The 140,763-nt window shown below is 34.2% G+C and overlaps 15 protein-coding genes and 1 long non-coding RNA gene across 32 annotated transcripts in view; 7 read left to right on the top strand and 9 right to left on the bottom strand.

Moving 5' to 3' along the window:
• Window positions 1-2,970, top strand: part of LOC103485425 (protein disulfide-isomerase 5-2) — a 5,274-nt gene extending 2,304 nt beyond the window's left edge. For 2 of the 3 annotated variants that reach the window (XM_008443008.3, XM_008443010.3), the window contains exons 2-5: window positions 184-287; window positions 520-893; window positions 1,368-1,672; window positions 2,377-2,970. In XM_008443008.3, coding sequence (XP_008441230.1) covers window positions 184-287; window positions 520-893; window positions 1,368-1,672; window positions 2,377-2,703 — 1,110 coding nt within the window. In that variant the 3' untranslated portion in view covers window positions 2,704-2,970. Of the gene's footprint in view, window positions 1-183; window positions 288-519; window positions 894-1,367; window positions 1,673-1,829; window positions 1,903-2,376 lie in introns of all 3 variants that reach the window. The other variant, XM_051081986.1, reaches the window with a different exon arrangement.
• A 4,986-nt stretch (window positions 2,971-7,956) lies between these two features.
• Window positions 7,957-12,880, bottom strand: LOC103485424 (receptor homology region, transmembrane domain- and RING domain-containing protein 2-like). Its single transcript, XM_008443007.3, has 4 exons — window positions 12,156-12,880; window positions 11,467-11,694; window positions 10,141-10,545; window positions 7,957-8,814 (listed from the first exon to the last, which is right to left on the bottom strand). The coding sequence occupies exons 1-4, from the start codon at window positions 12,301-12,303 to the stop codon at window positions 8,240-8,242; spliced, it is 1,356 nt and encodes a 451-aa protein (XP_008441229.1). The 5' UTR covers window positions 12,304-12,880; the 3' UTR covers window positions 7,957-8,239.
• A 9,380-nt stretch (window positions 12,881-22,260) lies between these two features.
• On the bottom strand, window positions 22,261-23,176 carry LOC103485423 (uncharacterized). The gene has a single exon (XM_008443005.3). It carries the CDS (start codon window positions 23,039-23,041, stop codon window positions 22,454-22,456), a length of 588 nt encoding a protein of 195 aa, XP_008441227.1. The 5' UTR covers window positions 23,042-23,176; the 3' UTR covers window positions 22,261-22,453.
• A 1,351-nt stretch (window positions 23,177-24,527) lies between these two features.
• On the top strand, window positions 24,528-27,750 carry LOC103485422 (uncharacterized membrane protein At4g09580). Its single transcript, XM_008443004.3, has 4 exons — window positions 24,528-25,061; window positions 26,344-26,614; window positions 26,696-26,866; window positions 27,477-27,750. The coding sequence occupies exons 1-4, from the start codon at window positions 24,826-24,828 to the stop codon at window positions 27,606-27,608; spliced, it is 810 nt and encodes a 269-aa protein (XP_008441226.2). The 5' UTR covers window positions 24,528-24,825; the 3' UTR covers window positions 27,609-27,750.
• Window positions 27,751-31,556: 3,806 nt separating this feature from the next.
• Window positions 31,557-40,951, bottom strand: LOC103485420 (subtilisin-like protease SBT3.6). 9 transcript variants are annotated; one of them, XM_051081984.1, is made up of 3 exons: window positions 40,647-40,943; window positions 35,009-35,106; window positions 31,557-31,858 (listed from the first exon to the last, which is right to left on the bottom strand). In XM_051081984.1, exons 1-3 carry the CDS (start codon window positions 40,796-40,798, stop codon window positions 31,854-31,856), a joined length of 255 nt encoding a protein of 84 aa, XP_050937941.1. In that variant the 5' UTR covers window positions 40,799-40,943; the 3' UTR covers window positions 31,557-31,853. The 9 variants fall into 9 exon arrangements, with proteins under 9 accessions (XP_050937941.1, XP_050937939.1, XP_050937940.1 ...); XM_051081982.1 differs by having other exon boundaries at window positions 31,557-31,804; window positions 40,647-40,869; XM_051081983.1 differs by having other exon boundaries at window positions 31,557-31,801; window positions 40,647-40,855.
• A 1,016-nt stretch (window positions 40,952-41,967) lies between these two features.
• LOC103485704 (uncharacterized) lies at window positions 41,968-48,512 on the bottom strand. 2 transcript variants are annotated; one of them, XM_051081979.1, is made up of 9 exons: window positions 48,115-48,512; window positions 47,849-47,970; window positions 46,872-47,079; window positions 46,188-46,713; window positions 45,869-46,120; window positions 45,574-45,765; window positions 45,417-45,491; window positions 42,788-45,310; window positions 41,968-42,518 (listed from the first exon to the last, which is right to left on the bottom strand). In XM_051081979.1, exons 1-9 carry the CDS (start codon window positions 48,285-48,287, stop codon window positions 42,204-42,206), a joined length of 4,386 nt encoding a protein of 1,461 aa, XP_050937936.1. In that variant the 5' UTR covers window positions 48,288-48,512; the 3' UTR covers window positions 41,968-42,203. The 2 variants fall into 2 exon arrangements, with proteins under 2 accessions (XP_050937936.1, XP_050937937.1); XM_051081980.1 differs by lacking the exon at window positions 48,115-48,512 and having other exon boundaries at window positions 46,872-47,098; window positions 47,849-47,967.
• A 4,478-nt stretch (window positions 48,513-52,990) lies between these two features.
• On the bottom strand, window positions 52,991-59,410 carry LOC103485418 (uncharacterized). 3 transcript variants are annotated; one of them, XM_008442998.3, is made up of 5 exons: window positions 59,187-59,410; window positions 58,279-58,349; window positions 57,307-57,891; window positions 55,787-55,832; window positions 52,991-55,710 (listed from the first exon to the last, which is right to left on the bottom strand). In XM_008442998.3, the coding sequence occupies exons 1-3, from the start codon at window positions 59,218-59,220 to the stop codon at window positions 57,307-57,309; spliced, it is 690 nt and encodes a 229-aa protein (XP_008441220.2). In that variant the 5' UTR covers window positions 59,221-59,410; the 3' UTR covers window positions 52,991-55,710; window positions 55,787-55,832. The 3 variants fall into 3 exon arrangements, with proteins under 3 accessions (XP_008441220.2, XP_008441219.2, XP_050937935.1); XM_008442997.3 differs by having other exon boundaries at window positions 52,991-53,125; XM_051081978.1 differs by having other exon boundaries at window positions 52,991-55,832.
• Window positions 53,108-55,586, top strand: LOC103485417 (cypmaclein). Its single transcript, XM_008442994.3, has 4 exons — window positions 53,108-53,227; window positions 53,330-53,353; window positions 54,110-54,170; window positions 54,894-55,586. Exons 1-4 carry the CDS (start codon window positions 53,174-53,176, stop codon window positions 55,073-55,075), a joined length of 321 nt encoding a protein of 106 aa, XP_008441216.1. The 5' UTR covers window positions 53,108-53,173; the 3' UTR covers window positions 55,076-55,586.
• A 1,161-nt stretch (window positions 59,411-60,571) lies between the features above and the next one.
• LOC103485416 (uncharacterized) lies at window positions 60,572-65,619 on the top strand. The gene is made up of 7 exons (XM_051081977.1): window positions 60,572-61,303; window positions 61,806-62,654; window positions 62,880-63,235; window positions 63,744-63,955; window positions 64,428-64,684; window positions 64,806-64,984; window positions 65,131-65,619. Exons 1-7 carry the CDS (start codon window positions 61,048-61,050, stop codon window positions 65,212-65,214), a joined length of 2,193 nt encoding a protein of 730 aa, XP_050937934.1. The 5' UTR covers window positions 60,572-61,047; the 3' UTR covers window positions 65,215-65,619.
• A 459-nt stretch (window positions 65,620-66,078) lies between these two features.
• Window positions 66,079-66,567, bottom strand: LOC103485703 (uncharacterized). The gene has a single exon (XM_008443401.2). It carries the CDS (start codon window positions 66,565-66,567, stop codon window positions 66,079-66,081), a length of 489 nt encoding a protein of 162 aa, XP_008441623.2.
• Window positions 66,568-69,899: 3,332 nt separating this feature from the next.
• Window positions 69,900-81,404, bottom strand: LOC103485415 (probable magnesium transporter NIPA4). Of its 2 annotated transcripts, XM_008442992.3 has the most exons (9): window positions 80,761-81,404; window positions 80,564-80,620; window positions 79,650-79,740; window positions 79,407-79,567; window positions 79,149-79,276; window positions 78,926-79,063; window positions 78,230-78,322; window positions 70,502-70,607; window positions 69,900-70,422 (listed from the first exon to the last, which is right to left on the bottom strand). In XM_008442992.3, the coding sequence occupies exons 1-9, from the start codon at window positions 80,939-80,941 to the stop codon at window positions 70,325-70,327; spliced, it is 1,053 nt and encodes a 350-aa protein (XP_008441214.1). In that variant the 5' UTR covers window positions 80,942-81,404; the 3' UTR covers window positions 69,900-70,324. The 2 variants fall into 2 exon arrangements, with proteins under 2 accessions (XP_008441214.1, XP_050937933.1); XM_051081976.1 differs by having other exon boundaries at window positions 69,900-70,607; window positions 80,761-81,393.
• Window positions 81,405-82,596: 1,192 nt separating this feature from the next.
• LOC103485414 (uncharacterized) lies at window positions 82,597-86,213 on the top strand. Of its 2 annotated transcripts, XM_008442991.3 has the most exons (6): window positions 82,637-83,052; window positions 84,340-84,507; window positions 84,708-84,942; window positions 85,124-85,346; window positions 85,445-85,600; window positions 85,759-86,213. In XM_008442991.3, exons 1-5 carry the CDS (start codon window positions 82,690-82,692, stop codon window positions 85,572-85,574), a joined length of 1,119 nt encoding a protein of 372 aa, XP_008441213.2. In that variant the 5' UTR covers window positions 82,637-82,689; the 3' UTR covers window positions 85,575-85,600; window positions 85,759-86,213. The 2 variants fall into 2 exon arrangements, with proteins under 2 accessions (XP_008441212.2, XP_008441213.2); XM_008442990.3 differs by having other exon boundaries at window positions 82,597-83,052; window positions 85,445-86,213.
• A 1,586-nt stretch (window positions 86,214-87,799) lies between these two features.
• Window positions 87,800-89,324, top strand: LOC103485412 (uncharacterized). The gene is made up of 2 exons (XM_008442987.3): window positions 87,800-88,324; window positions 88,434-89,324. Exons 1-2 carry the CDS (start codon window positions 88,002-88,004, stop codon window positions 88,918-88,920), a joined length of 810 nt encoding a protein of 269 aa, XP_008441209.2. The 5' UTR covers window positions 87,800-88,001; the 3' UTR covers window positions 88,921-89,324.
• A 421-nt stretch (window positions 89,325-89,745) lies between these two features.
• LOC103485413 (pentatricopeptide repeat-containing protein At1g79490, mitochondrial) lies at window positions 89,746-92,723 on the bottom strand. The gene has a single exon (XM_008442989.3). It carries the CDS (start codon window positions 92,310-92,312, stop codon window positions 89,841-89,843), a length of 2,472 nt encoding a protein of 823 aa, XP_008441211.2. The 5' UTR covers window positions 92,313-92,723; the 3' UTR covers window positions 89,746-89,840.
• Window positions 92,724-105,820: 13,097 nt separating this feature from the next.
• On the bottom strand, window positions 105,821-106,797 carry LOC127148412 (uncharacterized). Its single transcript, XR_007819404.1, has 2 exons — window positions 106,679-106,797; window positions 105,821-106,174 (listed from the first exon to the last, which is right to left on the bottom strand). It is a non-coding gene; the product is annotated as an uncharacterized LOC127148412 (long non-coding RNA).
• Window positions 105,980-111,347, top strand: LOC103485411 (RNA pseudouridine synthase 3, mitochondrial). Of its 2 annotated transcripts, XM_008442986.3 has the most exons (10): window positions 105,980-106,155; window positions 106,732-107,046; window positions 107,446-107,511; window positions 107,852-108,010; window positions 108,262-108,309; window positions 108,419-108,499; window positions 109,452-109,568; window positions 109,701-109,802; window positions 110,022-110,180; window positions 110,832-111,347. In XM_008442986.3, exons 2-10 carry the CDS (start codon window positions 106,735-106,737, stop codon window positions 111,207-111,209), a joined length of 1,422 nt encoding a protein of 473 aa, XP_008441208.2. In that variant the 5' UTR covers window positions 105,980-106,155; window positions 106,732-106,734; the 3' UTR covers window positions 111,210-111,347. The 2 variants fall into 2 exon arrangements, with proteins under 2 accessions (XP_008441208.2, XP_050937932.1); XM_051081975.1 differs by lacking the exon at window positions 105,980-106,155 and having other exon boundaries at window positions 106,853-107,041.
• Window positions 111,348-140,763: the final 29,416 nt, after the last annotated feature.

Genomic DNA, 140,763 nt, shown 5'->3' with positions numbered 1-140,763 from the left:
TGATTGGTTTGTTTTTGGACTGCAGTTTTTATTCTCTAGTCGTTCTATTGTATTTGATTTGCCATGTTTTTTAATGTGCTGTATGCCATTTGAGTCGAAGATATTTCACCCAAAAGCGTAGTCTATTATGCACATAGTATGCATTCTTTTCTTCTCTTAATTTTTTTTTCTTCATTTGTGTAGTTGGACGCTGCTGCACCTCAGCTTGCCAGATTGAAGGAGCCTATAGTTCTAGCAAAAGTGAATGCTGACAAGTATACTAGTCTTGCTAAAAAATATGACGTTGAGTATGTCACTGACCCTGATTCATATCTCCAATGTAATAAACTATAGGTTTATTTGCAATAAGTTTGGAGTTTAGTTGTGCCTTTTGGCTTAAACGTATAATTTAAGGACGAATCTCCACTAGACCATTTCCTGCTCAATAAGCTTGCTAGTGAATATCAGTTCTTGAATTATATGAAGGGTAAACCATGATTCTCTTCTACCTATGTTAACCTTTTCTTTTATTTTTGGTAGTGCCTATCCTACAATCAAGATCTTCATGCATGGTGTCCCAGTAGACTATTATGGACCAAGGAAAGCAGAGTTACTTGCCCGTTATCTGAAGAAATTTGTTGCTCCAGATGTCTCAGTTCTTGAGTCAGACTCATCAATTAATGAATTTGTTGAAGCTGCTGGGCCTTACTTCCCTATCTATTTGGGTTTTGGTTTAGATGAATCTGTTATTTCCAAATTTGGTATTAAGTATAAGAAAAAGGCCTGGTTTTCAGTGGCAAAGGGTTTCTCAGAGGATATCATGGTGTCTTATGATTTTGATAAAGTTCCTGCTTTGATTTCTATCCATCCAAATTACAACAATGAGCGGAGCATCTTTTATGGTCCTTTTGAAGGTTGGTTTGTCTATCAACTACTATAATCATTCAAGCTACCTAATCAAACCCTTGTCGTGCAATATACTATACCTAGACTGTTCAATGTAGTATTTTCTTAAGTTCTTGAATCGGGCGTTAGAAGTTTACTTTCTTTTGAATGTTTCATGCACTGTTGATGGAATGTTAGACTGCATAAGATTCATTTTTCACTGGCTAGTCACTTGTTGAAAGAATTCGAAATCGGAGGTTTTTTATATTTGTTATGAACTCTTAAAGAGGCTATATTTCCATTTGCTTGTATTCGAACTTGTTGCTTATGTACACCATATGTGTCGGCTTGAGTTTTCATCCATTTTCGTGAACATCTCAACAACATTTCTTATCGTGTATATATTACTTCAGGTATATTACTTCAGGTTCATGAACATCCTTCCGTATTGCTCTATGTATTCTATTTTAAATAGTTTGAGCCTTTCCATTTGAATTGTACAGAACCGTTCTTGGAGGAATTCATAAAACAAAGTCTGTTCCCTCTTGTTCTGCCCATAAACTACGACACTCTCAAGCTACTAAAAGACGATGACAGGAAAATAGCACTCACAATTGTGGAGGATGAGGATGAGGACCAGACAAAGAAGTTGATCAATTTATTAAAGGCTGCTGCATCTGCTAATCGTGACTTGGTGTTTGCTTATGTTGGGGCTAAACAGTGGGGGGAATTTGCTGATTCGTTTAGGGACAAGAAGACCACACTGCCAAAAATGGTCATTTGGGATGGGGAGGACGATTACTTAATGGTAAGTTTGCATTAAAGGAAAATTAAGCATATCATGCTCGTAAAATCTTTTAGTTTTGGACATTTATGCAATAATAACTCATGCATGTATCTATTCAAAGGATACAAGTTCTCTTTAATAGGTTTAATGATTTTAAAAGTTCCACTTAATGATGCAGCAAGATGATTTTATCTCAAATATGGTCCTTTGGCCAAAAAGGCAGTGTGATCTTTTGCAACTCCTTTGCCTAAGTATGATCTTTTTCCCTCTAAAAAAGTGATTAACATTTGTAGTTCATGGAAACAACTAAACTTCACATTTATTAAGAAACTATATCAAGAAACTCCATCTTCTCCTCTATACCTTGACATTTATCAAGTAATTTCAACCCTCTTAATCTACTTTTCACAATTATCGAGAAACTCTATCTTACAACTCTACACTTCAAACACAAACTTAGTAACTCCAACATATTAACTTCAGACTGAAGAACTCCACTCTGTGGGCCAAACACCCTCTAAATGATTGTTTATTGTTTGATTGTTGATTAAAATATCCAAATGTCTACTATCTCATGCTTGCCATGAATTTGTCTCTAGAATTAGAAGACTAATTTTTTCTTAGCATATGCATTTCATTTCATTCAAATGAAACCCCAAAGAAACATGAAAACAAAAGGACATGTGCAATGCATACATTGAACTTCTACTATTGTGTTTTTATAGGTTACTGGGTCAGAAAGCATTATCGGGAACGACCATGCATCCGAAATCTCAAAATTTATTGAAGGATATAGAGAAGGAAGAACTGAAAAAAGAAGAGTTGCGGGTCCTGCAATTCTTGGCTTCATAAATTCACTAATAGGCATCAGGACTATATACATCATTGTAATTATTGTTGCAGTAATAATGCTTTACCAAAACCTCACCAAAGAAGATAGCGAATATAACAGAGTCGATACCTCTGCTCGGGATCAGGTTGAGCAAACGAGCAGCAGCTCTGCCGCAGAGGTTCAAAGGTCCGAATACAAGGCTGGTGACAAGGAAGATTGAATGTGGATTTTGGTGAATTATTCGTTATTAGGACCTTTGAACGGCTTAAGAAAAAGACAGATATTGGGAAGGAAGCAGAAATGAAATTATGTTGGGAGCCATTGTGAAATAACTGATGAAATGTGTAATTTGGTGATCAATTCCCATTACCAAACCCCATCATTTTACTCCTTGCCTTAGTAAACCTATAAACATATATTTGATGTATTTTCTTTCTTACTCGGATATCATTAGGTTTTTGGCTCAATTTAAATTTACTTTTTCTTATGCTGGCTATTGAAGTTCTTTCTTCTTCTTCTTCTTCTTCCTTTTTTTTTTCTTCTTTTTTTTTACAGACTATGGTAGTTAATAATGGTAGGTCCCCAAGTTCTTTTTTTTCCTCTTGATATGGAGGTTATGTTTGGGGTATAGACTTGAAGAGAGTACAGTAGGTTACTTTAATCGACTCCCACGTTTGGGGCAAGGGTTAAGCAAAAGGGGGATTAAAGTTATTTTACTTCCCTTGTTTTACGCACAAATTCCTACCACACATTGTTCCACTCCTTCACTTTCTCCTACACAATGTTTCACTCTCTCAGTCGAGTGCATCTCGGGACCATTGAAAATTTTGTTTTTCTTAGGATAATCTCAACCAAGACTGACCCCAAGATTCTTCTCAAATTTTTAAAAAGTTGAAGGAAATTTATCAGTCTCTCTCGATCGGATGCGTCACCAAGATAATGTGTTTTTGGTTAAAAAATTGAAATTAAGGTTAATTGCTCTCGTACAATCGTGGCCTTGAGATGCACTGAGCTGAAAAACATGAGCAATTATGTTGATCTCGGGCGAAAGTTACCCTAAGATAGTCTCGAGCTAAAAAACAAAGTCAAATTATGTCAATGATCATAGGCTAAAGTTGTCTCGAGAGAGCCCGAGCTAAAGAACATAAGCATTATATAGTATGATCTCAAACTAAAGTTGTTATGAGATAACTCTGAGAGAGACCGAGAAATTTCCTTCAAAGAGTTTTAAAAATTTATGAAGAATTTTGGGGTCGATCTCGATCGAGATTGACCCTGAGAAAAACAAAATTTTCAATGGTTTCCAGATGCACTCGACCGAGAATCAAACAGTGTGGCAACGATTTCAACGTAAAATAAGGGAGGTAAAATAACCCTAATCCTCTTTTGCTTAATCCATGCTTAAACATGGAAGCTAAAATAGGCCTCCACTTTAAACACGTACTATTCTAACATCACCCACTATTATAATAGGGAATCCGTGGAAATAGCAAATATGTTGATAGAAAAAAGAAAAATAGCAAACTGTTAATTTTTTTTTTATTTATGGCAAAACTAACTATCATAAATATTTTTCCACTTTTTTTTTTTGCCCGAAATTACCCCTCTACGGATGACAGTTGTCCATATACAAATACAGTGTATTTGTTGAGATCAAAAAATCAAACAAAATATCATCTGTATTAAACACACCCACTTATGATAATTATTAACTAAATCAAAGAATTATTATATTGTTTCAACAATCGCTCAATTAGTTTCAACATCCCCTAATTATCACGATAAAAATCAACAAATTAACGAAAAATAACTTCAAATATTCAATTTTTTATTTTTTGAATTATAAATTCAAAATTGAATCCCTTCCCTAAAATCATGTAAAAGATAATGCAATAATTAATTATTAGGATAAAAATTAAGAAATTAACGAAAAAGAATTCCAAATATTCAATTTTTTTCTTTTTAGAATTATAGATTCAAAATTCAATCCTCCATAAAATCATGCCAAAGATAATGCAATAATTAATTATTATGATAAACATTAAGAAATTAACGAAAAAGAATTAAAAAGATTCAATTTTTTACGCACATATATACCAATCCTTTCTTGCAAATATAATGCAAATAATTGTAATAAATTAGTTAAGTTTAAATTCAAAATTCAACCCCTCCATAAAATCATGTCAAATAAATGCAATAATTACTTATTAGGATAAAAATGCCGAAATTAAGGAAAACTAAATTAAAAGATTCAATTGGAAGTAACGCGTGGAAAACAATCTTAACAATCAATCAAAATGAATGAAAGAACGAAGATAACCGCAGAAACGAAAATTTGAAGGATATTGATTTGAGGAAAGAATGGAGGAAAGAACCAACATCATTTTTTTTTCTAAATTATTTACCAAAAAACACACATAATATATTAAGTTTACATTATCTTAATTTTAACATTTTTATTTTCTAAATTATCTATGAAAAATCATTAATTTTGCCTTCCTAAGATTATGTCATATACATCTTCTTCCTTCGCCCTAGTTTACTATATCTTCTTAATACCCGACTACTACATCAACTAAAACGTGAGGGCTACAAAAAACGCATAGTAGAGTAAAAAGAAAAACAAATACTCATTATTGAACTGTCCGTATAATATACGAATCAATAAGTTAATTTAATATATATCCCTCATATATAGAGCCTAGTAGTTTTTGCACTACTCGATAAACGTATTCCCTTTGAATTTTTTTCGATGGCTTTACAACGTGTGAAAACTGTATTCGATGGTAGATGGATTGAATCATCCCAATATATTGACTATCGCGTCTTTGATGTATATGTTCCAGTTTCATCGTTGTTTCAAGAAATTGTAAACTGCACCCAACGTAGTCTTTTTCCAACTTTCGAACTTTCTGTCTCTAGGTTGACCGTTTACTGGACTGGTTGCAACAATGCAAACCTCATTTGGATTGTTGATGATAAAGATGTGTCTTCGATTATGTTAGTCATATTGAAATTCTCCAACAATGATTTACTTGTTGTCATTGATATCTTAATAACTTATGATAATAATATTGAAAATTTTTACCTCAAAATTTTGACATTAGGATCTCAAGTTAAAAATCTAAACTTTCATGTATTATGTGTGTTTTTTCGTAAATAATTTAAAAAATAAAAAATGGTGAAATTAATAGATTACTCATTATCTTTGGCATGATTTTAGGAATTAAATTTTGAATTTAAAATTAATTAATTTATGTATATTTTTTTCATAAATAATTTGAAAAATAAAAAAGGACGAAATTAATGGATTGTCTATTATCTTTGACATAATTTTAGAAATTCAATTTAAGAATCTAAAATTAATATACTGTATTTTGTATTCTAATAATTAGGGGATGTTGAAACTAATGACATATTTTTAGGATTGTTGGAACAATATAATATTTTTTTGATTTAGTTAAGAATTATTGTTTACAAATACATTGTATTCGTGATATGTGATATTTTGTTTGATTTTTTTATCTCAACAAATATACTATATTTGTATATGGACAATTGTCATCCGTGGCATATGAGAGATGTATATTAAATTATTTTTTCATATAAGATACAAACTTAAATATAGGGACTCAAACATTATATTTGCCATAATTTTAGAGATTCAAACTAAGTTAATACCAATTTGTAATTTTATGGTGTGATATATAACAAATACTATTGTTGGCATAATTTTAAGGATTCAAAGCAATAATCTTAATTAAATTAAGGTGTATTGTATTTTACAAATTTAAATATTATATTTCTATTTTACTCCATACAATTTGTATGGAGTAAAATTATGATGGGAACCATATCTTCCATGACTCATGGTTGTTGTATTTTCATAGATTCAATAATGGTTATTTGTTTTTCTTTTTACTCTGCTATGCGTTTTCTGTAGTTCTCGGGTTTTAGTTTGATGTAGCGGGTATTAAGAAGATATCCATTATTTTAGGAATAGTTTAAAAAATAGAAAATGGTGAAATTAATGGATATTGCATTATCTTTGGCATGATTGTCGGGAGGGATTCAAAATTGAATCTAAAATTAATTAATTTATGTATATTTTTTTCGTAAATAATTTAAAAAATAAAAAATGATGAAATTAATGGATATTGCATGATTTTAGGAAGGGATTCAATTTTGAATCTAAAATTTTGAATCTAGAAGAACACGAGTCAAGAAGAACATCAAAAACAGATGTCGGTGGAAAGCAATTTGAAAATTTGAAGAATGTTAGAACCAGGGACAAATCTTAAGAAGAAAATTTGAGGACAGAGTATTTTTTATCTACCTGTAGAAAATGTGAGAATAGGGGACAAATCCAAAGAATAACTCACCAATAGTTGGCAATCTACCTGCAGAAAACAAACAGAAGGATGAAGAACAGAAGGTTGAAGAACGAACAGAAGGTTGAAAACGAAACAAACGGTTGAATACAAACGTTTGCATACCTGAACGAAGGTCGGTGGAAAGCGATCTTAAAAGGAAACGATGGAAAGCAATCTTAAAAGTCATCGCAACGAAGGAAATAACGAAGATGGCCGCGTGTATTTTAAGTGATGGTGGAAAGCGTTTCAAAAAGGAATGGAGAAGGCGGTCTTAAGATATGAAGGAAAAGAGATGACACAAAAAATTCTAGGGTTTTCAAAAGCGTAGAAGTAAAGGCAGAAGATGTGAAATGGATGCATGGTTTTGCAGAAGATGGATTATTCTTTCTAGAGGGAAAAATCAGAATATTCAAGAATGAGTGTATAGTTTGTATCGATAATAGGGTATTTGTGGTATCTGTTATAATTGTATTTAGAAATCGAATTTGTCAATTAAGTATAAGCATTTAAGACATAGTTCTCTCATTTATTATCTAAAAACTAACTATTTTGTTATTTTGCCAATTTAAAAATAAAATTATTATTCATCTAGAATAAACATAAACTTGTAATTTTGTTATTCTTCTTATCAGCTCTATTATAGTCTCCAAGACTCATCCCTCCAAACCTCTCCTAAGTATTCCTAATTTCCCATTGAGTGTTAGTTAGTTATCCTATTATATATTTTTTAGAAAAAAATATTTATAAAATAGCAAAATTTCACCCAACACTTCATTTTGTTATATTCAATGTAGAGAAGTACCTATCATCAATAGACATTGATACAAGTCCATAAATCTAAAAATTTTGTTATGTTTTATAAATAATTTTAGCAAATTTGTCCTTTGCAACAATTTTCTAAACAATAATATGGTTAGAGAATAAAAGAAAAAAAAAAGAAAAGATAACCCTTATCAGCTAATTATGTTAATATTGATTCATAGGGTCTCAAAGAAGTGGTATTTTTTACAAATGTTTCTTTCATGGTTAGCTTTTAAACAAAGTATCCACTTCCACTCCATCTATATCCCATAATTTATTGAAGAATTTCAAAACCCACCTCCCACAAGAACTACTCTGCTTCACTTTCATATTTTAAAAAACCAACCTCTACAACATGTATGATGTACCACAAATGGAACACTTCAAACCCAAAATAAATGGAGCAATAGTAAGGAATAATATACAATGAAGCCAACCAACCAGGCTATTTAGACTCGATCACGACTAACAAATCAATTTACAGACCAGATGATGCCATAACCATACCTCACCCCACCCCTCGACCCTCTATAGGCTGTCAATATCTGTGAACGAAAGATTCTCAACACTCTTGCTCTCGTATCAACATTCAGGTAGAGACCGAGCCGAAGCAAATGGAGATAAGCTTGCAGCTGACCCACTACAATGCAAAGGGTTATGTTGATGACTAGAAGAACCAATGATGCTTGGTGAGGCATTGCTAGGACTAGGAATATGCGGAATCAGGTATCTTGAGTGTAAAGGTGAAACAGATGGGTAACACGAGGAATATGGTGAAATTAAATGAGAAGTGTAAGATCTTTGGGAAGATGCATTTCTGAGTTCAACTGAACTTCTGCTCACACTCAAGGATGGAGATTGGTGATAGGAGGATCTCAGAGACTGGTGAAGGTAAGGGGTGCCTGAGAGAGAGTGGTTTCGAGATACCGAAGGTGATCTTAATGATGGGGATATTTGAATGGCTGAGCTTGGTGGTAATGATGATCTAGAAGAAGATAATATAGAGGATGAAGCAACCGAACTGGGAGCGCTTGAAAGCAATGGTGTTGATTCTGAAGGTGGTGGATCACCGGTGCTAGTTCTTGCATCTCGCTTGCAAACCGGGCAGAAGGTTCTCCAAGCAGTAAGCCAAGAGTCCACACAAAGGGCATGAAATTCTGAAAATTAGTTCCAATTAAACTATATTCAGTAATCAAATCAAAGTTGTTAGCTAGATCATATATATGAAACAAATGCAGGTAAATGTATGCATGTAAGCAAAGTATTGCAATACAAAAAGGAAAGAGATACTAGCTACTTGTCTCGGGCTCAGTGCTAGCCTTCTTTTCATAGACTTTTTGAAGTGTCACAGTACAAGGAATCTGTGTCCAGGAAATGTGGACGGTAGTAACGAGGAAAGGACGATCACCTTGAGAACAATAGAAGGTGGCATTGAGTGAAGTTTCTGTAACTCCAAATGGACTTTATTTAAATGATAGATACGGCTAACATCTAAATCTTCCCACTAAAGAAAGAATCTATCCGGCGTGATTTCGAAAGAAAAGGAACGATGGCAGAGCAGAATCACAATGGCAGAAGGAAAGGGGGAAAAGACCATGGATTTACAGTTTTTTTAGTTTTTACAAAAAACCTGAAGTATAACAACAAAGAGTTACAACCTAAGGGCCAGGGGAATAGAACTCCGAAGTTAAGCTGGCATTTAGTTTTTCACTGTGTTGGACGTCCTTGCAGCTGTAATTTAATAGAGCCTGGGCCTTTGGCAGAGATTCAAGAGATGATCGCTTTAGCCTTAAGTAGGAACAGATTCAGAAGAGCAAGAGTTCTGTGGATATATGTGTTGTGGCCTTATGGATGGAAGAATATTGTCACATTTTAATGGAGCAGACAGCCAATAGGATGTGGTTCTTGTTTTTGCTAGGTTCCTCTTTTCCTATGGGAGTTCTTTCTCTAACTTTCATTTTCGTTATACTCCTCCTGTAATGAACACAAAGCGAGAAGCTTTTTTGCAAGATTCTAGGAAACTTCTTTTTGTCTGTCCAGCTTTCTGCAAATTCAGTGAAATTTTTTTATTTTCCTTCCCCAAGAATAGGTGCATATATACATGGGACGTTGGTTAACAAGACATTGATTAACCATTACCTTGATGACTTCAAAAATTCTTACAAATATGCTACTTGTTTTATAAAGATTAAGAGCCCATTTATGTTTACCTAATCCACGAACGTTGGGCCTCTAAGCTATAGATGGAAAACAAAAAGACACAAGGACCAACCACACCAACAGAGGGTCTCTATAGTACAAAGTGCAACAAATAATTACAAATGCAAGATATATGCATAACAAGAAAATATCAACTTCCGAACAAAGGTGTGAAGGGTCCTCTCAACCCTTTGCCCTTAGGTTGTCTTTTTGGATTTTTTATAAATATGCCTTTAAAAAAACAGAAAACAAAAAGAGGAAGAATAATAAAGGAGTGAACTTACTGTGACGGCACGGTAGAATTCTGAGCTTCTCACCGGGAGAATAGTCTTCAAGGCATATGGCACATGTTATTGATGTGCAATTATCCTCTAAAGCCGTCGTAAATATCAGGCTTGGCATTGCTTTTACTACACGCCTGCTCATTCCCCGAAACTCTTGAGAATAAAAAGATCGAGGACGTCCTCGTCTTATTCGATGTCTTCGAACAAAGAAACAAGTAGCAAGCACTGCAGACATTGCAAGAAGAGAAATAAAGGAGATAGCCATGATGGACCATGCAGAGTTTTCAAAGCTTGGAATGATCCATATCTCAACGTTAGCCAAGCCTGCATACTTCTTCAATGTCTCGCCAGATGTTTTAGTAACAAATACAGCATGTATTCTAATACCAGCCGAGCTCCCTGCCACTGCAAACTCTTCAAAGTTATGACCAGAGAATATTCAGGCTAACAAGAAAATTTGTCTTTTTTTCAAAACGTTTACTCTTATGCATGCATCCAATAAATGCTAACCAAATAACACCATACCCATTAACAGAGTACGAAAACCAGGGAAAAGTAAAGTGTGAAACTTATAATTATCTAGTATGGGCGTAAAGCTTACATTGATAAAGCAATAGCATCAAGATATCAAACAATTGCAACAATCATAGACAACAGACACAAGATAGCCTACATCCAGGATTCCTGTGACCCCATAGCATACATGCAAACATTGTTGAATTTGTGGTAAAAAAAAAAAAAGGACTGCAATTCAAGAATTAGATAAGTATTCTAATTGATGAAGTCATTTGAATTTTTCTAGTTTATCATTTATTTCATAAATATAAAACTAAGATATACCAAGACCAAGCACATTCCATACAATAACAGTAAGATACATTGATTGAAAATCAACACTGAAAAGACATCTGATCCTATAGTTGCAATCTTTCTAGACAAGATCCTTCAGAAAAAGAGGCACGGGTTTTGAGTGAAGATCTTGGATGGACAACAACAGCTATGTAATTTTTTATTATTTTTAATTTTTTAAGAAATGCTATTTCAGTTTCTCCATTAAAAAATTAAAATTTAATTCTGCAAGTCCTTGAAGGTATAGTTATTTTAGAAATATTTGTAACTACTAAATTTAATTCAATGTTTGAAAGTAGATAAACCAATCATTGAAGCATCAGTATCTACTGTACAAGCAAATCGAATGGATGCAGGAAGCATGGCAACATAGACATAGTTAAAACTAATAAATCGTATAGAGAGTAATCCACTTCCATAAATAGAGAATGGCATGTACATTTAGACTACGTAGTTAATAGTGCAAAAAGTCATTACTCGCAATTAAGCCACCATCTTCATTGTCATAAATGATTGCAGCTTTAAATCCAGCTACTTGGGCTCTCCTCACTTTATCCTCAAAGCTACATCCTCCTCTAACTATAAGCGCAAATGGTGAACTGGAGTTTACAGGCACCACAACTTTATTTTCCAATGTCGAGCAAGCATCAAGAGGTTTTGCCAGATATAACACCCCAGGTTCTCCTGAACTTTCTATTGAAGGAGCTGAAACAAGAGATTCCATTCATAAATAACAGAGTCCATTATGGCGATTTAAGGGGGGAAAACAATAAAAGAAAGAAAGGCATAGATAGCAAAACTGAACCCATAATCAATCTGTATTACATTACATGTATTTTCACTGGCCACCTTTTTTCCTTCTTGCGTATCCATATCCCAATATCCAATTTATCTTCTCAGAACATAAAAAATCATCCTAAATCACCTTTTACTATTTGACAGAATCTTAAACAAATTGATTAATTAATTAATCCACATTAACAGCAGAATCTATAAAGTAAACCACGACTAGGGATGACGAGAGCACAAACATTTAATCCAGTGCCAGACTCAGAAACTACTCAGCAATACAAAAGAAGACAATTGAGTTAGGGGAAATTTTGAAAAGAAACGAGCAGACAAATGGAGAAAATTAGAGTATGAAAAAAAAAAGAAAAAAAACTAACCGAAATTAGCTTCAATGGAGTCGAAAGAAAGAGTAATGTTGGCCCCAATCAATACGACGTTAGCTGCAGAGCCGGAAGAAAGAACCAAAAGCAGTGAAAACAATAAAGCGAGACGTGGATTCATAGGAGTCAACAACAAGAAAGCCATGGACCGAAAAACCCTAATGAGTAAAAGAGAAAAGGAAGATGAGAAACAAAGATTGAAAGGAAGAAGAGAGAAGAGGATTAGGGTTTATAAAATATGAATTAAAACATCAGCTTCCATTTCTCAGAAGGAAAAATCTCCTTGGTTTCGTTGATTCGCTGGGAGATAAACTCTCTCCTCCTCGTTCAATTTGCTTACTCCATCCAACAACAACAACAACAACAAAAAAAAAAAAAAAAAAAAAACAATAAATGATAATGATAATGATTATGATAGCTTCATAATAAATTGATTTTGAGCCAAATATTATTTATTTATTTATTTATTTATCTATTTATAATAATATGTTCATCCTTTTTTCAAAAAAAAGAAAAAAGAAATCACTGCCCATAAATTTAATAAAACAACTATACTGGTAACTTTGTATGCATTTATAGTAGAATAATGGATTAATTATTATTTTATATTTGAGTGGTTAATGATTTATAGAAAAATAAAAGTTTAATTAATATTTTATTTAGAAAAATAAAAGACAATGATTTATTTGTAGAAACAGGATTGCATATCTGTCATAAATTGTAATGATTTAAAAGAGTTTTCTTCCTTTTTCTAGTTTCTTTTTTAATTAAGGTTTGAGATTAGCATCTTCCAGATCTGAGCATATTCTCGTCCCTATCCATTACTTCTAAACCGACCAATGGAGATCAAATGGGTTGGGCTCTCTTCTATCATCCTTTTGGGCCAGGCCCATCTTTCAATTTATTTTTTTTCTCTACAGATTTTTACCTAACAAACCATCTTTATACTATTTACCATCAATCTCTTTATATAAATGTCTTTACATTTGACTTTTTTTAAAAAAATAAAAAAAAAAAAGTTTTTAGTGTTATTTTTAGACAAAAAAAAAAAAAAAAAATAGTCTTCTCATGGATAGATAAAATGCATTTATTTGTTGAGATTTAATATGAGATATAGTTCAACACCCTAAGTTTAGAAAGAAGACGTGAATATCAATGAAAGATCCTAACTACATGAAAGTATATAAAAGTAAGATTAAGAAAGATTTATACCAACAAGGTGTACCTTCCTTTTCGGTAGCTCAATCATAGGACTTCAAAGTCTTATGTATTTTCTTATAACGCGTGTGAATGAAGGCAAAACATGTAGAACAGACCTATGTTGGTTCGTGGAGACAACTTTTACTCTTCGAGGTATTCAAGACAAGCAAGATAACAATCGAGTCGTGGACCTTATATTATATGCTACAAATTAGATCAACTTATTTAAAGAAAGCAAATAGAATTTGTGGAATTCTATTAAGTTATATACTATGCATACTTTTTCATATATACCTATGTATGTTTAGTTATTTTGCATTATATGCTACAAATTAGATCAACTTATTTAAAAAAAGCAAACAAACTTTTGAAATTAAATTTCTTAGGTTAGGACCCGAAATGGGTTAGTAATCTTTTCTTTCTTCCTTCAATATATACACATACATTCTAGTGTATGATTGACATATAGCGTAGAGAAAACAATGTGAATTTACACTATGAAGTAGAATATCACATACTAAACAAAATTAAATAATAATATATATTAAAACAACAATAGTAGATTATATTATTTGTAATTGAAAATTGTATGTATGGTAATACACCCATACTCGTCATCTATCCATTTTCAACGTTAGATTAGATAACTATATATGTGGATTATTTGAAATAAACTCAAACACACACGCACTTAATATGCCTATTTACCCAATTGTGTGTTCGTGTCGCTGCGCTATTACACACACTTTGAAAGAAACCTAATATGTCTATTTAACCGTGTGTTCGTGTCGCCGCACCATTGTCCAGATTTTCATCCGTCGAATCTAATCAAACCACATTGATGATATATGAAGAAGAAACCACAACGACGAGAACTATAAGAGAAACCCACGACGACGATATACGAGGAAGAAACCCACGTACTAGTTGGATCTTGGCAAACACATAGTCGACAGTGGCGTTGTGGATGAATGAAGAAAGGCGATAACAAGGTTCGTTGTTGGAGAGGGTCGTTGACGACGACACAGAGGGAGACGACAATTGGGTCGCTGAGGAGGTTTGTGTTGAGAGAGAGGATTTTGTGAAAAATGGTTTTGGAAAGAAGGTTTTGGGGAAATGATTTTGGAAAATGGTAGGTTTATAGGAACTTTAAACCGTTAATTGACATGCATTGAGACAAAATGTGGAGGGGTATAGTTGTAAAATAACCATAATAATTGCGTAAATAATCAACCCATTATGACGTTTTTGAAATAAATATATAATAAAAGAAAATTTTCTAATAATATAGACCAATAATAAACACCCTACATGTACAAACCCCTAATTTTTATTGTACCATTTTAAAATATTTTGCAAAAATTGAAAATATTCTAATCGTACCCAAAATATTAGCGAATGTTGCATAATGTAAGAAAACTTGCAAATATAGTAAAATTTCGATTTAGTTACCTAAGTTTATCAATAGATATAACTCGTAGGAGTCTATCACTGTGTTTTCTATCATTACTAGAAGTTAGAAAATAGAGTGAAACAACTTATTAAAATTTATCATCAATCAACTTTAACTTGAAGTTAAATCCTCCCCACTCTATTTGTGGTAAAAAAAAATATCGATACTTCACCATTATTGCAAAAGGATATAAAGTAATATTCCTTACCATTTGAACAAAAATAAGATTTTATACTTCTATGTGAAATGGGAACAGCATAGATTATTCTCTTCTTTTCTATCAACTTTCACTATCTCAAACACCCTCAATATTTTATCAATTAAAGTTTCTGTAAGCTCTATTTACATAATTTTAATTAAATCACAAAACGAAATTGATAATAGTAAGTTTATTCATGTATCAGAATGAATCAATGATAATTTAAAAAGTATATTCCATGTGATTATGATTAGTGTAGTTTATATTATACATAGGGCTTACGTGATCCAAATTTGTAAATAGAAGTTGCAATTCAATTGATGAGTGAAGGGTACTATCAATTTAATTGTGTTCGAAAATTACGTCTTACGGTTACTGTTATCATTAATATAATTTGGATTATAGTTATTGTTATTGTTACCCTTTTAGAGAAAAATTTATGAATTTTGACACGTCTAGTTTCTACTGTTACTATGTTACGTTTGACCATGAAAGGTAAAGTTAACCGAATTTGATAAAATTCATATTTTTAGCTAAATATATCAAAAACAATCCAATTACGTTTGTGATTGTAGTCTATTACAATTGATATTAATGTATGATTACATCAATCTCTATTACGAATTGGTAAACATAACCTAAATAAAAATGATAAATTGACCGTTAAATTAACTAATTTCTTAATGCAGTTGTATAGGAATCTTTTAAAAGATCAATTATATAAGGAAAATTATATCGTAGTAGATCACATTGTGTTAGGAAGAAAACCTTTAACATAGAGATGTTTTTTTTTTTTTTTGTGGAATGATTAAAGATGGTAAAATAAACAAACTATTTACATTTTAGAACAAAATCAATTCTAACCAGTTTTTGTCATTTAGTGACTTTTTCGAGTGTAAATAGTTTGTATTTTGTTATTATTTTTTAGAAAATCTTATGTTTTTTTTTTTAATACTAGAAAGAGTTGAAGGGATCTCACGTGATACTAATTATTTATAAGATAAATGGCAAAAACTATCTCGAATTATAGTTACAATTATATCTCAAATATCTAATCGTAAACAACGAGTCATGGAACCTAACTTATTATAAATCTCAAATTGTATTTTCGAACTTATATGTAATTGAAAAACTTGAGAGTGTATAATTTAAGAGGGAATTTGAGAATTTATCCATTATTTAAATTAGTTTGAATAATTATTATAATTGGGTAAAGTATTTAATTCCCATACTTTCCCTTCCTTTCCCTCATTGTAAAGGCGATTATTATGAGGAGAAGATGAAGGAAGAAATGGATATCCTTCCACGAAGGTCCTTTCAGTCTCACGCATGTAGCTGTCTTGCACGTGCTTCCCCTTCAACCATTCTCTATCTCATTTCTCAATATATCTATTAAATTTCATCATTTATTACAAACTTCTTTTTTTTTTTTTTCTTTTCCTAAAATATTTTATGAAAATAAAGAGTAAGTACACCTTAAATAATTACTTCATTCATCTGTCTTTTTCACTTCTTTTTTATTTATTCTTATTTTCTATAGACGAGAGTTGAACTATGCTCACGTTCACACATCATTATGTATTTAATTTTTTAAATATTTTTATAAAAGTTAAAGTTTCATTAAAGATATTTTCCTTCTTTAATGTGAGTTTTATGATTCTAGTTCCAACAACGAGATCCTGATGGTTGTGAAAAAGTTCCAACCTTTTATCGCAGCTTGTTGACAACACTGTCCTCCACAAAAACGTTTCTAAAGCTTTAGAGTTGGTATTTATCCTATAAGGGCTCAAATTGATTCTTTGATTATAATGAGCCTTTTAACGAACTCATCCCAATATTCTAATGAAAGTAAGTATATTGTGGATTTTCAATGCGTTTTATATCACAAGGTTTCTATTTCATAAACAACATACTTGCAATTATGTGTCTCACGAGCTTGAATCTCATGACTGAATATCTTAGATGTCACCGATTTAGCTAGAAACCATCTTCCATGGGTGAATTCTTTTTTAATCATGGAATATTGTTTGTCTTAGTTACATTTGCTTCCTATTTATTAAAAAACATCAAACATGCGGCTTTTTGGTCAATGATATAATCTTCAACTAGTTAAGTTATCCTCGTGTTGACTTTATATATTTATATTCAATACAAAATATTTGGAAATGATACCATATAAATATTTACTATGTAGTTTTTAAATTACAATATTATCTCCATCATGGACTCAGTCAAACTAATTAAAATATGCACGTTGTCCGATGTTCGAATTATCTCATCTCACACATTGTTGAACTTTAATTGCATATCACTAACAATTTTAAGAAATATTTGATATGTCGTTTTATAAATAATGCACAAACGATTTTGTATACTTTCAATGTAAACGGGACTATTATATTTAATTTAGATAAAAAAAATAAGTGTGATAACAAATGTAATACTTATACTAACAACCTCAAAGCTAGAGGTTGAATTTGATGGCTTAGTTCACCCCTTTTTTCTTATCTTGACGATATGGGTGAAATGGGGATCGGATGTCACGATAATTCATTTTCTACCAACGATCTAGGTATAAAATTATAGATGCCGATAATTATTTTCCATACGACATTAGTAATATAAACTATATTGTTAAAAGACTAAATTCAAGATTTTTTATTTATTATTCGAACGTGTAGAAACCAAAATGACATTTTATTTTAGTTTGTTAACATATGTGAGAATTATTATTATTTTGTATATGTATTGTATATATTTGGAGAGAGAAAAAGTATAATGGGTGTGGATCAACAACCAGATTTTGTCGCCCACTATGTGTCAAGTAATACATGTATTGTATTAACATCACTTTTTCCCTTAAACAAAAACTCAAACTTTAACTATATATACATATAATCTTCTCTAAATAAAATTTACAAATATTATTATAAATTGCACGAATAATAACAGAATTTTCAAATGAAATTTTAAAAATCAGATAAATTTTGTTATATTTTATAAATAATTTTAAATATTTTACTATTTTTAAAAATACCTTTATGTTTATATAACAAATTTATTTTCCTTTTGAACAAAAAAGAAAATGAAAAAAAAAAAAGGCAAAAGTTTGTTCATTATTTTATTATCTTCTTTATTTTCAGAATCTCTACCTAAAATTAAATATTTAAAAAGAAAGCTCAAGTTTTTCTTTTTCTTTTTATATCTAAAAGATGTTTTTTTTTTTTTTTTTGTAAATTAGGACAACCACAAAAGTGAGAGAGTATGTGGATGGAAAAACTATAGAATCTCAATGGCTTAATCTCCTAATAGCGAATTAGTTTTAAAAAGAGATCTCCCCAAATAATCTAAACAAGAATTTGGTCCAATAAAACTATAAGTGCGTTTAGAATACATTTTCAAGTGTTTTTTTTATCTGCCACATTGGGATTCACAACAAAATGTGTGTTTATTTCAACCATCGCGAAAGTTCCATATAGAATGTAGATTGGTTCGCTTGAAGAGAATCTTTTCCATGATCAGACTTGACCATGTCGTGCATGACCAGACTCCGTAAGATCTAGTAGAACAGGTGATACATATGGCATAGCATAGTACATATTATGTTTTATCTATTTCACTTACTTAATAGTATGAAAATGCATTAATTTTTCCTCTACATTGATTCGATTTATAATACTCTCGGAGTGAAACAATGGATCTAAAGAAGAACATAGGCTAGACTCTATTAGTAACAAGTAAATCCTCTGGATGTAAAAAGTATCAATATTTTTGGGGGTTAAAACCCCTTCGCAAGGTTTAAGATGACCCATAAAACACACTTAAAAACAAGCAATTTAAAAATAAATCGGAGTGTTTGCACCCGAAATAACAAATTTATTGGAAAACTTTTTTTTACGTCAATTCAAACGAAGTTGGAGAACCCAAAAGAAACATCATCTTAAAGTGACATGTTGAAAATCATACGTTGGAAATATCAAAGGACCTCAGACAGAACGCATAAAGCCCAAATGATTATTTGGTCCAATAAAATAAAATTAAGGTATTGAGATTTAATCAATAATGGTAAACGAAAAAGAGACACCAACTCGGGGATAAGTTACTCCCTCCACTATTTTACTCACAACTTACCTGTGGAATGGTTAAAGTTTGAGTAGATAATAACGTTAAACTCTCCTATTATATTTTGGTTTTCGATCACATATTATGTAATTGTCCTTTCATTGACTTTGGATTTGAGGTTCTCATAGCAAAAATGGTTTAGAATTTCAAATTATTTGAGGCTTTATTAAACACATTTATTTGGCATCCATTCTTTTTCGGAATCATAAAACTACAAAAGCAGTAGTGGTTGAAAAATGTCAAGACATACACAAACATATATATATAGTGCACCAAAATAAATGTCAAGATCACAAATTAATTTGGTGGTTGAAATTTGAATATTGATGACATTATTTAATTTTTAAATTTCAAATCAATAATTTAATATTTGTTGATCTTTTGGTTTTTCCTTAAAAAAAAAATAAATAAATAAGTTAGCACAATACTCACACATTATTTGTTCCACTTCCCACTGGTGAAATGCAATTTTATTTTACTCTACGTGCTCGAGTATGCTCTTTCGAGATGGATCTTTTTTGGATCCATATCATTTTTTGATTTGAATATCCCATGTTCATTTTCTTGCACTAAGTATCCATAAATTTTATAGATTTTAGTACCATATTAGATAACACGAGATTTTATCTCAAAACTAATTAACAATTAGAGAACGAACTTATGAATCTTATAAAAGGTGTAATGAAGGTCGACGTGGATCAAACACATGTACATATATATATATATATAATTGAAAAGAAGAAAATAAGGAGAAAAAAGGGACGGTATGTGATGATGAGCATTTGTTGTTCATGATGATTCCTTTCGCTTTCTGTCCTCATTACATTACACTTTGCCTACTTTCAGTTTCCATTATTTACTCCTTTTTTTTTATTTTAAATTAAAATAATTTAATTGCTATTTTTCTAAGTAATTTTAATCATTTCAAATATATACAAAATACCACAAAATTTTAAATTATATCATGATAGACTTTTATCTAGGTCTATCGAGACAATTTTATCACTATTTGTTACAAAATAAACTGGTTTTAACTTTATTCTTCAAGTTACTTGAATTGACCCCGTAAAAAATAGGTCAATTCTACACCCTCTTTCTGAATTTCTAACAAGATTAGATTATTATCGAAGTGAGTCAAGGAAAGGATGTATACAATTCTCTCTATATATATATGTATTTTTTATTTTGGTCAATGGAAGTCAAATACTTAAATATACTCTCCCAAGTTATAAACACACAATGCACTTTTAAATTTAAATCTCCCCTCCTAATGAACTAAATACTTTAAAAAAAAAAACTAGATTACAACTGACTAACCATAGATGTATGATTTAAATATCAAATAATTGATTAATTGACTTAATTAATTTTTTATTATTATCCAATACCCAACTTATTGTCTTTTCTTTAAAATGTGTGTGTATGTGTGTATATATATATATACATACAAATAACATTAGCTCATTTAATTAAAATATTATATTTTATAGTGCACAACTTCTATTTTCTATGTTCTTAGCTAACTAAAATTTTGTTAGCATTGTTGCCTTTTAAAATTTTTACACCCAATAACTTGTTTTCTTAAGAATATTATAGTAAAATAGTGCCAATTAAAACATTTTAGCTTTTATCATTTTGAGTTTTGAGAATGAAAGATGAGGGTTGTCTTTTTCAAGACCCCAAGTTTTCTATAATAGGAATATATAAATACATTATACAAATGCATGTTTCCATAATTAATAGATCAAAACATACAAAAGTCAATTCAAGCACAAACACATCTATATGTAGATAAAAAATAATCTAAAAGAAAGTATAGATAAAATATATTTATTGTGTACCTAAAAATTGATGGTTCAGTAACACCTAAATTGAATAAAAAAGCTAACAACAAGCCAAACGTTTATACAAAAACCCATATATATATATATATATATATATATATATATATATTATCCCAAAAAATATAATAAAAATAAAAATTAGAGGACGTTTAGTATAAATATCACAAACTACAAATCGTCTCGATAATTTACATATATACATACATATATGTATACATGTATTTATTATTTCTATAGTTTTAAAATTTAGAATTTTGTTATAATGACTTGATTTTAACTTTATTTAAACTACGAGTCCAAATTTACAATTTAACTTAAAAAAGAAAACAAAAAAAGCATCGGTTAAAAGGTCTAATACGTACATTGGTTCGTGACGTGTCTATATTTGTCTCCCTAACCTTAGCTAGCAAGTTTCTAGAATTTCAATTTCATAATCAAATTTTCTTTTAAAGACAAAGAAACTTTCATCCCTAAATAATAAAGAGATCACATAAATAATAAGTACTCCAACAAAAATAACATACTTAATTTAATCATTGTTAAATTATTTACAACCAATATATAAAATAAAAAGAAAGAAAAAAATATATAAATAGAATAAATGTAGTAAATTATTTAATTAGAAGAGAAGTGGTAGCTCAACAACCCCGAACCTCAAGTCACCTCAACAAAACCGACCTTAATAAATCCGTACAATGAAAGAAGAGAAACAATACAAACAAACACCAACTCATTACATCTTTCTAATCACACACACACACACTAACACACTCTAAATATAAAAATATTCATTCTTTAAAAGTTAATCCAAATGGGGCCTTCACATTATATCAACTAAACATTGTGTATGCGTTTATTTAAAAAAAAAAAAAAAAAAGTAATGTCCAATTTAATTAGTTTAGGAAAATTTTTGAGTTTAGTCGACCCAAATCTTAAATTTCACAGAAAACTACAAAAAATTTGATATAATTGTTGGTTTACCATATAAACTAATATTTAGCAGAAAAAAGAAAAGAGAGGATAATGTAAATTGGTCCAAAAGGATTAATAAATTAAAGAGATGGAAAGAAAAAAATTAATTGTGGGTTTGATTTATAGAATGGTCCAAAGGGAAATATGCAAATTGATGATATCGTAAATAACAAACACAATGTCGGGAAGTGTCACATGTAAATAATACAAATACAGACCAACTCAATAATTTAACTCACAAATAAATAATTCAATTCACATATAATAATATAATTTTAAAAAAGAAAACATAAATTAAGATCACTTAGGAGATTGATTTTGCAATTTTCGATTCAAATTTTGAGGTAAATTTCACAAACGTAACAAATCCAGGGGAGTAATCACAGATTAACAAAGCCAAATTAGGATTAACCCATTCCATATTCATAATCCACAAACAAAGAGATTAATTAAACTAAACAAACATTTAATCGAATCACCAACTTATCTCTTGTTTTTTTCTTCTTCAACCGCCGCTGCGCTGGTTAAGCAGATCGAACGAACTCGTCGGCGTTCTAGGAAGGTAAACGATGGATTCCGAAACGCCGCATGTACGTTTACAAGAAGAATACAGATTCAAGAATCCGAATCGATCGCTCAAACTTCTTGTAATCGCCTTACCATTGCTAGCGCCACTCCAGAGCTCGGCGTCAACGGCAGCGTTGGTAGGTTCTTTAGAGCATTCGAGGAAGGCGTCGAAGAAAGGATCTCGCTGTGGATTTTGGCGGTTCGATTTCCTCCAGTCTTGAAATCCGAAGCGTTTGGAAGAGGATAGGGTGGTGGAATTGGGAGGTAAAGGGAGGAGAGAAGAGAGAGGAGAGGCGGAACCTCGTCGGAGCCTGGCCGGAGACTGTTTTTTGGGGATTCCTGGTAAATGCTCCCAAGAGAAGGGAATGTTGCCGGAGAATGATCGGATTGGAGTGGCGGAGGCGGAGAAAGGAGATTCACCGGGGAAATAGTAAGAGCCGCGAGAGGAAGAGGAAGAGGAAGAAGAAGAGAGGGAATTAGAAGAAGAAGAAGAGAATGAATGAGTCCGGCGAGAAGATTGAAACATTGTATGTATTCAGTTTCTTTTTTCTTTTCTGTTTTGATTCTTCACATTCTCTTTTTTAGAGAAATTTGGGAATTGGGATTTGGCTTTTAGCTCACACAAAAACCCACTTCAAGTTTCTAACATTTTTCTTATATACATATATATATATACACACACACACACATATGAATTATAATTTTATTCCTAGTATATGAATTATAATTATTATCTAAGAAAATTGCAAAAGTCATCTTTTACGTAGGTATCGTGTGTTACTTCTAATTATATCCTCAAATTATTAATCTTTTTAAAAAATTATCTCTATAAATATTAAAATTTGTACAACAATTATGGGATGAAAGATCGAATTTTTCATCTTTTAAGATGTAAAATTATATAAATTAACGTTAAACTAAAACCACCTTAAAAAACTAGGTCAAATAACCCTTCAGTTTAGAAATTCATTTTTGTCATTTGGAGGTTTAATTCCTACAAATATAGTTAGTTTGAAGGTTTAATTTTTAATATTTATCAGGCTTAAAAGTTAAAGATTAGTAAAATTATAATGGTAACTCTATCACCCTATTTTAGGAATAATTATTATTTGAGATTGTGATATTATTATTGGAAAGAAAAGGGGGAAAGCAAAGAGAAAGTGGAGAGATAAAGGTTTGATTTTAATAAGAAAAGGATCTTTTTTGTGGTGTACAACGTGATTAAGTTTTGGGGTCTTTTTTTCTTCTAAAATAAGTTTCCTTCTGTTTTTTTTTTTTTTTTTGTTCTTTTCATCTCTCTATCTTGTTTTGTCAACGCTGGTTTATGTTTTAAGTTACATAAACTTTGACCATAGTTTAGTTTATCTGGCATGGATTCTTTTTTTTTTCTTGATATAGATTCAAAATTACTCCATCCAATTAAAAACCAAATAACATATAATTTATATATAAATAAATAAACGTTCCAAAACCAAGACGACTAGAAAACTAATTTTTATATAAGAGATGATTTGAAGGAACAAACATGATTTAACAATAGATTATAGATTAAAACTTCCGAATTAGAATAAAATTGTAATACAAGTTAAAAAAAGGAGGGGGGGGGGGGGGGGAGGAATTGGGGTTTGGGATATGCTCGTGTATTGGATGTGATTAAAAGAGGTAATTAAACATTAAATTCCTTACTTAAAAAATCAAAGACAGCGAACAAAAGATTTGGATCTAATAATTTAATTTTTTTTTTTTCTTTTCGACAAATTGAAATTTTAATTAATCAATTAAACGGGGGAAGAAATGGGAGTAATTGTCATAATTGACATAGTTAATTAATTGTTAACTGAGCCACTAACACAAATGTGAGGTGTTAAATTGTTATTGGCTTAAGGTCCACGGTTACCGTCTGGCCTCACCCAGAAAATGCTTTTCAATTACTACTTTTCTTTTTCTTTTCTTTTTTTTTTTCCGTTAAATAAAAAAAAAGAGAGAGAAGAGAAGAAGAAAGGAAAATTTCTAAAAAGAGAGGTCAAAAGGTTTCATTGAGATTGAGAATTGTGGAAAATTAAAAATTATAATTAAAATTAAAAATTAAAAATTAAAAAGGGAAAAGAAAAAAAAAAAAAAAAAAAAAGAAAGAAAGAAAAAAGGAAAAAAGGAAAGGGAATTGATTGGTATCGATCATGTGGTTAAACCATGGTTTTCTGGCCCTAGCTTCCGGTAACAGTGCCCTTCTCTTGAGGCGCGGCTCAGCCGGTAGCCGGTCGGAAGCCAACTCTTTACGCAACCTTTGAAGATTCTGCCAATCCAGCGTTAATGGCGGCTCCAAGGAATCTGGCGCTGAGAGACGAAGAGAAGGCGGACATGAACAATCCGGCGACAAAGAAGATGAAATTCGAGAAATATCCTTTCTCACGGTGGGGATTGACGGTGGCGCTGGGCAGTTTTTTAGTCTACTCCGCCGCGCTCCTCTGCATTTACCGTACAATGCCGCCCGCCGATTTCAAATATATTAAGCTTCCACGTTCACTCGCCGATCTTCGAATGCTCAAGTAGGTGATTAATTAATTTTCATTTTTCTTTTTGTCCGATTGGATTGATTTTGGATTTTCTTTTTCCTTTTTTAAAATCAAATTTTAATTCAACTAACTTAAAAAGGTTCCTTGTGTATAGCAGAAGTTGCTTCATGTTCATTCATTTCATATTAAAGATTATCATGTTTATCCTTGTTCATTTCATGCTAATAATATCTATAGTGAGTTGCATCAATGTGCGATGGATGCATTAATTAATGAATTTATTGATAAGATTGTTGTGAAATTTTTGTGGCTTAATTGTTTCATTACAAGAAAAAGTTAAGAGTTTAGTACATGATAGCTGATTTGGTATAGAAATAGATGGGCAGTAAAATGGTGTTTCCAAAGCCTTATTTTAGGGAAGGGCATTCATTGAGGAGAGGAAATTCTAGGATGTTTAGTTTAACTTTTTGGGAGCGTCAGGGGCCCAACTTGCTTTGGATGGTGTGTAATGTTCGAGTTTCCCACTATAATAATTGAAGATCTCAATTATTATAATCCACACTATTTGGTTTGGCTACAAAATCCTCATTGTCTACTCAAAACATAGATTATTATAACCCACATACTCTAATAACCAACTCGAAGTTATAGAATCAATGAAACTTCATAGTAATCAAATTAAAATCACCATTTAATGGTACTTAAATTAGAAAATAAAATCTAGAGTAGGTATATTTCAAGGTTTTGGAACCTTTGAATTTGTGTTTGGAGAGGTAGGAATTAATGAAGAAGAGGAAAGAAAGCTTTCAGAAATGACTAATGTAAATATGGATAGAGACACCATAACTTTTCAGATAGGTCACTGTATAACTTACAAAATATTAGGTGACGCTCTAATCCTCTGTTTACCAAACTAAGTCATAGAATTACAGCCTATAATTATTCATTTTCAACTAAATTCAACCCATTTCTCACCACCCAAAAAAAAAATAAAAAAAAGCTGCTATACTTTATTCATCATCATAATGTTGTTCTTGCTTTTGTTTTGTTTTTGCTGTGTTGACTTTCTTGTCTTTTTGGTGGGTTCCATTTCCATTTGATAGTTTTCAATTATAAACCCATACAATGGTATTTCTTCTTTGACCGACGTTGATTTCCATTTGTTGGGTCTTCTTCATGTTTCAAGTTTATGAGTGGGGAAAAGTGTTAGATAATATAATTAACTTATCTTAACCAATGAACATAAAGCTTTTGGATTAATTGGTGATTTAAAGTATCTAAAATGTGTTTGTGTTTTCTAAATTTTGTGAAGCAGAGATCATCTTGGAAGCTACGCCAAGGATCACCCTGGACGGTTCGTACTGGGTTATTGTTCCACCTACATATTTATGCAAACTTTTATGATACCTGGAACAGTTTTCTTGTCATTGTTGGGTGGAGCTCTTTTTGGAGTTGTTAGAGGCCTTATTTTAGTCGTTTTCAATGCTACGGCAGGAGCTACTGCTTGTTTTTTTCTCTCCAACTTAATTGGTAGACCTTTTGTTTCTTGGATGTGGCCTGAAAAATTGAAAAATTTCCAATCTGAGGTAATTAAAAAGCAACCTCATTCCATACTCTTCCTTTGTTTATTCCTAGTGATTTTCACCTGCTCTATTTTGTGATTTCAGATAGCCAAGCAAAGAGAAAAGCTGCTTAATTACATGATCTTTCTCAGGATAACACCAACACTACCTAACATTTTCATAAACTTGGCATCGCCCATTGTCAATATACCTTTTCATGTTTTCCTTTTGGCTACGCTCATTGGTCTTGTTCCATCGTCGTACATCATGGTCAGAGTAAGCTTCTTCGGTCTTTCAAAGTCTTGTCTAGACTATGTTCTTCAAGTTCGTTAAAAACCCGTCTGTTAACCATCTTGTTTTTGGTTTTCTTAAAATACAAAAATTGAATTTTTAACTTTTTGGTTTTACCAATTCTAATTCCTAGCTATTGCATACACTTGTTTTAGTTTTAACTATTATTAGTTTGCCTTGGAAATTGTATATTATAACACCATTGATTGCAGGTATTTACACCAAATGTTTTAATGCAATCAATGAGATCATAATGAATATAACCTCAATACTTATAGCTAAAAGGCCAATTTGTTTCATTTAAACTATCACTTTCCACTTGTATGTGTTGCCTCATTTTACGGATTATTTATATACCTAACACCTAGCGTAACCCATCTGTCATCTTTTCATATTTATGTTCTATTTGCTTTCTGGATGTGTAATTATGAAAACGCTTTCTGTATATCATATCTTCATATTTATGTGTTATTGGCTTTCTGGGTATTAATTATGAAAATGATTTCTATTTTACTTTATGGCACATGAAGATTTGTTGTGACATGGTTTTCAGGCATTTATAGTAGAGTTTCTAATCATCTCTTCTTTTAAACAGGCTGGTCTTGCTCTTGGGGATCTCAAATCTGTCAAGGATTTATATGATTTCAAAACCTTGACTCTACTTTTCTTCATTGGTTCTTTGTCAATACTTCCCACTCTTCTAAAGCGAAAGCAAACCTATGAATGAAGAAGATTCTACATACATGATTCCTTATTTTTTTTTTTCTTTCTTTTTACCAATTCTAGTTCTATAACCATAATTTATTAGAGGATGTAGACAAAGATTGGAGAATTTAAGTCAAATTATGGTAGAGATGTGAGAGATTCAAGGATTTTCCCCTACCCAAAAGGATCCATCACAATCTTCTGTGTTTATCTATTGATGTGACTCTAGGGGTCTAAAGGACATTTGGAGCCTAATAATGTTTCATGTATATACACGAAATATCTAAAATTTGAATGTCTATAATTAATGTAATGTATGTTTAATTTTATTAAATTTTTTATGTATATAAAACAAAATTTTACCCAAGAGACCAATCGATTTAGTCATTGATTTAATTTCTTGTTATATTATTTATTTAATAAAAAATCAAAATAAATGAATACTTTTTATATTAAAAACTATAAGTAATTAAATTAATATAAATTAAACTATAAGAATAATAATAATAGTGGTTATTTTTAATATAACACAAGAAAATTAAAAATCTATCGACAATAGAAATTGATAAATTTCTATCGACGTAAACATAAGGATAAAAGTCTATCAATATCCAGACGTAATAAATTCTAAAATTTTACTATATTTTATTTATATTTTATCTAACAATTTTATAATTTATATATGAGATTGGAACTTTATATATCGGAGGCGCAAAATCATTATGGCCCATTTTCTTGTAATTTACCCGCTTTATAATACCTTTGACGATACATCGTCATATTTTGTTTGGGTTTTAACTACATACCTCGAGATGAACCCAAATTTCCTAAATTTTTCAGAGAAATCACCTATTTTAAACATATCTCTTTTCCCAAATGTCTTAAATTTTCGTTTATTTTCTTAATTAACCTTCACGTCAAAATAATTAATTTTTGAAAATATATAAAAAAAATATTACCATAATTATATTATACCAAACTTATTATCTATTTTATAACTTCTATAATTAATATAATAAATAATCCACAATTATATTTATTATTAGTATACCATTTATTGGAAATTTAATATGTTATAAAGTTAAATCTAATATGGTAATCGTATATTTAATAATTTCCATATATTTTTTTATTCAATTTCATCCCCAATTCAATATCAAATTTTCGCACGTACTTTCCGACACCGTCCAGTGAGTTCAATATCCTGATCTCTTCTTCTAAATCTTTTTGTTATTAATTGTGTTTGTTAAAAATGTCGTCAAACAGTACATACTAATAGATACCGACACATATATATTTTCAATAATACATAAGTTGTGATACATATAGTTATATTATTGTTTATTAGTGCATATTCGTTTCATTAAACTTATGTCTTTTCTTATTCCTTAAATGTCCCGTCAACAGTACATATTATTATATACCACTCCATAATCTATTTTTAATCTGTGATTTATAAGATCTATACACCCACATATTTTCAAAATACAAAATTTGTCACACGTATAGTTCTATTATCGTTTTCCAGTGCATATTCGGTTCATCGATATTATTTATCGCTTTATATTTTAAATATGTTTTGTGATGTTACTAGTATCTACAGGCATATATACAATAACACATATGTAGTGACACATATAGTTATTTTATTTCTTGTCAGGTATGGCCAAAATTCAATGATTTCGACAATACATTAGCTTTAGTGTTTCCAAAATAATAGTGCATGAACTTATCTTTTAAATAATTATACAATATCCTTAAATCCAAGTTAAGCAGTTATATCGATATAAATAATATTGATATACCTTTGTCTAAGTTTTATAAAATGTCTTAAGAAGGATTTGATTATAACTAATGATAACGATGTTAAATGGATTTCCCAAATAATATGTAATGTTGAGCAACATGTTGCACCTTTTAGCTATTTTTTTTTTTTTTTTGTTCTGTTAATTTCAAACATCCATTTAGATGGAGAGAGGGTGTTTGTTTGAAAATATAGATATGTCTAAAATAAATTCCACCTTTAAAATTAAAATCCATGACATATTTTCAACAAACCAATGTGAGTAGAAGCTTTGTTAAAACAATCCTTGCAAGCCAATGCGATTAGAAACAACTTTCAATACTTACAATGAAATCAAACAAAGAAGTTCTGATTTTGTAGTCTGTATTTGAAGATTGTTTATGATCAGTACGTACTTTTTGTTGTTTCCATAAAGATAGATCATTATAAGGTTCGATTCTAAACATGTATGTTCTGTCGATGTTCCTTTAACAGATCACATACATGCTTCTTTTTCTGTTATCAAGGACTTAATAAAAAACAAAATAAGTTTAGTTAGTGAAATCTATCTTAAGACATATCTATATTTTCAGAAAAAACGTCTCATGTCTAAATGGATATTTGTTTGAAACCAACTAGAAGATGTGTTTAAAATGAACTAGAAGATGAAAAACCCAAAATAATAGCTAAAAGATCAACCAAACGAACAATTAGCGCAATGTGTTGCTCAACATTAGATGTTATTATATGGAAAACTCATTTAACATCATTAGCATTGGTAATAGCCAAGCCTTACAAGATTGGTAGAGGTATATATCAATATTATTTAGATCAGAGGATATTGTACAAGTCTTTAAAAGACATCCATTCACTAATATTTCAAAAACACTATAACTAATGTAATTGTCGAAATCATTGAAAAAAACATCAACATATACAACAATTATGGTCATATATGACAAAAGATGATAGAATACTATACATGTCACCGCATACGTGTTATTGTATATATACATGTGTATATACTGGTAACATCAAAGAACATATTTAAAATATGCAGTGAAATGAACTGAATATGCACTAACAAACAATAATATATCTATATGTGAGGCAAATTTTATATTATTAAAAATATGCAAATGTATAGATCTAATAAATCACATAATAAAAATAGATTATGAAATGGTATATAATAGTATATACCATTGACGGGACATTTAATAAACAAGAATGAGAAAAAACATAAGTTTGATGAAATAAATATGCACAAGCAATAATATAATTATTATGTGTCACAATTTATGTATTATTGTAACATGTGTATATATCTAATAAATAAAAAATTTATAGAATGGTATATAATAAAAAATAATGTTGACGAAACTTTTAAAATACAAAAATAAGAACCAAAATTAATTGCAGAAAAAATTATTTGAAAAAGATGACCAGAATATTGAACTCCCTAAACTTTTTGATTACCGAATAATTCAGGAAGGAATTAAACATAAGTATATGTGACTAAATTTACATACAAAGAAAGAATAAAAAAATATATACGAAAAAATTCTACACTTACCGAAAATAATTGAAGAAGATGGAAAGGTAAAAGAACAAAATCGAAAGACCAAACGAAAAAATTGATTAGAGACAATTGTAACGGTGGACGACATCAGAAAGTACGTTTGTGAAAATTTGATATAGGTATGGATGAAATCGAATAAAGGAAATTTGTAGAAATTATTAAATATACTATTACCATATTAAATTCAACATTATACCGTATTAAAATTAAATCTTCAATAAATAATATTCTAATAATAAATGTAAATCTAATTGTGAATATTATTTATTATATTAATTATGAAAGTTATAACATAGATAATAAATTTGGTATAATATAATTATGGTAATATTTTTTATATATTTCAAAAATCAATTTATTAATGTGAAAGTTAAAAAAAAAAAAAAAAGAAATCTTAATTAATAAAATAAATAAAATTTTAAGACATTTATAAAAAATCATGGGTAGGGTAGGTGATTCCTCTAAATATTTCTTTTGTTTATAAAACGAAGTCCACTGCTTTTGATTACTGTTGCCTCGAAGCATAAAGTAAAGATCTGTAGCACTCGCTAAATGCTACAAATCTAGATGCAGGCTTTGCTTCGTGACGGACTAGAGATTCGAAATGTGAAAATCTACATAACTTTTTACTGAGCAAGTGTAGGGATCAACATGCTAATAACATATAAAGTTTTGTGACAAACAACAAATAAAAGTGCTTAAATATAAGAACTATAACTGAGCTTACAGAAGGTGAGACTCACTCGTTAGTCCGCAATCTTACACCTGACTTGAAGGCGACGGAACGAAATCCTTTAACGGTGCAACCCAACCTGGCTGTCTGGAATGACCTGTAGAACCCCTGGTTGTTCTGCTAAGCAAAGCAGATAAATTTGTTTGGTTGTTCAGCTAAGGCGTGAACATCAATCTAAAACAACATTTAAGGCAATTATTGACAAAAGACAATAATAGACACAGGACTTTTCACCCTCTCAAAAGCAATTATTGAAGCATACGTTGAATTAATAAATCAGATTCATGATTTATATATCTTGTATTAGTTGATAAGAAGCTGGATTTGAATCTAAGTCTGAAGTTATAAACATAAACAACAAAAAATTCCATAGAACGTTACTGCCCATTAGCATAATAAGACTATTGTTTGACGTTTTTACTTGCCATAGATTTCTAGTTAAATGTGACGATACATTCACAGGAGTTAAAGGATAGTTTAAATAAACAAACTAAATGACAACTTATTTAGCTGATTATTGAGAAAATTAATGAAATAAACGCAATATAAAGTATCACTTAACATAAACTATTTCAAATGATTATGAGCGTGTAGACATTAGAAGTAGTTTGTACGAATCCAAGATTCAAGCGTGGCTAATTGAAAACAGGCAAAATAAAGGATAACCATTAAAAAAAAATTCTTTGTAATTTAATAACCGAAAAAATTCCTGTGTAAATTTAAAACTTAACGCCTAACCTGTTAGATACCAGTGTGGTTGATTTATTTATTTGAGTTATGGTTAGGAATATAGTGTGATTAAAGACTTGTCATTGTAAATGGATCAAAAGTAAAACGAAATGAATTTCAAAGTAAAGTGTACCTAGAAAAATATATGGAAAGTATAAAACAAACCATTTTTAAATACCAAAACGAAACTAACACAATAATTTAAGAATCACCAAAGGAATCAAACCTCAAATCATACCAAAGATAAATCGAGATGAGCATAACTCAACTGACGTTAAACTCAAAATCAGAGGTTCAATCCCTACGGTTGTCGGGGAAAAAATCACACAAAAGATATTACCGTAAAAGTTGAAAACATCTAAGTGGAGTTTAGGGGAAAGCTCGACAAAGCCAGAGGGATGTTCTAAAGTTGAAGGGGCCTAAGTATAGAATGTCAGTGTTTGGAGGACAAGATAATATCTATTTCCATCCACCTCAAATTTTGATTCCACGTGGTTCAAACGGTATTAATTTAACTGTTGGATTATAAAATTATTCAAGTTTAATCTAAACAATTATGTAAACTAACATATAAACTAAATTCTAATTTAGACAACTTTTCTTTTAGTATAAGTACTATGGAATCGAACCTCCAACTTCTAAAGAGAGAGGTCATGTCAATTACCGATGAACTAAGTTCATTTTGACAATTAACATAATCCTTTAAGCGTATTAGGTCAATGGTTTGATTTTAAATTTATTTTAGTTGTTCTTTGATAAACTTTTATACCAATGGAAGACAATTAACAATTGATTTTAATAATTTAGGCATAAATGATATACAACCAAGTCATAATGAAATTTATAATACGTAACTTCATCATACAAGTCATACACAAAAGAGTATGAAGATAGGAATCTCAATGCATGGTCAGCTGCGCCTCCCTAAAAGATCCATGCAATACTCATAGTTCTTGTTCATATGTAAACTAAGAAAGCAATCGGTCTTTTGGACATTGTCAAACAACATTAGAAAAATCTCAAGAGCATCGACAGAGCTCAAACCGGGTACCCATAAAGTTCATCAACCAACCATTTGGCCTTCTCCTCCTCTTTCTCACTTGTAATCAAGTACACAATCCTTTGAAGCTCTAAGTTATGCATCCTCATCTCAAATTGAAACTTCCAAATGATATTTAGTTAAATCGACCTGCTTCCTCTTCCTTCCTCCAAAGGATATTCATATCGCCCCGGTAAGACGATCATTGATTCGACTCTGCATCTGACGCAATTAGTCAACCACCAATTGTCTATTGGTGATTTCCTCCTCTTCTTCACCCCTCACCCAGGATACAACCAACCGTACAAGCACAACGTTTAGCATTCTAGAAAATGTAGAAAAATCTCTAAGATTTCAATAATATCAGCTCGTTTTCTCTTCCTACTCTAAAGGATGTTACTACTGCATTTGATTTCTTGTCCCCGCCATGCAATGCTGGTGGGTCTAAGATGAAGCAAAGGAAGGAGACGCAGAGAGTGGTAATGGTACATGGGAGGGGTGAGGAGAGTTGTAGGGTTCATCCAAAATAGCTATTATAAAGAAAAAAAGGTGGTTAGTGAGGAAGATGGGTGTAGTTAATAAATTAGATTCTTCAATTTGATTGAGGAAGATTCAAAAGCACAAACGAGTCCGGAGCAAAACACCAACGCATTAAACAAAATTCCAATCAACAAAGGAATGAAACCAAAACCAAGGTTGTTCGGTTAATTAAACCAAACAATTAGTTCTACAGAAAACAAGAAAACTACATCAACAAGTTCCACCACGAGATTAACGGATGAATAATCAGAGGAATTATCAATTAGAATTTGGGAAAAAGGTCGACCAACCTGACAAAAATGGAAACTCGAATGCCAAAGATGAGGCAGAAAGAAGAACCATATCGTCAAAAGCAAAGCCCCCAACTATTTCTTCTCTTTCTCTTTTCCCTACTCATTCTTCCATTTTACCAATTTCCAACTCTCTCTCACTCAGTCAAGCTTCTATCTCCCCCACCCCAGAAACTTCCTCTCGAGTCAAAAATCTGCTTAGCAGAGGCGATCATGGGAGCGCAAATGAGAGAGAGAGCATTTCCTCGTGGAGAGAGGAGAAGATGAAGAGAAAGCTTCATCCATGTCGATAGAAAGAGGGAAAGAGGGGGGGTCTCACTGAAGCAGGTGGCGGAAGCAGTTCATAGAAGCGACATGAGACGATGAACCGCAGTATGGAAACCCAAACGCATGGAAATGAGACGCGTAAACTCAATGTGTTAAATATGGGTGTGCATTTTGGGAACCTAAATCCAAAATATAGGATGTACTTAGAATACCCTCTGCTACGGAAAGGACAAACAATGATAAAACGACGAATGCAGAAGATGAAAACTACTCAAAGCTTAACTTATCATTTGATCAAAGTTATGAAGGTGATGAATCCCTAGACATCAACCTCGATCAATTTCAATCAACCCAATTACAACAATGGATTTCGCAAACTAAACAATCAGTAGCAGCAGTCTCATGATGATTATAATTTAATTATCTACACGAAGACGCAACTACTGAGGCTAAACTTACGGGAAACTCGAGAAACCTGGTCGGGAGTGAGCTTTGCAGAGAATCCACCAACAGCCGTCTTGTAACTGTAAACAAGCGCATCCTTGGCAGCCTCTTCACTGGAAATGCAGGAAAGAAGCATTGGTCCGATCGTCTTCATTTGCATTTCGAAAAACATGAACCGGAAAGCAGAGAGAAGTAAGAGACGAACCTTCCGAGAGCAGAAGCCAGGGTTCGGATATGGAAGTCCTTGGGGTTCTCATCCGGAGGAGTTTCGGTGTAAACAATGTGAACTGCGGGGGGTGAAGAGGGCATGGATGAAGCTATGGAATGAGTTGAAGAAGCTTCAACAGAATCAGCCATGGCGGTTGATATGGAAACGGCAAAGAAAGAAACTAACACAAACAATAATTTATTAGGGTTTGTTGAGTTCATCGTTCTTCTTCTTTAATAAGATACACTTAGATTCAAATACAAGTAGTATACACTTCGTCGCACCATAGCTCCCATTCTATGGATTTAATGAGATTAATATAATTGGGTAAATTTGTTTCAATTTTGTTATATTTGGTAAGTTTGACTAATGAAATGTGTAATTTTTTCATATCATCCTATGTATCCCATGTAGATGTGTCATTCTACATGAATCCACGTGTCCCTTCTATGTAAAGTACGGGCTTTTTGTGAATACACATACTTGAGACATTTGGGACCAGGCGCATTGGTAGATTTATTAAAGGGTCGGTAGGGACATATGCTCCTATTACATTATCGATTTTTGTGTTATAATAATAATTTTGAAGTGTCCAATTACGATCGATATATATTAAACAATACTTTATTTTTTAAAAAAAAATATAATTATAGTAGGGTGGTACATTATCGATTTTTGTGTTATAATAATAATTTTGAAGTGTCCAATTACGATCCATATATATTAAACAATACTTTATTTAAAAAAAATATATAATTATAGTAAGGTGGTTGTGCTAGGTATCAATAATTTTCTTTTCCCATATATCAAATTTCTTCTTATCACAAAATAGATTTTATTCCAAACATTAATAATTTTTTTTTTTAAATATCAAATTTCTTCTTAAACAGTCACAAAATAGATTTTATTCCAAATATCAATAATTTTCTTTCTTCAAATATCATATTTCTTCTTAAATTTCAATAATTTATTTTCCTCAAATATTAATTCTCTTTCCAAATTTCAATAATTTTATTTATCTCGAGGTCAATTTTATTCTCAAATTTCAATAATATCGTAAAAGGAAGATAATTTTTTAGAAAGAGAAAAAAAATAACTAAGATAAAATCCTAACTTATTTCCCATCATTTGTTATCTAACAATATATTTAGAAAAAAATTGTAACATCGTTGATCTAAACTTACATTACTTTTGTGTATATTTATTTTATTTAGTTTCAAAATTGAAGGTTACGAGATAAATTTTTTTCATTAATCTTTAGAATACACGTATCATATTAATTCACCAATAAATTCAAATTTTTCTTAATCTTTTTAGTTTTAATATTTTTCAATCTATGTGATTGTCTTATAGCTTATATTGGAAAATTTGTTGGATAAGTTAGATAATAAACTTATCATTTATTGATTTCAAAACATGAGAACTCGTAGAGGACAATTGTAATATGTATTAAATTAATTAATTTTTGAGTCTATTAATATTTTTTAACACATTTTTCGGTGTGTTTATTATACAGCGCCTCTATATAAATTTTCTAGATTCGCCACGGGTGATGAGAGACTTATAATAGTACGTGTTTGGGGTGCGGACTACTATAGTAGTTTGTGTTATTATAAGAGTAAGTTGTGTTCGGGGGTAGATTATGATAATCTCTCTTATTATAAATTATGTTTGGAGTGGAGACTATTATAATCAGGATTTTTCATTACTTTTTTTCTATATATATACAATATATAAAATAAACATTGTTCTTAAATCGAGTTTATTAAATCTTTTTAATTATAATATTCATTTAATAAATTTAGTCTCAATCTTTCATTGGTCTTTTTTTCATGTTACATCAAATAAAATTTTTTCTTCAAATGATTTTATTTAATATTGTTAAGTAGGATGTTCATTTTATAAATTTAGCCTCAATCTTATTTTTTTCATTATTCTTTTTTTGCATTCATATATATGGTACATTAAATACATTTTTTTACTTTTTTGCATGTGTTGGAATTTATGTCCTAAAACTCGTACTTTGTTATTTGATTCAATAAAATATATTATTGAATGCTATAATCTTAAAACCAATAAATTAAGGTCCCGATGCTATTTTTACTGAGTTTGTCTATACACTTGAATTTTATGTAGAGACATAAACATGAATTAAGTTCGAGTTAATAGCCCAAATAGTCTATAGTGTATGAATAAGGTAGGGCGCCTTATTCTGGAAAAACACTATGGATGCGGTCCGCTTCGTATTTAGTACAAACGATGTAATCCTGAATTGTTCATGTAGAGACATGGGAGTGGGGGCATTCTATGTAAATGGTTTACATAAGACTGGAACCCCGAAATAGTCATTTTAGTTATAACACCGTAAACTATAAACTAACTATTTCAATTATGATGACCTAGGTAACTTGATCTTAATCTTGAGCTAACTATGAACTTCTGTTCATTCGGTAGTATCCTTAGATCTGCATAGGTGAGGGCAACTCTTCATCGCTGACCCAATAAGCCTCCCATTTCAGGGATAAGACCGAGTGGATAGCTAGGGACATAAGGTGCAAGATGGAATTAACTCCTACCCACTTTTGGGATAGTAAATAGATTATTCCCTTAAGGATTGAATCCAAGTCTTGAACAAGGGGCCCCACCTTCTCATTGGCCCGAGAAGGACTCAGGTTTATAGGTTGGACCTTAAACCAATTGTTCAATAGTGGATTAGTAGGTCTTAAGGAGCAAGATGTAATCTCGGGGGTAAAACAGTATTTTGACCCAACCAAGATTACGAACAACCTGTGAAGATCAACTTACTCATCATGGTTATATCAGGTAGACAGAAATATATCTATAGTGAGGGGAGTACAATTAAGAGTCTTTAGTGGAATGACTCTTTAGTTAATGAATGTTGATTAAGCTTGGTCTAAAAGAGTTTAGCCAGTTAATCTCGAATAGTTGGAGCCCATGATCTATAGGTCCATTAGGCTCCCCTACTAGCTCATATGGATTCAATTAAGAACAATATGGTGAAGTAATTTACTCGAATTATTCAAATTAGGAAAAGAGAGAGAAACCGACAAGTATATATGATATAATTCAGTAATTATAATCTTTAAACTTTATATTCAAATATGATTTGAATTTTAGAAAAATGAATGCGAATTCATACTCGGAAGGTTAGAATTACTCAAGACGGGTAAAATAGAAAAAAGTCAAAAAGTTGACTTTTAACTAAGAAAAGTCAAAGTTTGACTTTGACTAAAATTGGTTAAAAGACCAAATTGTCCTTTGACTAATTTCTTTATTAACTAAATGTTAATGGAAAATGTGGCAGATTATTATGAATTAGAAGCCACTAATTTCATTAAATAGTTAATGGATTAATTAGGTGTTGAGATTATATGAAATAAATTGCATGCTTTTGCATGTAATTTTAATATATAAACTTCTCATTACAGAATGAGTGATGGATGATGATTTCTCATAAAATCTCTAAACGATATACCTTCTTCCTTCCATCTCTCTAAAAGTTTACTTCACATAACGAGTCCCACAACTCGGTTCTTGGTCATGAGATTAGTAGGTCAACATAGTGGTTGTCATTTGATCGTGATCTTCAGCTAGAGAAGAAGTTTTGGATCGAAGAAGAAGTTGAGAACTACAAAAGGTAAGCTTATCCTTTACCTTTTACATTCTTCGTTTATGTCCATCGTCTAGTAGTTGCATGTTAATTTCTAAATCGTTTAGATGCATATAGAGTAAAACATGATCGTTTTCTTCCGCGGTTGCATTCTCTTTGTTGTTTTTTCCATCAGCATGCATATATATGGTACATGAAATAAAGATTTTTCTTCAAATGGTTTTATTTAATCTACTTAATTACGCGTTCATTTCATAAATTTAGGTTTAATCTTGCTTTTTCACTAATCTTTTTTGCCCTACACATATAATGAAAAACACATAATTCCAAATTAATATTAATAATCTTCTTAATTAGGATCCTCATTCGATTATTTTTTGGGTTAATATCCACAAAGTCTTTCCTCATTTGTTTAGGTTATTGTGTTCGATATTCATTTAAGTATACATCGCTATGATTTGCCTACATAATTACTTACGTAAAAAAGCAAGACAAAAGACATTTGCAATATATATTTACTAAAACAATAATTCATTAACATAGATAAGTTTTTTAACAAAAGAGTTTACAATACATTAACAAATAAAGATAAACACATAAAAACACAAGAACCACCCGAAAAAAGGAAAAAAAAAATCGACAATCCGTCAAGCGTTATTTTCCAGCAACACGGTACAATACTCCAACTTAAGCTCGGTGGGTATCATCAAGAAAGCTTCCATGTCTTGGAAACTGTGCATTATGATCCGCATAAGCTGCACCTTATCGCGACTTCTGCACGATATTCGTCCTCCGCTTGACGTTGCTTTTTCGGCCTTTCTGCAATGGTCTTCAATTGGTTATTCATGAATTCCATTGTATTGCGAATGACCTCTACAATTTCAGCCGTTTGTCCTCCCCGTTTTCTCATGCTTCTGCTTGAAGCATTTCTCCCCTCACTCGATCGATCTGGTAAGTACGGACAACAACAAAATTCTTGTTTAAAGATCAATGAAATAAAAGCAATAACAAACATCTCTAAAGATAGCGACAAAGCTTGTCGAAGTCATTAACTCAAAATGAAAGAACAAATTCACATGAACAGAAAGAAGGGAATTACAAAGATGAAGCCAATATGAAAGTGAAATGAATTAGCCATGTGAATGAATAATGAAAAACGTATCAAAGAAGTAAGGACGTTTGTTCAAACACGAATACAAACGCAGTGTGGGATATCATATTTATGATAGAAGATGAGAGTAATTAATGATGCCCATTAATGAGACGCGTAAACTCAATGTGTTAGATATGGGTGTGCATTTTGGGAACCTAAATCCAAAATATATGATGTACTAAGAATACCCTTTGCTACGGAAAGGACAAACAATGATAAAACGATGAATGCAGAAGATAAAACTACTCAAAGCTTAACTCATCATTTGATCTGATAAAACTACTCAAAGCTTAACTCATCATTTGATCAGGGTTATGAAGTTGATGAATCCCTAGACATCATCCTCGATCAAATTCAATCAACCCAATTACATCAATGGATTTCGCAAACTAAACAATCAGCAGCAGCAGTCCCATAATGATTATAACTTAATTATCTACACGAAGACGCAACTACTGAGGCCGAACTTACGGGAAACTCGAGAAACCTGGTCGGGAGTGAGCTTTGCAGAGAATCCACCAACAGCCGTCTTGTAACTGTAAACAAGCGCATTCTTGGGAGCCCCTTCACTGGAAATGCAGAAAAGAAGCATTTGTCCGATCGTCTTCATTTGCATTTCGAAAAACAAGAACCGGAAAGCAGAGAGAAGTAAGAGACGAACCTTCCGAGAGCAGAAGCCAGGGTTCGGATATGGAAGTGCTTGGGGTCCTCATCCGGAGGAGTTTCGGTGTACGCAATGTGACCTTCGGGGCGTGAAGAGGATATGGATGAAGCTAAGGAATGAGTTGAAGAAGCTTCATCAGAATCAGCCATGGTGGTTGATATGGAAATGGCAAAGAAAGACAATAACACAAACAATAATTTCGTAGGGTTTTGAGTTCATCATCCTTCTTCTTTAATAAGGTATTCTCAATTCAAATACAAATAGCATACACTTCGGCGCACTAAAGCTCCCAATTCTATCGATTAATGAAATTAATTCAGTTGGTAAATTTATGGTTTTTTTAACTGATATTTTCAAATATCTCATTACTATCTAACAATCGTCTATTCGAAATTTTGTAAATATTTTGTTAAATCTATCTTTTGTTTGGCTAATTTTTTCTTTATCCTATGTGCTTTGTGATAAGTATATTTAGTGTCATCTTCGTTCCATATATGGGTATTTGTGGATTGGCTTTAAAAAGCAACCCAAATAACCATTATTAAAAAATAAACCCAGAGATTGGAATGAATTGGGTTGTTCGTTCCAGTTACTAAGTCATTTATCTAAATTCCAGTACTAAAAAAATAAAAAGTTAATGCGTTAAGACTTAATCTAAATATTTTTAATGAAAATTTTATTTCCAAAATGTTAAAAAATTACTTGTTGGAGATTATCAGAAAATAAATTTTAAAAAACATTAATAAAATTAAATAACACTAAAATAGATATATGTATTATTTTTATGTTTTATCTTTTTATCTTCCGTGAAATATTCTTGGATGTAATGGAAGTATTGCATCGAACTTTTGTATTGAGCTCTATGCCTTGGAATTTAGTTTAAACAAAAAGAAAGTTTGAGAAGTCTATATTATATTGTTGAATTGAGGATAAGAGTGAAGAAATGACATTCAATTTGATTGAAGAAGATTTGGAAACTAGGAGTGCAAAACAATAGAACAAACTAGGACTTGAAAAGAAAAAAAGTATGAAACAAAATTCTAATCAACCAAAGGAAATGTGACCAAGACCAAGGTTGTTTGAATGTTTTTTTAAAGTCTATCTCAATGAGGCAAAGAAAACAAAAAAAAAAAAAAAATTGTCAATAACAACCTCCACAACTCAATCCAAAAACCAACCACGAATGTGACTAAAAAAGATAATAAAAATTAGCAAACCCAACAGCATACATGGTTATTTAGAGAACCAAACCAAGGCTGTTTGGTCGTAACAGAAAACAAGAAAGTTATATAAGGAAATTCCAGCACGAGATCAACCGAAGAAGAATCAAAAGGAATAACATAAAATTTGGGAAAAAGATAGATCAATCTAACTAAATGGAAGAAATACCAAAATTCCCGCCCAAATAACAGAATTCAAAATTCAATATTAACAGCAACTAGGATGCCAAAGATGAAGCAGGAAGAAGGTAGTCAAGATTCTTGATTTGATGTGATAATGTGAGAAAGCTAAAAGCGAGTGTGTGTGTGTGTGTGTGTATATACAAGTAGGTAGTCAAGATTCCAATTTTGATGTCCATACGTTATACATCTTCTGAAGTTCTCTTAAGTCACTGGACTTCAAAGAAATTTTGTAAAGCTCCCTTAATCTTGAAGCTTCACCAGATTTGTTTGGTGTCATTTGAGGTTGGGATGTAGAGGATTTGCCTGAACTTGTAGGAAGTGTCATTGCCACCATTTTCTTCAATAGCATTTGCAAATGATTCCAAAATTTTGAATGTATTTCGGAGTATTTTGTTTTCAGAGAATCTGCATCAGTATCGGAGATATGTCGTCCTTCAAGCATGCGAGAGAATGCCAATTCTAGCATCTGGAGAGAAATAAATTATGAGTTATGAAGAGCAAAATAAACTAGCACCCAACCCTGAAGAACAGACACCGAAACTATTTTCAAGAATGGTCAATGACATGAAAAATCGTTTCCTAAAAAACCAATGAGTGGCCGGGCAAACCAAACAAAATCAGTTCGAAGACTAAAAAGAAAAGGCTATTTCAAACTCAAGGTTGAATCTCCATGAGTCCACAGCAAAATGTTTAAGGTTATAGCATGAAATATTAGAGAGAGAGAGAGAGTCGTACTGCATTCGAATGTAGAGAGCTTGACAAGGTTAATGAAAGAGATGATCGTTCAACCAAAATGGTCAGATACATAGCGGGATGTGTTTTAGGGCCATAAAACTCCATGGCTCTCTGCCAGTTTCTATCAGCCAAGGAAGCATACTGTTTTACCCGTTGGAGAATGCTGTTATCATCTTTAGACAAGCTCTTTTTCCAGCCCTCTGACTCCAAATACTTCAAAGAACAATTCTTTTGATAACAAGCTAGTTGGAAATAAGCATATGCAGCTTCCTGTTTACGTATGTCACCCAGAGATTCATATATGGATAGTGCCTCTCTAATGGCATCATTTGCTGAAATCTTGTGCTTTTTAGATCCTTTCTTAGATCCTTTACTATTAGGAGTTGTGTGACCTGACCCAACATCTTCCGATAATTCAATATCATGTACCTCGTTTGTATCTAGCCTTGCCAAAAGCATACCAAGCCTCAGATACGTGTGAGCAAGCTGTGTGTAAACCTCAGCCTTCAGGTTGCCAGGCACAGCAATAGAATCTTCAGCAACACTGTTCAGTTCGTTTTTTGCTGCCCCATAATATCTTAGCGATTCAGTATATTCAAGTTCAGCAGTCTCCAATGCTTGATAATATGCATTATGTACAATTGCATGCGCTTTTAGATCTTCGATTTTTGACACTATCTCCTCAGCTAATGCTCGCCTACCATGACCCAAATTGCAGTTAATCAGTATGATGTTTGTATGATCAGAAACAGCTCTAAATGCCTCAATGGCACCTGCAAATGCCGTTTCAGCTTTTTTCAGCTCTTTCCTTTCAAGTCTCCATCGACCTAGTTCATTGCAAACCCAACCCTTTTTACTCATAACAGATTGCAGTTCAGCGGATCCAACAGGGAGTTGCCCTAATGCCTTTCTAGCTTCTTCATAACAGCTTAGGGCTGCAGTTAAATTGCATTCTGATCCTCTAGAAACAGGACCCCCAAGATACTTAAATATTCCACCAGTTTTAACTTTCTGAGATTCCTTAGAATTCACATGAGATTGAGAAGTCGCACTAAGAACACTACCACAAGTCTCCACACTATCCTCCACTTCTTCAGAATTACCCATGGAAAAATTTGCCCCAGAATGAACGGTGTTGCAAGCTTCTACTGGGATTTGAGCATTTCTTTTTGCTTCTAGATGTCTAGGGTTAGAGCCCATTCCATTCTCAATCTTTGGACAATTATAATCATGTTCACGATCACCTGAGACAGAGTGGCCAGTGGAAGTCTTAAAATGCGTCTTTTTATTGTGTTTCCTGCTGTAGAAAATTGATTCCCTCCTACTACTGCTAGCACTGCTTCCACTGTTTGCCCTATCACTCTGGCAGCTGCAGTTTACCAAGGAGCAAGCGTTGCAGTTTTTAAATTTTCCAAGCTTCTTTTTGAGCCTATTAACTTCTTTCACAACTTCAGATGAGATCTTCAATTCTCTTGTGGAAACGTTGTTTTCTGCTTTTTCAGAGGCTTCTCTACCATATATAGAATGAAATTCCACATATACATCACCAACTAATGTCCATGTCTTGGCCCAAAACAGATACGTGGAAGAATAATGGTCTAATGAAATGTCATCACAATGCAAATCAACTTCTTTCAGATCTTGATTGAATGATCTCAACTTTTCATCTTTATCATTCAATTTATTCTGCAAAAGCGGGGTTCCAGCCATCGAGGAAATGAATCTAGTCTCTTCAAGTTCCTGGGGCATAGATCCATAAACAAGACATGCCAATTCTACAACTTTTAAGGCCTGATGCAGCTGGCCGTCCTCCTTATACGCTTGACCAAGAGCTAAATAAGACTCTCCAAGCAAAAGAACCAATTTCCATAATCTATTGTCCAATTTTGATTTTGGAAGCCATTCACGAAGGTCACAGACTTCAATACAGTCAACGTCACCACATGCACAGACAGAGATATTAATAGGAGAAGGTAGGCTATCATGCACCACACCAATATGGTCCACCATCTTTGGTTCTGAGCTTTGTAGCTGGCGCATCCATCTAAGGGACTTGATAGCTTGAGAGACATGATGTATTGCAGCTAACTTGGAAGATATTGGATCAGCAACAGTCTGAACTACATGTGAGGCAGTAGGAGAAACATTACAAACTGCAAAGCTTTCCTCGTCTTGGGAATTTTCTGCCACCAACGGTGGTTCTATCCCAAGTGGATCTCTCAACGATATCATTCTTGGAGAAGATACATAAGCCTCTGACATTATTGATGAAGAAGCTTCTGACAACAAATTTGGATGATGTTGATCACCTTCAACGAATTTGTCTTCTACTACAAGAGGGGAGGGACCATCACATTTACCTGTTTCTGATAAACTGCTTAGAAAGTCCAAGGACTCTTCTTCTTCAGCATCCACAACTTCAACTTTACATCCCAGTGGAAGTGAATCTAGAGTTAAATCTAAATCGTCATCGTAGTTTAAAATGAGCCTTGCAAACTGTTCATGAGCAAATGCACGAACCACCTGCTTACCACGGCCTTTATTATCAGTTATCTGGATATTAAGTAAAACTTGACCACAAAACACAAAAACATGCAATCTAAGGTACTGTTGGAGACGATATCATTACCAAGTGATCAGGCTCATCAAGAAAATCTAAACACTTCTTAAAGAACCTCGCACATTTAACCTTGTTAGAAGGATTCTGCAAAAGAGAAACAAAATTGCAACAACCAAACCATTTCGAAGATGCAAAAACAAGAAATAGAAGCATAAATCTTCCTCACCATAGAAAGTGAGAGTCGGTGGGCTATACGGTAGAGGAGTGTGCCAAATGAAAATAAGGAGTCACATCGCCCTCTATATAGCATTGAGGGTAAGGAATTCGAGCTATCATCAAAATCACTAGGGGAATGGTTCTTAGGGATTAGAGAAAGATCAAAAAGTTGAATCCCATCTTCACCTGCACCTTTATAAAGCTGCAAACATTTGAAGTTTAGTATATCCACAAGGTTAACAATCCATGTAGAATAAACTCACAATTCATATCAGAGATCCGGGAAGGAAGAAAAATGTGATTACCCAGTAAGCCCCAGGATCTTGTTTGCAGTTTTCTTGGAGAAATCTCAAGACAGAGAGGCCATTTTGTTGTACAACATAAGGATGGAAAGCAGGAGTACCGTCATCTGAGACCCCTTTTAAGAGGAATATATCATCTGTCTTCAGAAGCTCATATCCTTGAACAACACCATTTTCATGATAACAAATGGCTAATTCAGGAACACTTGCCATGACATTGTCAAGCCAAGCTTCAAGCCAAGTTAGTGGAGTGACCTGAAAAAAGAAGTGTTAACATAAAAATAATCATTAAACAAAGTTAGTCAACGATACCATGTCCCACCTGTCGAGTAATATCCCATAAATGCAAACTCACAGCGATGTACTTTTCATTACTGAACAGAAGCAGATCACTACCAATAAGCATACGAAAATTGTAAAATTGCCAAAACAGAACTCGTAGGAACTCATCATCACCAACACTTCTATGCTTTTCAGACTCTTGATTCGAGCACCTAGGCTTCCCACCAACTTCTGAAACTTTTTTGACGGGATCATGCTTCTTACTTCTTTTACCCTTCTTGCTTCCCCAAAAGAACGCATCTTGCTTAACTTCCTTATATTGAGCACAAGAATTAATATCCTTTTGTGAAGCACCATCAGTCTGCTCGAGAACCTGAGATGTACTTCCTCCGGGAAGAACAGATGACTTAGATTGCTCCTTTGTTGTAGCATTGTAAGTTGGAGGGCAATCACAAGCCTCCATTCTTACTGAATGCATAGCAAAATTCAAAAATAGAGATTGTTCTGCGCACTTTGATTGATTTTTATGCCTCCTAACCAGCTTTTCTCCTTCTTCAACATCAGGCCTACAATTTCACAACATGTCAATGAAAAGTTAACATCACAATTACATTTCCCATGACATCTAACAACCAAAATAAATCACCTAGAAAAGTGACAAATTGTAGGTGAAAACAGCAGGACTAAAATTTTGACAGCAAAGAAAAGACTGCCAAGTACATACCCTGTACTCAGAACAAGTGCTTGTCCAATGCGATAAACAGCAATGGACAGCCGGGCCTTTGCATAAGGCATTTTAAAGATCTGCTTAAGGATGTCAGCTGGAGCTATCACATCTATTTCATCTCCATATTCGACCAAACCAGATACAGCAAGAGCTTCACACTTTCTGGTAAGATTTGAAGCAACAGCACCTCCATCCCAAGGTAAATCTGAAACATGTGAATGCTACTGTCATCCAAGTAACAATATAGTTATAAGAAAATGTAGAATGTACCGGAGGGTTTAACTAGTTCAAGGGAGATTTTAAAAATTAAAAAGTCATGCTGCCCGATAGAATAGAATGGAAACTCCAACCAAACAAAATTCTGCAGACTTTCAACTGTATCTTTGGCAAATATTGCCTACAAACATTACAGAAATTAAAAAAATAGGATTTCTCTCCAATTACATATGACACTCTGATCAAGATCAAGCAGGGAAATGATATCTCCTTTGTCCCTTGATTTCAATCCACCTTTTATGTTCAAGATTCCATGCATTATTGATTATGAACCATTATGGAGATAACGAATTAAGACCTGGGATAAATGATACTTGGAACAAGGAAGTCAGTCAATATGTGATAGAATTGCAATTCCCGTTGCCATAGAAAAAACAAAAACTTAAGTCAAATATATTCCTTCCGAGAAAAAAAAAAAAGTATTTTGGTTCAACAACAAGAAACAGTCAACAGAAGTTGCACTTATCTACTTCCACTCTAGAATTGCAATCACGTTGCCACTAAAGTTGCAGTTATCTTCTCCAACTTTAGAATTGCGTAAGGCTACTATATCAAAGTAAACAGATGTCTCGCGCCAACACAATAAGTTAATTTATATTTGTCATAGGCCAGATCATTGATCTACAAGGTTTGAGCTATGTTTAGCAGTGCGCAATATCAACAAAAGCATAGCATTAAACTTAAATGGCAGAACAAACCTCCAGCGTCCTTGGACTGCAGTGCCCCAATCGGGAGAACCTTTTCATGGGAGTTCGAAGGAAGAGGAGGTAAATTGAGATCTGTCTCAGTAGGAAGCACTCGATACCGCGGAGCTGTCACGCTGTCACAAAAAAAAAAAAAAAAAAAAAAACCAACGAAAAAACCAAATTACTGATAAACTCACTCCAAATATTAAACAAGAAGAAAACAATTCGCATGAATGTGATGAGTAATAGATAAATGGAGGGAACAAGAAGTTCAATACGTTTGGCACGAAGGAACAAGAGCAGAATTGAAGGCGTGGAATTCTTTATCAGTAGGAACGGGAATAGAGCCGCAGAGAAAACCACTGGCAGGTTTTGGCCTCACAATTTCAAGTTTTCCGATGCATTGAACCTCTCGCGAGGAACCCTCGGAAGACGCCGGCGATGCCTCCATGGAATTAACTTCAACGCCAACGTGCTTAGGGATCTTCTTCTTCGAATTTCTGAAGGGTATCTGAGCTTACGGATACCGCGGTTCCAACATCCCGGCGTCCGTCCGTCCGTCGATTGGTGGAGTATCGTCGTTATTCTTCGAAAGTGAAAAATAATCATTTTCGATCTTTTTTTCAGTAAAATTTAAATATGAAAAATGTTTTTGTCTTCTAGGAGTATCCGGTTATTCTTCACTAGAACTAGAACCTTCAAATTACCGACACCCATAAATATAACCTGAATCCCAGGCCCGCTGTTGTTTTTAGAAAGCCCAGGCCCGGTTGTAAGCATCGTATATGAGTCCATGAGTCTAAAAGAAAATGGGCCATATACAAACATCAAGCCCAAATAATAACACACTTTGGGGCCTTTTAAACCGGGCTGCCCGAATGACCCGAATACAGAGTCTCAATCCAACCCAACACAAACCTTAAATTTTGGGGTTGGGTAGGGTTGTTGTTTTTTTTTTCTTTCGTTAAAATGATTGCTATTGTACTTTAATTTGTAATTAATTTTTAGCTTTCGATAATATAAATAAACTTATGCCTCTTTTGGGTTTACCAATTTTTATTATTTTATCAGATTGAATACTCATTTGGACTTTATAGACTTTGATATGTGGTTCTATTTCAAAACTAATTGATAATAATAATAATAACCCAAAAAATGAGTGTCAAATCTTTTTTATTTTTTTTACGTGGAATTGTCAACCTAACTTATACATATGGCACTCCAAGTTTGAGTTAAACAAATTGCATTCATGCAAACAAAATTCTTTTCTTATTGATCTTTTTAGACCATTGTAGCTTTAGTTTTAGAATTTGAAAATTGTTATTACCTTAATTTCAAAACTTCTACCTTAATTCTAAATTTGAAAACAGAAATTAAAAAATTAGTCAATTGTGAAGATCATCTTCTTAAAATTAAATTTAAAATTTAAAATTGGAAGTAACATATTTATAATTTATCTTATGAAAGTAGAAAAAGACTAAATGTCAAATATATTTCTAAATCTAAAACCTTCATGTTTTGTTTATTAGACACTTATGTCATATTTGTTTCTAAACTTTTACTCATGTATTTAACACACACACATATACATATTTCACTTTTGTGGCATAATAGTTTCACGATTTTTATGACATATTTATCCATCCTATCATAAGAGAAATGAGGCATATCATCGTTATTCCCGATAAAGACAAAGTCAATTTGGACATAGATCAATATAAGAAATATTGAGTACTCTCTCAAATGTCAAATGCTCTATATGCATCCCGATCTATAATTATCATGAAAAAAAAACAATAATAACAAAAAAAGATATGGCTTATACTTTTTTTTCCCTAAATATTATGTTAATTGAATTGTGAAAGCGTCTTATTGTCCTTTGTTTGCAGCCAAATAGCCATTGGTCTTGCCTTTGCCCAATTAGATCTTTTTATTATCAAAAAAAAAATCTAAAGGAATAGTTTTAACTTTTAAGTTTCAAATGAAATTCTTCTTCAACTCTTTAAGATTGTGTTTTGTTGTATATCTTTGGTTGTGTGAGCATAGTTCAATAACACCAATCTTTTTTTCTTAGTTCATTATTAGCAAAGAGATCTCCACTTTCTATAGGTTAAAAACCATTTGTCATTTTCCATTGTTGTATTTTTCTAGAGAAGAGGAGGAAAAAAAAGAGCTCACTTCAATTATTTATTTTTTTTTTTTAAAAAAAGAATAATAACAACAACACATTTGAGTATAATGTGTCAATTAGTGAGACCCACTTGGTGGATGATGTGTGTAGTAAGCAATAGTATGTACTATGGCAGTATTTGATTATTTTCATTGTCATGGATATATACATTTTGTAAATGAAAAAGACATTAAAAATAGACCAAGAAATTGAAGGAAAAAAAAAAAAAAGAAAAAGTGTCAACACCATTACAGCTAGCAATTGGGTTGCCATACTATTGCTATTTCATGGAACCCTACAAAGCTCTTTGAAAGTTACTTTTCCCTTCAAAATTCTCTTCTGAAATTGACTTATGTCTCAAATAATATTTTAAATAATCACACCTATAATAATAATAATAATAACAATTAAATATGTTAAGGAATATAAATAAAATAACCAAAATTAATGTCCATATCATTCATTTTATCAATATTTTTAACCTTTTTTTTTATTCAAATCTAGAATATACGACTATTATATTAACGTTTTTTTTTACTAAATTAATGATTTTGAAAAAAAGAAAATTCCCTTAAAATTTGATAAGATGTATTAAATTTATTTCTAAAGATATGGAAGTTGCCCTTTAATTTATTTTTATTTTCTTTGTTAGATACTTATTGATGACTAATAATTAATAGATAATTTGTATAATTTAGTTAACAGTAGTTTAGTTATTAATTTAGATTAGTATTTTAGAATCAGCTAGTTATTTGTTTGTCATAAGTCTATGTATTGACACTTTAGCATTGTTAGAAGAATAAACAAATGTTTTGGAGTGGCAAATTCGGACATCCGCAGTTGATATGCGTGTGTCTCTAATCGACATCTATGATTTATCTCTTTCTTGGGATCGTCATCTAAGGACTTTGATATCAATTGATGCAATGGGTTAAGCTATTAGACCAAGTTCATGGCTAAACAAAACAATAAACAACACAGTTCTATATAAAATGATGATCAACATTTCCATTACAACCTTAAAGTGTCTATTTATAGTCTTAAAAGAAAAGAACACAATTAGCTAATCACTAATTAATCTAAATTAACAACTAAAGTATTACACATTAAATTTATACAAGTTCATCCCTTTTTTTCTCTACTATTATTTTTTTTTAGTTTAAATTGATTCTCATTTCTCTAATTATTTTGTTCTTTTAAATTAGAAAAAAAATTATATAAACTACCACTGAAAATAATATTTTTGTGGTCATTGTTACATGTTTGGAAGTGATTTTGAAATTGTTAAAACACTTTGTGATGTCTTTAATTGCTTTAAAATTAATTTAAAAATTAACAGACTTTAGATGCAAATTTCAAATCTATAGAAGTTGGTTTGAAATGATTAAAAGCAACTTTTAAGTGATTTTAGAAAAAGGATATACTGAAAATCATAAAAATATTCAAAATTTTACTTTATTGCCCAAATTGATCCATTGAAATATACAAGATTGTATGATATGGCCCTTCTGCTGCTGATGGAATTCCTTCCTTTTTCATTCTTGTAAGTTCGAAAAAACTTTTGGCATCGAATGAAGACGCCAACTTTTACTAAGTTATTATAACCAAATCGAGTTTTGTACTATAATAACTAACATAATCTTCTTTTTAAGAAGTTAAATTCATTGAATGTTTGATCTCTCAATTCGCAGTCGAAAAATAAAAAGAAACTTTTATAGATGGATAAAAAATTTATTAATGAATTTAACTCAAGGCCGAAGGACCTATATTTTTACCTTTTGGCAAAGTTCGATTTTAGGATTTTTAATCGACGAATGCCATTTTCCAATCTTGTAATTTTAAGAATTTAATTGTAATTGCTTTTCAACTTATTCTTAAACAATCCAATGAAAATGAACTTCAGAGTAAGAAAATACGAGAAATTGATCAAACCAACTATAATCTTAGTTAATAAAATAAAATAAAATTAACAAGCTTATATGGTGAAAAAAACACGGGAAAAATAATCCTTTTTGGTCTTTAGATTTTCGAGTTTGTTTTTTTCTTGGTTCCAGGGTTTTAAAATCTTATACCTCTATGTTTTGAATTTGATTACGACGTAACGAAGATATACATGTATGTGTGTAGAAGGCTCGCCTAATTGATAATGTTGGAGTGTTTTTGTGGTAGGAGAATGACCCAACCTAAGTGTATGGGAGTATGTCTTTTTTGCTTTATATATGTTGGCCTTTTGGATTCATGCAAAGAATCACTAAACACAGCTGTTTATTCTCATCTCTGTAAAGCCAAAACAAATTATAAAGATACCGATATCAATCGCTTGATTACTATTGAATTACAAAACTTGTAGGATCAAAAGATCGGAATCTACAACAAATACTTTATGCCAATCGAACTAAATTTATATTATTGACACATTTATTATCCAAACTAACACACCTAATTCATCATTAACAACATGATATGAGAACACCATCTTTCAAATCAAACTAAAATTTGTCTGATTTGAAATTGCTAGGTTTTGGAAATACTAGAGGTTCTCAATTGTCCTCGTCTTCAAGTTAAGTGAGAAGGTTCAAATAAGCAAATATTTGATTTCTAATCATTGCAATTTGAAGCACTTTTAAGTTGGTTATAATTAGGGTTGTAGGGAGAGATTTTGTGTGCATTGTAAGAACTTTTTTTTTTACTCATGTATAGCTTTCCTCAGGTTTGGAGTTTCTTTACTATTTTTCTGCTTATTTCTACCGTATGTAGTGGTAGAAGGATGAAGACGAGCTTAGAGTTTTTGTGAGAGAGGTGTTTCTTTTGAACCACTCCACCTTGTAAACAAGCCTTTGAATTGTATGCATGAGAATGTGGAAAAGTGATACGATTGGCATAAAGTTAAAAGGAACAAAACTTTGCTTGGATGACCTTTTTTTTTTCTCTCTTCCCTTTTAACACTTAATGGCAGGAAGAAGACAATAAAAATTTAAAAAAAAAAAAAAAACAAATAATATATGTAAATTAAAGGACAAATATGTAATTTTACTCGTTTTTGTCTTGAGATGGAAAAAGAAAAACCCATATACATTGGAGAGGCATTGCACCTATATATATCCCACCATCTTCGCCACCTGAGTTCATCAATCAAATTATCTTTTCAGACATATCCTTTTAGAGAAATGAAGCCACTCAGTCTTCTTTGCATTTTCATTATTCTTTCCTTTCTCCTGCAGGTAATATTTCTATTTTTATGTATATATATTTTTTACATGTTTACATTTTTATTTAACAAATTTCATTTAATGAATTTAATTCTTTTATGCATTTTGTTGTAGGGTTTTTCAGAGGCTATCACTACTGTGAGTGTTCACCATCCATATTATATATCTCTTACTTTACTTTTTACCTTTCCATCATTACCTTTTCTATGTTTTGCAATCCATTGAATTGAAATTTTGAGATTATTGTTAAGGCTTATTATATCTAATAATTGTTGGAAACAACCACCACTTAACAACTCCAACTTGTTATTCTAATCTCTTAAAAGTTATTGGAGTGGACTACCTCACTCGGCTCTAATTAACTTGTCGTTTTAAACTATATATCATATTTTACAATTGACTATAACATCAGTATTTTGAAACCCTATTTGCTACATTACTAACTATTTTTTACAGTATTTACTATATTTACCCAGACTAAAATAATATACACCTCAAGCACATACAATTTTACGAGACTAAAATAGTTTATACCCAAACACGAACAATTACGATCTATAAACTATTATACTTCACAAACTTTAATAACTCTACTCTACATACCCCTTAATCATTGAAATTAATTTGGTCGAGTAGGGTTTAACATCGCAAGAGTATCAAGGAACGAGATACAATTTCGGCTTAATATATAAGAAAAATGATGAGCATATAAACATAGTTTGAACAAATGAAGAGTTAAAGAAGAATATATGGGATTTCTAAGCCTAGTTCTCAACCTTAACTAATTAAGCTAAAGTCATGATAACATGTCCTAAATAATTAGGAAAACAAAAAGTTAGGTGAATGAAAATAATTATAACAATCATATGAATACTGACATTATATTGGATTCAGGTGGATGCAGGGACCAATACAGTAGCACTCAGCAAAAAGTATCACTATCAGCCAAAAATCAGTAAGTTGCCATAAAATATAATAATAGTAATAATACATATAGAGAATTACAAATTTATTCTTTCAACTTAAATGAGTGTTAGAATAGGTTTTCAAATCGTAAGTTAGTCAAATAGGTCTTTAAACTTTCAATTAATATAGGTATAACCTATTTAAATTTTAGGACGGTCAAATAAGTCTTTAAACTTTCGATTAATATAGGTATAAATTATTGTTTTCTGCATCCTTGAAATTGTAATTTTTAAATTAGCAATTCTACGGAGAGTGAATTTTGTATCTAATAGAACATTAAACTTTTAATTTGTAGTCATATTTAAAAAAAAAAAAAACAAAAACCAAATGGTTATCGAACGCGATTTTCAAAAACCTTAATATAAAATAGATAACAAAACAATAAAAATTGGTGCAAAATGGGTATTGTTTATATGCTTAATTTTCAAAAAACAAAAAATTACAAAACGGAACTATAGTTTTCAAAAACTTCTTTTCATTCATACAATTTGACAAAAGTTTCAAGTGGTTCTTGAAGAAATCTGAAAATAACCGTAAGCAATTTAGGAGAAAACAAGCATAAACGTCAAGAACAAAATAGTCACCCAACGGAGATTTTAAAAACTAAACACGTAACAGAACATTTTTTTTTCTTTTTTTATATAAAGAAACTTATAACACAAAATTTGGAGTGAAATTAACAATCAGGTTGGGTTGAATTGGTTTGGGGTAGATTGCAAAAGTGAATGTTCAAGGAGATGCAGCAAAGTGTTCAGAAAGAAGATATGTATGCGTGCTTGTGGGACTTGCTGCAGTCGGTGTCACTGCGTCCCGCCCGGCACTTACGGCAACCACCAAGCTTGCCCTTGCTATGCTCGCCTCAGGACCCATGGCAATAAGCCCAAGTGCCCCTAATTTCCACTCTACTCTTCCAACCCTACTTCTACACTATTTCCTTTTATATATTGGAGGTCATTTAATTCTTTGTATTTTCCATTTATGTTTATATACTATTAATGTGTATAAAAATGCCAAGGTGAGCATTGCTCATCTGGCATATAAATGTGTTATTGATCAAGATGTTTCAACCTTCCAGTTAAGACAACTCATTAGCCTTAATTGGATTTTGGGTTTGAGTATCTTGATTTCCTTCTCAAAATTCATTATGTTATGGAATTCTTCTAGAAGGATTCCTTCTGTTAATGATGATAATTTATTGTGGGTGAGTGTATTTTGCAAGAGTTTTCCTCCCAGGCCAACTATATAGGATTGGTGTTATTTACCTATCAATATATTGAAGCCAAGGGTTTCTCTTGCATTCTCTCTTTTTGATTATGTTGATTTTCCCACCTCTGTTGTACTATATCTAAGTGGCTTGTGTTGCTTACAATTGGAATAAAAATCAGTGCTGTATTTTTTTCCATAAGGACCAATTTTCTAATTGATAATATATTTAAGTGATCTTTGGCAGCCATCTCCCCATCTCTTATGCAAATATTCAGCTTCTTGAAGCCTTGCCGCATCTATACTCCCATTTTTCCTTCGGGGTCCTTTTAATATTCGCACATACTTCTGAATATTCTTTAACAAAATATTCAATTGATATAAATTTAGTTAGAAGCATACCTATCTTTTGGGAATATTCAACCATAGATTGAGAACCATTATAGCTCTGCAAAAGAAATAAAAGAACAAGATGATGAAGCAAAAGAGAATGATATCACAAATAATTGATAAGAAGTAAGGAAAATTGATTTAGAATATGCTTTTAATGGAGAGAACATACATTGTGTATGTGTAAAAGTAAAAAGACAAATCAAGAATTTTGTTGCATTTAGGCAGCCCATTTAGAGACGGGTAGAAAAGAAGATGCTACTTCCCGAAGTCACTAAGATGTTGCCTTTGCACAAACACTTTTTCTTTTAAACAAAATTTTTGATTGATGAAATGAAACCAGACTAATGTTCGAAATACAAAAAATGAAATTAGTGCATAAACGTGGAATTAAATAAAAAATATTAAACTAGTGCATAAACTTTTGCTCAAAAGAAGGGTTGATATCATGTTTTTAGTGCATAAACGCGGAATTTAATAGTTTCATATGGTTCTTTGTAAAACATATATGTAAAAGGAACATTCTTATTCTAATATTACTTTTCCATTAAAAAAAGAAAAGCACAAAGGGCATAAAGAATATTGTAACTTATATCTACTAAGCAAACTTTATGCACCAAGCTATTACTCAAATCGAACTCAATTAGAAGTTTTATGTGGTGACTTGTGTGGTGAGTTGTTTTGTAAAAGAAACAACTTCATTTACAATAACAAAAATTCAGTTAACCTATGTTATAAGCCACTATAGTATAGGAACTTGTTTGTTTTTTAGTTTACAAGAATGGACAATTGTTTTCCCCAAACTTACTCTTTAGAAAATGTTTAAAGTATGGAAGCTATTTTTCCATAGATGAATTGAACCAAGACTCAATAAAACACAGATAGTGGCTCTCTATTTCCAAATATGCTCTCAACAGTTCAAGGCATACAGATAAAACTCCGATAATTTTATGTTAAAAGAATATACAAATGAGAGAGAACAGGAGGTGAACAGGTTACGCATTTATGAACATGAAAACAATGGTCCAAATAACTGAAAATCGGTAATTCAGACATGATTTAGGAAGACATCAAATGTGTAGCTTAATGTATATGAAGTTAGAACGAGTAAGTAATTAATTTCTGATGATCAAGATGTGTTTGGTTACTTATATTAGTTGGCTATTTAAATGGGTTACTTGAAGAACCTATAATTAAATAGGTCCGTAAACTATCATGGAGTATAGAGTTTTACTAAGTACGTACTCAATAACTCTTACTAGAATTAGTGGGGTCTAATGAAGAATTTATAAATAGAAAGTACGAGTGATAGTCTCCATTGGTAAACATATTCAATAGTCTTGCTTCCCATTTCACAATTTAGAACTCTTATGTGTTTAGTTGAAGAAGATCTTTCTCTGAACATTGAATTGTTTTACAAGGTTTGACCGTTTATATTCTTAATTCTTACAATTTAATATGCATGAATACAGCGCTGTGGCTATAGTTCAATATCATTAGTCAACATAAGAAATTCTGAAAAGAAAATGTACCTAGAATCGAACCCAGCATCTGGTGCATTTTGCTATGCAGTCTCCTTTACAATCAACATAATAGCCCAGTACCTTGGGATTACGCAGAAGAAGATTCCTTAGTGATTTGCCTTGAATTCCCCACTCTTTGTCCAACAATTGTACGTTGGTTTTCAGCTCCCGCTCAAGATTGCAGCCAAGAACTTCCGGGAATTTCTTTAGCAGCTTAGAGAGATCGTCATTAGAAAGGCCAAGTGTCGTCCTCAGATATTCCAGTATATCATTTACAATTTCAATATTAGGAACTTTCTTCTTTCTGTCTTCACCCCAGTAGGGTGAATGAATGTGGCCGAACGCCTTTCCAAGCATCTTATCTTGCTCCTCAACACTGAAGCTGAACACAGACAGAGCTTGCCGACAAGCTTCCCATGTCTTCTTATCTTCATCACTTAATATTAAGCTTTCAACTTGAGTAGATGAACAGACTTCCCACTTCCTAGGATAGGGATTTTGTCTTCTCACACCCTTTATCGTATGCTTTGCAGGATAATAGGAGAAACTCACATTTGAACATACAGCATCTGATATGGCTGTGGCAGTGCAGCGCTGCATTGAGAATTAAGAATAAGTTACAAAATCCTAAAAAAGAGAAATTATAAAACCATTATTTGAGCAATGCAAAACAGTACAAGTATGAAGTAAACGATATAACAATTATTTCCTCATTTCCCATTGCACTCCTGCAAAAAAAAGAAAAAAGAAAAAAGAAAAAAGAAAAAAGAAAAATGAAAACTATTGAACCTTCACATATCTCCTCAATGGTGTGATTGTTGGAATCACCTAAAAGACCTCGTATTAATAAAGATAACCTTACTAGTATATCATGGTTCTTTCTCTTCCCAACATGGGACTGTATTTGCACCAAATATTTCCTCTATTATGATGTGTTATTCCCATAGCATTAAACGATAAGAGGCAAAATTTGCTACTCACAGTAGAACAGCAGAAACGAGTAGCAGAATCAATGGTTGATATAGGGGATGCCAACGACTTTCCTAGCATCCCTGTACCATATTAAGAAGTTTGGTTAGAGCCAGCTTTCAAAAGATTCATGGAGAAAAAAACACAAGTACATGAAGAGTGAAGCAAAAGTGGTTGAGAATCTGAGATCCTCTTAGAGGAGATTTGATATGCAGTCATTGACTTTTGGGATTGAGTTCAATCACATTCATGGGTCATTCACACAAAGAACCAGGTTTACTCATGAGACTAGGGAAAATCATTGTAGCCCATTATGGAGAATTCGACTTCAATCCGTGGTATTTTACTCTCCACCTTAGTGAGAATTTTCATTTGAAAATTACTATGCATGATTATTATTATAATTATTTTAGCTTGACTAATTTCTTATTACTTACGTTCATACAAGAGAAGATAACCGATCTAGGGTTTATCCCATGGTCAAGATATCGTTTAACTAATGGCGAATACTCCAGCGTATTAAAAAGAAGTTACTGCACAACCTGACATGATCTTCCAAACAATGCAAACACTACGTTGTTTACTATATCATTCAGCAAAAATTTTAACCAATGTCTTTCTCATCCATCAGAAGTGAATCATATGATATCATCTTCAGTAAGGTAGTATCAGCAGTATATAGGTACAAAGTTGAATTGGTTGTTGAGAATAGGATCAGAAGGTAAAGGGGGCATATATATGAATATTGTCTTAATTGAATTGAATTCCGATCAAAACCGAATGCGAAAAAGGAACAGTTAAGTAAGTCCAATAAAGAGAAGGTGGTACGTTATACAAAACGAAACAAGGATTCGAGCAGAAGCAAATTTATTGAAAGAAATGCAGACAGATTATGGAGATGAAATTGGAAGAAATTGTACCTGAAATTTGAGGGATTGAAAGTGAATAGCTCATTTAGAGTTTGGATTGTAAGGCGGAGGTTGAAGAAAAGAAGAAGAAGAATAAGAAGAAGAAGAAGAAGAAGAAGAAGAAGAGCGAACCACAGAGTAGCTCACACTACGACACCAATCTTCTTGTCCTTTGCTTGTAGCCTAAAGCCACATAACAATAACATAACCCCCTCCTTTCTTTTTATATACTCTCTCTATTTATTGCATACCAAGACAACATTGAATACCTTATTTGTGGATGAATCAAAAGACAATAGTAAATCTAATGGAGAACTCTGAGTACTTACTGGGTGCATCTATCAGGACAACATTGAAGGTGTGACATAATATAACTGTATTATTCAAAACACCAATAATAACGATGACAATATTACTTAATCCATCCTTGCCTCCTACATAAAATTTGATAAAGAATTTGGAGAATTGCATATAATTTGAAAAATTAGGTAAAGCTCACAATTAATCCCGACAAAATAATACCGAGATTTTATATAATTGAGCTTTCTTAATGAAATTTCGAGCAAGATTAACATCAAGATTCTAAATATAAATCCCAAATTTTACCCAATTTTTTGCTAATTTGATCTTCAATTTCCTAAAATTTAAAAATGTTGTATCAATTTTAACCATGTTGTAATTTGTTAGAATATTTAATAATGATAACCGAATTTAAAATTTTTTTTCTGGAGGAATATAGAATTTAGCATAAGATTACATAAAAAATTAGTAAATTATGAATATGGTTAGATGTACTGGAAAGGTCCAATCAATAAATTAAGAAAAGCAAAATTTTTCTAAGTCTTGATATTGATCTCCTCCGAGATGGACCAAGAAAAATGTATCGAATAATTTTTCAAAAGCTTGCTAGTTTTCTACGGTGAAAAACTTATGTGTCTCAACTTATCGTAAGGTTAAAATTGCAATCCTTAACCTAAATTTAGGGTTTAAAAATTGATGAAATTACATTAGCAACTAAAATATCTATGATTCAAACTCCTCATCTCTTATCTATATCTTTGTTCGACATCTATTTTACTTTATGGTATGTATTTTTCAAAAAAAAGTTATAATATAACTCCTTGCCCTACTTAATGATTAACTAATTTAAGGTGAAAGTTTAAAATTTAGTTTAATAAAATATTTAACTTTAGTTAGATGAAAATTTGGAATTATCTATAAATTTGTAGACCAATTAAAAAAAATTTGGTGATAAAAACTTTCTTCTTTGAAACAAAACATGGATTCTCATTCTCATTCTCTATTTTCATTTAAAGCAAATCTGAAATATGATTCATTATCTCTTGTTTGGTATATAAACTTTACCAACAAACTTTAGAGACCTCAATTATTCCTTTTTTAGTAACTTTAGAGAATTTGTTTTGTTTTGTTTTCTTTTAATCAAATATTATAATAAAATGGGGATTTAGATTTAGGGAAGAAATAAATTCATTAATTTACAATCTAACTAAATATTTGAATGAATGCGATTATTTAGCCTAATGTTTTTCCAAAAACACAATTTAGAGTTTAGATTTGGTTGATTGTTGGATTGAATTCAACGATTCCAGAGAGTTTCGTGAGAGTACTCTTCCATAAACATTTCAATTCAAACACAAACCATTTACCATTCATATTACTCAACTAATTCTGTTCATATCAATCACTCTCAAATCTCAGATCTGTCGAGTTACTCGTGATACACCTCCATTTCTCCGATTTCTTGTGATCTTTGTTTAACCCAATTGTGTAGAGTCGAAGAATGAACTTCAACTCTTCCTTTTTCGAGTAACAGAAGCGCTTTCTTGCTGGGGTTTGATGATTGAATATGTAAATGGCGCAGCACAGGCAGTCGGGGACGGAAAGGTACGGACCACGCTCACATGATGCGCTTCATTCAACCAACAATGGCGTTTCTGATCACGTTGCGGTTGGAATTCGGTCTGCGGCTTATAAGCAGGCTAGGGCTCGTAGAGCTGCTCGGTCCGATAAGGGTAGAGGGATCTCCGTTGGGGCGATTGTCTTTGTTCTCTCGCTTGTTCTTGTCGTCACCGTTTTAGCTTATTACTATTTATTGAGAGACACCAAAGGTCAGTTTTAATTTCTCCTTATTTTTTAATTTTTTTTAGTTTATGGTGGAGAGATAAACATTACAAGAAGCTAGGAAAAAGAGAATGCAATAACATGCAGTACAGATTTGGATTTCGAATGTTAGGGATTTAGAAATTACTTTTTCCAGTTCAATGGATTTAGTTCAATCTTCCATTGGAATTGATATCAGTCGGTCCTCACGCTCGTGGCAAGCCTTTCTATTTTCCCCCGACTTGAAAATACCTACTGGGCACTTTGAAATTAGTATTTTTCTATCACCCTCAATCTAGAATGGGTTTGTTGCAGAGAATTACTTTGCGAAATTATGTGTAATCCGGATGTCAAATAGTCTGAATAGTGGTTTGTTTGTTTACCTACGTATTTTGCTGCTCTAATTATTTTTGTTTGTGTCATTTGGTTGGTGTCTGTTTATTTTCTGGTTACAGAAGTCCTTGTGAAATATAGGTAGCCTTTTAACTGATTCATACTGCATTGATGCAGAGATTAGTAACTCCAACGTTGAGGATGATGCCTTAAAGAACGACCCTGATTTCCTTGCGAATGTTACTCGGACAGAAACAACCAAAGTCAGGTTTGGTAATGGTTTAGTTAAGCATGGGCGTGATTCGAGGTATTGGGATGGGGATGATAGGAGAAGGGACCAAGATTACAATGAGGATGTGGTGGACCATATGGCTACTATCAATAAGGCTACTGAAAAGGGTGATGTTCCAGTGAAAGTTAGTGAGGACCAAAGAGAACCATCTCTTGAACATTCTCAAAACAGTTTAAATAGGAAAGACATTGGACTATATAATGAAGCTGGTCGTAAGGAGTTGAGGAAGTATGAAGCTGAATATGAGGCTTCAGTAAAAACCTCGGGTCAATTGGAAAAAGAAGGAAATGAAGACAACCAGTTATCGGATGATGATGATTCGGAAAATTGGAATGACACTATTGATACAGATGATGAGTATGGAAATGGAAGTGATAGTAAAAATCATGCTATGGAAGAAGATGATGACACAGAGCGTGAGAAAGGGGACCATTCTGATTCAACAAGTTTGACAGAGGAAGATTCTGGCAAATCAGTTAATTTTGTTGAAAATGAAAACCCCCACAATGATGACAATGGAAAATCCCTCAATGTGGATGATGGAGAAACCAAGTATCAGCAAGAGGATGATGTTGAGACTTCCAACCATTCACTTGATGAGGATTATACGTCAAGTTCCCAAAATGTTGATAAGGCTAATCAAAACTCTAAACATGTTACTGTCACTAATGGTCAGCATACAAAGAGGTCAAAATTAGATCCGAGAAAGAAGCCAAAGCATCGAAAATTTTCAGGTACTGCCATGTAAAAATTAGAGGGTTTAATGGATCATATGCAAAACAGTTTCTTTCTAGATTCATATGCATATGGGACAAGAAATCTCAATATGTATATAGTATAGCCTATCTTTAGTATTATGCATCGGTGACTTGAATGACATTTTTCGTCGGTACTTTTTTTTTCAATAGGATCTGAGAAAAATGTTCTTTAAAATGATATGTTGATACTCTAACTGGCAGGTTCATCGTGTGAGATGAAGTTCTTGAACTCTACTGCACAAATTACTGAACCTATAGAAAGTAAAAAGTTTGCTAGATTCACCCTGCAATACACTGACACAGAACAAGATCCAAGTAATGAAGAAAAATGGATGCCTAGATTTGCAGGGCATCAAACTCTGCAAGAACGAGAGACATCATTTTATGCTCAGGATCAAAAGATAAATTGTGGCTTTGTGAAAGGTCCTAAAAGTTTCTCAAGTACAGGTTTTGATCTGACAGAAGATGATTCCAATTATGTCAGTACATGTCACATTGCCGTGATCTCCTGTATTTTCGGGAATTCAGACCACCTGAGGTCACCTACTGGGAAAACGGTATAGTTTTCCTTTCTTTCTAGTTAGGACTTTGTGTCTAATGTTTATTCTAAATCAACCTAGAGGGAGTTAAAATGTAAAATGGAAAGATCACAAGTTCTGATTCTACAACGAATTTTTTTCTCCTGCCTTCAAAGTTACAATTTCTTTATCCATTTTATTTGATTGTCTCATGCTATATATGTTATTGGTCACATAACACAGAATTGGAAAACCATGCTGTTGAACTGCTTTTAAGGAAACTTGATGACTATTTTGTTCCTTTTGAGATTTTTAGGGTCATCAAGCTTTACTCAATGTTCTCTTTATTTACACCTCCTATATTTTGCTTCTTCCATTGCTTTTTTTCTTCTTCGCTCGTGAATTTCTTCTCCTTATTTTGCATATGTATATGTATGTATGCAAGTAAAAAATTTATGCAAATTTGCTCTTAAAAGTTCCATATTATACACGAACGTATAATGTTTTACGGCAGACTGTAGTTGAGTCTAGTTTGCCTTTGTTTCAGGTTACTCGTTTCTCAAGAAAAAATGTCTGCTTTGTCATGTTTATGGATGAACTTACCTTGGAGACTCTTTCATCGGAAGGTCAAACAGTGGATAGAATGGGTTTTATTGGGCTATGGAAGATTATTGTGGTTAAAAATTTACCGTACACTGATATGAGAAGAGTTGGGAAAATACCAAAATTATTGCCACATCGAATTTTTCCTTCCGCAAGGTGAGATATAACAATGTTTGAACATGGTTCTCGATATCCTTAACAATTACCATAAGCTTTAGAGGGTTTTTTTTCATCTTTTTTCTTTCCATTTCATTTTTATTAAGTAAAATATATAAGTATTTTTTATATTAGAAATGCTTTCTCTGATAATGGAACTTGCTATTTAAGAGAACGCCTGGATTTTTCAGTGTAGAAGTAGGATTCTTTCTATTCTTCACTTAGAGATTAACCTTCTTCACTCTTTCCAGATTTCTTGTAGGTTGTTGTAGGCTCTTTGTCTGAATGTGCTTTCAATTGGAGATTTTATTTTTAAGATCTAATATGCTTGTGTATTCCTTGATTTCCAACAATATATTCTTCTGTTACCTATTCCAAATGCTGGTCGTTGGAATTTTTTGTGGAATTGGTCTTTGGAAAACTGGGTTTGCATTTTCAAACTTGTGTCTAATATTTTGCAAATTTTTCTCAGGTATTCAATCTGGTTGGATAGTAAGTTACGGCTTCAATATGACCCTCTGCTAATTTTGGAATACTTCTTGTGGCGAAAGGGTTATGAATTTGCAATTTCAAATCACTACGACAGACATTGTGTATGGGAAGAGGTGGCTCAGAATAAGAGATTAAACAAGTATAACCATACTATCATAGATCAACAATTTTCCTTTTACCAAGCTGATGGATTGAAGAGGTTTAATGCATCAGACGTAAATAAGCTTCTTCCCAGCAGTATGTTGTCAAGAGCTTTTTCTTTTTCCTTCTCTTTCTGAAGTAATTTGCATGTTATTATTTACCCCCATTGCTTCATTCTTGTGTCGTTGACATTTTCTTTTCCTGTCCACAAATGCAGATGTGCCTGAAGGATCTTTCATCATTAGAGCTCACACTCCAATGTCTAATCTATTCTCTTGTCTATGGTTCAATGAGGTCGACAAATTTACACCTCGAGATCAACTAAGTTTTGCATACACATACCAAAAATTAAGAAGGATGAATCCTGGAAAGCCTTTTTATCTTAATATGTTCAAGGTGAGCAAATCTTCGGAATATCTTTTCCATGTTCACTATAATCTCAATCACAGAAGATCCATAAACTGCTCAGTTGAAACATAGGAAAAGGATACTAAAAATTTGGAACCTATAGTATTAACAATTTCTTCAACCTGTTTTTGCAGGATTGCGAACGAAGAAAAATAGCGAAATTATTTCGTCATAGGTCAGATGAGAAGCGAATTGTTCATAAAAATGCAATGGAGTAATGTGTTATATATTGTTACAGTTGCTGGTTTGACATAATTCGCTTGGCAATACACATCGAGTGCTTGTTGAGTACTGAGTATATACGTATGTCCTTGGTCCAACAGTGATGGACAAAGCTGCCAGTCCTAAACCAAATTTTGCTATTGAGGTTTACAAACTTTTGAACATCTTATACCAGCAAATTGTCAAGCACAGAGTTGAAGATGCAGTTATTACTTAACATCTCCATGGAGGAAGGCTGGGAGCTGCACTATTGTTTTACTAATGGCAATTTTACTTTTCTATTCATTGCTTCATTTGGAGGTAAGAGAGTTCAAATTCATTTGTACCATTTCTATGACAATATAAATTGTGTAATACTATGTCTCACAAGCCGATTGATTATGAAGTTCATTTGAAGAAAATTTTGTGTTTCATTATTCTATACCTGTTGGATGCTTTTGCAAGTTTGAAATCTCATTTCTATATGGTGGTGTAATCTTTGATCGCAAAATCCCGTTCCATTCGTTTTGGCAGTTTAGTTTTTTATGTGTATTTGGAATTGCCAACTACACTATACACATCTCACAAAATCTCTCATCACTATTTGGGGTATTTTCTTGGCGACAAGTCTTGATATTCTTAACTTTAGAACTCAAAGATATAACAAATCATGTTCAAGTGTGACTATATTTACATTACCTCATGGATGAATGATACACATATCGTTAAGAGAGGATAGCTTCCTTTTTCAACTTATTCACAATGTATATATGGAAATTGGAAAGGAGGTATCCTATTAACCAAACAAATTCATCTTTATTTTATCCCAAAATTTTAAAACACACAGCAAATACCAAACTTCTTGAATCCTTAATTCCCAATCACCATGTCCGAGCTTTGAGCTTCCTGCGAAAATTATGTAAAAACAGAAGCTTCTTCAGCACCTTCATTATCACCACCACGCTCGCCATCCTTGCAGACAGCATCGCCCCGCTGCTGCTGCCATCTTCCATTGCTTCCTCTGACTCCACCAAGTCATCAAGTTCTGGCAACCGACGAGACCCAAATCTGGAACTCAAATTCTTCATTAATTCTTCATTGAAATCTTCCCACAACATATCCATCTTCTCATCTTCTTCATCATCGCTTTCAATTGCTATCTCATTAGTCCTTCTGCTGTCGCCTGAGCAAGAATTGATCTTTCTATGACCTCCATTACTTCTTATTTCCGAAGAACAATCAATATTTCCATCGCTTTGATCTTCTTTCTCGTGGTGGTCAATTGATTTTGATGCAAGAGGAGGTGATTCAGTAATGGGGGTGAAGCTGCCATTGATGGGTTGGAAGCTAAAGTTTTCTTGAGCTTCCATGGCTGTGGATTTAGAGGTTGATTTGATCAGCAAATTGAAAATATTGGGGAAAGAAGAGATGAGAAAAATGGTTGAAAAGGATTTGATTAAGTTGGGGTTTGAGATTGTTTATAAAACAAAAAAGACTAAATCATGGAGTTGACAAAGGAGATTGGGAAAAGGATATCACTACAACTAAAAAAATGATTTTGAGTTTGATAAGTTCACATCACAAATGGAAGTAATTACATCCATATGAAGCAAACTTGTTTGTCAATTGTCATTCCTCCAATTTAAGAAAAGGCATTGAAGGGCAGGTGGCCATCACTTTTTGCATTATGAAGTACTTCAAGATATGGCCTTCAATCCACCCTAAATTAAATTCAATCATAGGCTATAAAGTTTTAAAGATGTCTCTTAAAATTTTAGTTTGGATAAAAAATATCTATAAACTTTCAAATGTTTAAAGATGTAGTTAAATTTTTAAAAGTGGTTCAAAACTACTTTTATCATTCATTCTAGATGGAATCATTAAAATTTTGTTTCAAAAACATTCTCACGTCAAATTTTTGAGCACCCAAAATAAAAATAAAAATTTAAAGTTAAAACACAAAATTTTATAAATTTTCACAAATTTTTAAATTAAATATTTCTCCACAAAATAATAATTAGTCAAAAAAGAAAAAATGAATTTAGCTGCTAACCATGTTTAATTATTAACATACAACTTCATCAAAATATTTAACTAAAAAAAGTCTCTTAATGCTATTATTCTTTTGATTCTCAGAATCAATATACCTTATTGAAGCTGCAAATTTATTTGTACTAAAGAAAATAGGAGAGAAAAAAAATTAAAAAACAAAGTAGTACGATAGTATTATTTGTTTGTGCTAAGATGATTTTCAGGGGTCTTTTCAAAAATATAAAAATGCGTCAAATTATTTATAAAACAATTTTGAAAATGAAGAAAGACGAGATGCCTAACGTGTAAAATACCAAAAATACACTGTAAACAATGCTCACGTAATATATTTGGATCGTCAATAATGCTCGCGTAATATATTTGGTAACGCGATCGTTTAGATTTGTTTTTCCAATTTTATCGTTTAATTTGTTATACTATGTACCGTTTACCCTAAATGTAAACCATTTTTTCCTTCAAAATTTGGTATACTCGTTTAGATTTAGATTTGGCTACACGATCATCATTTAGATTTGGGGTTCCAAATCTAATCGGTTATAACAAGATTTGACTAGAGGATCGTTTAGATTTGGCTACCCAAATTTTTATTTCCAAAATTTGGTATAAACAATTTTTTTCAATATTCTTTATACATCATCCGATGGTTACCTAATCTAAATGTAAAAAAAAAAAAAGACGATGCATGTAGGAATGAAAAAAAAACGAAAAAGAAAGAGGAAGAAAGACAGAAGAAAGAGAGAAAAGCAAGAAAAACTATAGAAAGAAATATATTTGGTTATCTAAATCTAAAAACGAAAAAAATAGAAGAAATCGCAGCTAAAAAAGAAGAGTACGACGAAAAATCATAGAAAGAAGAAAAGATGGAAGGACAAACCTGTAATATTTAAAAAATTGCTAACTTGGTCGACTTTGTTATAGGAAGGGTTTGTTATAGTTAGGAAAGTTTTCTTATTTTTAATTTTTTTTAAATTTAAAAGTAATTTTGAAATTTTTGAAGCTGGTACTTTCATACGTTAGGGGTGTTTAATAGTAAAATACTTTTTTTTTCATTAACTAGTTATTAATTATTGTGTTAAGTATATTTTAGTAGAAACTTTTATTTTAGAATTTTGTGAAATTTTATGTTTTAACTTAAATTTTTCGTTTTTATTTTTATTGGTGAAAAAATTGATGTAAGATTTAAATCCATGAAAGTATTTTTTTTTTCTGTTTTAAGTTTAATGGTATTTACGAAACTTATGGTATTTTCAAAACAAAAGATAAATATGTTTTTCAAATTTTTTAAAAGCGGATTTTTTTACGTAAACTACAACGTTAGAAGTATTTTTTATAATTTAACCAAAGTTATATTTTTAATCTTTTCTGAAAAAATATATACACATATATATACATACATATTTAGTGGTATTCATTTATTCATTGTTATTTTGAGCTTGACAATTACAAAGAGTTGGATTGAAACCATCAACTTTTAAAATGCTCGAAATAGCATTTGGTCTCTGAAATTTATTTAAATAAAGTATTCAACTTTATTTATAATATTTGATTAATATAGGGGTTTAACCAAAAGTTGAAAGATATGAAAGTTTTGAAAATACAATGATAATTTAAGTTTAAAATTAGGAGTTTAGGAGGAAAAGAATAATTAAAATATTTAAGTTAGACAAAGTAGTTCCAAAAAAGGTGTTATTTGGATGTATTAAGTGAAAACTTATAGAGTGGGGAAATAGATTGTTTGTACATAATTATAATTATAATTATAATTATAATTATAGTTTAATTATAATTATAATTATAATTATAGTATAATTATGGGGATGAATTGAGATAAATTTGTAGGGTTGATGCTATTTCACTCCCCACCCACCACTAATGTTCTCTCTTTTGGATGTTTTCTTTACTTTTGTTTAACTTCAGAAAATGGGAAAAAGAGAAAGTTACCAAATGCCTTCATTTTCAAAATTTTAAACTTAGCAGTCATCCCCTTGTGGTGCATTGTCACTGCCAATGATTTTGGATGGTAAAATTCCAAACAATAAGGCCATTATTATATTTTTCATACTTCTGTCCAACTTCTAAGAAAATTATTGATGGCAAAAATTTTAGTTTAATTAATCTCTATTACTTTTTAATCCATGAACTATACTATATATAACCATTTAACTTTTGTAAATTTGAGATAACTTAGTCCTCAAACTTTCAAATTTGTGACAACTTAATCCTCAATGTAAGAAGAAAAAATCAAAATTAGATGCCAATTTTTATTATTTAATGAGGTGGACTTTGTATTTTATAAATATATTAAGTCTACCCTATTTATACAAGAAATCTCAATAAATCTTACCTCAATTTCTACGATAAAGATTAAATCATACAAAGTTTAAAGTAAAGAAACCAAATCAAAAGTACATAGACTAAATTGTTACAAACAAAAATATTTGGATTAAATTATTACTTCTATAAAAGTTTAGGGACTAAAAATGAATTTTAATCCAAACAAATTAATGATAGTTGATTGAGATCTTTAATAATTGTTTTGTAGGGTCATTCTTAAATAAATGCAAGGATGATATTTATAGATTCAAGTGGTAACTAAGTACATTTCAAGTGGGCAATGCTAGAATGAATTTCTATTAAATGAAGAAAGAAGTGAAGAAAAAGGGAGTCCATGAGTGAAGTTTAATCAAGTATGTAAAATGGTCCTTCTAGCTTGCTCTACCAAGCCACTCTATAAGCCAAGGATTCCTTAAAAGAGTCTACTTCTTGGTGACATTGACAATGAATGATAATATATATATATATATATATATATATATATATATATATATATATATATATATATATGGTATATAGAACACTGAGGTTCCTAACAAACCAACATAAAAAAGGGAGTTTCAAGGAAGAAAAGAGATTACCATCCTTCCACAACCATGCTTGTATCCCCTTCAAGTTTATCCAACAATGTTGACAATCACAAAGCCAATGGATGTCGTAGCTTCTCCTAAGATTTTATGCACGAAATGTAACATGATGATAAAAGTGAATTCGCAGATCTAATGACTATGTCTAATCTTATCACAATGATGCATGACGCTGAAGTGGGATGGCCTCGAGTTCACAACCATCTTCTATGTGTTTAGAAAGTCGCATTGAAAAAGATGGTGCTGTTGAAGCTACAATGAAACAAAACTTCAATTATGAGATATTTTGTAACTGATGTGGATAGAAACAATGGAAGAAGTGATGACCCACCCTCAACCATATCCTTCGTTCTGTGAAGAAGAAAAGTACCAGCGAGAATTGTCACAAAACCACACATTTGGGTGAAAATCTGGATTGCACCTTGTCGATCCCAATCCTAACAAGAAGTTAAGGAACAGGTTAATCAGCATCAACAATGAAAATTCTTCCCGATGAGTCCCAAAAGTTAAGAATAGACATTAAAAAGGAAATAGATATAGTTCACCACTGTTCAAAGTATAATAACGACCAAATGATCTCCCTCAAGTACATCGTACACACATGATTAAAATAGGAAAAGGCAACAAGGAAAGGGTAATAAAGTAATAAGAATGAGAAGAGAAAGCACAGTTTGGTACTTAACAACAATTAGAAATTCATGAGGGTTTGTGGTGAATTTTATCAATTGATCACTGATACGAATAGTTACAGACTATAGATATCAGTGGAAGAAATGTGAATCTTCCATTGTTTCTCCTTAATGCTATCATATAGTATCATGTGTAAAAGTAAGCGCCTTTTTCATCCATGTATTATTTGTTAGAAGGAAAATTGATATGTTCTTGATAAGGAAATGGTCAGTCTGATAGTCAAGTTTCTAGACCTGGTTAAAGACGAGTTACATGGAGTAACCATATCATCCGAGCTAGACCCCTAAAATTAGGTCTTCACCAAATTTATGTTAAAGAGTAGGGAGTAGAGGGGACAAGTTGTTAGAAAAGCACACAAGATAGATATCGTATATGTTAACTGAATGTTGTTCAATGTTCAGCCTCATGAACAACCCACGGTTACTTTCTCATCACATCAATGATGAACAAAGTATTCAACCATACCTAATGTTGGTGCTTTAAAGGTATTCTTGTTTTACGCTTGGAATTGGAATGACCACATTGGGCATCCAAATGTCATATTCACTATTCTTTATAAGCACGAATTACCTGCCAACTTCACGGGGTGTTTTTGATAGAACTCCGGCCAAGTAAGCTGAATTTATCTTTCTCTTATTAATATCAGTAACAACGAACACACAGAATTGATGAGTTATCAATTCTGCCACAAGCTCTTGATCTTGCTTCTCAAGAATCAAGTACAACTTCTTACTAAATTTCTCATATCCTTCTTCTATCATTAATCCTCTATTTATACACATTTTTCTTAACACATTTAACATGTGTTTTCTAACTAATCTGTTAACTGCTTTCTGTTACTGCTTTCCTAACTAATTCTGTTGTAGTTTGTTTCTTCTTTGGTAAACTAGTTTGATTGGAGGTCTAACATTACTCCCCCCTTTGAGATTCACCTTGTCCTCAAGGTGTAGACTAGGATACCGCTGGTTCATCTCATCATAGTCTTCCCACGATGCTTCATAGTCCGGTAAATTCTTCCAGGCAATTAGCACTTCCCATTTCCCGGTTTTGTCTTGTCTGTAGTCACGTGCTTCTTCCGGTTGAGACTGCCACTCGAGTTTCTCTGTTATGTTTTGTAGTGTGGGCAATATATTCGACTGCTGATTTACGAACCTCTTTAGTTGCGAAACATGAAAAACAGGGTGGATAGCGGCATCCGTTGGTAATTCCAATCTATACGCTACCTCACCAATTCTTTCGAGAATTTTGTAAGGTCCAAAATACCGTGATGATAACTTTTCATTCCGTTTGCTTCGTAAGTTGGCTTGTCGGTATGGACGTATTTTAAGCAACACTAACTCACCAACCTGAAATTCCACTTGTCTTCTTTTTCGGTCAGCATATAGTTTCATTTGTTGTTGAGCTAGTAATAAATGCTCCCGTAGTGCGTCTAATGCCACATCTCGTTCTTTCAATTGCTCGTCTATTGAGAAATTTGAAGTTCTTTCACCATAAGATAGTAGGGCTGGCGGTTTACGGCCATAGACCACTTGGAAGGGTGATTTTCCTAGCGCCTTTTGATAAGTAGTGTTGTACCAGTACTCGGCCCAAGGTAGCCACAGAATCCATTCCTTTGGGCGTTCACTACAAAAGCATCTGAGATAGGTTTCTAGTCCCCTGTTGACCATCTCAGTTTGTCCGTCGGTCTGTGGGTAGTAAGTTGTGCTTTTCTTCAGTTTAGTGCCCGCCATTTTGAACAATTCATTCCAGAAATGGCTGAGAAAAACTTTGTCTCGATCGGAGACAATGGAAGTAGGGAAGCCGTGCAGTCGAACTATTTCCTTTACAAAGGTTTCTGCTACTGTCTTGGCTGTGTAAGGGTGTTTAAGGGCCAAGAAGTGGCTGTATTTGCTAAGCCGATCTACTACCACGAGTATCACATCCCATCCTTTTGCTTTAGGTAGACCATCAATGAAGTCCATAGAGATGTCGCTCCAAATTTGATGCGGTATTTCAAGTGGCATTAATAGTCCGACCGGTGATAGAGCTAAGCTTCTGTTGCGTTGGCAGGTTATGCAGGATTCACAATGTTTTTTAACATCCGATTTCATCCCCTCCCAATATAGCTCACTTGCTAGTCTTTTATATGTTCTTAGGAACCCGGAGTGTCCTCCTACTACTGAGTCATGAAACGTATTCAATATGGCTGGAATTAGGGAGGAAGTTTTTGAGATTACCAGTCCATTCTTGTAATGCAGGAGGCTATTCTTTAGTGTGAATTTGCTGGCTTGGTTTTCGTCTTCTTTGCTTAAGCTTGCTACTATCTTCTTTAGCTTTTCATCTTTCTCCACTTCTTCCTTTATGGTTTCCAAGTCCATCCAATATGGAACTGAAATGCTGTTTAAATGTATATCTGGTGGTCTTCTTGATAAAGCATCGACTGCTTTATTTTCTAAGCCCGGTTTGTACACCACTTCAAATGAGTATCCCAATAGTTTAGATAGCCATTTTTGATATTGTGGTTGGATGACCCTTTGTTCCAGCAAGAATTTCAGTGACTTTTGATCCGTTTTTACTACGAATTTTGCCCCAAGTAAGTAGAGCCTCCACCTTTGTACGGATAGTACAACAGCCATCAACTCGCGTTCATATACTGGCCGGGCTCTATCTCTCATGGATAGTGTATGGCTGTAGAAGGCAATGGGTCTCTTTGCCTGGATTAGTACTGCTCCCACTCCAAAACCGGATGCATCAGTCTCTATTTCAAATGGAAGTGTAAAGTTGGGTAAGGCTAACGTTGGCAGAGACATCATTGCAGATTTCAGCTTTTGAAACGATTCTTCAGCATCTTCGTTCCATTTGAACCCCCCTTTTTTGAGTAGTTGAGTTAATGGGGCTGCTATTGATCCATAATGTTGGACAAATCTCCTGTAGTAGCCTGTTAATCCAAGGAATCCCCGAACTTCTCTTATATTTGTTGGGCATGGCCAATCCGCAACTGCCTTTATTTTATCAGAGTCTACTTCCACTCCTTCTCCTGATATGATATGTCCCAAGTATTCTACCTTCTTCTGGCCAAAGTTGCACTCCTTTTTATTGGCGAAGAGGGTATGCTTTCTCAATGCAAGGAAGACCTTTTCAATATGCTCTAAGTGGTCTTTCTCATTCTTGCTGTAGATCAGGATATCATCGAAGAAGACCAGAACAAACTTTCTCAAAAATGGTCTAAAGATGCTATTCATTAAGGCTTGGAAAGTGGCCGGGGCGTTGGTTAACCCAAACGGCATAACAAGGAATTCGTAGTGGCCTTCGTGAGTGCGAAAAGCCGTTTTTGGAATATCCTTATCAATCATTCGTATTTGGTGGTATCCTGACTTGAGGTCTATTTTTGAGAATACCGTTGCCCCATTTAGCTCGTCAAATAATTCTTCAGCCACTGGTATTGGGAACTTGTCTGGAATTGTGGCATTGTTTACTGCTCGGTAATCGACACAAAAGCGCCAGCTGCCATCTTTCTTTTTAACTAATAGTACAGGGCTTGAGAAGGGGCTATTGCTTGGTCTGATGATGCCTGAAGTTAGCATTTCCTCCACTAATCTTTCCATTTCCGCCTTTTGTTGAAACTCATATCTATAGGGTCTAACGTTTATTGGATTGGTTCCTTCTTTGAGGTGTATTTGGTGTTCAATTTCTCTTCTTGGTGGGAGTTTTTCCGGCCAGTCAAATACATCTTCGAATTGTTTCAGCACGTTTTGCAGAGGTCCATCTTCAATGGTTGTTACTGCTGTATTGCTTTGTTCATTTTCTTTATGAACTTGTACTGCCCTGCATTCAATTAAGAATCCTTCATCTTGTTCAACCCAGGTCTTGATCATACTTTTGAGGCTAATGCGTGACTTAGTGAGGCTGGGGTCTCCCTTTATTGATATCTGTTTTCCCTCACTAGAAAATGTAAGTATGAGGTTTTTCCAATCGACTACTGTTATCCCGAGCGAATGGAGCCATTGCATACCTAGTACGACGTCAACTCCTTCGAGTTCTAATGGTAGAAAGTCTTCCTTCACTTTCCAATTTGTTAGTTGAATTTCCACATTTTCACATATTCCCTTGCCTTGTACTGCTGTTCCGGATCCAAGTATAACACCGTAGTGGGCGGTTTCCTTGACCGGTAATTGTAGTGATTCCACTAATTTTTCAGAAATGAAGTTGTGGGTGGCTCCACAATCTATGAGGATGACCACTTCTTTCTCTTGGAGTTTTCCTTTGACTTTCATCGTGCCCGGATCGTTCAGTCCAACAACAGAGTTTAGAGATAACTCGGCAAAGGTCTTTTTCTTTTCTTCTTCTTGCAGAGGTTCTAATGTTTTCTCTTCGGTGGCATTTTCCTCAATTATCTTGTATTCCTTTCCTTCTTTTTTCACAACAAACATTTTCAGTTCGCGTAATTCTTTCATTTTGCATCTATGATCAGCTGAATATTTTTCGTTGCATCTAAAACAGAGTCCTTTTTCTTTTCGGGCCTGAAACTCTGCGTCAGGTAGTCTTCTTGAGTTGGTAGCCTTACGAATTTCGGCGTTATTAGAGCTCCTTAAGGTAATAGTTCGCATGGGGAAATTAGTATTTTTCTTGTTATCGCTGTTGGTGTTAGCCGATGTTCTGTTGTTTACTGTATTTTGCTGAAAATATTTCCCGCCCGCGAGGTTATTCAAATTTGCTTCGTTGCGCACGATTTCTCTGTTTTCGACCAACTGCGCGAATTCCATCATTTCGGCTAATCCTTTTGGCCGACAGAGTATCACTTCCGCTCTTATCCATGGGAACAAGCCATTCATGAAGGTATCTTCGACGACTGGATCTGGAACATCACTCAATGGTGCGACGAGCTTGTCGAACAAATTCCGGTAATCATCGACTGTGGATTCTTGCTTAACTCGTAAAAACTTTCCCAATATTGTTCCATCTCGACTCGATCTGAATCTTACGAATAGTCTTTCCTTCAAGTTTGACCAGCTGGTGAACTTCTCTCTTTCTTCTTGAGATCGATACCAATTCAAGGTAGGGCCATCGAAACTGATCGTGGAAACTAGCATTTTTTCAGAATCGGATAGTTTATGGATCTGAAAGTACCTTTCGGCTCTGAAGAGCCATGAGTCTGGATCTTCTCCGGCGAACACGGGCATTTCGACTTTCTTGAATTTATTCCGGTCGGCAGCGGCTTCTTCGGTCTCTATTTTTCCTTCGTTTCGGTCGTCGGAGTTGCTTCGACCCGATACGGCCGATTTGCTGGAGTTTGCTTCTTTTTCCTTCCCTTTATTTGTCACAGACATGTGCGCATTGGGTTCTTCATTACATACGCTGGTGGTCGTTCGGTCTTTGGCTATAGTTTCCATTATCATCAACATCATCTGCTCTTGTTTGTCCGACTAGGCTCGCATCGTCTGCATATTCTTCGCGATATCGTTCAGAGTTAATTCGATGATCGGCATCTTCCCGAGTTCTTTCTTCATCAGTGCTATCTCTTGATCAATTACTTCAAGTCGTTCTTCGATCCTAGTTTGCACCATTTTGTCGGATCACGACTCTGATACCAATTTGATAGAACTCTAGCCAAGTAAGCTGAATTTATTTTTCTCTTATTAATATCAGTAACAACGAACACACAGAATTGATGAGTTATCAATTCTGCCACAAGCTCTTGATCTTGCTTCTCAAGAATCAAGTACAACTTCTTACTAAATTTCTCATATCCTTCTTCTATCATTAATCCTCTATTTATACACATTTTTCTTAACACATTTAACATGTGTTTTCTAACTAATTTATTAACTGCTTTTTGTTACTGCTTTCCTAACTAATTCTGTTGTAGTTTGTTTCTTCTTTGGTAAACTAGTTTGATTGGAGGTCTAACAGTTTTTTGCTAGAGAACGGTTGGAGTGTCTAGGCAACATGGTGTTAAAATGAGGACTGTCTGCAGGTTAGTTCTGTCTGATATTGGATTGGCACTTCCTGCCTTGAGTTCTTTCAAGTACAACAGAAGAAGCTCAAGAGAAGTACCTTTTCCCATCCACAATGTGATGCACAGTCGAATGTGGCCATTGTCTTGGAAACTATTTGAATTGCTTTGTGTTTGATAAAACTTGGATATTACATATGGTTGGCTGGCTCAGCATTTCTATAGTTTGGAAGTGTGGATCTCACTTTAAATTAAGACTTTAGCAACAGGTTTTTCTGGAGGATTTGTTGAGTGGATTTTAGCAGTATTGGGAGTTTTGTGATGTCTTGCTTTGTAAGGAATTTAATTATCTTTTCTTGCAAACTTCTTTGACGAGATTGTTTTGTGTCAGCTGGATTGAAGGCCTCTACTTAATGTTCTCTACCCGAGCCACTGGTGTTCTTTTCAGGATTTTTATTTAAATTGGAATGCTTTTACATTCGTGAGTTATTACATAAGATGAAACCTTTGACTGAAATGAGAAGAAAGGAAACCTCTTTTAAGGTAAGAATCAGTTGTTCCTAAACAAAATATAATAGACAGAAGTTACTGCCACAATGCCTCCCTGAGAAGGTTGCTTCAAATTTTTATCATTTCCCTTAACCTCTATCGGGTGCATTGATCTTGTGCTTCGGTTGAGACTGACTTTTAGTTATTCTATTAAGATTCAAGGAAAGAGACCCTCCCTCCTATCTCAATCGACCCCAGAGCTCAAACTGTTGACAGAAATGATAAAACATGCTAGGCATATGAAAAGCTTTTCACAGGATTATATACTATAGGATTTATCTTAGATCGCACATATCCACATGAAGTAATGGCCTTGAACTTAATTCGTCGAGTCTTGATACATAATGTTTTCAAAGACCAACAGCAAATAATTACCTTGCTTGTGCATTCTTTTGACCAATTTTTTCCCTTTCTATTGGAAGAGCAGTCTAGCTTTCATTTGAGAAAAAGGAGTAAAAAAATAGAACAAGTAAAGGAAAGTCCAAGACAAGAGGACGGTATCTAAAAAGACAACTACCAACCTAAAAACATTATTGATTAAGAACATGATTTTTTTTAGACGAAAAAACATAAATACATAATAAGCAAACAGGACAATTGGCTTACTAATAGCCTCCATAATTACATGAAATCAGGCAACAGCACCATACAACTGTTGAGTCGATATTTGAAATTATGAACAAAAAGCTGCTCATCGAAAGCAACTTTGATTTCCCTAAAAATTTACAACCCACACATAGATATACGAGCATAAAAGAAGAGGAATATTTGTCAAACTCACAAGTGAAAATCTTAAATTTAAAGTGTTCATTGCCTCATATTCATCAGTCGGGAGAAATCAATTATGTTTTGTGAAGCCAAGGTAAAATAAGAGCTAAATGTCTTTACCTTAAACATAATTATGCTAGCCAAGATGGTCAATGTTGTAAACATCACATAGTATGTAGGGGATACTACAGCAGTGTTGAAAGTATCAAGAGCCTACAATAATAAAATACCATCAGAAAATTTCAAATTCTTTTTTAAAAACATAATCGGACTGGTCATTAAAATTAAGGAGAAATTTTCATCTCTTCCAGGTTATAGCCTGATAGTTTGTATTCTCAGTTCACGTGTCTGATAAGAAAAAATATGATCATGCCATAATTTTTCTGATAATTGAAGTTGTATATTTAGAAGTTCGCATGGCACACTGCTCAACTTTATTAATTTGTAATTCATTTATCAAGCATATCTGACCAGAAACCTAATAAAACTTTCAATCGCTTCAATGCAGGAACTTTGGGATTTTATAACATGATATCGCTTAATACTTGTGACTATTTCCCACAACCTGACAACTGATCATAACAAAAGATTCAGAAGTTCATTTTGAAATAGCACAAGAGGATTTTGCCAAGAATGTGCCACCTTCAACCCTTACAGCATGCTGGAACTACCAATAACCAATATATTTATACAGCTAACCAACTATATTGTGCCAACTACCAAACTATTAAAACTCGAACACTAGTTGATGATCCCTCGACAGGCAAAAGTGGTTAAATAATTAATTTAATGCTTTCAAATAAAAAAGATGGATACCTTGTTTAGATAATTCATTTGAATGATCACACAAGTAATCACAATCATTGTGAATGCCCAAGTTTGAGGATATGTTAATTGATTCAATCCAGAAAATGTCAACTTCAGGGCAATGCCAAGTGCTTTAACACTCATAACCTGTCAATGCGGCTTCAGAAACTTTAAATAGACTGGTGTAAAAACAAAAAAGAAGAAAAAAACAGATGAAAAACTGACTACATACCGAAAGTGACCCCACAATAGAACAAACCCCTATGTAGACCATTACATATGTCTGGCCATAACGAGGCACAAAGTGTATTATGAGTATGAGAGTTGTGGCTATCATCAAAGCAGCATACAGAAGGAAAGCTACAGAAAACATGCACGTGTTACATTAAGGAGAGAAGCCGTCAGTATATTTGATACTCACACAAGACTTTTTCTAAAAAAAAAAAAACTTAAATGTGGTAATGGAAATAGAATGTCCTTTAGTGTATACCTGGCTCTGTCGCAAGATCCCATACTTCCTTGACAGATACTATCTCACGCTCTTGAGGTGCATGCAGAACAATTGTTGTCGAACCCACAACACATAACACACAACCAAGAATACCAAAAATGTTTAATCGCTCTCTTAATATAATGTGAGCAAGAGCAGCACTGCACAAAACATGCCACAAAATGGTCAAAACACAGTGAATCCCAAAATGCATTAAAAACTACGACAGTTTTGTCGTCTTGCCTGATAATTATACTGAGTGCACCAAGGGGAGTTACAAGAATAGCTGGTGCAAATGCATAAGCTGCAAAATTAGCAATTTCTCCTACAACCACTGGCAAGTGCCAAGTGAAAAATACATCCATTAGAATACAGATATCTTTCTGATGAAATATTTAATACTCAAGGTTTTAATAAAGTAAGAACACCTCAGCTTAATACTTAAAAAAGAAATGCAAAAGGAAACGGAGATCATAATGCAATAAATAATTCTTTCTAGTATTCTCTTACTTGCAAATAAGAATCCACCTAGAAGAAATTGAGGGACAAAAATAGAATAACTGAAGAAGCAAGGAAACTGGGAGAAAAGGACGTTATCTAACTTGGAACAGAAGAATGAACGAAAAAGCATCAGAAGCCAATGATTACCACCGGTGGATTTAGCATAGGCCCGGGGGGGCTCGAGCCCCACTCAACTTGATTGTCTTTATATAATATATACAAAGAAAACTATTTATTTTTTAATATTTATAGTCAGCTTAATAGTTAGTCTAGTATATTTTTCTTTTAGTCCCGGTAAGTCAATATGTTTTCTAGATCCCCCAGATGATTACTACCCACAAAATGGAATGAACTTAGAGAGGTTATCTTAGTCTAAAGACACGCGTATACATGGATAATATATTCCCAAAGACACTGATATCAAAAGCAAAAACCTAAATGCATCCGCTTGTCAATGTATTAGCCACCGAGGCCCAGAACAGCAGAAATACTTTAGGTATCATTCATCATCTACTAGTTTAGAAATACTCAACAGATAGAATAACTTCAGTGGTTACTTCTTCTTGGGGGGCTTACAATAATTCTCAAAATAATTCTTCTCAACGAAGCCTTTAATTAAAACACAGCAGCAACCACGTAGATTGAAGAAACCTTACTAGTTATCATGCCGACCCACCATAATGGTTCATATAAGTAAGAATAACCGCCAGCGCCTGCCAGGTAAAGATAAAAGATTAAGACGAAGATTAAGATCAGTAAGGAAAGGCAACCAAAATGGATCCAAAAAACACACGTTCATCTGAGTCGAAACGTTTGAAAAGAGAAGGGATAATGAAAAAAGTGCATTCATCACCTGCCCTAACACCAGAAGCCCCGGCTATTTTAAGGCCTTTCTTCTTGACAATAAAGCTGGCACCAATGAAGAAACTAGAAGACAAAGCTAAGACCAAACCCTTGATGTTATCACTGGACATGCCTTTGCGAGGGTCACTCCAGGGCCTCTCCGAACTGGAAGCCGGCCCACTAACTGCCATGGCTGAAATTGAAGGAGCAGTTGAAAATAAGAACTCATAAATCGAAAAGCATCCATTCCATACGATCCATGCAAACTCAATGTAGCCCCATCAAATCGGCCATGCTAATCAGAATCAAGGAGGTTGAAAGAGGTATCATCGGAGAGAAAGAAAAAAGAACGGCGGTGGTGCACCAAAAAAGACGAGGGAAAATCAGGGAGAAACAGAGGGAAGGGTTGGATCGCGGGGAAAAGATGATGAAATTTGGATTGTTCAGTGATGAAGATGAAGGAGATTATGGATTGATGGAGAGAGATGATCATGAAGCGTAGAGAAAAGGAATGGATTGAGGATTTTCGATGGTGGGTTGCATTGCATTGCGTTGCGTTATGGTTACAAAAAGTATGAGCTTTCTCTCTCTTGCTCTCTCATGGAAGTGATCAACTGTTATGGCTTTGCTCGGTTACAAAAGCCTTTGGAGCCAAATTTCGTTACTAAATATTAAATTATATATAAAATTATATACATATATATATCATGTGTTAAAGTACCATTTTAGCCCTTCTATTCTTGCATTCCATCGTAATTTATTATATCTTGTAAATATTTTAAAGGAGGATAGTATAAAAAAATAAAATTATTTATCAAATATAGCAAAATATCTAAATTGAAAAAAAAATTAAAACTTGTGTTATTTATATAAATGTCCCTATTTTTACTATAAAACATACTATATTTTCCAAAGTTATAAAAGAAATGTTAATATAGATATTTTTTATATATATAAAAAATTAATAATAAACTATGGATTGAAATTTTAATTTAGATTTATGGAAAAAAAAAGACTAAATCTAGACATTTGGAACTAGAAAGACTAATATAAATTGAAAGATAAAGCATATAAGCCAAGACAATACTTTAACTTTTTTTTAGTTCGAAGAATCATTAAGGTCAGAGTTTCAAACTTTTAACTATATAGTTTTTTTTTTCTTCTTTTCCTTAGATGAACGAACCAACTGAAACTACACTTTCACCTTCTCATCGTGGATAAGAGAGGGAACACAAACAAGGAAAGCATCCTTCTAAAAATAAAAGCAACCCAAGAGAAAACTGTGACTACAATAACATAAGCAGTTTTATTTACGAACAACACAATATATCATCCATTTAACATATTACATTATTTGCAAATAGATAATAACATGCATGAACATAATTTAAAAGACTTGAAATATATATTTTTTCAATCCAATTGAATTTCAAGTTTTTCTCAACTAAGTGAAATTATAAATTTAATCTAATTGGGTTTAATTGATTAGTGGCTTAATATATGTATGTATACATAATAATAATAATGGAAATTTCAAACATGTTTAGTAATAATATTGTTTTTTAAAATTAAGTTTAAAGACATTATTTATACTTTAATTTTTTTTTATTTATTTACATTTTTATCGGTTAGTTAAATATAAGCCAAAATTTGAAAACCAAAAGATTAGCTTTAGAAAACCAAATATATAAATTGTGGGCAAAAATTAAAAAAAAAAAAAAGAAATGGACTAAAAGTTTCTAAAAAGTAAAATAAAATAATTACTAAAACGGTTAGAATAAGAAGTTGGGTAACTAAAAGTCTAAAATTGTAGTAAAATAATAATTAATAATAATAATTAATTAATAATAATAATCCATAAATTCATCTATCTGATATGGTTTCCTTCAGAAATTTCGTTTTTTCGTCGTCACTTTTTCTGATAGGGAGCCGTACTAAAATGGTCGAGGCGAGCGCCAAAATTGGCGTTAATTTTCCGCCATTTTTGAACTCTTCATCCCGTACTTTCTTACCCTCAAGAACTGCTCTAACATCCAAACTCAAACCCAATACATGGAGAACGAAGTCGCTGAAGCTAACTGCCTTTGTACCATCTTCTCGTCTTACTTCTGCGGCTTTTAATCAAACAGATGATGGGAAGTTTCAGCCAAGAATTGAAGCTGATAATCCAAGAAAGGGAAGGGTTTTTTTCCTGGATGTAAATCCTTTATGCTACCAAGGTAATAAACCTAGTTTGCGCAATTTTGGTCGCTGGGTTTCCATCTTCTTCGAGGAAGTTAGCCACAGTGATCCTGTTATTGCTGTAAGTATCATCGTCTCTGTATTGCATTTATTATCAGTAATGGCGATCGATTAGTATGTTTGATTTTGTACACTTTATATATCTATATACACACGCTACTGAGTTGGGGCCTAATTTTTATACATCCTTGTGGATTTCGGTTCCAATGTTTGAACGTATTCATTTTTCAGTGTTCAATCCATAATGATGGCTAGGTTTGATATTCTATGAATTCTTGTGGCAACTGATTTAACGTATTTAACCATAAACCATCAATGAAAATTCTATGGCTCCTCTATAGCCAAATGGGACACAAAGGTGCTACAGATAAGCTCTCCTAAGAGTTAAGAGTTTTACCTCTGCTTTTGAGCTCCCGTCTCATGAAAAATTCTTGTACCCAACCGATAGTCATTTAGGGAAACTACAGTTCAGCTCTAAATGCTTTCAGAAGTGTTGGACATCTGCATAATCTCTCGATGATGAAAACAGGAGCATGTTTCTTTTTATTTTATAACATGGACCTTTTCACTTTGTTTATATATGATTGTACCGTTGTCGAGCAGACATGTTAGAGGACATTACATGACATAAGGTCTCGTATTTTGTCCACAATTTATAGGTTGATTTTCTCAATGACTTGAAAGTTGTTCTTTGTTCAAATGGTGTTTTCTATTTTATGTTTCTAGATCATTTCCAAAGGAATGTTAAGTGCCCGTCTATTCTATTTGCTTCTGCAACTAACTGTTTGTGGCGTGGGAATTACAAGATCAACTTTTAACCGATAATAAAATATGATTCCCTGCCTGCCCTCCAGCTGAATAGTGTTTCTAGTACTGGAAGGGAGGTAAAATTTTGGATCTCATTTTCTTTAATAGCATTTTGGGACCAATGCTTAGTGCATTGGGTAAATGTTAGGAACTCATCGTCAAAAGTTTTGAGGAGAGATTTTCATTTCTCCTTAAGTGTACGTGCAAGTATATTGATTCTGGCATTATTTTGTGGTCTTTTGTTGGAGTAAGTCAAGTTCATTACTTGGGAGATGGATGTACACAACCATGTAATGCTGCAATTGATTGCTTTTCAATTTTTCTTTGTGCATCAAATTTATCCTAACTCTAGTTACCCTGTCCCTATAGCCTTGTAACTTAGAATTTGTCATTTTCTTATTTGCATTGTCAGATAGCTAGATATTTGACTTCGAGTGAGGCTTGTTTTCTTTGACTAAATTTCTTTTAATAAAGAAAATGTTATCAGAATCAGTAGTATGCATTATTTCTCTAACTCTTCAAATTTATTTTGGTTCTGCAGGTTTTTGATGGGGAAGGAGGTAGCGAGCATCGCAGGCTGTTGTTACCCTCATATAAAGCACATCGGATCAAATTCACGAGACCACCATCTTCACAAAGATTTACAAAGGGAAATTTTAGAACGTCATACCAAGTGATAAGAGATGCTCTAAGAAGCTGTAATGTTCCAGTACGTGATTTTTGTCTAAGTCTAAATAATTTGCGACATATTTGGTGGAACTTATTGATTGTGGCGTGGACTAGCTGCTGTAAATTGCAGCAAGCTGACCTCTCTATTATTTAGGACAAATTTGTTGCTGTCTGAGTATTAATTTTTTAAGGGACACGTTAAGAGTAGTCTTTTTCATGCCAGGAAACTACATCTTGCAGGTTGTAAAGGTTGATGGTCACGAAGCAGATGATGTTGTTGCTACACTTGTGGAACAAGTTTTGCAGAGAAGGGTTCGGGTGGTAGTAGCCTCTCCCGATAAAGATTTCAAGCAGTTGATTTCAGAAGATGTCCAACTTGTGATGCCTTTGCCGGAGCTCAACAGATGGTCCTTTTACACCATAAGGCACTACCTAGCTCAGTACAACTGTGATCCGTGCTCCGATTTGAGTCTTAGTAAGTACTCTGTCTACAAACATAGAATATAGGTACCATTTATAAAGAAAAGTTCAGACGCACTTCTACCATTCTTTTAAAATCTAAAAAATGATGAAATCTTTTTGAATATTTGCACGTGTTGACAAAACATAAAAATAATAAAAAATGTTGAAGTATGGTATCATGATTTATTGCATAGGATGCATTATGGGTGATGAGGTAGATGGCGTTCCAGGAATCCAACATGTTGCTCCAGGATTTGGTCGAAAAACAGCATTGAAGCTCTTGAAGAAACATGGTTCCTTGGAGAATCTACTTAGTGCTGCTGCAATCAGAACCGTGGGCAAACCTTACGCACAAGATGCACTTACAAAGTATGCTGAATACCTGCGAACGAACTATAAAGTTCTAGCCTTAAGGAGGTTATTACTTTCCTTTCAATTTCACTTTACGCATTTCCTTGAATTATAGCTGATTTCTTGACTGGGTTTTTATGGCTTTTGGTCGAATTGTTGTACAGAGATGTTGATGTTCAATTTCAAGATGAGTGGTTAGTTGAAAGAGACAGACGAAACGATTCGACTATTTTATCTAAGTTTGTAGAAAACAATGATAGAAACTTGCTCGTTCAACCATCTAAACAGGTCTAAATCCTACTATGGGTGAATACATACAGGTATAAAACTAGCTTAGCCTTTGTTAGATTATGATTTTATCATGATTGGGAAATATACATACCTCCATACTATTAGTTGCTGAGATTAGAAAAAAAATGTATTATTTCTTTTCTTCTCATATGTTGTGGAATGAACTAATCTATATGCAATATCTCAGGTATCGAGTAGTACACTGTTTTCACTCTAAACAAATGTCTGTCATTCATTTGTTGAGACAGGTAACTGACATCATCAGGTGGGTTAAAAAATATTCTAATCTAATTTTGCCTGTACTTTACCTCCTTCCAATTCCAGTTGAGTTGAGACAAAAACAAGAAAAGGTTGTTTCAGTGATTGCATTGTAATCACTCAGAAAAGGGAAAGAAACAAACGTGGAAGGAAGGAAGGAAGGAAGGAAGAAGAATTGAGATGTGTGCCGCTTGTTTTGATTTGGGTAAACAAAATAAGAATTGTGGTAAAACTAAGAGTAGTAGGAAGGGGAGAATGTGCTGAATTGTATTCAGATTCTTAAGGGATATCCTTTTAGAAACAGACAGAGAGACCCAAATAGCAAAAGATGTTTGTTAATTTTTGCCACTTATTAAAAAAAAACCATATCATCTTACTTATCCACATTCTTGGGTCTTTCCCTTTCAATCAAAGTCAAACACACTATTTCGGATTTGAAAATAGAATAAATTTTCTTTCTTTTTATAGTTTACAAATGCGTATTCCGTATTTGAATTACTCCGTCTTTGATGAAGCTTTATATTGAATTTGGAGATTGAGTTTAAAGAAAAATAATTATATTCAACTATTTATTTTAAGTTAAGAATAAGCTTTTTTATTATTATTATTATTATTATTATTATTATTATTATTATTATTATTATTATTATTATTATTATTATTATTATTATTATTATTATTATTATTGTTATTGTTATTGTTATTGTTATCTTTTTATTTTTAATTTTGAAAAGATAAGTACTAAATTAATCGAGGAAAAATAGGCACTTAATGTGATTTAAAAATAGAATGGAGCAATTGGTAATAGCAATTAAGCACAATAGAAACAAACATGATTGATCACAGAGTTATATTAAATCGAGTTGGACCAATTAAAATAGATGAAATCTATCCAATTGGAACCATTACCAATGAAAATGATGCAACCTAATAATTAACAATTCAAGTAGAAAAAGAAAAAGAAAAAGAACCCAAAATAGAAATTGTACTCGCCATAAGAACTCATCATAAAACCTATCTACTTTTTGTTCAATTTGTGTAAGGGTGTTTCGGACAACAAATAAATGTTGAATTTTGAAAATAAAGTTTTTTTTGTTGAGAAAATTAAAATATTTTTTAATTGCTCTAAATAGCTTTTGAAACAATTTATTGTATTTTTTTATCAAAATAATTTTTTTTAAATAACATTTCTTCTCTAATCAATTCAAACAAGATCTAGGAGACAATTGCAAATATAACAATCATGACTAAAGTATAGATTATTATTAGACAATATCTCTGTTTAAGAGTCCATAAACTATAAAGTTTATCATCGATAAATTTTGTCATATTTACAATTTAAAAATTACTTTACACTTACAACTCCTTCAAGTCAAAAATAGAAATTTTTGTGGGCCAAACATCTTTTTAATAATATATAATACCTATTTTTTTTCTTTAAATTAATAGTTGTGTCAATTTAAACTTTAAACCTTAAACTTTCATAAATGCATTATCAATTCGAACTCTCTATTAAATTTTTACTTGTGCTTAGTTGGAAATAGTCATGAAAGTTAAGGATCTAAACCAACGCACTTGTAAAAGTCTAAGCTCTAAATTGATGCAATTGTTTGTATGAGGTTTAAATTGATACAAACCCCAAAATTCAGTTATAAATTAAAAAATTTCCTATGCTATTAATTCCACATTATTATTGAGGAATAATATTGTTGTAGATCATGAAGAGGAAAAATATTATTAAAAAAGTTATTTTCAAATAAAGCAAAATAAATCATAACCATAATAAAACATGACACACAAAAAGATTGTAACACTTGATAACTAAATATATTTGTCTATCATAGTTTTTCTATTTAGATTATGATATTTTGTAAATCCTGATAAAAAATTTGTGATTTAAAATAATTTTTTAACAAAAAAAAAAAAAAAAGAATCAAAGAAAAATTGATATATATATATTAAAAAATAATGAATTTGTTGTGTGCTGTTTGTATATGTAAAAGTATTTGAGGAGCGTGAGATGGGCACGCTTAAAACCACACAACCCTCTAAATATTAATCCCTTTCACTTTCACTTTCTTTCTTTCTTTCTTTCTTTGTGATTCCAATCCAATCCGCCATGGATTTCCAAAACAACTACTGAACCTTTCTTCTCCAACAAACCTCACTCCCATGGCTCTTCTTCTTCCTCATCTCTTCCCTTCACTCTCCCTTCACTCCAAATCCAAAGACAATCCTCTTCTCTTCAAACCCTCGTCTTCTTCTTCTTCTTCTTCTTCTTCTCCTTCTCCTTCTCCTTCTCCTTCTCTTTCTCTTACCAGTGTTCATTCTCCTCAGCTTCAAGGCTCTCAACTCGCTTCTCCCCCTGGTTCTCCCGATTCCCGTTCCGATAAGCCTAGAGACGACTTCTATGTCAATCTCGGCCTCGCTGTTAGAACTCTTCGTGAAGACCTTCCTCTAATTTTCACCAGAGACCTCAATTACGACATTTACAGGTACTTTTCTTTCTTTCTTTTTTTTTTCTTTAACGTACGTATTTCTTTTTTTCTTATTCATTTCTTGCTCTCGTCTCTTACTTATGTTGTTCCGGTGCGGATTTTCCAGGGACGATATAACTTTTACTGATCCTCTCAACACGTTTACTGGTATTGAGAGGTACAAATTGATCTTCTGGGCTCTGAGATTTCATGGCAAAATTCTTTTCCGTGAGATTGGAATTGAGGTTTACAGGATTTGGCAACCTTCTGAAAACGTTATATTGATTCGGTGGAACTTGAAGGGTGTTCCTAGGGTTCCATGGGAAGCTAGGGGTGAATTTCAAGGGACTTCTAGGTATAAAGTGGATCGAAATGGGAAAATTTATGAACACAAAGTTGATAATTTAGCATTTAATTTCCCTCAGCAATTGAAACCAGCTGCATCAGTCTTGGATTTGGTTTCTGCTTGTCCTGCAAGCCCTAATCCAACTTTCTTGTGGGGAACAGAGGATTTGCATTGTTCTTCATGGGTTGAGCTTTATCAATCTGTGAGGAGAAGTGTAGGTGGAGAAGGGTATTTGATTACACAAGATGGATTTCTTACATGTTCATAGTATATTTTTACAATTCTGCCTTTTTCAATATAGATTTTCTACTACGTAGCCTTTTTTTTTTTTTTTTTTTGTATTCTCACAATTATCATATAAGTGATAGAGTATAATAAGAGGAAAACATTGTAGACAATCTTATGAACAGACTCATGATTTAGCGGCCACGGTGGGGGAGGAGGAGGAAACACAATGGAAATAGAAGTGGCAGTGTCCAGAATTGTCTTATTGTCCTGTGTTTGTTCTGTCCACAATCTTGTGAAGAAAATGATAACATTGTAGTGAATAACTGTCAGTTCTTTATAATATAGGGAAGTGAAGTGGGTGGTGACAGGTTCTTGTTTATTTTGATGTTTATAGCTATGTATACAGATGTTATTATTGAAATTGTATAGTTCTTTTTATTGCCATTCTTATGTATCATGAGCTAAAAAATGGGGATGGGATTAAAAAAAGATTCTTTTACAGATGACTCCATTCCCACGTATCCTTGAAAATGAATGAAAATAAACATTTTGCTTAGGCAAGGTACACTAATCACATCTCATATAGTATTATGTTAGGGATATCTCCTCCACTGCATAATGTTCATGGTCATATCTATTGCGTTTTTTATTTTTCTCACGCTTTTGTTATGGAATATTGGAGTAAAGTGGAAAAATACGAACTATGATAGACATGACAATCGAATGAATACGAATTATGATAGACATGACAATCGAATGAATACGAATTATGATAGACATGACAATCGAATGTTGGAGTAAAATGCAATAAGTATACTTTTAAGTGTAAGGTTAGTCTTCGTCAATAATCGTTTGGCGGAGATCATGGATCAATCGGACAAATATCTTTGGATAACTTACAGGTCAAAATTGTTTTACATGTCTGGAAAAGCAGATTCATTTAGATAATGCAGTTTACAATTATGCTGAATTCCGGGAAATTAGGGGTTTGGGAGGTGAAAGAGATCTAATTTCAGGTGCTGAACTTGGAAAGAGAGTATTCAACTTGTGCATGAGAATATCTGATCTTGACGGAATCTCATTTAGAAGGAATTGTTGGACAATTGGTTTCTTGAACCACTCCATCACGGAGTCTCCTGTTGCTCTCAGAACAACCTTACTGACCTCAAATGGCGATTCCACAGAGCTCAACATTTGAGCGATCACAAGCTTCAAAGTTGGTCCCGTAACCAATTTTATGCGCCTTGGAACTATTCCGTAGTACAACATTCGCTTCCTGAACCGATGGAGAGTGTGCACAACTGCTATTAGAGCAGCACCAACTGACAAGTTCCGGACGTCGAGGGACCAGGCAATGTGTTGGTCAAAGACGATGGCCTTTGGAAAGAGCTTATTCTCGTAAGCAACTTTCCAGATACATCGAGCTCGATTTATTTGTCCCATGAGAATGAGATAATTGAGTAGAACATTAACAAAGTATTTCGCACTGCTCTCTTCCAGCTCATAGTCAATGCCCTGAAAAAACTCCCTCACAAAAGATAAAACCGGTTGTTTTCTTTGTTCTGTTCCAGTGAAAAGTCCGCACAAAAAAGAATGTGCCTTGTGTTTTGTAGCACTGAGGATGGACATCAAATATCTCTCCTTTTGCTCTTCTTGACACCTTACAAGATGGGCCAAGATGGATGTGTAGAGTATAAGATCAACTTTTGCCGCAGAGTTTACATAAGTTTCTAAGAGAGGCATAGCTGACTCGTACATCCCTTTCTTCATGCATGACTCAAACAATTGCCTGATAATAAAGCTATTTGTTCTTATTCCAGATGAACCCATGAACTGAAGCCACCTCAAAGCAGAATCAACAGAACCTTCCTTGATATACACCATCAAGACGTCGCTAGCGCTCACACTGACAGAGAATCCCATGGCCTTCATTTCAAGTAAAACTTTCGCAGCAATATCAATAAGTTTTTTATTAGCCAAGAGTGTCAATAGAGCAGTGTATGTACTTAGCCCGAGCCTCAAACCTGCATTAGTCATAGAGTTGTAGAGTTTCATGGCAGCATCTACGTGCCCCGATGATGCGTGCATTTCCAAGAGACAGCAATAAGTCGATGGGATGGGAAGAAATCCAGCTTTCTCCATTTCAGTGAAGATAGACATTGCAACATCAAGTTTCCCTGATTTGGCATGTGACTCGACAACCATGGAGTACAAACCAAAGTTAGGCTTAAAACCTGCCTTTTTCATATCATCCCAAAGCTTGAGAGCAGTATCCAATTTCCCAGCCTTCACATGTGACTCAATTAAGGAAACAAACATCAACGCGGATGGTCTGAGCTCAAGCAGCTGCATTTCCATGTAAATCTTCATCGACGTGTCAAGCCTCCCAGCTTTCCCCATAGAATCCACAAGAGATGAATAAATATTTTGGGCAGGACGATAATTCTTCTCTTTCATCTCTTGAAAGAGCTTCATTGCTGCATCAAGACGACCTGATTTTGCCAAGCATGGTATCATCAGCTCAAAGGTAGATGCATCTAGAGAACACCCTGCTCCTGCCATGCTCTCATATATCTCGAAAGCCTTGTAAGGCAGACCCTTGTTTAAGAACAAGGTTATAAGAGAATTGTACGTTTGGGTATCAACCTTGAAACCTGAATCATGAATCTTCTTAAAACAACAGAAAGACACTTCCAATTTCTCAGCTTTAGCCAAGTACTGAATCACACGATTATATGCACTGAATGAGACAGTCCCATCACTGCTCAAATCACGAACAACCTCATCAAACAACAATTGAATTGCATCAAAATCTCTTCTCTGATTTAACCCATCAAACAGCAAACCATAGCACTCATCATTTGGTGAATACCAGGACTGCCTCTTCGCCCAACGAAACAAGCTCAAAGAAGCCTCAGCGTCATCAATAATCTTCAATGCCTGAGTGATATGCGTCATATTTGGAACAAATTGGAGCTTTTCAAGCTGGGATTCCAACTCTGGACCCCATTTCCACCTCCTTACAACCTCAACTATCTTTGCAACAGCCGATGCATTCAGAAAGGGCTTTTTAAGTCCGCCCACCATTACATGATCATCAACACCTGGTTCAACCGATCGAACACCTTTACCAGAGAAAATCACACTCCCCGACTCATCTAGATACTCTATATCCTCAGTCCACTCTCTACCCCCCTTCCCAATCTCCTTTCCAGAACAATAAGATCTAGTAAAACTACGATTATTGAAAACATGTTGGTTTTCAAGAAACTGGGAGTTTCTGGGTTTTAAAACAGAATCCGCTTCTCGCCATGGAAACGATGAATTGAACCACCTTGTCTGGAAGAGGAAGGAACCCGATAGAAGAATTCGACGCTTGTGGAGGGGATTCGAGGACCCGATAAATAGTTGTACAGCACGAAAAGGAAGCATACCGAATTTGGGGTCAGTCGTTCCCTTCGCTAGATTGTCAAATTGTATAAAAGAAGGAAAATAGGAGAGAAATTTGTTCAGGTACCCATATGGTTGTCGCGAAGAACTGCCGGTTCGGTTGCAGACATTTTTACAAACAGGTGGTGGGCAGCAGAGTTTGAGATCGTATACTCAAACAAAACGAGTGGGTTGATTAGAAAAGAAATGCCCAGACCTGATTGGAAAATATTTCTGATTCTTATTGGCAAGTAGAAGAAATGGAGAATGATCGATAAGCTGAAGCTTAAGGTCTACACTGAATCGGCTGGTTAAAGCTTCTCCCCTCCATTCGAATAGCGTTAGTGCACTTGTCCAGTTTTTTTGGCTTTAAACATCTCGTTCCCTTCTTTTTATATACCAATTACGATTTTAGGTTTTGTTCTAATATTTTAATTTTCTTTTTTTTTTTTTTGAACTATCAGAATTTACTTTTTGAAAAAGAAAATAAAACATTTTGAGATAAATTTCTACTTTAGGTTTGGTTTGAAAATATATATAAATAAATCAAAAATCTATTAATTGTTTTTTAAAAAAAAATCAATTTTTTTTTTTGAAAAAGTCATTTTAAGTACAATTTGGGGTAGGGATATAAACTAAGAACCTCTTGTCCTCTAAGATATACAAATGTTCGTAAGCTCACAGTTGTTAATTTTCTTCGATCTTAACAAATATTTTCTTACAAGTGTATTCAATATGAATATATAGTTTTTAAATAAAACTATTGAATGATTTAAATGTAAAATTACAACCTATAAATTCATAATCAATTATTAAAAGGAGAAGCAGAATGTTTCCTCTTTGAAATGTAATTTTGTGGGTAGAATTGAACTTTGTATTGATTTATATGGAGTTGTGGATAATATTTAGTCGTCTGATGTTTTCTCTAAAATACAAATTAAGACTTAGAAATTTTTATCTTCGATTTTCAGAAAGTTATGGTTGCAAATCTATTAGAGCTTCGACCTTCTAAAATTCAAAGAAAGTTTGATCTTCCAAGTCTTTAATGTTTTAGAATATGATGATCTCAATGTTAATAAGAATTTGCACGTTTTGAGAGTTTTTTGAAGTTTGAATCTTCAAATTTTCAAAGTTTCAATTCTTTAGAGCTTCGATTATTCTTTCAACCAAAGATCCCAAAATGAATAGAAAAGTCTTAGAGAATTTTCATCGGTTTTAAGTGGGCTTGGGCCCATTTGCTTATTGTATTTGGACTTGGGCCCGTTTTGCTTGTCAGCTTGGGTTTGGACCCATTTGCTTAGTGGGTTAGGGCTCGGGTCCACTTATTTGGCGGGTTTGGGCCTATTATTTCTTAAGTCCGATTTCTCACCCATCAAAATATAATCATAAGAATTTTGGTGTGACGACGTGGCACGATTTAAAAGTTTCTTATCTTATAAATGGGTGAATCTAAAAAAATAATTTTTTTTAATAAAAATCAGATTTTTTTTAAATAATACATTTTCTAAAATTAATGTGAAAAATAGGGTGGGCTGGAAATTATTGTAAAAGATAGAGTAGTGAAGTTGTGTACCTCTTACACGACTTCACTAATTCGTGGACTGGGTACACGACCCCGGGTGGGAGTCGTGGACCGGGTCCACGACATGTGACTGGAACTGTGGACCGGGTCCACGACTTGTGACTGGAGTCGTGTACTCGGTACACGATTTTTGTACTTGACGCAACAGGTGGCATTCAACAGTAACGTTGACTGCTTAATTTGTCGTGTACCGGGGAAGTCGTGTACCCGGTACACAACTTCGTTCACGTGCTCTGTCCATGTGTACTACATGAAGGAAAGTCATGTACCGGGCACACGAATTTCCTGCCTTTATAATCCCTCACCTTCCCCTCTGCCTCATTCATTTCGAAGCAAAAAAAAAAAAAAAAATGCTTATGTTCTTCTTTGTGTATTCTCTCGGCCAACCACCATTTTCTCTAAGTTTCCTCTTCCCTTCTCTATTTCATTTTTTCTACCATATATCCTTGTTGAGCAATGAATTTTGGCCAATTAAATTCCGCCACGTCATCACAGTAAACATTGTGATAATCATAATTCGATTGGGTTGGGATAATTAAGTTTTCTCATACCCGATCTAATTAAGCCCTAAATATAAATTAGGCCAAGAAATAATGGACCATGCCCGTCAAACAAGTGGGCCCGGGAACGAACCCAACAAGCAAATAGGCCCAAGCCCAGAGTGCCAGGTGGGCTCAAGCCCAAGCCCAATAAGCAAATGGACCAAGCCTAAGTCCAACAGACAGATAGGCCCAAGCCCAAGTCTAACAAGCAAACGGGCTCAAGCCCACCTAAAGCCCATAAAATTTCTCTATAAATAGAAACATCTACCATACATTTGAGGGACCTTTGGTTGAAAAGAAGAATCGAAGCTCTGAAGAATTGAAGACAAAAACTTCTGAAGACTCTCAAGACGTGCAAGTTATCATCAACTTCGAAATCATCCTTATGAAAGATCGAAGACTTGGAAGATCAAACTTTCCTTGAATTCCAGAAGATTGAAGCTCGAATTGACTTGTAATTACAACTTCTTGAAGATCGAAGACCACGAAGTTCTAAATTTTACTTTTTGTATTCGAGAGAAAAAATCAAAGGAGTAAATATTAGAGATTGTATCCACAGTAAATAAATCAATACAAAGTTCGATTCCACGAATTAAATTTCTCTTGAAATCTCGTGTGAACAATCTTATCTTCAACTTCATCTTCTCTACCATTTTCTCCACAATTTTTTCCATTTTATCTTCTTCACCATTTTCTCCATTTTATCTTCTCCACCATTTTCTCCATTTATTTCTCCACCAATTTCTCCATTTGATCTCCATTAATTAGTAATTAGGTATATTTATTTAAATTTTATTATGTTGTTATTGTATTTTTTTTTTTTGTTAAATTTCTCCATGCTAATGTTGTTATTGTATTGTAGTTGGTCCCAAAAGCTTCCCTTTATACATATCTTTGTAATGGAGATTTTGGGAAACCAAAGGAAAGCTTTGGTTGCTAAAATAACCAAAAAATCAAAATTTCCGTTGCTAAAATCAAAATTGCCATCGAAAAATTTACCTGGTCCATGTTAGATTTATTTTTAATATAATATTATTATTAATGTGCTCCAATTGCGCCATGATCCTCGCCTTAATTAAGTGTTCTTCCGATTAAGAAACCTATTATTCTTCCCATTAAGAGAACTAAAATAAAGTTGCAGAGGAAGGTTAAGAAACCTAAATTCCCATTAAGAAACCTAAATGAAGGTTCTAAAGGAAGGTTAAGAAACCTAAATTAGAAGGTTAATTATGCGATGATGATGATGAATCATATTATATTATGCGACGATGATGAAGGTTAAGAAAACTCAATTACTCATATTTATGCGATGATGATGAATCATATTATATTATGAAGTATGATGATGATGAATCATATTATAAATTGTTTTATAATGATGTCTATGTTATGAACAATTTACTAGTCACCAAAGTTGTCAAATTGGTAAATCTTTAGATATCAAATTAAAATTGATTCAATTACTCATGTTCATTTGATGCTAATCATAAACATTAATGATTTGTCATGACTGTATTGATTTTCGTTATTATAAAATATTTAATTTGCCAGTTAGATATTATTAGTATATCCAAAGATAACTAATGTATCTATTTGAACATTTAAATTACCAATTATATAAAACTAAGTCTAGCATCAGTTAAGTATAAATATTGTATATTGTTGTGCCCTTCCAAAAAAGAACTTCAATGTACAAGTTAATGATTATTGAATATTATCTAAATATATATTGTATCTTTATGTTTATTTCTCAAAGCAATAATGTATAATCATATCTATTTTGTAATTGGATCATCTGCTCCCGTTTCTATTCATTCGCATGCTACATATATAATCAAGTCTAATGAACTCAATTTCTCTAATGGGTGCAAACAAATCCGATTCCATCATGGAGTTTTGGATTTTCATTATTTGGCACTCTTAAGTGAGAAACTTGCTGCACGTACTTCAGATGCTAGCAGTGATAAAAATATATCTTTTTATAATGTTTGGGAAAGATCAAATACATTAAGCTTAATATTTATGTGAATGATTGTAGTAAACAATATCAAGTCCGCAATTACAATATTGAAAATGCCAAGGTTTTTATAAAATTTATGAAAAATATGATGAGAAAGCACATTGTTTTGACCCATTTGCTAAATCCCTAGAAAGTCATGGTATATGTGCTCAATACACAATACCAGGAACACCACAACAAAATGGTATTACAAAAGGACGTAATACCGTACATTAATGAATGTGGTTAGAAGTATGTTAATTAATTTATCTTTACCTGTGTCCTTGTGGATGTATGCATTAAGAACCGCTTAATATTCATTAAAAATGATTCCTAATAAGTCAATTCTAAAGACATCTTTTGAATTGTGGACAGAAAGAAAACCTAATTTAAAGCACCTGCATGTTTGGGGTTGTCAAGCGAAAGTAAGGATTTATAATCCACCCGAAAGTAAACTGGATTCAAGAACAACCAATGGTTTCTTCATTGGTTATCTAGAAAAATCAAAAGGGTATATATTTTATTGTCCTAACCATAGTATGTGCATGAATAGTTGAAACTGGAAATGTAAGGTTCATTAAGAATGACGTAATTAGTGGGAGTTTGGAACCACGCAAAGTGAAAATTCAAGAAGTTATGGTGGATATTCCTTCATCTATAACTTCTTCTCAAGTTGTTATTTTTGTAGTTGTTGACTTTGTTAACAATCCACAAGAAGAACAAATTAATGGTCAAATACCAAATAATGATTTTATAACAAATGAACATGTAACTGAGAGACCATAAGAAATAGAGTTAAGAAGATCTATAAGACAAAGAAGATCAACTATTTCTGATGACTATGTGGTTTATTCACATGAGTCAAAATTTGACTTAAGCATTGATAATGATCCAGTTTCATTTTCACAAGCTATTAAAGGAGATAATTCTGCCAAATGGTTAAATGCCATGAAAGAAGAGTTAAAATCAATGAATGATAATGAAGTCTAGGACCTTATAGAATTGCCTAAAGAAAAGTAAAAGAGTTGGGTGTAAATGTGTCTTTAAGACCAAACTTGACTCAAATGGCAATATTGAATAACACAAGGCTTGACTTGTTGCCAAAAGTTATACTTAGAAAGATGACATTGACTAGAAAGAGACTTGTCACCTGTCTCAAAAAGGGACTCATTAAGAATTATTATGGCTTTAGTAGCTCATTATGATTTAGAACTTTATCAAATTGATGTGAAAACTACCTTTCTAAATGAGAATTTAGATGAAGAAATGTTCATGGATTAACCAGAAGGTTTTATGGTTGAAGGAAAGGAACATATAATGTGTAAATTAAAGAGGTTAATATATGGATTTAAACAAGCTTCTAAACAATGGTATCTTAAGTGCAATGATACCATCACATCTTTTGGTTTTAAAGAAAATATCGTTGATCGATGTATATACCTAAGAATCAGTGGGAGTAAGTTTAATTATAATCCTTAGTCTATATGCTTACTTACAAAAGATCTGATCATCTTCAGGTGATTGGATATTTAGATTCAGATTTTGCTGGATGTGTGGATACAAGAAAATCCCCTTTTAGCCATATGTTCCTATTAGCTGAAGGAGCAATTTCATGAAAAAGTGCAAAGTAGTGTATTATTGCTGCATCTACTATGAAGGTTGAATTTGTAGCATGCTTTGAGAATACAATTCATGTTTTATGGCTGCAGAACTTTATCTCAGGACTTGGAATTGACGACAGTATTGCCAAGCCACTAAAAATTTATTGTGATAGTTTTGCAATAGTTTTCTTCTGAAAGAAAAACGACAGGTATTCTAAAGGTGCTAAACATATAGAATTAAAATACTTTGTTGTTAAAGAAAAAAGTTCAGGAAGAAAGAGTGTCAATCAAACACATTAGCACCAAACTTATGATTGCATATCTACTAAATAAAGGATTGCTACTATAGACATTCAATGATCATGTTAAACGTGTGCACATTAGTAGTTATTATTATTGAAATCAATATTATGTTATTTGACACTTTGAACTCATTTATTTATTATTTCTAATTTTATCTTATGGTTCTGTTCTTATGATTAGTATATACATAAATGAATTATGTAAACCAAACAGGGACATCGTCTTTGATAAAAACACTTATTGTTGGACCATTATTGATTATCTTATTATAAATCATGTTAATAGGAGAACTATTTTAGTGATACATGGAAAGGAACATTAATGTAATGATGTATGACCGCCATGATTCTTTAGTAGTTTCTTTGACTTGACATGATATGTTATAAAGTTTAATTTTGCGCATTATGTTTATGAACGTATATGGTAAATAATGTCAATAGGCCAAGTGAGAGAATGTTAGATTTATTTTTAATATAATATTATTATTAATGTGGCTCAATTGAACTATATGCTATTTATCTCTTTCAGGTCTATTATTTTATTAGACCCATTAAATTAAAAGATAATGCCCTAATCAAACACCAGTGTATCTATAAATAAACCTTAGGGATTGGTCATCTCACTCTCTCATTAAGTACTTTATTCTTCCCACCAATAAACCTAAATTAAGTTCTAAAGGAAACACAATTTCTCAAGAAGATTATTCATGGATCAAGGTATGTCGTTGTTTAACTAAATTTAATTTGTAAAATCATTTAGTTCAAAGATCTCGATACTTATTGTTATATACAATAATGTTAAGGTTTTATTGTATAAGCTAAAATTTACTATTCATCCTTGCTGTAGAAAAATCAAAATTGAAAAGTTGAGATGGAAATGCTTGCCGCCGAAAAATCTTGAAAAACCAAGATTGTGGTCGTTGAAATCAAAATTGAAAAACTTGCCTTCAAGATTGCTCAACAACTTGCCGTGGAATATAAAGTAATGCTTTTCCTTCATCATTGCTTGGATATATTTTTTATATTTGATTCTTTAATTTGTTTGTGTCCCCCAATTTGCTCATCTAATTCAAGTTGGCAGTGCCTAAAGGCCATAAACTCAATTAACTTCCACTTGAATTAAACTACAGAGTATTATCTCTCATTTAAACATATTCATGCATAACATAGGTTAAATAATCTAATATCATTTTTGATAAAAATAATTTTTTCAAAATCCCTTTTAAGTGTATCGTGATGTTACTTTGGTGATGTATTGAATGACTATTCTGCAATTATGGTAGTTACTTAGAAACTGTTTGACCCTCAGATTAAGAAGCTATTTAGTCCACTCCATGTTTGACCTGAAGGTTATTATAACCGAAGATTAGAATTAAGACTATTATACTCATTTTCCTATTTTTCTTTTGTCACTATTCCTCACTCCCCCCCCTTTTTTTTCTCTGACGCTATTTCTCACTCCCCCATTTCTCTTTTTATCACTATTCTTCACTCCTCAAGGGTTAATTATATATTTCACAAACTTTAATTATGCCACAAAAAAATTCATCTAATGAATTTTGTTAGGAAAAATAAATTAGAAAAAATCTACTTTGCAAAAATAATTTGGGAATATGGCTTGTTAGAAAAAATAAATTACGAAAAATATATTTGCAAAAATAACGTAGTAAAATTATTTAGGAAAAATTAATTTAGAAAAATATCTTAGAAAAATTTTCTTTGCAAAAATTTAGAAAATTTGTGTTAAACAGTTAATGCCTAAACATAATATGAAAAATCAATTGTGTTGAACTTAGTAAAAATCGTAATTCACAGTTTTATCAATTTATTTCAATTTTTCAAAAAGGAAAAAACAAACCTGACAATCAACAACTTTTGATAATGTTTGCTATAGAAATAAATAAACATAATAAAAATAAATATTGGTAATTAGGTGGAGTAAAATGAAACTATACTTGTGTTTCATTTAATGAAATTTTTTTTGACCTTTTATTTCTAAATAAATTAAAGGAATAATTTTTAGAAAAAATACGATTATACTTTTTTCATTAAAAATCTATTTTATGGAAAGATTTAGCATAAAACAAAAATTGAATAACCAAATTTGTATCATAAATCTGAAGAAGAAAAGATATGCATCACAATGCATTTTTTTTAATAAGACAATTTGTGTTATAAAAAGAATGATAGCATGATAAAAGAGAAAAAAAAATTTCTATCATAAAAAGAATAAATTTGTATCATACTTAGGAAAAGTAAAGAATCAATGATAGTATGACAAATGCATTTAGAAACAAATGACGGTATGTAGTGGTTAAAATCATGCAAAAACTTAAATAATTATTTTTTTTTTTTTACAAAATTAACAAACTTATAACTTCCTTTAAAAATCATTTTTGAAAAAAAAAACACAAATTAATGAAAAATACTAGTAATTAAATAATAAAAATGAAGAATTAGTAATTAAATTTTCTCCTAAAATTATTTTTATGACATGTAATTAATGACGTACGAAAATTGTAATTGAAGAAATAACATCATAATTAACAAGATTTAATAAAACCAGTTGAAGAAAAATGTGTATTTCATCTACCATATATATGCATGACAAAAAAATAGCAGTGAAAAATCAAGTTTGAAACTGAATTTTTCAAATGAACATTATAATTAACAAGATTTAATAAAATCAATTGAAGAAAAATGTATATTTCATGTAAAGTACAAAGACATAAAAAAAAAATAGTGAAAAACCCAGATTATAATAGTCTTCACTCCAAACACAACTTATAATAACACAGACTATAATAGTCTACACCTCAAACATAGACTATAATAATTAACATAAACTATAATAGTTTGCACTCAAAACGCAAACTATTATAATCTCCAGACAATTATAATACCCAGACTATTATAATTTTAGACTATTATAAGTCACTCCTCGCCCCAAACGCCCCCTTAGGATTTAAGTTTAGTGTAAGTCAAAGGTTCTACGCATTTTATATTTCACTTTCTTTTATTTGTAAGTTGTCTCGTTAGTATAATATGTTTTGTTTCTTTGCTTTATTTGCTTACAGTATGTTACGTCTCATTGTTTTATTTACTTAAAATTGCTTGAGTGTATCATGATGCTTACTTTGGTGATGCATCGAATGACTATCCTGCATTTATGATAGTCACTTAGATATAAGTTTAGTGCTAATCAAGGGTTCTACACAGTTTATTTCACTTTCTTTCATTTGTAAGTTATCTCGTTAGTATAATATGTTTCGTCTCATTGCTTTATATGCTTAGACTAGCTTGAGTGTATCATGATGCTTACTTTGATGATGCATTAAATGACTATACTGCAGTTATGGTAGACACTCAGATACTTTGTTATTTGATTTCTTAAGGTGTTTTGTCTAATTAATTTCATTTAATTAGGTTATAACACAATGGATAAGTTATGGATGACAAAAGATAGATTATCTAAGGCATGGAGATGGTGTTGATTGTTTTATTATATATAGATATCATTGAATATTATTTATTATCTCATTATGCACGAATACAGTCTATGCACTCAATTCATTAAGACATGCTAGTGTTTGAGACGAGTTGAAATAAATGGTCAACACATAAGTATTTAACAGTTATTTCACATTAACTGTATATTTATTATGCAAATTTTGCAGTTTGTTATAATTTTTTTTATTTTTGTTAATTTAGAGCCTTAAGAATGTTTTATGCTGAAACAAACACAGGAGCTCGACCTCTTACTTGGTTTCTATTAAGGTATGAGTACTTAAATTTCAAATAAATGATAATATGCGTTTGGTTTAAATATTTATTTTTATTTTAATATGTTTTGAAATATATGTGTGTATAGTGTGGTCAACAGCTGGGCAATATAGAATGTGATGAAGTTCATGCAAGACATAGTAAGGCAAAAAAGTGTTACAATTATAGATGTGGTATGCGTTTTCTTACACCATCTCTTATAGCTATTATTTTTACATAGTTACACTTAGTACAATCTAGTTATTAAATTACATTTATTTCATTTACAACTGACGAGACAAGCACCTTACACTTAATCTGAATTGGATGTAGTGAGAGTTGAATATTGTGACTTTCTAGGACGCTACATATGATACACATGTTTTTTTTTATTGCAATGAATCAATATATACTATTTTATTTGTAGGGTTATTGTCTTATATGATCCTATTTGTTAGATATTGTTCTTTTGTAGAAAAATTGGTTTACTGTTGATTAATGAAAATTAATTAGTTAATTTGATAGATGTCTAGTAATTTTATGAAATATATGTTACTTGCGTTGCAATTATACGGTTTGATGGTGTGGATTTCATATTTGTGATTGTTGATATTTTTCAAGAGTTGTTTGAAGTTTTGAAGTTAGAAGTTTCGAGTCATTGGAGTTCTGGAGTACTTGTGTGAGTTCTGTAGTTTTGGAGTTGTAAAGTTAAAAGTTTCGAGTTGTTGGAGTTATGGAGTTGTGTAAGTTCTGTAGTTTTAGAGTTGTGGAGAGAGCTATGTAGGTTATGTAGTTGAAAAGAATTCATAGGAGTTGTTTGAGGTTGGTTTGTAGTTGTATGTAATAGATTTTGCATATTTTTAGGTTTTGGTATTTTCAGGTTTTTTTAGATTGTTTGAGATCGATTACAGGTCACATATATGGGACGGTCGTAATGATCCATATTTTTTTTTATTTTTCTAAAGCTATTATAGTTGACGAGCTCAAAATGTCAAGAATAAATTTTTGTTGATGGACAAAACCCGTCGGTAGAAGAGCTATCTTGATGGACAAAACCCGTCAATAGAAGCACTATCTTGATGGACAAGACACGTCCACAGAAAGGGTTATCTTGATGGGCTGGTCCAATTTCTTGATAGGCAAAAGGCGTTAAAGTCATATTTCTTGATGGCCAATCCCATGAAAAAAAGGTTTTTGATGACTATTTTGGCCATCAAGAAAGCAGTTTTCTGGATGAGATTTTTAGTTTCCTTGATGGGCAAAAAAACATCGAAGTTTCTTTTTTTTTATGACCAATACCATCAAGAAAGAGTTTTTGATGACATGTTTTGACCTAGTTTTTTTGATGGTCGGGCTTTCTTGATGTCTGCCTACTTGATGGGGGAAAAACCATCAAGGTAGATATTTTTTTATGTGCTTTGCACATAAAAGAAAGTCAAATTTGTAGTAGTGTACTTTCCTTTCTTTACCTCTTTTTTTATTAGTTTCTTTTCCTTTTCGGTTTTTTCTTTTTTTATTTTCAATTACTTTTTTAACTCATTTTTTTCTAGTTTTTCTTTTGTACTCATTTTTTCCTTTTTTTTAACGTAATAAATTATCCTTTTTGGGCAAATTTGTAATATTTAAAAAATGGCTAATTTTACGGGCTCGTGTTGAGTTTACAGTTTTATCAAATGTGACTTTTCCTATTTTATATATATAAGGAAAATGTATGGGATCCAGAACTCATTAAAGTCGTGGATGGGTCCTCTACTTCACCTACGTAAATATTTTTACTCCTTCCCTATTTTTTACATTATTTTTAAAAATAACATTATAAACTCTTTTTAACTGCTCCCTCTTATAATAATTACCCATTTAAACGACCCTAATTATTTTTAAGGGGCTCTTGCAAATATGACAATTATAGTATCATAAATTAGGCTCATAGCACATCATTTTTACATTTGCAAAAATAGCAAAATTGAAGCCCAGCCCGCATTTTAAAATTACGAAATTACGAAGTTACCCTTCAGTCATTACTGATACACCAATATATACGATTGATACACCAATATATACGGTTGATACACCAATATATACGACTGATACACCAATATATACCGTTGATACACCAATATATACCGTCGATACACCTGATTTGATGTACTGTGCTTGTACATTTTTTTTTACTCTCTAATACTTCACTGATACATATTATTAGTTTAAAACACTTGATATGTTGTTGATACACTCAATCAATTAAATACACATGAAGCACTAAGAATGATACACTTTATATATCGTTGATACACTTGTTATTGTTTCTTGGTACACTCGATAGATTTAATACACTTAATCACTTGCTAAACTTTATTGATACATATTATTAGTTTGATACACTTGATATGTTGTTGATACAGTTGCTCAACTGTTGATATACTTAATCAATTAAATACACTTTAATGCACTAAGATACACTTTATATATCATTGATACATGTTATATATCGTTGATACACTTGTTATTGTTTGCTGATACACTTGATAGATTTAATACACTTAATCACTTGCTAAACTTCGTTGATATATATTATTAGTTTGAAACACTTGATATGTTGTTGATACACTTGCTCAACTATTGATACACTTAATCAATTAAATACACTTGATGCGCTAAGAATGATACACTTTATATATCGTTGATACACTTGTTTGTTTGTTAATACATTTGATAGATGTAATACACTTAATCACTTGTAAAACTTCATTGATACATATTATTAGTTTGAAACACTTGATATGTTGTTGATACACATTGTTGATACACTCAATTAATTAAATACACCTGATGCACTAAGCATGATACACTTTATGTATTGTCGATACAGTTGTTATGGTATGTTTACAATCTTAATAACATGTTGAACATCGTTATCGCCTATAGTCAACAAATTAAAGCTGAAAGTTCAATACATGACTAAACCCGAATTTCAGTATGAATCAAGTTCACAAAATAATCAAATGATGATAGTGCTCCATCAACCAAAACACAATTTGTTTTGTAATCCACGTAGTAATGTTGCTCATCTTATTGACCACTTTGAAAAACAATTACTGCCAATTTAACCATAATTACAATGAATTGCAACAATTTTGGAAAAATAAAAAACACGTAGTAAGTATATCAGTCAACTAATACATATAATATAAGTATATCATACCGTTGATATAAAAAACTGATACAAATTAAAAAAAAAAACAGAACCAAACGTAACTAAATAAAACCAAACTGATCTACAAAGTTCCTTTCGATAAAATATATTATGAACAAATAAAAGAGATGAGGAAGAATTAATCGTAGCCCTAATTTTAATAAATAATATATGAGTAATTTACAGAAATAATATTAAGGCTTCAAAAAAGGGGAAGAAATACATACATAATTCTTGTTTTCCCTGAAGAAAAAATGAGGAGAATAGGAGAAAAAGACGAGGAGAAGATGATAAAAAAAGAGAAGCCGACGAAGAGGGAGAAATCTAAAAGAACGAAACTGAAGAGAGAAGAGAAGGACGGTGGAGAAGAACAGGGAGAAGAGTCAGAAGAAGACAAGGAGAAGAGAAGTAGGTGGATAGAAGAAATGGTGAAGAAGAACGATAGAGAAGAGAAGAAGAAAACGAAAAATGAAGAACAATAAAGAAAAACGAAAGAGAAAGAGAAAACATCAAAGAAGGGCAATTTTAGAATAATAAAAAGAATAAAATAAGAAATATCAACCAAAATTAAAAAATTGCTATATTTACGAAATAAAAAATGTTAGTCCTGAAAACTTTTCCTGTACCACCCAAAGTAAAAAATTAAAAAATTTCCCAATTTTTAATGCGATACAATTACCGGTTGTGGTTAACGCCATTTCTTATTCTTCTTCACGCCGTCTCCTTCTCCGTTTCAGCAGCTAAAAGCGTTGCCGTCTCCTCTCTCCGCTCATTCGCCGCCGCTTCCACCTTCTTCTTCCGTTTGTTCCGCCGTAGCCTCCCTCTGGCGCTTATGTACTGATTTTTTACTCCCTTGTTGTTACTGGTATTCTTCCAATCTCCATCTATACATTTCTTCTTTATTGAGGAATAAAAAGTAGAACTTTTCTAATGAAACAATGGTTTAGGATGTTTGTTTGTTGGTTTGTTTGTTTCATTTTCCTTAAATGGCTTATTTGTCCAGTTTGCATAATCTTATCGTGCTTTACAAATGAATGGGCTAAGCTTGATAGTAATTTAGCATATAAGAAAAGAAGCAATTCTGTGAATCAGGCTTATTAGAGTATTTCATTTTTGTAATGAGTAGAGACTGAATTGATGAAAATCTCTGATGTTGAAAATAAGGGACACTTAATTGGACAGTTGAAACTAACACACTTGTACACGGGAAAGCGATAAAGCTATTCAATTGAAAGACATTTTGAGCATTTTTCTTCCCCATCAAAACCATATATTATTAATTTGCCTGTTAACCTATTCACTTGGCTTGTAGGCATTTTCAGAAATTGCATAGGGAGGAGTGCATTTCTACTTTATATTAAGAACAAAAATAAAAAAAAAAACCTTACTTATAGTTACGGTCTGTAATCGTTATGCGCTGTTTTGCTTGAAATCTTACAAGATTATGCAGCGGAGCATACGGCGGCATCTTTTACTTGCAACCAGATACTACTCTAGAATTTCTCCTCCACCACCTGCTTATGCCAAACCTATCATTAGGGTTTCCAACAACATAGCACAGTTGGGTAGTCCTAAAGAAGGCCCAAAGGCCCGGCAGCTCCTATCGCTGCCCCCATTTCCTGGTCACCCTTTGCCCGGGAAGAATCAGGTTGGTGTCTCTGGGGAGTCAACTCATGTCACTGCCATAAGATGGGTCAAGTATTACTTTGATGAAATTCAAGATTCTCAAATTCAGTCCCTTTTCAGAAAAGGTCTTGTAAGTACGAACATTTACTCCTCTATTAGCTAATTGGTTCTTTCCTTTGTCTTTTGCCTGATATGCCTATATCTAGTCTCGTAGGCTTCATATAACTTTTGCAGTGAGATCAGATCAGTGCTAACTTGTAAGTTGTAAATGTAATGGGAACTTTATCTCTTCTTGCTTGTTGAAGGAAATTGAGTTCCATACTTTTCTTGAGTTAGAATAAATAAGCTTACATTTCTGCCGTGGGAAAAAAGGGTATATGGGACTTGCTTTCTTTCACAATTTTAGTTAGTTGTCTGCGTCATATCTCAGAGGGAAAAACTTAAATAACGACTTGTCTGGAGGAAAAAGAGAATAAAAAAAGTGATTGATGGTTATCTGATCAACTTAAATTTATCTTCCTTTTTCCAGGTCCAGGTGGAATGCCCACAATTGGGTGGCTTCGATGAAAATGGAAATTTGAAACCTGTGAGAAAGGTACTGTTTCTTGAGTAGATAGCTTATTCTCTTATGATTCATTTGGCATTTCAATGATGACATTGTTTAGAAGCTTTTGATCTATTGCTTATGCGTACATAATATTTGGTTTCATTTGGTTCAATCCATGGTGGCAACCTATCTAATAAATAATTTCCTACGAGTTTCCTTGACACCCAAATGCTATAGGGTTAGGCGGGTTGTTCCGTGATATTAGTCGAGGTGCTTGTAAGCTGGCTTAAACGCTCACAGATATTTATAAAAATCTGGTTTTACCTACTTATTAAAGTCATTCTTTGTTGGCTGTAAGACATTTAACTTTTTATTAGAGCAATTTCAGATCAGAAGTGGTGAGATTATGGAAATTGGGGCCCGGATCCATTTACCTGTGTCAGTTGCAGAGATGAAGGTTTCTAGGAGATTTGACACTATACCAAGTGGCACATTATACCCAAACGCGGATGAAATCAAGTACTTGCAAAGGCTTGTCAAGTACAAGGCAAGTATTGAGTTTAACTTGCATTCTCCCTTTTGCTGTTTGCATCAATTCTCCTCTTTGCTGTTTTATCCATTGATATACAAGCTGTTGCTATATAACGTGTACTCATTTCTTATGTACTATTAGTTACCTGAATTGAGATTGATGGTTAATTAATTTCCTTCTCTATATTGCTTCATTTTACCATGGCATATGATTTTTGTTGTGTGCTAGACGTGATTTCATTTGTTTCTTGATTTTGAAAATTTCAGGATTCTGCTATTATCGTGTTAAATAAACCACCGAAACTACCAGTCAAGGTTTTCCTCTTATTCTCTTTTATTTTCTGTCTTATTTCCGGTGGTGGGTGGGGCAGGTGGGGTTGGAAGTCTGTGCGTTGATATTTTGGAACAATTATGGTATTGTCAGGGGACTCTTCCAGTTCATAATAGTATGGATGCGTTGGCGGCTGCAGCATTATCTTATGATTACGATTATGGACCTAAGTTGGTAGGCTTCTTGTTTGCATTTGAGCAATTGCGTAGAATTTATTAAAAGACTCTGTTGAGAATGAAAACTGCAAAGACACTATTTGTTAACCATTTGATCTTTAATTTTTGGCTTATAGTTTTTGAAAATTGAGCTTAAAAACACTACTTCTCTCTAACAGTTTCTATACATCGTAGGATTGTGTACCACCAATAGTTTTACAATATAGTAGGAAAGGGAAGAGGGGAGTGGCACGTGTAAAGGAGGGACTACAGTAAGAGAAGTCGGTGAGTATAAATAGAAAAATAAAAAGAGAGCGAAAGTTACAGTTTAGTATGAAATTCTGTTTCATCTTTGAGAGAGAAGATAGCAGAATTGGGAAAGGGTTTTTGTCGAATTGATCCTTCAATCAATTTGATTGTTTTGAATTCTTGTAATTCCAATTCGCTACTGGAAATAAAGAGGATTGTTCATTGTGTTTGTTAATTCTGTGTAGGAAATCAAGTTCCATCAGATTGTTTTTGAAAAACCAAGCTATTGTTTGAAAACTAAAAAATGTAGTTTTAAAAAATTTGTTTATTTTTGGAATTTGACCAAAAATCCAAGTTTTTAGTTCGGAAAGATTTAAACCATGATAAAGTTGTAAGAAAACAAGCATAGTTGTATCAATTTCAAGGCATTTGTCTCCTAGACATGGGATAAATTTGTAGGGATAAAACTCCTTTTGTATTTGTAGTGGGTTTTCCTTATTTTTTTACAGCCCAAAGTTTTGGTTTTCATTGAAAACTCAACCCCAACTGAAAGAAGTCATATAAAAATTATGTTTCCTTCGCTTCAAGAAATGGTGTTTATTTCTTCAAAGTAAGGACGTATAAGCTATTATATTTCTTATTTTTCATCATGTGGCATCTTTGGTTGCTTTGTTCTATACTAAATGCTCTTCCTGTATCTATTCTTATGGATGCACAATTAGGTTCACCGTTTGGATAGAGAGAGCAGTGGGATTCTCTTGATGGGGAGAACAAAGGAAAGTGTAGACCACCTGCAATGGCTATTTAGCAATATAAGAAATGGGAAATTTACGTGTAAGGTGCTTAATTAGAAAAAAAAAATGCATTTATCTTCAAGATGTCATTTGTCAATCATCTAGTAACTATGGCCAAGAAATGTTCTAGTATTTCTAATTGTTCAGACTTTACAAAATGCTTGACAACGATCTTAGGCTTGGGAGGAGGCATGTAATGCAACATATCAAAAGTATTGGGCATTAGTAATTGGCCGTCCCAGAGAAAGAGAAGGCTTAATCTCTGCGCCTCTGTCAAAGGTTCTCTCACTATCGCTCTCTCTGGGGTCAATATTCATTATTTTCACTCTTTTCATGATAGATTGATAATTATTATACAATCATGTCCGAGGTGTAATGGTTGGCAGTTGATTTATGTGTGGTTATTGGAACTCTGCCTTTAGAACTCGAGAATATGGGTTAAACAAGTTTTCTGAGAATCAGTTCGTGTTGCTTCAATTATGCTATAATTGATTGTAGGTGCTTCTTGATGATGGGAAGACTGAGAGGGTTGTCTTGGCAAACAAAGCATCCTTGGAAGCTTCTCAGGAGGCAATCACTGAATATCGTGTGCTTGGTCCCACGATAAATGGTTGTTCGTGGATTGAACTTTGTCCTCGTACTAGTCGAAAGCATCAGGTACTTCAAGCTTGCTCACTTTCTTCCCCCTATGCACTAGCTCGTTCAAATTTATGCATAAAATTCTTAGGAAAAAATATTTGGTTTGGTTGTTGCTTTTGAGTTTAGTTTTCATTTGGTTCCTATATTTTAGAATGTTGCACTTTTATCCTTTGAGCTTTGAGTCTAATTTTCATTTCATCTTTTGATTTCAAAAGGTAATATTTCTATCCTTGAATTTGAAGGTAGTTTCATTTGGTTCTTAAGTTTCAATATTAATAGGGAAAACTAATAGGGATGGATAATTAGTGAAAACTAATTTAATCATAATTAATATGACAAATATACATTATGTCCAAGAACCAAAAGTAATGAGTTAACCCTAACATTTTGAACTTAGGTACTAAATGGAAAATAAATGAAAAAAATTCAAAGAGTACAATTATAATATTTTGGAGTGGGGACCAGCCAAAAGGGATCCGAAACTGGACTCAAAACTTAGGTATAAAAAATACAATTTTTTCCAAGATTGTAACTGTATGATCTTTAGTACCAATCCTGTAATCCATCAAGGAAAGTGTTTCTTCATTCATCAGTTCTGATTCTTTATGGAGGCAAATGCTTCTTCCTATTCTATAGTAACTTCATTTTGTACATATTACCATCTTTTAGCTACGGATCCATTGTGCTGAAGCTCTGGGCACACCTATTGTTGGTGACTACAAATACGGTTGGTTTGTTCATCGGAGGTGGAAACAAATGCCCCGAGTCGACGTTGAGCCGATCAGTGGGAGGCCGTACAAGTTGCGAAGACCAGAAGGGTTGGATGTGCAGAAGGGGAGTGTTTTATCTAAGGTGCCTTTATTGCATCTTCATTGCAGAGAGCTTGTTCTTCCCAATATTGCTAAGTTCCTTAATGTTTTTTATGATAAAGGGCCGATCAGCCACCGCCCGGTGTCTAGCTTCGACTTCGATCTCTTACGTTTTGTAGCAAGAATGCCTTCCCATATGAGAATTAGCTGGAATTTGATGTCTTCCTATCTAGTATGAGTATCTTTTCAGTTTTGTAAGTTAAAAGTGAATCAATTTAAATCATCTTTTAGAATTTTGTTTTAACATTGCTAATGCATAATTTGTATGCATCTATATAAGAAATTCAAGAGATAGGAGAGAGTTTTTCATCTTCTAGTATCTTTTTTTTCTTTATCTAAAAGGTAAAATTCACGTGACAAGTTTTTCTTTGATTATTTCGATGGAATTTTAAGGAAGGAATAATTTTATTCGAATGGTCACGAATAATTATAAAATCATTAATAAATGGTACAATTTGGCTTATTCTAAAATTTTTATTTAATGCAATAATATTTTAATTGATACAACTTTCTAACGTGGATATATTTTTTTCTGATGGATTAATTCCCGTTTGTAATGATATACTAAAATTTGCCAGCTTTTGGTAGAGTTTAATATAATTTTCGTTGTTGGTGTTAAAAATAATGTTTCTTTGAGTTTTATTTTTATATATAAATTTGATACATAAATTTAGGATGTATAATTAAAAAAAAACTAAACATATTAACTAAATCCTGAAATTAGGACAAAGATCCAAGAAAAATGAAAGGAGTAAACTCAGCCGCCTTACCCATTTTTGGGATTGCAAGACGAATGAGGTTCAAATTGAGATTGTGGAGTGGACAGATGGATTTTTTGGTTGTGAAGATGGACGATTTGGGGATGGAATTCCTTCTTGATCACAAGGTCATCCCTATGCCCTTGGCCAAATCTTTGGTAGTCACAGGATCTAATTCTACCGCAGTCTAGACAAAGAGAAGAAAGGGATGAAACTTCTCTGGCTGAAAAGAGGGCTAGCTCGCGAAGAGCCCACATTCATTCATGGCTATCCCAGTGGTTATTGAGGAAAGTCCAAAAGAGCTAGTTTCGGAGGTAGTCCAGTATGTCTTAGATGAATACCAAGACGTAATGGCAGAGAGTTTGCCTAAGACTCTACCTCCACCCAAGGGGATAGATCATGAGATAGAACTTCTACCCAGGGCGAGACCCCCTGCAAAGAATGTGTATCACATGGGGCCGCCAGAATGGGCATAATTGGTAGAGTCCTTGGACGCTGGGTTTATTAGACCTGCAAAAGGTCCTCGCGCACATATTTCTTCTTGATTCAGAAGAAAGAGGGAAGTCTCCGCTTATGTATCAACTATTGAGCGCTAAATAAACTCATAGAGAGAAAGACCTCTCCTCATTATCATAGACTTCTTTGATCGCCTACATGGCACCAAGTGCTTCTCGAAGTTGGATCTTCTTTTAGGGTCTTGATTATCAAGTGCGAATTGCTTTAGGAGATGAACCATTGTCTTAGACGATATTATGCCTTTTCATTTCAAGTCTAATGCCTTTCGGCCTCACCAATGCTCCAGCCACTTTTTCTACCTTTCAGAATCAAGTTTTCCATTCATACCTTGACAAGTTGATCCTAGTGTATATATCTGGACGAGATTGTTGTTTAGAGCGTGAGGCTAGAAGAGCATCAACCTCACCTTCTGTTAGTATATGAGAAATTGGGATTGATTGTATGTAAAGAGAGAGAAATGTGCCTTTGCTTAGAAAGGCATTCACTTCCTCAGTCACGTGATCGAGTGTGGTCGAATCAACATGGAAGAGAGTAAAATGATTGTTCTACGTGACTGGAGAGTACCGTCTATAGTAAGAGATTTGCCTTCTTTCCTCGTAGAACCTACTATTTATTTGGAAGAAAGCCTACCTTCCTTGAGGGTTTCTCTTCAAGAACAGGGCCCTTAATGGAGTTGTAGAAGAAAGATCATAAGTGGGAATGGACCCCAGAATCTCACACTGCCTTTGGGGATCTCAAGAAGGCCATGATGAAAGGGCCGGTTCTCAAAATTACCGATGTAATCAAAGCAAGTGGAAACTGACGCATCTGATTTTGCCTTAGTCCTTCAAAACGGCCATCCCATTGCCTATGAGAGCAGGAAGCTGAAGGATGCAGAGAGGAGAAGCCGAAAAGAAAGAAATGCTTGTAGTGGTACACTGTCTGAGAGCCTGGAGACAAGATTTCTTGGGATCCTAGTTCGTAGTCAAAACCGACAATAGAAAGATATGCCACTTTTTCAGTCAACCCAAATTGACCACTAAACAAGCTTGTTGGCAAGAATGCTTGGCCAAATTTGATTTGAAGAAGACATGCTAGGTAAATCAAATCAAGCGACCTTAGCCTTTAGTCGGATGCGCGAACAACATGCGGCCCTGTGCATCTTCGCCCATTTAAAAGCTAGCAGCTGGCACCCTTCTTGAAACTATCAAGGCTTGCCTGGCCAAGGACCTTGTGGCCCAAGCTATAATACAATTTCTTAAAGAAGGGAAGACTCTTCGGGTAGAAGATGACCTATTGTTCACCGAAGGCACTAAAGGAACTAAAGGAACTAGGGTACCTCCCCATTTTTTTCCCTTATGAAGTAGGCTCTGATTTCTTTCTTTTGAATTCTATAAAAAGAGCGAGCTAGATCGGTCTAAATGTGTTAGTCAGAAAGTAAGTAAGTAGGATGGAGCTTGGGGGCTAGCTGACAAGTAAATAACCTTTCCTACGATCCCTAGTCTATTATGAATTAGACCAAAGAATGAATCCCTTTACACCACCCTTTTTCCTATACAAAGGAGCAGCGGCTCCCCCTCAATAAAAGATAAGAAGAAATTCAAGATATAATGCTGACTACTAGTAAAGAAATAAGGCAGGAATCTGTGAAGGTTGATTCTTAGAACTCTTTCTCAGGTAGACAGAGAGAAGAGACATTAAAAAAGAAGAGATTGCACTAAGACTAAATCTTCTAAAAAATGTTCCCAAATTTTCTATTAAACAAGACAAAGTAGGTGGGAAAATTTCCATCTTACCCTATTTCATGAAAATGCTTTCCGCTATACTGCTAAAAGCTTATTAGAATTGAAAGGAATGGGAAGGGATGCTGGGTCAACTTGAACAAGGCATGGACACCCTTTTTATGTCACAAAGGATAGACTTTCTTTGAACAATGTAGATGTAGAAAAGATGGAACTAATTGGACGGAGACGCGAAGCGAAATGATTGTGAAAGAGTGCATTATTCAATAACTGACTCCAAATGATAAGGGGCGATTTGAAGAAACTCGACTAAGGAGAGGAGAGAGGTGAAGCGACTGAAACGGTTCTTAGAAGGAGTGTATTATTCAATAACTCGACTCAAAACAATAGGGTCAAAGAGTTTGAGTTGAACTCGATTGAGGTTAGGAAGGAGAGGTTCAAAGAATTTGAAAGCGAAGTCCTTATCCTCAAATTTGAAGGAGCCCTTAAGATTAGAAATAACTCGACAAAAACGAAAGGATACAAAGGTTAGGACTTGAAAGAGAAATTCCTTATTCTTCCAATTCAAAGGAGCTCTTAGATTAGAAATAACTCGACTCAAAACGATAAGGAGAGGCATAAAGAAGGAATGAAAGCGAAGTCCTTATCCTTAAATTCAAAGGAGCTCAACGAAGTGAATAAAGGGTTCAAGGAATATTTCAGAACAAAGGTTGAAAGATTGGCGTCGAGCTATTTTTTCGTAGGACCTCTACAGTATCGTCACCGTAGTAGAGTTTCACCACCAAGTTCAGGATGGATTGGTGTGGTTCCTCTACGCCTAGAACACCAGAATATTGAACCATGAACGAAGAAAGGCATGAGAGAAAAGCATATTGGCTAGTGATTGTGAAGCCCCAATTCTTGGACTGGAGGGGACACCAAAATCCTCTACCCTTTGATCCCTCGGATAGATAGAGAGGGGGAGATTTTTTTGGTTTTTTCATGCTGTCAAAGAGTTGAACAATGGTTTTTTCGTGTTTCAAAGTGTTTAACCATGAAAATAGATGACGAGTGCCTAATCAAATTGATCGGGTCATGTAGGAACAAGTTTCAAGTCTACTGATCTGCTAGGATGCCTCAACTGCATACATCACTGCACTTCCACTTGACACTTATCGTGATGATAAACGACTCATCTCGCCGTGACCTTTTCTTTCATTCTCAAAACTTCTATCGCTCCATCCCCGCAGGGGCAGAGAACCCATCGTTGTCTCGTATGTGCTACTGGAGGCTCTGGGAAGTCGAAAAAGCAGAGCACTCATCTTAGGGGTGGGCTTACTATTTAGATGCTTCCAGTAGTTATCCGCTCTGTACTTGGCTACCCAACCTTTACCGTAGGCACGATAACTGGTACATCAGAGGTGCGTCCTTTCCGTTCCTCTCGTACTAGAGAAAGGTCCTCTCAATGCTCTAAGGCTGACACCGGATATGGATTGAACTGTCTCATGACGTTCTAAACCTAGCTTACGTACCACTTTCATGGGCGAACAACCCAACCATTGGAATATACTACATCCCCAGGTGGCGAATAGCCGACATCGATGTGCCCAACCTTCCCATGTGAGCTCTTGGGGAAGATCAACCTCTTATCCCTAGAGTCACTTTTATCTGTTAAGCGACGACCCTTCCACTCAACACCGTCGAATCACTAAGGTCGACTTTCGTCGAATCACTACCAACTTCCTTGACCTTCCAGCATTGGGCAGGCGTCAGCCCCCATACATGGTCTTACGACTTTATGGAGACTCATTTTTTTGGTAAATAGTTTCTCGGGCCTAATCACTGCGACCCCCTTTGTGAGGAGGCACCTCTTCTCCTGAAGTTACTGGGCCATTTTGTTGAGTTCCTTAGAGAGAGTTGTCTCGCGCCCTAGGTATTCTCTACCTACCCGCATTTGTTTGTTTTGGGTACAAGTACCCTTTTGTTGAAGGTCGTTCGAGCTTTTCTTGGGAGTATGGCATTGGTGACTTTAGCGTCATAGCGCATGGTACTCGAACATTGGCTCGAGGTATTTTCTCTACCTCTTCACACCCTAAAAAATAAGGGCACCTTGCGTCCTTGAACCGATAACCATCTTTCAGCTAACCTAGCCTCCTTCGTCCTTTGGGACCAACAAGGGGTAGTACTGGAATATTCACCTTTTGTCCATTGACTACGCCTTACTGCCTAATCTTAGGCCCTGACTCACCCTCTATGGACAAACCTTGCGGAGGAACCCAATGGAGTGATTTTCGGGGCATTGGATTCTCACCAATGTTTGCCTTAAAAAAGCCAACATTCTCGCTTCTGCTTCGTCTTCCACTGCTCGCGCAGATGCTTCCCTCTACCCATAGCTTCGGTAGATCACTTAACCTCGTTCATCTTCAGTGCAAGAGCACTCGATTAGTGAGCTATTACGCACTCTTTCAGGGTGGCTTCTTCTAGGAAAACCTCCTAGCCGTCTCTGCACCCTTACCTCCTTTATCACTGAGCAGTCATTTAGGGGCATTAGTTGGTGATCCTAACTATTTCCCTCTCAACGATGAAGCTTATCCCCTATCGTCTCACTGGTCGATTTGACCCCTATGATTTTGAGATGAGTATTTAGAGTTTGTCTCAATTTGGTACCGCTCTCGCGGCTCACATCGAAACAGTGCTTTACCTCTAGATATCCAATCAACTGTTGCGCCTCAACGCATTTCAGGGAGAACCAGCTAGATCTGGGTTCGAGTGGCATTTAACCTCTAACCACAGCTCATCAGCTGATTCTTCAACATCAGTTGGTTCGAACCTCCACTTAGTTTCACCCAAGCTTCATCCTGGAGAAGAAAGGTTTAGGTCCATAAGCAGTGAGAATTTCCCCATTCAGACTCACTTTCATTACGGCTCCGATGGGTTCTCTTAATCAAGCCACTGCCTATGAGTTGTCGGCTCATTCTTCAACAGGCACGCGGTCAGAGTCCTGGTCTCCTCCTACTGCTCGGAAGCTGACAGTTTCATCTTCTATTTCACTCCCCGATGGAGGTTCTTTTCACCATTCCCTCACGTTACTACTTTACTATCAGTCAGCTAGGAGCCCCGTTAGAGGCTTGTAAGATGGTCCTTGCTGATTCATACGAGATTTTATGTGCCCCATGCTAGTTGGGTTAGAGCGTAAGCTAATGATGCTTTCGGCTACTGGACTCTCGCCATCTAGGGTGCAACACTCCACCACTTCACCTAACAGCACGACAATTGTATTGTTCTCCCATAGCCCCATTTTCACGGTTTAGACTGCTCCCATTTTGCTCGCCGCTACTACGCAAATCGCTTTTGCTTTCTTTTCCTCTGGCTACTAAGATGTTTCAGTTCGCTAGGTTGTCTCTCGCCTGCCCATAGATTCAGCAGCAGTTTGAAAGGTTGACCTCCGGATCTACGCTTATTTGCAACTCCCCGAAGCATTTCGTCACTGACTACACCCTTCCTCGTCTCTGGGTGCCTAGGTATCCACTGTCAACCTTTCTTCCTTTGAACCTCATCCTTCACTTTAAGGCTATGCCATCCCCATGTAGCGATGCTACTAAATGGAGGGATCTTATCAACGTTCATGAATCCAAAATCATAGATTGAACTGCCGAATCGGAAAAATGGATTTCTTTCTGACTAAGTGAAGGAGATAAGCGGACTGAAACCAGTGACATCCGCCATAGGGTAAAGCATTGCCTCTCAGGCCCCTGACTGATTCTACCATAGAGGCCAAGGATAGACAAGAACTCCCTCCGAAGGCAACTTACAACTTTCATCATACTGTGCTAAAGAGGAACTCTTCTCTTTATCTCAAAAGGTACCACGTAGTGGGTTGGAATCCCATTCTGACTAAGGATTCTTGTGGTTTCAGAGAATCTAGCTACAGGAGAACCAGGAAGGAATAGCTTTTCCCCATGCCTAGTCCTAGTGGAGGTGAAAGACCCAGAGCGGGCTACAGATTTATACCAAGCCCCTGATGCCATAATTCATTGAGGTTGATCCTGAACCCATGTAGCAGTTTGAGACCTTCTCTATTTATTCACCCTAAGAATGAATCAGAGTTTCACAGGATGGATTTCATTAACACGTTTCAACCACCACCTTTCTATTTTGAAATCGGTAGCTGTTTTAAGGAAGACTACCGAGCTCCACGATAGATAAACGCCTATCATCTCTATGCTCATTCTGACTTTTCCTTGGACTGATTAGTATTAGTGAAAGCTCGCTCGACTTACTCTGTCTTACTCGACTTGCTTACTAGCTGCCTTTCTGACTAATATCTAAATTTGACTTGTGAATTGAGAGTTCTAAATTGAGTACACTAGGTGAACTTTTCCTTTTCTTTCCTTTTTATGAAGACGGAATGATCAACATTCCTTCTCTGGAAACCCATCTTCCTCAAAACCAAATTGAATATCTCTTTTAAATTTAGCTACCAAGGATCAAAGAATTTACGATTCAATTGAGAGAAGTTTTATCCTTTTTTCACCTTCTTTCTTTCCCTTCCTCCCTCTGAGCTTGAAACCCTGGTGGAGGAAATGTGATCAGCCTACCATGAGGTCTCTATGAAGAAAGGACTTTTTGACATCGAGCTGATGCGGTGACCAAGATCTCTTAGCTGCAACTGAGAGAATGACAAGTATGGAATTTTGTAAAGTTTGGTCACAGAAGCAAAGGTCTCGAGATAATCAATGCCATAGGTTTGTGTGAAACCTTTTGCGACAAGACTGGCCCTTTAGATAGAGTCATAAGCTTTATCTTTCAGGGTATATACCCACCCGCAGTCAACCCTACCTTTGCCTCTTATTAAGGCCCACGTATCGGTGATCAGTTCCCAAGTTTCGATCTTCTTTAGAGCCTTCATTTCTTCTATCATAGCATAACCTTTCTTCTAAAAGAGGACGATTGAGGGCTTTTTGAAGGAGGATATCTTATCACTGAAAGGAAAGCTTGAAAGTCAGGAAGCTAATATGGATATAAACAAGTCCGACGCTCAAAGAATTTGAGTTCAAAATCGAATGTTTCTTCTCCTAATCCACCTCTCCTTCTTAGTTGAGCTGCTTCGTACGTGTGAAGTTTCTTCTTAAACCTTTTAGTGTGGAATTTGAAAAGAATTTGAGAATTCTTTGATAAGGATTCTCATATTACATTGAGCCTCTCATTTCGTTTTGAGTCGAGTTATTTCATTAATGTGTTCCTTCTAATTGGAAGAATAAGGAATTTTCTTTCAAATTCTTTCAAATGCTTTGATCCTTGAAGATGAATATGGATTTCTGACTCGTCCGGAGGTTCATATGGATTTTCCTTTGTTGCACTCCTTTGAATTTGAAGAATAAGGAAGGAATTCACTTTCAAATTCTTCTCAAATTCTTTGATCCTTTCGTTTTGAGTCAAGTTATTTCTAATTTGAAGAGCTCCTTCAAATAGTGAAGGGATCAGGGCTTCACTTGAAACTCCTAAGGAGCCTTTGATTTTGAGTCGAGTTATTTCTAAAAAGAAAGGGATCCTTTTAAGTGGCATAATGAGGAATGAGATTTCAAATTCTTCTCAACTCCTAGAGCCTCTATTTTAAGTCGAGTTATTTCTAAAAGGAAAGGGCTCCTTTGATTTTATAATGAAGGAGTTTCGCTCTCAAATTCTTTGACCCTCTCCTTATAATTTTAAGTAGATTTATTTTTAAAAAGAAAGGGCTCTTTCACAGTCGTTTCACTTCGCACCTATGGACATGTTCATATGGATTTCTGACTCCTTCGAAAATTCTTTGCTCCTTATAATTAACGAAGAAGAAAAAGGAAAATAGGCTTGAATCTTTTTAGTAGGCTTGAAAGAGGAAAGCATGCTTAAAGAATTTGAGTTGATAAAGGATAAAGGTTTGAAAATGTGAAAAAAAGCATAAATCATATTTTATTGATCCTTCCTTAAAGTTTCTTAACTTTGGACGTAGTAGAAGTCTAGAGGACTGACGACTTTCTTCTTTTCTCCTTCTTTCTTCTTATATCCTCTTATGACTTGAAAAGTAATCAAACTTTTCCTTGAACTTCTCACTTCCTTTACTTACCCGACTTCCTTTTCCAATAGTAGTTTATGAGAGTCCTCCCAACCTAATTAAGCTAGCGAGGACCAAAGAATTTGCGAAAAGAAATAGATCCTAAAAAAGATGGAAAAGTCTGAGATGTAAGCCTGGCTAAAGCATCTGGAAAAGTTAGGGCTCTTAACCAGAATCGATAGAAAGACAAGGGTTGCTGCTATTTCTGTTCTAGATCTGTTAAGGTTAAACCTCAATCCGAGTCTCACCCTATCTTCGATTTTGATTAAGACAAAATAGTCTCTCTAGCCTGAATCTCTATACCTATACTTACTAAAGGATGAGGATGTGAACCCGTCTGGAGGCTTCAAAGGAGTTGAATTAAGTTCCATCCTTTTCGATAAAAGAGGTTCGACCGCTAAGTGGGAATATGTAGGCTAAAAAAATTTGAGAATTCCACTAAAATAAGAAACACTATTCTTTTTTTCTTTCTTCTTCTTGAATAGTCAAGTGGAGAATATACGAGACGCTAAAGTTAGCCTTTGCTTTGACTGCCTTCTTTTTTGGCTAAGAAGTCAGTAGGTTGTGCACTAGCCATATATAGCTTGAACTGTGATGGCCACAATGCTACGCTATTGCTGATCCCCAAGACGTCTTTGCTTTCATCTTCACACCTGATCCACCGTCTGAATTTCCCACATTCACTCCCAGAAATTAAAAGATGAAAACTAGAATTGTAACCTCCTGATCTGTTGTATAGTCAGCCTTATGGTGTGCCTGACTATCGAGTCTATCGTCTCCACGGATTTTCCTTTTGCGCGCAGCTCTTCATCGAGTGTCGATCTTTACTTGGGCTGGCTTCGAGGCTGTACCCTGGCTTTCATTGCTTGCTTCCTCCCACTTTCTTTTTCTCATATCGCCCGCACATCTTTAAGAGACGCTTAGAGTACATAGACATGGCGGTCCCGATATTGAATATTGAATAACCTCTTACTCAGGAGCTCCTTGACTTCGGTGGAACAAAAAAGGTTCAATCTTCTGAAACCGTAGGGTAGGCAAAGCTCGACAGCCCGTCCAGAGTTTGACCTTCTCCGGTTCTGGAAAGAAAGGCCACTAAACTTTCCTTCCTCCAACGGGCAAGAAGACTAGGAGGAAGACGATCAGGATCTCACGTGTGGCAGTTGTTGGAACAAACTCAGAATCAAAGAGGTACCTAAAGAAAAAGGAAACTCACCACTCACCGGTGAAAGAGGAGAAAAGACAATTTCAAGCCCTAGGGCTAGAATGTGGTACGGTCTTCAAGCCCCATGCTCTTATCTCGAGATTCATGGGTCGTCTCGTGAAGAGAGAAGATCTGAACCTTCTCATCGACTTTCTCTCTCAGTCTCAACCACGCCTTCCCTATCGAAAATTCCTTTTTGGTTGAGCCGCTCAACTGCTTCGCGTATTATTATGATAGTCTTGTTGGGGCGTATTGTAAGAGCATAGGTGAGTGGTAAGCATAGGAGGCGTGACCAAAGGGCAGCTTGTGTGGTTCCACCTCGCCTTATTGAGATCTGCAGGGTGGCAGGGAAGAAGCATCATAAATAAGGTTTAGATAAGGGATCGTAGGCTTTGTAAGGCTTGAACCTACAATATCACCATTATGAGCGGTATGTTTTAACCAATTAAACAATAAGCCCTCATGAAAGCCAAAATCAAAGACATCAATGAACAAGGTAGTGGAAGGATCATATTCTATTTTGATGCCGTAAGACGAGAAGAGCAAATAAAGAGAGAGAATGAAAGATAAAAAGAAGCAGAAGATAGAGCAAGAAAGAGAAAGATAGAAGACTGACAGAAAGATGTCTGAATGATGATGCTTTGAGTACTCTTATGAAACAACAAAAAGAATGAGAAAGAAGACTGACAGAAAGATGATCTTTCTCATTTCATGTGTCTCACATAACCTCTCCTTTGAATCTGCGAAAACATTGCCTTCTCCCCCTATATAACTCCTTCCATAGTTCTTCTCAACTCCTATAGAGCCTTGGACTGTTTATTCCATCTAATTTCTTGGACCTAAAGTGGATAGTCGGACATAAGTTTGAATTCTATCTTTTCTTTAGTGAATCAAAGAGGTCCGCCCGCTAAGTGGGAATATGTAGGCTCAAAGAATTTGAGTGGAGGCCTCATTAATTTTCTACTTTCAGTGGATACTATGAAGGAGCTTTCTTCTTGATTATCTGCTCCCTCTTCCCATGGTCGAGCTACTTTCGTCCCTCCGAAGGAGTAGTCTAAAAACCTTTGCCTTTTTATTCGTTACGTGGCTTTAATTCAAACCTTGAATTTAGTGGGTTTAGTAGGTTTTCACTTCCTTTTTAGCCTTTATTTATTAATTCAGTCGAGAGCTCCAAAGGAGTCATGAAATGGAATATGAACCTGTTCGGAGGACTTATGAAATTCCACACTAAAAAGGAGTCCTCAATGAACAAGGAGAATTTCTTAAATTCTTTTAGCCTTTTAAGACTAAGGACTTTCGCTTTCTTTCAACTCCTACTCCTCTCTTCTCCTCTCCTTCTTAGTCGAACTGCTTCGCACCCTATCGTTTTAAGTTGAGTTATTTCAAAAAGGAAAAGGCTCCTTTGAATTTGAAGAATAATTTATCCTTATTCGCAAATTCCTTGCTCCTCTCCTTATCATTTTGAGTCAAGTTATTTCATAATGCACTTCTTTGATTTGATAATGAAGTCCTTATTCAACTCAATATTCTTTGAGCCTCTCCTTACAGCCGAGTTATTTCATAAGCTCTGGACCTATTCGAAGGACTATCCATATTCATCTTGGGATTTGACCCTATTCTGAAATGCTTCTACGTCTTAGGATGCCTCAAATTCTTTAAGCCAGTTGCACTCCTTTTAGTGGAATGAATGAGTCCTTTGGACCTTGTGCTCCCTCTTTGACTCAGTGGATCGAAGAGGCTTAAAGGATTTTCAATGAAACCATTGAGGACTAACTTAATTAGTCCTCTCCTTTCAGTCGAGTCCTCTTCATATTCATCTGGATCAAAAAGGTTTCGGAGGTCAAAAGGATGGTCTTGCTTAGAATTGCACTATATCTAATCTCTAAGAGAGATGTTATAGAATGAATTAGTAAGACTTCCCAGTTGATACAAGTTGTTGTTTACAGAAATTCTTGATAGAGCTTCAATCTCTCCAATAGGGCTTGGTCTAAGCCTGTCAATCCAGTAGGCCAGAAAGGTTCCGCAAGAAGTCTTCCACTCTATCAGTCGCATTTACAATGCTTGCCTTTTATCCGCCCACTTCCTCTATTGTTAAAAGTGCTGACCCTATTTTTCTCTTTCTTCTTCCATGAACAGGATTCCCCCTTTAGTAAGACCTTCTTTCTTTATAGAAAGGAGCCCTTCCAGAAAACCAAGAAAAAAAGTATAGGTACCATTCTTTGATGACTCGTTCTCGTTGACCACTCCCTTGCTTAGGGCTCGATATGTAGTAAAAAGGCTTTTTGACCGTGAATAGGAGCTTATCTCATTCCTCTAGGGCGAGTGTCAGAAAAAAAAAGCTAAAAATGCTAGCTTCATTCCGTTAAAAGGGCAGGACATCTTGTGTAGGCTTGCAAACATGGGCTTGGTTCCTTCCTCTAAATAGGCAAGACTGGGGAAGGGCTTGCTTGTCTTCTTGACTTTCATTCTTCTTGAGAGTAGAAAAAGTAATGGACCAACTTCTCTGGTAAGATGTCAGTCGATTCCAAGCATGAGACCTCGCATCATCATTGATCCGCTCTTTCTTACTCAGCTTTCAGTAGACAATAGGATCAGAACCATGAACTGGTGAATAACTTTCTTAAAGAGCTAGGGGTTTCAATCAATTTTACCTACTATTGGATTTGAACCAATGATTCTTGTCATATGAAAGCGATACTCTAACCGCTAAGTTAAGTAGGTTAAGCCTCATTTGATTAGTACCCTAGGCTTTCCTTCCTAATAAGAGGATATGAACATAGGCTTTCTCTTTTTGCCTTCGTTTCTTGTCTTTTTTTGACTATTTCGGCTTAAACGCATCTCTCCTTCAATAGGTTTTGCTTCGTGGCCAACAACAAGCGCGTACCCTCTACGGTGAAATCGTAGAAAAATCAGATTATTTATGTAATTCATCGATGAACCCACGTGGCGTTAACTCATCTGGAGCTTTATTTTACTACAACTTCACTACTGAAGTCAGGAAAAGCCTCTATCTATGTCACCCTCTTTCATGTGATGGGTCATCAAAGGAAGCGGTCTAGGCAGTCCGTGTTTTCGTCATTCAGGTCTAGAAATTTCTTTAAGGGAGTTTAGTTGCGTGAATAGAGAAGTTCACTCTCAATACAAGCGATTAAGGGAGAAGGAATGACTCAGGAATCGACTGGTTCCGAGCAGACTTGTGGAGTTGTTGCTTGGATTATCTTTGAGTAATCTCTGCTGTCTTAGGGAATGATTGAATTTCAACTCAAAATGCCGCCGTTCGAGGCGAAGGAGATGCATTTTTGGTCTTGCAGTGCACTCATTCCCCTTACGAGAATGAAAAAAGCCCCAACTGGACTCGAGACTAGGACTCCTTACAACTCGCAACAATAGCGAGACTGAAGGGCTGAAGATTGATTTGAAAGGTAGCCCAGCTCCTTTAGTGATTGTGATCAAGAGTACACAGCTTACCTACTCAATTTCATTTGATGCAGAGCAAAAACAAAGGGGAACTCTTCCTTCCCAGCTCAGCCGCTCCTCCCCCTTAGCCACCTACCTACTCGTGCTCGTAGCTTGATCTACGGTCAAGTGTGTTGTCCTAAGGAAAAGGATCGGTCGTCCGTCTCTTAGTGATATGTGAATTGCTCTGTAGTGCTTCGCCATTACTGTAGCTTGCGGAAATAGCTTAAGTCCACGGTTTTGACCGTTAGGAGCCTCTATTTTGACGATAAGAATTTGATAAGCCTAAACTGCCTTGGGGTCATGCCTCTTCTCTCGCTACCTCCTTCGTGCCTTCCTCTTGTCGCGTGGGGAATTCTGAGTTTCAAAAGAAAGAAGAACTCTAACAAGAAGAATGACAAAATTCAGACAGAGAATGCATTTAAAGAGGGTGGAGCTTCTGAAATCTTGTAAATGAGATTTATGGATGAAGAATGATAGTGCCTGTAGCTCTGTTGGAGAATGAAGCTGTTTTGAAACCTTTTAGACTGATGATCTCGGCTCGAATTACCTTGATGTAGGTATAGCCGCATGCACTTGGGGGGAAGATCAAGAGAGCTTCTTCTATTCATCTGGCCGTTGGGGTTCTAAGGCGTCTGTCCCTTTCCTTTGTTCGAATACTTTTGTCTCCTTTCTTCTCTATCCATATCTTAATGAAAGGGAGTTGATGGACCGTATATAGGGTCTGTGTTCTGTCCGGCGCAGCTTGATTCTTCATCATAGATTTTCAATATAGAAAGAATTGAAAGGAGAATAGCTGTCTGACTCAACCTCATTCCTGGGGGCCAGGTCAGATAACTGATTGATGGAGGCCTCTCTATCTTAGTTCTGATTGAGCCTGCTTGTGAGTGGAACTACTTCATCCTCATAGATTAAAGCCGATCATGTCTTGGGAAATGTCCATTTTTATCCAAAAAGGAAATCACTACTCTGCAGGGAAAGTTCAATCCCCCCAGGTCTCTCTTCCCAACCGCTACGTGGGGTTCATTTTTGCCTCTCCGATTGGTCCCATTTTCAGTAGAACCCAGGTGCAAGTCTTCCTCTTTTCTGCCACTTCCCCTTGTTCATTGAGGCGGTTCAATCTCTTTTTTCATGAGGCCGGTGGCACTTCCTGACGAAAGACTTGATTTTCATGCCTCATGTGAATGTGAGAAATGGACACAAAATTCGGTAGGTAGGCTTTCTTTCTTCTTGTCTTTTAGTTAGCCTTGAACTAAGCTTTCTTAGTCTCTATTCTCAAGAATAAGGGTTGAGTTAGTGGGTGAAGTAGCGTAGCCATGGGAATGAGTCTCACCAGTCCGATCTTTCTCAATTCGTTGAAGCAAAGAAGGGTCTTTCTGTCCCCCGAGAAAACGAGGTAACTGACTAAGAAGTTAAGACAGTAAAGGGGAAGAGCCCTAGCCGGGCTTGAACTCCAAGATCTAAACTCAATTCAATTCATTCCTTAACCAAGAATCAAAATGATGGTCTGATATTCATTCTTTTTGGGTTATTCTAGAGAGGATTCTCAAAAGGAATTCAATAACGTGACTGATAGGAGAGGTTGTGTGAAGGCTACGAATGGAGAAGAAGAATTAAACTACCACAAATCGGTAATGAAAGAAGACGCTGGTATGATGTCCAACCGAATTGCTCAAGACGGAAGAGAAAGTCAATGAACAAGGGCTCGACAGGAGCAACCCATGAAATGCGAGAGACTTTTCCCACCCAGTAGAAAGTGAGAGTTTTGGGATTTTCTTGTCAGTTCGTCCTTTAGATTATAGATCAGTCATGCTTCACTTTTGACTGCTATGTTCCAAGTCAGATTATAGAAAAGCATTGAATGAGCACTTGATCCTCGTATGTCCCCCAAGAATGAAGACATTGATTCCCGCTCCATGAGAAGTACAAAGGCCTACTGAGAGGCATTGCCTATAGCACTGGCAGGCATAAGACCTTAATGAATGCACACTTTTCATATCACATGAGTCAGCATCTTGACATCATCTCATCTACTCTTTCTTTGAACTTGGAGGGACCAAAGAGCTTTACCATCCATCCCAGAGGAGAAGTCTCTTTCTTCTTCTTTTCCCTAGCTTCTGATTCCTCAACTAAGTAAAAGAGTGGGGAAAGTAGTTTCAAGAGAAAAAAGAGATCCAAGGTGCCACTTAATAGAAAGTCGAGCCACTATTAATCCTAAAACTGCTACAGCCACGGGTTTCTCTCAGATTTCTTGTGTGAAACTTCCCTTCAGCCCCTTACAACACTTGCCATAATTCAAAGATTTAGAAATAAGCAAAGCCTATCCTCCCTCCAAAGAGAAAGACCTAATTTGAATATGGATTTCTTTCGTTGCACTCCTTAACATAATAAGGGATACAGACTTTCGCTTTCAAGTCCTAACTTTGTATCCTTATCTTTTTTAGTCGAGTTATTTTTAAATATAAGGGCTCTTTCACATTGGCAGAATAAGGAATTCACTTTCAAATTCTTTGAACCTCTCACCATTTGGAGTCGAGTTATTTCTAAAAATAAAGGGCTCCTTCTAAGAATAAGGAATTCTATTTCAAATTCTTTGAACCTCTCATTCTTTTCTTGAGTCGAGTTATTTCTAAATATAAGGGCTCCTTCATAGTCGTTTCACTTTATGCCTTTGGACGGACCCTTATTTAAGATTTTAGAAATCCATATTCATCTGAAAGGATCAAAGAATTATCTCAGAATTTGAAAGCGAAGTCCTTATCTTTATTTTGAAGAAGAGCGGAAGTGAAGAGGAGTTGACTTCTACCTCTTATACACGACAAGGATAAATAAGGAGTTGACGGACGATAGCAAAACAACTTTCTTTATATAAGAGAAAAAGAATTGATTCAATAGAATAATCAAGGACTGCTATTTGATTAGGGAGTGCAAAACAGGGTCTTTCTTTTTTGATTCTGGAAATGCATGAATAAGAGTTAGAAAAGAGGATCGATCACTTTCTAATAAAGTAGGGGAAAGATCTAACCATCAGATAAAGGCTACGAAAGCTATCACTTTTTTGCGAGGAAAGCAAGAATTGTCTGATAAAGGCTAACTAAGTCGCAATTCAGGTATGATGAAATAGGGAAAGTTAGGAATAAACCTTCAATTTGACAGATGCAAGTTGGACAACTACTCTAAACTTTTGTCTAAGGAAAATCCAAGCTTCACCTTTACTCTTGACCAGCTACCGACAGAGAAAAAGCTTGCGTCACAGGTACTGAAAGGGTGAGTTTTAAGTCCATGTCGGATTAGAAGAAAGGCTCACCCCTTGAAGTTGTGTCCGCATACAGGCGTCGATAAAGTAACAGCCTCGTGATGCAAGTTTCCATTTTTTTCTTTTTTTCGGTACGAGGGATGAGCTAAGGACCATGCTTAGAAGGTGCTGTGGGCCTATCGCCCTACGGAGTTTTCCACAGCATCTCATCATACCCATAAGAGAAGGTGTAGGACGAGAGAACTAACTTCTTTAGTGTCATATCCTTTTTTATGCTCTTCTTCAATTAGAAAGCGGTGAATTTCTTCTTCCTTTCTACTGAAAAGATTATATAGAAAAAAAAAAGAGTCTAAAAGATTATCTATTTGATGTCTGTAATCAAGAAAAATGATGATGAGCGATCTAGCTTCTTGAACATAGAATGACTAAGAAACTGATTGATTTGATTTTGACAGTCTTTCGTCCAAGAAAGAGAAGCTCTTTCACTCATGGAAGCAAGCCAAACCAAAGAAAAGAGAGAATTGCATTATATTAAGAAAGATAGGAATCTAGCTCATTGGATCTCTTTACCTGCTTTCCTAAACTGGATTGCTAACGTGGTTCGATAAGTTCAATCTCAGTCCTATCCTGGAAAGGAAGGTTTATGACTTATTTGCAAGGTAAAGATCCCAAATAAGATAAGAGGAGCTTCAAAATAGCTTATATGTAGATTCATGAACTTAAAATTGAAAAAAAAGCTAGTTGAGGATCAAAGAATTTGAGAGGAGTTGAGGTGAAGTGTCAAACCTTTGTGGATGGATCAAGTGTAGTGCACATTCCATTAGGTGAGATTTTCTTAATCTTCCAGTGTGCGAAGAAAAGATTTGAGATTTCAACCTGAACGAGAGCTTCGTATGCATATGTAACTTATGTCAAAGTGATGCACCAACGTCTGCCTTGAGTCAAAACTCGGTTTCAATCCTAATTTGACATCATGGAACTTTAATTTGAGAATTGGGTGCAGATTAGAGGTAACTCAAAGCCCTATCCTATCCTGATCTCGATCTCAGATGAGGTGATCAGAAGATTCGGAGGGTGAGCTGCCACCGATTCTTACCCCCAACACTAGTACGGTCAGCACGACAACCTTTCGAAATCAGTCTTTTTTTTTTTTGACTAGGTTGAAGAAGATAATGGGAAGACTAATTATAGAAGGAGAAAGCACCATAACACCGGTATGTCTACAATGCTTTTGGCATTCCTCTAATCCCAAGTAGCTCCTTTGTTTTCCTACAATCCTCCTTTCATTAATTCTTCCATATCCGCCTTTATAAATCCACATCAGTCCCCTCCCGACAATTCATTCTTAAAATCCATATGCCAGTCCCAATACCTATATTAGATGGATCATGATGCAACTGAGGCCCGAAATGCTCATATTTCTTTGGGCCCTCTTTCGAAATACGCTACTCCATGAGCCGTGTAAGGAAAGGAGTACTTTATCATTCCTCGATTCTCAGCACCATCGGGTCTGCTTATTCCCAAACATATCTTATCTTAGCTCTCGCCATTGCAACCCATATCTAATGTAGCCTACAGCTCGCCCCACCAAACCCTACCCTGCTTTTCATGCCATCCAATCTCTGTCATTCCACTTTAGCTCACCTCCAAACACCTCGCCCCTATAGCTTATGGGCAAATCCCATTCCTCTAGTGCAACGAGTATGCTTTTCAATTCAAGTTGAGGATTTTTGGAGCAAGGCATTGGCATCCACCTAATTCTGGGATTTTGATCTAATTTACACCCACAACGGAAAAGGTTATTCCATCTCTAATCAACAAGCCTATTGTGCCGATGTCTGCCCTTTCGAGAAAGACAAAGGGGCTGTCATCCAATTCTTCCATTAGAGTCTGACAGGCCCTGCATTGAAATGGTTTACGTCACTAGATCATTCTAAGTTAGCCTCGTCTTTGAGCAATTATCTTAAATATTCATCGATCAGTACTCCTACAACAAAGATCTGATTAAATGTTAAACCAATCTCGAGGCTCTAAGTCCAAAAGGTCATTCAAGTGGAAGTGCCTACTACGGTAGGAGAGGGCTGTCACTGCCTAAATGCTAAAAAACTCAAAGAACAAGACTCAATCAACTAGTTAGAAGAAGGATCTTTGGCTCATTCTTCGATTACTGGCTATCTGATGTCATAGACCCAGACCACATTCCAAAGCAGAACCTTTCCACTCTCCTTTACAGTCTCGATATTCTACCATCTCCCTACGGCTCCTATGTTGATTTACGCTCCTGTTAAGAAAGGACTCTGATCGCTCCTCTCCTTCCTAACCTCACTCGAGTTCAATGAGCCTTGAACCTCTCATGACAGTCTTAAATTCTTTGATCCTTTTGAGTCTAAATTCCTTATCACATGTAGGAGGAGCTTCCTTTAAGTAGGTCGTCACTTCGCTTCGCCCCCTCTTCTATCTCGTTCGTAAACTTAATCTTCGGTTTGTCTTATCATTGAGCCTGTTAAGTTGATCTTCTTCGAACCGTCCTTTTGACTTGTTCATTCCTTGCTGTAGGTTTTATAACCTCCTACACCTTCTACGAGAGTGGGGACTCCTCATAACAAAAAAGTCGTCAGTCCAAAGGTAAAAACCTTGCAAATTCTTCATTTTTGTGCATTTTCTCTCTCGTTCTACAACTCAGTCGAGCCACTATTAATCCGTACCTTTAGAGTCAGTCTATAATTAAAAAACCTCATAAACAAGGGTCGGATAGGCATAACAAGCATCCGCAGCACTTAAGTCAAGCAGGTTGCCTCGAAGAAAGGGGTTTCAGAATTCAGTCAAGAACTAGTTTACGAATGAGAGGATGTGATGAGGATAAAGGTAAACCGAGCGACCCCTTGTTCATTGACTTTCAATCCTAAGGCGCGTATTTATTAATTCAATAATGAAATAAAGGTTCAACGAAATATGAGAAAAGAATTAAGGAAGACTGAAGGAAGAACGAAGGAAGAAAATCAATGGACCCTTCGCCTTCGCAAATTCTTTGCTCCTAACGACTTTCTTTTACTAAACCTACTACGCCATCCCAATTCTTCTTATTTGACTGGTTGCAGGAAATGGTAGATTTATTCTTCAATCACTCCTGAAACCCATTAAAAGTGCAGTCTGAAAGTGTAGAAAACTCCTCCTTCGAAGCGGGATCAGAGCAAGGAGTTACCCAGGGCAAGGTGCCCGTCATTCATGAAAGGCCTAGATTCTCAGTGGCTTATTATAAATTGTGATATAGATCTCGCAAAAAGAAAGTCTTCCTCTGATTTCTGGGAAAGAACATAAGAAAGTAATGACTTGTGGAGAATCCCGCGAATGCAGAAAGTAACCTGATCGAACGAAGATGGACAGAGGCGCCAGATACCAAAGTCGAGTGAGGAGTGAAAAAGAGAAAAAAAGATATAGGGATGGAAGTAGCTCTACCATAGGAAAAGGACGCGCTTAACAAATGGGTATTTGTTATTCAGTTAGTATTATCTGTTGAGGGTATAAGCCTCACTATATCAGAATCAGACCTAGTTTTGCTTCCAATCTAAACTTCAGGGCGAAGCTACAACAAGGCAGCCGAATCGATATCGCTGACAATGAAAAGCCATACGTATGGCCAAACCTCTTTCTTAGCTTAGCATGAAAAATGACTCAAGGCAATAGACACACGTGTCCAAAAGAAAGTAGGAAAAACATACAAAAAACGTAAGTACATTCTTGATTGATGGCAATGTTTGATAGTAGCCGTCAAGCACTTTCTTTTAGCTACGTAGATAGGACAGCCTGAAACCACTTCCGAAGTAGAGCCGTAGCTCCGTGATGAAACCACTTTCTCTTTTATTTATCTTATCCAGGGAACTACCTGATATTTATCCGTTGATATTTATCCGTTGATATTTATCCTATGCGTAGCTACTTAATCTTTTTGGCTTAGAGCGTAGTGACTGAATCTGCCTTTTCAACTTCTTATTAAACTACTTAGGACCGAAGCGACTGAATTTGCTTCCTTTTCTAGAGTGGAGCAACTAAATATGCTTTCCTTTCTTAAAGCGTAGCTACTTAATTTGCCCGGAGCCAGAGGGAGCAGAGTGACTTCCTTCATCTTCTTGGATTGTCTCGGAGCGTAGCTATTGAATCTACTTGGATATGCCTGAATCTGCTTGGATCTTTTTGGAGCGAAAGCTACCCTTTGCTTTTGTAGTTGAAAGAGTTTAGGAAGAGGCTTTGATTCTTTCTTTTGGAAGGTTTCACGAAAGAAAGAAGTGGGACAGATACAATCTCAGGATTCAGAGTGAAAAGTCATGACCTCACTCACTCATTCATGATTCGATCTCAGACCTAAAAAAAAAAAGAAAAATCGACATCAACTTTTTAGACTCGTTCAGTCGAGAATACCGGTCGATGTAAACTCCTTTGCCCTGTCCGAACGTCTTTTATTTTGAACCAGCCCTTGATAGAGTACTGACTCCCCACTAAATACTTGGCTTTTCTAGTACTACGTGTACCAAGGAAAATCAAGCCCAGGGTCCATCTTTTCACCCGTCTTTTAATAAGGCAAATGCACAATGGACTAGGATGGCAGAACGGAAGTTTTATCCTTACATAAAGAGAGGTGTCTGCCCTATATTTCTCACCCCCCCTTCGAAGACAAAAAGTGTGATACCTTACCGACTCAGGCTAGCCTTATTTCGTCCCTCCCAGGTATATATCTACTCGCTCAAAAGAGTTAAAAAGACCAGACCCAAGAAAATAGGAATAAGAACTGACAGTTTGACTAGTAGTGGTCGCTTTTGCTTTAGTTTTCTCTGTGGCATAAGTCCTGACTATTTTTTTTCGAGTTGCTGGAGCCCACGTAGCGAGGAGTTGCTTTTATTCAAAGCTCTTATTCTGTATATATAATAATAGGATGAAAAACCTTCGACAAGGAAGATGAGGACTGAGGACATCCTTCTAGAGTATATAGATGAAATATGATGAATAAATTAGTCAATTCAGTAACCTACGTAGTGGTACAATACTAGCTCGGGACAAGCTCCCACCATAAGGCTCATACACTGATCTACGGGAGGAAGGAGTTAGTTATCCAGTAGGACCATAAATAAGGTTCATGAGTGTAAGAGTGCGAGGTGCCCGTTTATGAAAGGCCAGCCCGTCCACTCATCTTGCAAAGGATGTTGACACTGACGCGAGGGACTAAGAAGTTCCGTAAGTAAACACAATAAATAAGGGCTTGGGGCTTCACACCTTTCTTAGAAGAGTGAGGAGTTGTCAGGACTTTCTTTAGTCGATGATGTGCTTTCTCTTCTTACTTTTGTAGAAGTCCCTGACATTACTCTTGCTACAACTCTTCTTTGAGTTCCTGCGTAGTGGGAGCTCTCGTATCTTAATTTAGGCTAGTCCTATACTCTTTCTTTTGGGACGGATTCTTTCTCAAATTCTTTGTTCTGTCTTTTAGTGGTTTTATTGATAAGAACATATTCATCTGTGAATTAAAAAGATTCGGAGTCAAATATTAGTGGAATTCATGGGTCCTCTGATCTTAATACTCCTAACTACGGGGTTAGTGGAATTCATGGGTCTTCCTTCTCTCATTTCAGTCGAGCCTTTGTTCATTGATTTAGCTTGAATCTTGGACTCCTTTTCACAAATTCTTTGCTCTTGTGAAGTCGCTTCTCAAACCTTTGTTCATTGACTCCTTAGTTGAGCTGCTTCGCACCTTGAAGGTTCATATGTCCTTCGCAAATTCTTTGCCCCTACTCAGTCTCTATTTGAATTAGACCTTTGTTTTTCTGTGATCCTCCGATCTCACAACTTGTGATGAAACTTCTCTTTCAATAACATCAAAAGCTTCTCCGTCAGCCACTTCTTCCTCAACCTCTGTTGCAACAAACCCGACTCAATCCCTAATTACTGAATGAGACCTACTCCTTCCCCTCTCCAACTCGGTAAAGCTATTCTACTCCGATCCTTCTACATCACTACGTGGGTGAAGTTGCTTTGCACCTTTCCAATCGAGTTCCTTTGTACCACTCCTTCCCCTATTCTCAGAAAAGAAGTTGAGCTTATGATCTCTCCTTCATGAATCCTACTATTCAATAAAGAAAGCTCATTGCCTCGCACCTATAAAGAGATCATTCAAGAGAGAATTCACATCTCATGAAAGAAAGACAGTTATTCACACCGAGAAAGAAATAATCAGATATTCACATAAACAAATAAGATAATACAAGAATGAAAGAGATCATTCAAAAGATCATGAAAAGAGAATGAAACTCAAAGTCTTTTTTCTCTTTGTCTTTCAGACTCTTGAAAGTCAAGACGGTAAATCATATTCTCTCCCTTTAGCTCTTGCATATTGAATAATCATTCTTCATTGACTTGATGCCGTAGAGGAAGAAGCCATTTAGTAGCAAGCATTTGAGAATGAGTCGAAGGTAACTAGCCTTTCCAGCGAATGAGTAGGCGCTATGTAACTCAGTGCTAAAAAGAAGGAGTAGAAAAGGAAGCCTTGGGCATAATAGTCAGAGAGAGTTAGGGAAGTTCTGCTTTCAAGTGCTCTATCGTAAGGGTCTGTAGTAAGCAAACCCAATAGCTGCTCTTAGTAAGACCAGTCACAAGGATATATAGCTCAAAATTCAATATCAAAGACATTGCATTGATACTTAGACTGATAGGGAGTTGGAATAGCACTCGATAGAGACTATAGGGAAAGATCCCTCCTTCAACCAGAGATGGGGAGAGGGCATCTTAAAAATGCAGTTGTTGCGATTCAAGAACATATAATTTCAAAAGAGAACATTGAAACGCAAAGTAATGAAATCAACGTTATCATTAAAATCTTTAATTAAAAATGGCTAACTAAGGTTACGTTAAAGATTAAAGATTATAAGTTTGAAGCAACGGCATTAATTGACTCAGGTGCTGATCAAAATATGATTCAAGAAGGAATCATTCCATCCAAATACTTTGAGATAACCCGAGAAAGTCTCAAATGAGCGGGTAACAATTCTTTAAAAATTAAGTACAAGTTATCCAAGGTACATGTTTGCAAAGAAGACGTGTGCCTCGTAAATTCATTTCTCCTTATTAAGGGTTTGACTGAGGAAGTAATTTTGGGTACTCCATTTCTTACCCAAATTTATCCATTTACTGTTTCTGACAAGGGTTTAACTTCTCAGAAATTTGAAAAGGAGATTATATTTAAATTATGTAAGCCAGTTATTCAGATGTATCTTTCTTCAATCGAAGATGAGATCGTACAAAATCTTAATCTCATCTCCAAGAAAGAAAAGCAAATCAAATTCCTTCACGATGACATAAATGGGCGTAAAATTAGTGAAGAGATCAATAAGCCTTCTATCCAAGTAAAAATCCAATCAATCCTAAAAAGGATCGATTCTGAGATTTGTTCCAATTTACCCAATGCCTTTTGGGAAAGAAAAAGGCATATAGTGGACCTTCCTTATTTAGATAATTTTGATGAAACCAAAACTCCTACTAAGGCTAGGCACATTCAAATGAGCAAGGATCTAGTTGATACTTGCTTCAGAGAGATATCTGATCTCCAAAAGAAGGGTTTAATAAGCCCATCAAAGAGCCCATGGTCGTGTGCGGCCTTTTATGTTAACAATCAGGCAGAAAAGGAACGAGGAGTCCCTCGCCTGGTCATCAATTATAAACCACTAAACAAAGTGCTCAAGTGGATTAGGTACCCAATACCTAATTGCCAAGACTTGCTTAAGCGTATCGCTAATGCAAAGATCTTCTCACAATTTGATATGAAATCTGAATTTTGGCAAATTCAAATTAACCCAAAAGACAGATATAAAACTGCTTTCAATGTTCCTTTCGGTCAATATGAATGGAATGTTATGTCATTCGGTCTTAAGAATGCTCCCTCAGAGTTTGAAAAGATCATGAATGACATTTTCAATAAGCATCAAGACTTCACAATAGTTTACATTGATGATGTCATGATATTTTCTGAAACCATTGATCGACATTTTAAACATCTTAATATGTTCATCAATATCATTAAAACAAATGGCCTTGTGGTATCTTTACCAAAAGTCAAGTTGTTTCAAACAAAAGTAAGGTTCCTTGGTTTTGATATTTGATCAAGAAATGATTAAGCCTATCCAAAGATCATTAGATTTTGTGGATAAGTTTCCCGATGAAATCCAAGATAAGTCTCAACTATAGAAATATCTTGGATGTGTTAATTATATCGGAGATTTCATTAAAGACCCCCGAACAATCTGTCTGCCACTTTATGACAGACTAAAAAAGAACCCAAAACCATGGACGAATGAGCATTCTCGAGCAGTCCAATCAATCAAATCCTTAGCCAAAGGCATTCCATGCTTATCGCTTGTGGATTACAAAGCCAAAATGATCATCGAAACCGACGCTTCTGAAAAAGGTTATAGCGAAATTCTCAAATAGGATATTAACGGAAAAGAATTGTTAGTCCGTTTTCATTCTGGTGTTTGGAATAATGCACAACAAAATTATTCCACCGTCAAAAAGGAAGTCCTTGCAATAGTAATCTCCATTCAAAAATTCCAAGGAGATCTTATCAACAAAGATTTTCTTGTCAGGACTGATTCAAAAGCAAGTAAATTCATCTTCGAAAAAGATGTAAAAAATATTGTTTCAAAGCAAATTTTTGCAAGGTGGCAAGCAATATTATCTTGCTTTGATTTCACAATTGAACCTATAAAAGGCACTAGCAACTGCCTTGCGGATTATCTATCGAGAGAGCACATCTCAAAACATAAGCTCTCAAAATCCTCAAGTACCTCAAAAAATGCTTCCGAACTCCGATCGTCCTCGGCCACCAAGGAGGCCTCCGCCTCCTCTTCCTTCCAATCAGCCAAGTCCGACTAACTCTCAACCAGCTAGCTCTTCTAGAGCGAGCTCCTCCAAAGGCAAATGGCCAATTTCTCAAGCATCTGCACTTACTCCAATGTGTGCAGACAATTACGCCATGGATCTGAGTTTCCAAACGGTATCCCGGCGTCGCCAAGGTTCCTCACAAAGGAATCTAACAAATGGATCTACTTTATATCCCTCAACAACTTTGTTGCGCCCAATAAGTGCGGCAACATCAAATAGGTCAGCCTCTAGACCTCAATCCTATGCCCAGACGATTAAACCAGCGGTGTTTATGCCAAGGCCACCGGTCACAGGATACCAAACGAAAACAACTCTGGAAGATGTAGTCATCGAACTAGAATTTGATGGACCTTCCGTTCCAGAGATTTCCTCCCAAGTTTACCCCCATGTGTTCAATTTCTTCCCTGAAGATATTAAGAAAATAAGACAATTCTATGAGTTCATTTTAGTAGACACTGTCTCTGCCGAAATCACTCATATTCCAGACTGAAACAATTCGGAAAAAATTGTCTATTCCAAGTTAAAAAAATTTAGGGATTCTAACACCATCTCACTGGCCTCAAGGGATGTATGTTCCCTGGAAATTCTCCAAGCCATTCAATCCTCAATCATAAACGTATCGAGACTACATGGAAGCTTGGTATAAAGTATGAGGTTGGGTTTGTTTGAATTAAACCCTTAAACTTTAAATTTGATCAATTAACCCTTTAAAGTTCATTAAGTGTTATCATATCCTTCTATCAGTTGATATTCAATTAAATATGGGTAAAAAGAAGGGTTGGAACCGTGTAATCAACGGCAATCCTCAATTGTTCAAAGTCTGCGACGGTTCCACTAAACAGAAGCTTCAGATGCTTTGTGGAGTTGTCCTAAAACGGCTCCAACATAATTACAAAGAGAGTTGAAGAGGTTGAAGAGGTGGAGAGCGAGAAGGAACAAAGGACAAAAAGACAATTTCGAAGAGAGTATCGAATTATATTTTGAATCTACAATTCTTTATAATTAGACTAAATTATGTCAGTTTGTTTGTTTTTTTTTTCCCACTTCTTTCTATTTTTGTGTTTCATTATATGCCTTTTTTTTCTTTTTTTTTCTTTTTAGCTCTTTGGAAGATTACTTTTTTTCATTTGTGCTTATCTCTTTATATCTCTTTATTACTTGAAATTATGTCTCTTACTTTTCTTTTATAATTCAGTGATACTTTTGGTCCTTTATAGAGAGACATCGACATTTTATCTAATTTTTTCTTATGATTATGACCGATATGTATTTTTATTTTCAAAATTTTCACTCACTACTTAAAATTACTTCATTACATTTAATATTTATGTGAGTTTTATTTCAACTTATATATCTTTCGCCTCAAATTCTTCTCAAATTCTTTGATCCTTATGATTTGAAGAGTTATTTCTTAAAATAAAGGGCTCCTTCACAGTTGTTTCGCTTCGCGCCTCCGGACCAATGGAATGATGAATATTCATTCAGCCTCTGAACCACTAAAAACCAACTGATTTATGGAATTTCATTCTTGCGGCAGAGAAGGAGGACTTCCATTGACTTTTTCTTCCGTTTCAGATTGTAAAATTGTTGCAGGATAGGCTTTCCCTTTATGGAATATATTCTTTTGGAATTTTAGAAGTAACGAAAGATCTAATTCATTCTGGGACGGATGCCTCTACCTACCTCTTACTCAACTAATATGGTCTTATTCCATTGAAAGATCTCCTTCTGCCTTTGATGTTCAGAATAAGGACCCGTCCTCTTGACTCTAAAATCTACCATATTCGCGAGGCTCTCCCTATGAAGAGGACTTTTAGCTTTAGGGTAACTCATGGAGTGGTTTACTCGTCTTGTGAAGCCTCACTTTCAACCATAGATGAGAGCTATTCCTATCATGTCTTTCTGCCTTCCACTAACCCACAGAGTTGAAGACAAGACTGACTTCGGCCAGGAGATTGATAGAAAAACCTTGCCATTCCTATCTAGTACTTAATGGGATAGGATCAAGATCAACCACCCAGAGGATACTAAACCTTGGATGGAAGCCCTTCTATTCGGCCAGGGAAGTTGGTTAATCTTTAGCCAAAAGGTGGGAGATAATCTAGCTTTCACTTTTCGTACTATGAACCCTCAAACTATTCCAGTCTTGGAGCTCACATCGTTTCAGCTTATCTAGAGCCCTACTTGGTGTGGGGGAGGACAAATGGTTGGCCCATCAATTATCAATTGCAAGCAGAGCAGTAACCCTCATTTCAATAATCTATGATTTCTTTTATCTTCATGAAAGCCAACCTCGAGAATTTCGATCCCCAGTAAATAACAAATAAGAAGTCAGTCCCATGTTCAGCTGGAGTCGTATCATAGTGGAGTTCTTGTAAGGGGGTGAGACTGTTATGTGGGCTTCCCTGCCAATTACTAAGAGGAATTGGTGAAAGAAAGAAAAAAAAGAATGTCCTACTCCCAATCCGCGGTAATTTGCTCTGGCTGGAGCTGACTCTACTTGCTATAGTGGAAATCAAAATACAAAGGTCGGTCCTATACCGTCTGAATTCACCCGCTACGTGTTCCTTCGTAGGAGTAGTCTTGTCTTCTTCTAGAGCCCTACTTGGTGTGGGGGAGGAGAAATGGTTGGCCCGTCAATTCTTATCGCGACCAATAGAATCAACGAGATAGAATGCTTGGACAATTGATGGCGGGAAAGCTGAGAGTAAGTCCCTGGATGCATCCTATTCTGGAGAATCAGCAGTAGTCGTATGGTCAGATCAATCCAAGCAATTCAGACAAATTCAGGTGACGTCATCTTCCTTAAAGAAGAAATTACCAAAAGAGGCTTGAAGACATTGGCAGGCATATCTTTTAAGCTTTTCTTTAGTTTGCATAATTATATTTTGTTTGTTTGTCAATCTTGCTTTTTCTATTTGGTCATTATTAAGTATCTTTTCAGATTACGAGAAGATAAGGATAAGTGGAGTTCTTGTCCCACCCAAATCTTATCGTAATCCTTTACTTTAAAAAAAAAAAAAAAAGATAAGATGCCAGACAAGGGTCCTGTCTTGTCGGCCACTCTTTTATCTTTCTACTTTTGTAAATTATTGTTAATACGTGTAACAACCTGTATGGATAAATGATATCTCGGTGGGAGATGCATTTATCTATATAAGGGCACGTCCCTCAACCTTGAATGACATTTGAAGCTTCTGTTTAGTGCAATCGTCGCAAACCTTCAACAATTGAGGATTGTCGTTGATTACACGGCTCCAACCTTTCTTTTTACCCATATTTAATTGAATATCAACTAATAGAAGGATATGATAACACTTAATGAACTTTAATGGGTTAATTGATCAAATTTAAAGTTTAAGGGTTTAATTCAAACAAATCCAACCTCACAATTCAAGGGTGGTTTATGCAATATTCCTCAAAGTTTAAAAGTTTAATTAATATTATGTTTTATAGTACAACAAATTGTAGGGAACAATTATAGGATAGAAGTTTAAACCTTTCGCCTTGTTCGTGTCAAATAACAAATATGATGTTCACGTCAATTAACAATTGTTATTGAACTAAGTTCATTTTAGCAATTTTACGCATTGTTTATTAAACAAAATCTAGAAGAAGTTTACTTATCAATGTAATTGTTTACTAACTCAATGTTTTAATTGATCTAATCCCAAAATTGAAACATAAATTGATATGCATTTTGATAAACAAACTTTGTTTTCAACTTTTAAAGTTTTCTATTTTAATTTCTAAACTTTCTAACATACCTACTTTAATCATTAAATTCTAAACCTAACTAACTTTTTCCCTTTATTCTCTTGTTAACGCAGCTTCA

The sequence above is a fragment of the Cucumis melo genome, chromosome 3 (assembly GCF_025177605.1).
Source record: "Cucumis melo cultivar AY chromosome 3, USDA_Cmelo_AY_1.0, whole genome shotgun sequence".
Taxonomy (NCBI): Eukaryota; Viridiplantae; Streptophyta; class Magnoliopsida; order Cucurbitales; family Cucurbitaceae; genus Cucumis; species Cucumis melo.
Note: the sequence above shows the minus strand (reverse complement) of the source record. Positions and strands in the feature narration are given on the sequence as shown.

What these genes read in the sequence shown, in the direction of transcription:
- LOC103485415 (XM_051081976.1), bottom strand. Translation starts at nt 80,941, where the DNA reads ATGGCAGTTAGTGGGCCGGCTTCCAGTTCGGAGAGGCCCTGGAGTGAC. An exon ending in AAATGAATTATCTAAACAAG is followed by an intron (nt 78,323 to 78,925) that starts GTATCCATCTTT and finishes TTATTATTGTAG; the next exon opens with GCTCTTGATACTTTCAACAC. An exon ending in CTAGCATAATTATGTTTAAG is followed by an intron (nt 70,608 to 78,229) that starts GTAAAGACATTT and finishes ACTTCTTGTTAG; the next exon opens with GATTGGGATCGACAAGGTGC.
- LOC103485412 (XM_008442987.3), top strand. Translation starts at nt 88,002, where the DNA reads ATGGCTCTTCTTCTTCCTCATCTCTTCCCTTCACTCTCCCTTCACTCC. An exon ending in CTCAATTACGACATTTACAG is followed by an intron (nt 88,325 to 88,433) that starts GTACTTTTCTTT and finishes CGGATTTTCCAG; the next exon opens with GGACGATATAACTTTTACTG.
- LOC103485423 (XM_008443005.3), bottom strand. Translation starts at nt 23,041, where the DNA reads ATGTTTCAATCTTCTCGCCGGACTCATTCATTCTCTTCTTCTTCTTCT.
- LOC103485414 (XM_008442990.3), top strand. Translation starts at nt 82,627, where the DNA reads ATGGTTTCCTTCAGAAATTTCGTTTTTTCGTCGTCACTTTTTCTGATA. An exon ending in TAAGAAGCTGTAATGTTCCA is followed by an intron (nt 84,508 to 84,707) that starts GTACGTGATTTT and finishes TACATCTTGCAG; the next exon opens with GTTGTAAAGGTTGATGGTCA. An exon ending in GTGCTCCGATTTGAGTCTTA is followed by an intron (nt 84,943 to 85,123) that starts GTAAGTACTCTG and finishes TTTATTGCATAG; the next exon opens with GATGCATTATGGGTGATGAG.
- LOC103485704 (XM_051081979.1), bottom strand. Translation starts at nt 48,287, where the DNA reads ATGGAGGCATCGCCGGCGTCTTCCGAGGGTTCCTCGCGAGAGGTTCAA. An exon ending in ACCGACTCTCACTTTCTATG is followed by an intron (nt 45,492 to 45,573) that starts GTGAGGAAGATT and finishes TCTCTTTTGCAG; the next exon opens with AATCCTTCTAACAAGGTTAA. An exon ending in GCTCTCTACATTCGAATGCA is followed by an intron (nt 42,519 to 42,787) that starts GTACGACTCTCT and finishes ATTTCTCTCCAG; the next exon opens with ATGCTAGAATTGGCATTCTC.
- LOC103485418 (XM_051081978.1), bottom strand. Translation starts at nt 59,220, where the DNA reads ATGAGCTATTCACTTTCAATCCCTCAAATTTCAG. An exon ending in TTCAATCCCTCAAATTTCAG is followed by an intron (nt 58,350 to 59,186) that starts GTACAATTTCTT and finishes AATATGGTACAG; the next exon opens with GGATGCTAGGAAAGTCGTTG. An exon ending in CTCGTTTCTGCTGTTCTACT is followed by an intron (nt 57,892 to 58,278) that starts GTGAGTAGCAAA and finishes TTCTCAATGCAG; the next exon opens with CGCTGCACTGCCACAGCCAT.
- LOC103485411 (XM_008442986.3), top strand. Translation starts at nt 106,735, where the DNA reads ATGCAGCGGAGCATACGGCGGCATCTTTTACTTGCAACCAGATACTAC. An exon ending in CACCGAAACTACCAGTCAAG is followed by an intron (nt 108,310 to 108,418) that starts GTTTTCCTCTTA and finishes TGGTATTGTCAG; the next exon opens with GGGACTCTTCCAGTTCATAA. An exon ending in ACGATTATGGACCTAAGTTG is followed by an intron (nt 108,500 to 109,451) that starts GTAGGCTTCTTG and finishes ATGCACAATTAG; the next exon opens with GTTCACCGTTTGGATAGAGA.
- LOC103485422 (XM_008443004.3), top strand. Translation starts at nt 24,826, where the DNA reads ATGGCGGCTCCAAGGAATCTGGCGCTGAGAGACGAAGAGAAGGCGGAC. An exon ending in TGAAAAATTTCCAATCTGAG is followed by an intron (nt 26,615 to 26,695) that starts GTAATTAAAAAG and finishes TTGTGATTTCAG; the next exon opens with ATAGCCAAGCAAAGAGAAAA. An exon ending in CGTCGTACATCATGGTCAGA is followed by an intron (nt 26,867 to 27,476) that starts GTAAGCTTCTTC and finishes TCTTTTAAACAG; the next exon opens with GCTGGTCTTGCTCTTGGGGA.
- LOC103485413 (XM_008442989.3), bottom strand. Translation starts at nt 92,312, where the DNA reads ATGCTTCCTTTTCGTGCTGTACAACTATTTATCGGGTCCTCGAATCCC.
- LOC103485703 (XM_008443401.2), bottom strand. Translation starts at nt 66,567, where the DNA reads ATGGAAGCTCAAGAAAACTTTAGCTTCCAACCCATCAATGGCAGCTTC.
- LOC103485424 (XM_008443007.3), bottom strand. Translation starts at nt 12,303, where the DNA reads ATGGCTTTCTTGTTGTTGACTCCTATGAATCCACGTCTCGCTTTATTG. An exon ending in CTCCATTGAAGCTAATTTCG is followed by an intron (nt 11,695 to 12,155) that starts GTTAGTTTTTTT and finishes CTCTTGTTTCAG; the next exon opens with CTCCTTCAATAGAAAGTTCA. An exon ending in AGATGGTGGCTTAATTGCGA is followed by an intron (nt 10,546 to 11,466) that starts GTAATGACTTTT and finishes AAGAGTTTGCAG; the next exon opens with TGGCAGGGAGCTCGGCTGGT.
- LOC103485420 (XM_008442999.3), bottom strand. Translation starts at nt 40,798, where the DNA reads ATGGCTGATTCTGATGAAGCTTCTTCAACTCATTCCTTAGCTTCATCC. An exon ending in CTGGCTTCTGCTCTCGGAAG is followed by an intron (nt 40,555 to 40,646) that starts GTTCGTCTCTTA and finishes CTGCATTTCCAG; the next exon opens with TGAAGGGGCTCCCAAGAATG. An exon ending in CCAGGTTTCTCGAGTTTCCC is followed by an intron (nt 39,781 to 40,456) that starts GTAAGTTCGGCC and finishes CGTACTTACCAG; the next exon opens with ATCGATCGAGTGAGGGGAGA.
- LOC103485416 (XM_051081977.1), top strand. Translation starts at nt 61,048, where the DNA reads ATGGCGCAGCACAGGCAGTCGGGGACGGAAAGGTACGGACCACGCTCA. An exon ending in TTTATTGAGAGACACCAAAG is followed by an intron (nt 61,304 to 61,805) that starts GTCAGTTTTAAT and finishes GCATTGATGCAG; the next exon opens with AGATTAGTAACTCCAACGTT. An exon ending in TTTATCTTAATATGTTCAAG is followed by an intron (nt 64,985 to 65,130) that starts GTGAGCAAATCT and finishes CTGTTTTTGCAG; the next exon opens with GATTGCGAACGAAGAAAAAT.
- LOC103485417 (XM_008442994.3), top strand. Translation starts at nt 53,174, where the DNA reads ATGAAGCCACTCAGTCTTCTTTGCATTTTCATTATTCTTTCCTTTCTC. An exon ending in TTCTTTCCTTTCTCCTGCAG is followed by an intron (nt 53,228 to 53,329) that starts GTAATATTTCTA and finishes ATTTTGTTGTAG; the next exon opens with GGTTTTTCAGAGGCTATCAC. An exon ending in TCACTATCAGCCAAAAATCA is followed by an intron (nt 54,171 to 54,893) that starts GTAAGTTGCCAT and finishes GGTTTGGGGTAG; the next exon opens with ATTGCAAAAGTGAATGTTCA.